At 37.8% G+C, this 144,179-nt stretch overlaps 1 protein-coding gene across 7 annotated transcripts; it reads right to left on the minus strand.

The window, feature by feature from the left end:
* Positions 1 to 37,664: 37,664 nt before the first annotated feature.
* Positions 37,665 to 115,369, minus strand: LOC124962011 (ankyrin repeat domain-containing protein 26-like). 7 transcript variants are annotated; one of them, XM_047521093.1, is made up of 13 exons: positions 115,198 to 115,369; positions 72,205 to 72,450; positions 65,016 to 65,130; positions 64,691 to 64,865; positions 62,866 to 62,972; positions 56,291 to 56,428; positions 54,164 to 54,225; positions 53,141 to 53,211; positions 47,296 to 47,574; positions 46,460 to 46,662; positions 44,956 to 45,081; positions 42,864 to 42,937; positions 37,665 to 37,863 (listed from the first exon to the last, which is right to left on the minus strand). In XM_047521093.1, the coding sequence occupies exons 4-12, from the start codon at positions 64,709 to 64,711 to the stop codon at positions 42,889 to 42,891; spliced, it is 1,056 nt and encodes a 351-aa protein (XP_047377049.1). In that variant the 5' UTR covers positions 64,712 to 64,865; positions 65,016 to 65,130; positions 72,205 to 72,450; positions 115,198 to 115,369; the 3' UTR covers positions 37,665 to 37,863; positions 42,864 to 42,888. The 7 variants fall into 7 exon arrangements, with proteins under 7 accessions (XP_047377049.1, XP_047377051.1, XP_047377048.1 ...); XM_047521095.1 differs by having other exon boundaries at positions 37,665 to 37,866; XM_047521092.1 differs by lacking the exon at positions 37,665 to 37,863 and adding an exon at positions 39,879 to 41,238.
* Positions 115,370 to 144,179: the final 28,810 nt, after the last annotated feature.

A 144,179-nucleotide genomic window follows, 5' to 3' on the forward strand; every position in this document is an offset into this window, starting at 1 on the left:
GCAGGCACCACAATGGGACCATCCTGGCCATCCCTTCAGCTATATTTGTCATTCCAAATCTTATTTTGTGTGTCTCCTGTATTCACTGCTTACACTAAGTCATAAGCACATTTAGATCAAAGGTAGCTGTGGTCTTTCCTCCACTCCTGTCTCGCCCTCTTCACCTCTTCCCAACCATATGTCAGAACTAAGAATCTAGTCAGAGGCCTTACTGACATCTAATAAGCATGAGCTAATGAATGAAAACACCCACGACCACCTGCTCCCCGGGTCTTAAGGGAAAAGATGGGCCTTGAGATGAATATGTGGTCATCCCCTTTCCATTCATTTCCCAAGCTTGTCCGTGGGTTGTGCTCTCTGCTCCATTGGGGTGACACAACATGACAGATGGTACTCTCATGGCCAAGGAGTTAGTTCTGCAACACAGTAAAGGCTTTATTTTTTTTCTATAAAACTTTTATAAATCACTCTTTTAAAATTTTGGATAGGAATATTGTGACACAAGAGAGATAGATGCTATTTTATACAAATAAACAATTGAAATTTATGGATGGCAAGAATACAGATTCATATATATCAGTGAATAATAAAAAATATTTCATGTGGAGACTCTTATGTGAATATGGGACATTAGCCAAAAGAAGATTTTGGCTTTCCTCAATATAAAGACTTTTATCTTTAAAACATATATAATAGCCAATAAATCAAAGGATTCAAAACTATGCATATCAAAATCACTTTAGCAGTTTTAAATTTAACAGCTAAAATAATCTAAGGAAGATAGTAAAAGGACTAAAACAGCATTTACAGACATTTCAAGAAGTAGGTAGGTTAAAAAAAGCTATTAAGACGTATAAAGAGGGCTGGGGAGATAGCTCAGTTCGTAGAGTGCTTGCCTTGCAAGCACAAGGCCCTGGGTTCAATCCCCAGCACCGCAAAAAAAAAAAAAAAAAAAAAAAAAAAAAGACATATAAAGAGATAACCAGGGAGAAATTCAGCATTAGGATGACATATAACATAGACTGGAAAGAAAATTAAGGGGCAGGTGTAGACAAGATCAAGAATGTGAAACTACCAACACTAGGAATGTGATGCCCATCATCAACATTCTAATCATGTGGAAATCTCATATTTCTGTGTAGCAGAGAAAGAATTATAAGCTTCTTACTTTTCTATTTTTTATTGCAAATTATGGAACATATTGATATATCAAATAAAGAACAAAAGATAATCTATGATTATCTATGGACCATAACTACACTTAGATCATAATAATGACCCTTTTTATTTAACATAGCATGAAGATCATTCCATAAAATTACAAATTCTTCTACAATAGTCAAAAGGCCAATAGTAAAATCAAAGATGCTTTCAAACTGAAATGAATCCTAGATCATTCAGTCTGACATTAGTAATAATGTTGTAATCATCTCTCTAGATGACTGTGAGACCTTTTTTTGACCACTTCATTGACTCAGATCAAAATCTCCAAACCATCATTATGCCAGGAAACCTTCCAGTTGTTGAAACTTTAATTATGAGAATTCCTTTCTTATCTTGAATTTCACCCACCTCCCTTTCTTCTTTCCAGAAGAACTCAAGGCTGGGAATACATTTCAAATTCTTCCTACTCTTTGGCACCATAACCATGACTAAATCAGATGATTTTCTCACACAAATCAACCTAATAGTATTTATCCTAGAGTCTCCGTGTGGTCATTCGAAGATTTAAACCTTGAAATATGTGACAATATTTGAATTATTTGACAATAGTGAGACATATTGATGACAACACATTTGGAGCATTAAATGAATGGTAAACATATCTTCTTTTCCACATGTAATATGAAAATCTTCACCCTGAGAACTTTCTCCAAGAAAAGCTGCCCAGTTCTCTCCAGGGTCTCTTATCAATTATAGTGTCTAGACTCCTCTCTTGTCAACTGTCCTGTATACTTGCCAACTTGTGAATGTCTTTTGTGAAATGTACCACATGGGAGCAAACCAGGAGATATTAATGTGGCTGAATGAATGGAAAATAAAATGGAATTGTTTTGCCATCAATTTGTATGGCAGTCCACTATTCTGCATTCAGAAATGCAAGAATTTTTCTTATTACTAATGTCTGTGTCATTTACAAAGAGCTTATGGAACTACCACATTTCAGAAATGTCTTCAAAAAACTCTTTAAAGTAGTAAATGATCAAAAGAATAAATATAGAAGAACATATACTGATGATTTATTTTCCCCTAACCACACCATTAATTGAATATAAGAAGTGTTCCTTAAATCATCCAGTTTTGCTCTTCATTAACTGGAGGAAAGAAAGCTTGAATTATTACCTAAAATAAAGTTTCAGGTTGATCTGTGACTTTGCTATTCATGATTTTATACTGTCTTTCCAATAATATGAAGAACTGTAATGAGCCCTAAAAATAACCAGCAGAAAAATATAATGTTATGCATCATTTTTTTTAACTAGTCACTGTGTTTTTTTTTTTTTCTAGAAAGGAAAATGTTATAAGGTAAATGTTTGTAATCTATCTGAAAACATCATGTTTAGTTCTGAAATAATGTGGAAAATGACTATCAGTTTAGAAGGATTCTTTCATAAATTGTTTTCTCTTTTGTGCAAAAGCAGGAATCAGAATCTGCTGGTTAACCCTTCATTTTCCTTTGATTTGAATGGTTTGTATGAATAGGTAATCTTGAAAATACAAGGAAGGCCACCATGCAATCCCCTGGTTTATTTGTTGTTACTTTCAGTGAGTCACTTTATTATTCTCATACTTTGTCTCTCTACCTATAATATCTGGAAAATCTTACCTGTGGATCTTTTCTCTCTAGGACTCTTCAACTGTTTAGAAAAAGTGCACTCTACACATTCAAAGATTTATAATGCTACTATTAATTTTAAAACTGCCTTCCTACAGAATGAACTGGCATTATTAAAGTAATAAGGATAAGTCAGTTGATGTTAGAGTATGGTTAGCAGGAACCAACAGCCAAATATGGTTTTGTTTGTATTTCTTTTGTGAATTTCAACTGATTTCAGGTTGTCCTCTCTGAAAATAAGACTGCATTTCAGAATTCCTGGAACATACCCAAGTAAGAAAAGAAAGCAGGTAATCTGGTGATAATAAATTTCAAAAACCAATTATTAGTTCCTGTGATTCTGTGAGAAAATATGGTATGAATTGTCTGGAACCAAACTATCAAATAAAAAGAAAAAAAGAATATAAAAGGAATAATGCTGGGAAAAAAATTAAAGTCAAAAATCAAAACAGCTCAGTGATTTTGGAAGCAATGTCTTCTTGTCAAGAATAACTGTCAATAAAATTTCCATAAGCACCAGTGAAATTGATTTTGGGGAAAAGGCTAAAGAAGGGTCTGTTTTCTAAAACAAGGTGAAACTTTATTTTATTTGGAATTTTCCCAGTCAACGATGTAAGATCTCTTTTTCTTGGGTCCTTTCCACACTGAGAGGCGAGAGGTTTATCACTAGTGACAAATATAGATGACAAATTTTCATCCAGGAGCCTCTATCAGCAGATTCTGGACGGTATTCTTTGGCTACTGAATCATAGCAAGAGTCTCAGACCTGAGATGAAGTGGAGCGAATCAAAAAATAGTAAGAGAAAATAAGCAGGCGTCACCATATTCTGGTATAATACACCAAACCACGGAACACAAGAATTGGTCTGGCGTCCTTGCTCCATGTTTTCTGGATGTTTAAGAATCTGATTGCATTAGAAACCTCTGCATTTCATAAACAAAATAAGGAAAATAATGACCAAAGCGCTATTTGGAACAGAAAACCAACTCAAGCAATGAATGTTTTGCACCCAATTCATTCAAGATTTCATTAAACTCTCACTTAGATTATTAAGCTCAGCTTGCTTTTAATTTCACTGACCTCAGTTATTCAAAGCAAAAGAATGGTGTGGGGAGAGGAGAGAGAGGGAGGGAGAATATGAATGTCGGCATGTCACACACAGGTTTTCTACATTCTTCACATTGCAGACCCGCCTACAAAAAGGAGGAAGAAGATCTAAAAGGAATGAGTGGTTTTTGCAGGTTCAGGGGATGGAGGATTTCTCTACATAAACAAGGAGGTTTGGATTGGAAGTCTGCTAAAAAAAAAAAAAATGTTAGAGCTGACTACAAGGTTGTAAATCCACAGACCGGAGGGAGGAAACGAGAAACACTGCAAGCGACTGAAGTGTGTGTGGCTGCAATGTTTGCCGGTTAGATGAGAAAAAAGCGCTGAGTGAAACAGAGAAGAGGGGTGGCTGGTGTGATTTGTTTGGTGTTCAGAGCCCATAGAAACCCCAGACTGTGCTAATATCCCCACGCAGCGCCAAGAGCAGCCAGAGCTCAGTCTCCGGGCTCGTCGCTTCTGCAGGCTCAGCAGTCGGGCAGCGCCAGGCTCCCGCTTTCCTGTCTCCGGGGCGCGCTTCGCTTATGGGCGTCTGCTGGAGCCCCACTGCGGTGGAGCTGAAAGCCGCAGCGGGAGACCAAACTTAGACCCTTCTGTGGACTGTGTAGCTCAAAGAAAGGAGAGGGAGAGAGAAGAGACCCGAGGAGAAGGCTGCCATCACGTCATTGCAGGTACGACGCTTGTCACGACTCAGCTACAGGCGGTTTCTGATTTCTACCTTTACAAGGCACTTGTCATAGATGGACCTTGTTCCGCGGCTGGTCAAGGTAGACAGCCCTGAGCCATTGTCTCTCCTGGTTCTCCCCAAATAATTAGAGTTGCCAGCGTGTGTGTTAGGGCATCATGGTTTATTCACCTATTGAATTATGCGTAGGTGTAAATCAAGGACCTTTAAACTTGGCTGGATCTCTTTCTTTTAACCATCAATACCTGCATGTTGCCACACAACCTACAAGAACCTCTTGGGGACCTCCATTACCGTGATGACCTATGGCAAGTCATACATCTAATTATCAGAAAGCAGTCTTTGAACATTCCCCTCCTAGTATCGGGGTAATATTCTCCCTGAAAGAACGGGAACCACAGTGGACTTGAGCACGACTTCGATTTTTAAAGCATATGGCCAAGGTGGACTAGGCTCATGAGTGAAATATCATTGTATCTTTATGCTACTATTGAAAGAGGACAAGAGAGAAGGAACATCCATAGGTTTACATGTGATGGCCAGTAATTCTTCCTGGGCACTGGTTTTAATTTTACTTTGTGAGTTTACAACACGTTTATATTCTGCACCCCCAGACAGGATGAGTTTCAGGCTCTCATACTTTACTATGTTAAAAAGTTACGAATTGAAGAACTAAGTAGTAAATATGATCCTTGAAAGGAAAGGTCAGTTTTTTGTTCGATCTTATTCAATCCCAAACTGGTAGGCTTCTGCCTGCTTCTTTCTTTCCTTTATTTTTGAGATACAAGTTTTGTAGAAATAAATACATAAATAAAAAAAATAATAATCTATTTTCCTGGAATTTCATCACATTTAAATCAAATTTTAAAGATGGTTATGCAACTTTTTCCCCCTGTTTATTACTTGTGATTAAGTTAACATTGCTTAATGAGTTCAGTCTTTCCCCAGAAAAGTCCGAGGGAACTAAAGACTCAATTAAAAGACAGGTCTTGCTCTGAGCAGTCCTCATGTACTGGTATTGAATTGCCCCGAATTCCTATAAAAAGTGCTTTTTCAGCAATGGAGACTATACACAGATTGGGATCCCAGTCAACAAGAGAATGTCACTGCAGCAGGTGTAGGAGCAATCAAATGTGTTATTGTACATCGAAATAGTACTCTTCTCAGTGAATTCTTAGTGGACAAGATCCACGCCATTCATTGATAATTCACAATCAACCCACCATCCAGTGGTACCCGATTTTCAGAGTGATTCTTATCCCAAGACTTGCCTGACAAAGATGATAAGGAAGTTATAAGAGGAGTATTTATTTTACATACAGAGAATTATGTTAACATGTTTTTTATCAGATGAATGTGTTCTTTCATCATTAAGGGAAATGCATGCTTCGCTATACCATGGAGCTTATTTTTACCCACTGACTGATGTGAATGATTTAGCACAGTGTTTTTTGACATCATGCTAAAGAATATATTTGGTCAGTTAATATTATATTTAAGAGAGAATATTTTAATTTTATAGGTGAATATTTTACTACTTTTAAGTCACAAAGGAAACTGATTGCAAAGCACTTACCTATTCAAATAAAAGCAATCAATTGACTCAACTAAATTCTGTCTGTAGTCACGAGTAGTCTTGTATTATTATGAGAATTTGTCAATCTTCTATAAATGTAATATCTGAAGTAAGTTTGAGCCCAATAATTCTCTCTTATCATCCAAACTCTAAAGCATTGTTGGGCATGTTAGTACTGACTGAGTGATTGTGAGGCCAAATATATTCACTTTGTATAAACACTTGATGACTTTTCAAAGATAAATACAAACAATGCTTTGATTACTCATCATTTCATGTTATCATTCTTCACTGAGAGAGGTAATCAAATGTCCATTCTCTATAAATTTTAGCATAGGCAGCCAGAGTTTTAGATACCCATAAGTTTGGTAAAGTTTAAACTAGGTACCTGCTTTAAATCTCTCTAAAGTAAAATATCTCTTCTTTAACCCTCTTCTAATGCAAAGAAATGAGTTAAGAGCCTGAGTCTGGGCCCTGAGTTCTTATGGATGTGGAGAAGATTGGCCTGATGGGTCAAGGACAAACACTGAGAGGCTACAGAAGCCTCATAGGCACAGGATGATTAGGCCGGCCACATTTATACTTCAGTGTTTGACAATAATTGTGCTGCGTTGCAAGTAAAACTTCATTATCAGGTTCTTTAAGTATTTAGGAGAACACTAATAAATTATTTCAGCAAGGGAAAATGTCCCCAGGATAGGGTTTAGGACAAATCCCACAAAGGGCTAACAAAAGACAAATTGTTTAGAAGGGAAAGAGGTGCCGTTGTAAATTAGACCTATGGTGTTATCTGCTGAAGTTTTTGTTTGTTTGTTTGTTTTGTTTTGTTTGATTAGCTGCTTCTCTTTGTATAAATAGTTCCTTTGTCTTTGTGAATTGGATATGTTGACCTCGTAATGTGTAGTTAAATTTGATCCTGTCAGACCAAAATAGTCCTCAGATGACTTATGTGAAAACTGACCCACACTTCAGCCTGTTTCCCATCACCACCACCTCTAGGAGGGAGGATGTCTTTGGCCATCACATCAACAGGATGCAGCCTCGGTAGAGCACCGATTTGTAGAGTGGGGTCCCAGAGGCATGTGAGAGCTAAAAGGATGGGAAATAAGAGGGTTGAAGCAATAAGAATAGGAAGTGAGATGATGTAATGATGGGCATCCTTAAATATAAACTTGGGAGCCAAGGAATAGTGAGTTTATTTTCTCAGATTAGCTTCAAGTGTAAACTATTGATGAGATGTCCTGAATATTTTAAACAAACTCTTCTGTGTTCACAGGTACATAACACCCAGGTGTGGGGCCATAATAAACACTTCTGATATGCAGTAACACTCCTGTATGTAAAGCCAGGAGGGGGCAGTATGCAAACTCTAAAAAAAGTAATGACTTCTCTGGTCCATGAGGGGATCTAGCCTCCAAATGACTTAAGTGCCTCCAACTTTATGTACCTTCCTTCCTTTGAAGAGCAGCCTATAGTCTTCATAAGGGATACACTATCCAGAAGGAGTTTTTAGTTTGCTTCCAGAATTGGTGCTGCCTGGCAAAATAAGGAAAACAAAAACCTATTCAACAGTGAACTCAATTTCCCTTTCTTTTAATTAGCTTCACTCTTCAATTATATGCAAGTGGTCAGTAGTGAGAGAAAGAAAAAAGAATACAGAAAAAAGGGAAAGGAAAGATCAAGGTTTCTTGAGTTGGTTCTCCATGGGAAATGTTTGTGCACTACTTTATCAATAGACCCAGCATTTATTTTAAACACATCTCAGAACTGCAGAGATGCATTTTGTATACTGGCAACCAAGGGTATCTTCAAAATCCTAGAAAATTAAATTTTGAAGGAGGGAGACTTCTCTTATGGTAAACAGAGTCTAAGATGTGCTAAAAAATAAAAATCATGTGTCCACTTATTAGAAGCTAAGAAATATTTAAACCTAGTTCATCCTAAATCTAATTCAACTAGAAGTTTTCAAAGTAGGGAGAACTATTTACTCCTAAAGCGGGCACCCCATGATGGGCAGTAATGGCTTCTGAAAGGTTCCTCATCATTTAGCTAAGTGGGAGATGTTAGCTTCAAGGGCACTCTCGAAGCAGTTGCTCTGCTATCTTTGGTTCAATACTGAATGTGAGGACCTCAGAAGAAAGCTCAGAGAGAGCTTTTGAAACCCTCCGAGAGGCCCAGAACAAAGCATTCTGGGGAAGAAAACTAGTATTCTGGAGAGGGGAGAAGGTGAAGCATTGGGTTGGGGATGGATGCACTGGAGAGAGGGAAGTCAGGATAGTTTTATGAAGAAAGAGTGATTCCAAGACTTATGGGTTGTGGATTCCAGAAGGCTTAGAGACCAAGAACTCAGCAGCTTGCATGCATGAATGCGGCCTTGAAAACTCTGATTTCTACTTTTCTCTGGTGCCACTTTACTCTGCTGGGTGATATGGTGCCCTTGAATTGAAGCAAAGGGTTTTTTCAAGGACAAAGTCAAGATTCCTTGGTGTCTGGGAGGAAAGGGAGGTCACTGTGTCTCTCCCATTTTCAACCAGATTAGCCTCCTCTGCATTCCCGTTCACTACCTGGAACTACACAGCACTCCTTCCTGGGAAAGCTTGGGTCAATGTGAGAGGTCCATCTAAGCTCCCCACACAACAAAATCCAATGTTGCAATAGCAGGTATTAGCAAGTAAGAGAGGGAGAAATATGTCCTAGAGCCTGAGGGTTATGAGGCCATTACAAGATTTATCATCCAAAGTCTAAGACCATAAATCTCTACTGCTGATTTTCACTTTTTATTCTAGCATTTTTCTACTCTTTTCAGATAGAGAAATTTGGGATCCTATCTCCTTTTTAAAAAAATTAGTTTCCAGTAAGGTAAAATCTTGCAGTTGAAAGGAAACTCTCTTGAAAGACATGTAACTGATTGAGAAGTAAAACAGGGCAAGTTAGATCATAGTATCGAGGCAGATGCAATGACCCTCATAAGAAGACACACTCAAGGGCATATTTTGCTAAGAAGTCATTTCAGAATTATGCATGAGAGGAAATTAGAAGCAAAGGACATAGATGGCTTGTGGAAAAGTTCTCTCGAAGGGGAGTTTTTGGGGACATGAAGCCAAGAACACAAATATTCTCAAACATGACTTTCATGGAATGGATTAGAAGCAGTTCCAAGCTAAAATTCTTCTCTCCTATAAGTTATTTAAACAGCAAGAGAAGGGAAGAAAGAACACACTGAGCATGGGAGCACTTGACTCACTCGTGTGAAATGCTAAGTTGACTTTGTCTAATACAAACCTTGTCTGCATTAAAATATTATTATACGTGGCTGTACAGCTGTGACTCCAAGGGCTGAGAGGAAGCTAATCTTATCATCCATGGAAAACAAACCACCTTTCTCTGCTTTCATGCAATTATAACATGAATGCTGGTTAATGCATTATATTTTCTAATTATAGTAGCAATGTTTTAGGAAAGTTGATAAATGTGTGACATCGTACTTACAGTTAATAAAAATCCAGGCACTCTATAATGAGCTTTCTCTACCAGCTGCCTTTGATAGAAATCTATATTTCATTAAAATCTCAAGTGATCTTTAATTTTCCCTTATTAATCATTTGAAAATGTCAGATTCACCTAACATTTGTGGAATGTGTAGTGTGTGCCAAATTATAGTAGATATATTTGTGTGTATGAACTAATTCATCCTCACTATAAACTTGCAAGTTTTTAGGAAAATTTCTTATAATCATAACATTGGTTATTGGATAGCTGAGAATATCATGCACAGTCATGCATTCCAAAGGTATCTATTGGGCTGGGGTTGTGACTCACTGGTACAGCACTTGCGTAGTGTATGTGAGGCACTGGACACCACATATAAATGAATTAATTAAATCTTAATTTGCCCATCAACAACTAGAAAAATAATATTTAAAAAGATATCTATTAAGCATCTTTGTATAATAATAATAATAATAAATGCAGTTATTACTAGCATAGACCTTTACTAAATGTTTACATACAATCTTGTATTTAATTCCTATATAAAACAGTTATTCACATATGCAAAAATAACAAACATCTTTCTATAGCAATAGCCCATTATAAAATGAATGAAATTGTATATATGGTTTCAATCCTGATTGATTGAACATTATTGATTGAGTTAGTGACTGATAGACTAAAAACACATGAAAAAATGTTCACCCTCAAACCTTCTACTTGGAAGCAAAACAGATCTGTGTTAGTCTTCATCCCTCTGATAAAGGCATGCTTGATGTCTGGGGCCATATCCCCTGCCCAAAGAGACCCCTTATTGTTCCTTATGAAAGATTTTGAGCAGTAAGGAAATGTGAAATATTCAAGACCTCAATACAACAAATGTTATGGAAAATACACTTAAAGCATCTCACATCTATGAAATCAGATAATATAAACTTTGGAGAAAGCAGACCAGAAACATTGTTTTGTTTCAGAGTCAAACAGCATTAAGAATTTTTTGACTTGGAAGAGAGTTAACTGGTTATTATGAAAAATTCTTAACCTAAGAAACTCAGGAGACTTGGGGTCATGTTCCCTTTTTCACAGCCTTCAGGAAAGCCTGCAACCTCTCCTGAGTTCACTCTTTACAAAGAGAATGTGGAAGCAGATCCTCCTGCTTCATTCCAGTGCTAAACATCAGTTTTGCTTTCTTCCTTCAATGTAAACAGTTGACTCAAGAATGACTATTAGCCAAACATTTTACAGGTGTCATCTGACCTTTACAAAAGTCCTAACTACTGTCATCATTATTATCCCCATTTTATGATGAGATGTTCTAAGACCTAGGGCTTTCAAAAAGTCACACAGCCAAGCAAGTTCAGGAACCAGATCTCAAAGTTACTTCCTCCACCTTCCCATAGTATGCTTCCCACAGTATGCTGGCCTTTATTTTTTTATTCATGAGTACTTATTGAGAACATGCTTTGTGCAAAGCACCATGCAAGGATACAGGGCATCATGCTGAAGAGGACAGGTAGAGACTTTGAAAGAGCTTAGAACCAGTGGGAAAAACCGAGAATTGTCTAATAATTATAATGGTATTTTATGGGTGCTATAATCCAGAATAACTCTTAAAATTTATTATTTTTGCCTTACTAACAAATCTGTTTGACAACGTAAGTCAATATAACACATTGTAATAGCTAAACTATTTTCTTTACATCATTTCAGGTATTTTTCCCCTCCAGTTTAATATGCTTTTAGTCTTCCTTGGGTAATTATTTTTGTAATCTTTATATCTTTCACTAAATTTTAAGCTCGCTTTTGAGGACAGAAGCGGTTTCTTGTTCATCTTTTTATTTCCTGGCACAGATAAAGTGCACAATGAACTTCATCTGATGGAAATCTACTGAGATCTAGCTATACCTCATTGAGAGCTAGGGTTGGAGACTGCTGCTTATCAGCCACAAGACAATTTTCAAACTATCTTTAAACACACACATCTATCAGACAAACTCAGTCATTCATCCTGGAATGTTTTTTCTTTTGGTCTTGTTTTACTTGTCTCTTTTGTACTGCATTTCCTTAGTGGTTTGAAATGATCATTTCGTTTCAAATGTCAAACTACCATTAAAAATCAATTAATTTCCTTTAGAAAAACTTACCACTTGGGTTTTAAAATATTAAATCAAATATATTTTACTTAGTTTTCCCCAAGTGAAAGAAAACTTTCCTAATATGTTGGAAGATTCCCAGGTATCCCTGAAAATTTATCCCTCATTCCCACGGGATGATGTGGACTGGCCATAGCAATCTGGGCACGCTAACCTTCTGGGATCATCACTTTGGTGAGCAAATTAATAAATTCCTACTCACAAATTATTGGAAATTCTGGAAAAATGTTATTTTGGGAGTTGAAAGAGTTAGGAGAAGCAAAAGAGACAGGTTTTTAATATCTCTCTAATCAGTGTTCTTTCCTTTGGTCTATGAGATTCAGGAAAATCTGTGATCTTGGACAGGAAAAAAATTGTGTCTTGGATTCTGCTAACCTGTAACTGATATGTTTCATTCCCTATAGGTATAAATGAAAAAAAACACAGTAGTTACTAGCAGAACCATAGTTTTATCACCAATAGAAACAAACCCTATTTTCATATCACTTTACAGTTGATACCAATGTCTCAAAATATCACATTTATCACTACTTCAAAATTATGGTAGTTACTGTAATACTTGCTTCTAGATCCTTTTAGTGCATTATTAAAAAACAATATAATTCTATATTATGCTTTGGGATGTGTGTTTTTGTGGGTGTGTGTGTGGGTGTGCATGCGTGTATGAATGTAAATCATTGCAGTATTGTATACTTTCTGAATTTAGAAACCTTATTTGAGGAGTCCTTAGGCTTCATTAGACCCAAAAGGGATTCATAGACAACAAAACATGAATTTGCCTTATTAGATGGCAACTTTTCCAACACCTGAAATTGCCCCAAATGCAGTGGGTCACCATGTGAATCAATAAAGTTTGTGCTGGAGTCTGGGATGAATAGGATGCAGTTGAAAGGAATCCTGCATGCCTTATGGAGTTTGGCCTTGTTGGTGCCTCCCAACCCTGAGGCTCTCTAGCTCAAGACAAAGAGAAGACATCTCTTTCCTCTGCTGGGATTTCCATTGTTTTAAGACAAATGACTTCTGTAAAGAGGACAGAGTTCCTGAGGATATAACTTATGCCATATATAAAATTTTAATGGTTGGTCTCAAACATTAAGAATTTCTTTTTTTTTTAAATATTTTTTTTATTGTAAACAAATGGGATACATGTTGTTTCTCTGTTTGTACATGGCGTAAAGGCATACCATTTGTGTAATCATAAATTTACATAGGGTAATGTTGTTTGATTCATTCTGCCATTTTTTCCCTTCCCCCCTACCCCTCCCACCCCTCTTTTCCCTCTATACAGTCCTTCCTTCCTCCATTCTTGCCCCCCTCCCTAACCCTAACTCTAACCCTAACACTAAACTCTCCCACCCCCCATTATGTCCACTTATTAGCAATATCATTCGTCCTTTGGTTTTTTGAGATTGGCTTATCTCACTTAGCATGATATTCTCCAATTTCATCCATTTGCCTGCAAATGCCATAATTTTATCATTCTTTATGGCTGAGTAATATTCCATTGTATATGTATATACCACAGTTTCTTTATCCATTCATCAATTGAAGGACATCTAGGTTGGTTCCACAATCTGGCTATTGTGAACTGAGCAGCTATGAACATTGATGTGGCTGTATCTCTGTAGTATGCTGATTTTAAGCCCTTTGGGTATAGGCCAAGGAGTGGGATAGCTGGGTCAAATGGTGGTTCCATTCCAAGTTTTCTAAGGAGTCTCCACACTGCTTTCCAGAGTGGCTGCACTAATTTGCAGCCCCACCAGCAATGTATGAGTGTACCTTTCTCCCCACATCCTCACCATCACCTGTTGTTGCTTGTATTCTTGATAATTGCCATTCTAATTGGGGTAAGATGGAATCTTAGGGTGGTTTTGATTTGCATTTCTCTTATTACTAGAGATGTTGAACATTTTTCCATGTGTTTGTTGATTGCTTGTAGATCTTCTTCTGTGAAGTGTCTATTCATTTCCTTAGCCCATTTGTCGATTGGATTATTTGCAGTCTTGGTGTAGAGTTTTTTGAGTTCTTTATAGATTCTGGAGATTAGTGCTCTATCTGAAGTATGATTGACAAAGATTTTCTCCCACTCTGTAGGCTCTTTCTTCGCATTGCTGATAGTTTCCTTTGCTGAGAGAAAGCTTTTTAGTTTGAATCTATCCCAGTTATTGATTCTTGTTTTTATTTCTTGTGCTATGGGAGTCCTGTTGAGGAACTCTGGTCCTAGACCGACATGTTGAAGCTCTGGACCTACTTTTTCTTCTATAAGATGCAAGGTCTCTGGTCTGATTTCAAGGTCCTTAATCCATTTTGAGTTTAGTTTTGTGCATGGTGAGAGATATGGGTTTAGTTTCATTCTGTTGCATATGGATTTCCAATTCTCCCAGAACCATTTGTTGAAGAGGCTATCTTTTCTCCATTGCATATTTTTGGCCCCTTTGTCTAGTATGAGAAAATTGTATTTATTTGCGTTTGTGTCCATGTCCTCTATTCTGTACCATTGATCCACCTTTCTATTTTGGTGCCAATACCATGCCGTTTTTGTTACTATTACTTTGTAGTAGAGTTGAAGATCTGGTATTGCGATACCCCCTGCTTCGGTCTTTCTGCCAAGGATTGCTTTAGCTATTCTGGGTTTTTTATTCTTCCAGATGAATTTCATAATTGCTTGCTCTATTTCTGCAAGGTACACCATTGGGATTTTAATTGGAATTGCACTGAATCTGTATAGCACTTTTGGTAGTATAGCCATTTTGACAATATTAATTCTTCCTATCCAAGAACATGGGAGATCTTTCCATCTTCTAAGGTTTTCTTTAATTTCTTTCCTTAGTGTTCTGTAGTTCTCATTGTAGAGGTCTTTCACCTCTTTTGTGAGATTGATTCCCAAGTATTTTATTTTTTTCGAGGCTATTGTGAATGGGGTAGTTTTCCTAATTTCTCTTTCTGAAGATTCATCACTTATGTATAAAAATGCATTAGATTTATGTGCATTGATCTTATATCCCGCTACTTTACTGAATTCACTTATGAGTTCTAAAAGTTTTCTGGTGGAATTTCCTGGTTCCTCTAAGTATATAATCATATCATCAGCGAACAGGGATAGTTTGAGTTCTTCTTTTCCTATTCGTATCCCTTTAATTTCTTTGGTCTGTCTAATTGCTCTGGCTAGAGTTTCAAGGATGATATTGTATAGAAGTGGTGAAAGAGGGCATCCCTGCCTTGTTCCAGTTTTTAGGGGAAATGCTTTCAGTTTTTCACCATTTAGAATGATATTAGCCATGGGCTTAGCATATATGGCCTTTACAATGTTAAGGAATGTTCCCACTATCCCTATTTTTTCCAGTGTTTTGAGCATGAAGGGGTGCTGTATTTTATCAAATGCTTTTTCTGCAACTATTGAAATAATCATGTGATTCTTGACTTTAAGTCTGTTGATATGGTGAATTACATTTATTGATTTCCTGATGTTGAACCAACCTTGCATCCCTGGGATGAAACCCACTTGATCATGGTGCACTATCTTTTTAATATGTTTTTGTATGCGATTTGCTAAAATTTTGTTGAGACTTTTTGCGTTGATGTTCATTAAGGGTATTGGTCTGAAATTTTCTTTCCTCGATGTGTCTCTGTCTGGTTTAGGTATCAGGGTAATATTGGCTTTATAGAACGAGTTTGGGAGGGTTCCCTCCTCTTCTATTTTATGGAATACTTTGAGAAGTATTGGAATGAGCTCTTCTTTAAAGGTTTTATAGAACTCGGCTGAGAACCCATCTGGTCCTGGACTTTTCTTTGTTGGTAGGCTTTTGATGACTTCTTCTATTTCATTACTTGAAATTGGTCTATTTAAATTGTGTATGTCCTCCTCGTTCAGTTTAAGCAATTCATATGTCTCTAGAAACCTGTTAATGTCTTCGAAATTTTCTATTTTGTTGGAGTATAGATTTTCAAAATAGTTTCTAATTATGTTTTGTATTTCAATCATGTCTGTTGTGATATTTCCTTGTTCATTCCGAATTTTAGTGATTTGGGTTTTCTCTCATCTTCTCTTTGTTAGTTTGGCTAAAGGTTTATCAATTTTGTTTATTTTTTCGAAGAACCAACTATTTATTTTGTCAATTTTTTGTATTGTTTCTTTTGTTTCAATTTCGTTGATTTCAGCTCTGAGTTTAACTCTTTCCTGTCTTCTACTACTTTTGGTGTTGGTCTGTTCTTCTTTTTCTAGGGCTTTGAGCTGTAGTGTTAGGTTGTTTATTTGTTGAATTTTACTTCTTTTATTAAATGCGCTCCATGAAATAAATTTTCCTCTAAGTACTGTTTTCATAGTGTCCCAGAGATTTTGATATGATGTTTCTTTGTTCTCATTTACCTCTAAGAATTTTTAAATTTCCTTCCTAATATCTTCTATTATCCATTCATCATATAACAGTATATTGTTCAATCTCCAGGTGTTGGAGTAGTTTCTGTTTTTTACTCTTTCATTTATTTCTAACTTCAATCCATTATGATCTGATAGAATACAAGGTAGTGTCTCTATCTTCTTGTATTTGCTAACATTAGCTTTGTGGCATAATATATAGTCTGTTTTAGAGAAGGATCCATGTGCTGCTGAGAAGAAAGTGTATTCACTCTTGGTTGGATGGTATATTCTATAGATATGATTTGTATCCCCAGTCATTTGGTTCATTTTTTAAATTTTATTTATTTATTTAATTTTTTTTGACACAGCTTGGTTCCTCCTTTATTTGACAGTTCCTTTAGGATAATTCCTCCCTTTGCTGATTTGCTTCTTTGTTTTTTATCTCTTCCTCATGGAATATTTTGCTGAGAATGTTCTGTAATGCTGGCTTTCTTTTTGTAAATTCTTTTAGCTTTTGTTTATCATGGAATGATTTTATTTCATCGTTAAATTTGAAGGTAAGTTTTGCTGGGTGTAAGATTCTTGGTTCGCATCCATTTTCTTTCAGAGCTTGAAAAATGTTGTCCCAGGCCCTTCTAGCTTTTAGGGGCTGGATTGAAAAATCTGCTGATATCCATATTGGTTTCCCCCTGAATGTGATTTGGTTCTTTTCTCTCACAGCCTTTAAAATTCTGTCTTTATTTTGTATGTTAGATATTTTCATTATAATGTGCCTTGTTGTGGGTCTGTTGTAATTTTGTGTATTTGGAGTCCCATAAGCCTCTTGAACTTGATTTTCCATTTCATTCTTCAGATTTGGGAAATTTTCTGATATTATTTCATTGAATAGATTGTTCATTCCTTTGGTTTGTTTCTCTAAGCCTTCCTCAATCCCAATAATTCTCAAATTTGACCTTTTCATGATATCCCATATTTCTTGGAGATTCTGTTCATGATTTCTTACCATCTTCTCTGTTTGTTCAACTTTGTTTTCAAGGTTAAATATTTTGTCTTCAATATCTGATGTTCTGTCTTCCAGGTGTTCTATCCTATTGGTTATGCTTTCTATGGAGTTCTTAATTTGGTTTATTGTTTCCTTCATTTCAAGGATTTCTGTTTGTTTTTTTTTCAATATCTCTAACTCTTTTTTGAAATGATCTTTTGCTTCCTGTATTTGCTCTGTTAACTGTCGACTGGTGCGATCATTCAATGCCTGCATTTGCTCTTTCATCTCATCGTTTGCTTCCCTGATCATTTTAATTATGTACACTCTGAACTCCCTTTCTGTCATTTCTTCTGCCATGCTGTCATTGGATTGTATTGATGTAACATCTAGATTTGTTTGGGGCATTTTCTTCCCTTGTTTTCTCATATTGTTCAGGAATCAGTGGATCATTAAGATATTACAGATTTCCTCTGTTGACTTATAATGTCCCTGAAGATTGCTAGTATATCCCCTCTTATCCTTCAGTAGCCTGACATCTTGGAGGAAGTTGATAATGCGGTGCTCCACAAGGAAGCTGCCTCTCTAGGGGTGGTGACCCTCAGGTGGGGTATATTCCCTGCTAGTGGGCAGAGGTGCCTCCACTTGTTGACCAATGGTCATCCAAAGGGGAACTAGGCTGCGGGCTGAGGCAAGGCCTGTTTGTTCCTGTGTCTCTGGTTTTACTGTCCTTGTGGGAAAACCTCACCCGGCAGGGAAGACTCACCCAGTGGGGAGGTCTCGCTGGTCAGTTCCCCTCCTAGAGGTTCCCCTCAATCTACAACTACTGCCTTGGCTGGGTTGCCTTCCTCTGCAATGTTCCTAGGAGCACGGACCTACCTCCTGGGCCTGGGAGCCTCACCCTTTGCAGACGAGTCTCCTTAGGCTGCCTCTCCTCAGAGAATCTGCCCGCAGTCCTGGAACCTTCGCTCCGCCCCTAAGCGTGTCTCTGTGTGGCTCTTCCACCAAGAAGCTGCCTAGGTCCTGGGACCCTGCTCTGCACCTAATCGCCTGCCTATGCGGACCCTCCTCTGAGCCACCACCTGAAGCCCCATAAAATAGCTCTGAGTCCCAGAGACCCACCACACACCTCTTCCTCTGGACAGCCGCCCGGTGTTCCGATGCAGTCACTAGGAGTCCAAGCAACTCACTTCGAATCTCCTCCTCCTGCCAACCGCTCATAGCCCTAGGCAGTCACTCCAAGTCCAAGTGACCCGCCCTGTTCCTCCTCCTCCTCGGGGTAGCCCCCCAGGTGTTCAGGAGCGGTCGCTCCGAGACCAAGCGACGCACCGTGCTTCTCCTCTGGGCAGGCCACTGGTGTTCAGGAGCAGTTGCTTTGAGTCCAAACAACTCACCACTTGCCTCCTCCTCTGAGCCGCCACCCAGAGCTCTGATGCAGTCACTCCTAGACCAAGCGACCCGCCACATTTCCTCCTCTTCCTCCCGGTAGCCCCCCGGTGTTCAGAAGCAGTCGCTCTGAGTCTAAACAGCTCGCCACGCAGCTCCTCTTCTGGCAACCGCCTGTAGCTCTGGTGTAGTCCCTCCGAGTCCAAGTGACCCGCCACGTACCTCCTCTTCCTCCGGGCAGCCCCCCTGTGTTCAGAAGTGGTCGCTCTAAGTCCAAACAGCTCGCCACACAGCTCCTCCTCAGGCAGCCGCCCAGAGCCCCAGTGGTTGCTCCAAGTCCAAGCGCTGTGCTGAACAACCACCTCTACGATATTCCCAGTTGTCCATGTTTACCGCTCCAGCGGGGGTAGGGGTGTCTCATTGGGCAACTCTACTTCACAAAGTTCCCTGCGTTCCGGGGCTACTGCCCCATCCGGGACGCCTCCCCAACAGGAGAGACTCACCCGGCAGCTTTGAGTTGGTCCCAAGTCTCTCACTATCTCCTCTTTTGAATCCTGCGTCCTGGAGCAACATGAAATGCAGCCACCCTCTAGTCCGCCATCTTGAAACCCCCCCAAGAATTTCTTATTGGATAATAGCATTGGGAGACTAGGCCACAGTTGTCAATGGGGTATCGACTGGTGCCCTGAAGAGCATGGGGTTCCATTCATGTCTCCATGCTGCGTTGGAATTCTCTTCTTTTCTCCCTCTTCTGTATTGCCAGGTCTTCAAGGGACTATTATACCTTCATCTTTTTGTCTCTGATATGTTATGTGATACCTGAATTATGATGTTTAATGTTTGCCAAATGAGTTAATGAAGAAAAATGTCCCTGCAGAGGTCACTGTTGTTAAAAAATCAATGACCACATGTACCAAAAAAAAAAAAAAAAAAAAAAGAGGAAGAAAAAAGAAAAATATGAGAAAGAATACTTCTGATTTTACTCAGTTTAAGTATCATCATGGGATGGGGTGAGGGAGAACATTAGCCCTATGTCTTCATGTTGAGTTCTGGACCACCAAGAACCCAAATAAAAACCTCAGAAAAGAATCATGTAAATGGAAAACAAACAACCTCTCCTGTTCAGCTCAATGGAAGCATTGACAGCAAATAGCTTTCAACATTTCTGGAGCCTTGGCAGCCTCTAAAGATTTATAGGGAGGTAAAGTGTTTTATTTGGGATTTAAGTTGAGGAGGAGTGAACTTCTTTTTATTAGCAGATGCTAAGGAGTTCTGGCAAGTATTTCCTTTATTCTCCTATGGTGATGGAACTTGTTTGGAAGGTATTGCTTATGCTAGGAGGGAGAGTGGAAGTGGGTTATGAAGAATTTACTGAGCACTTTCTGTGTACACCCCTGATCTTTTAACATGTAATATTTCATTAGGCTTTTATAATATTTTCTTGAAGTAAGTTCTGTTATCCGCATTTTACCAACAAAGAACTGAGGCTCACTGAGGTCCAATAAATTTTCCTAATGTCACACAACCATTAAGTGGCTAAGAAAGCATTTTGACTGAGGGTGTAAGAACTCCCAAACCACAAAACTCTGAAGGACTGCCTCTTCCCTTAAGAACTTTAGCTCTATCTCCTCATATTGACTTAGTTTTCATACTGGAACCAGGGAAATAAGTCTAGGTAGGCTTTATTAGTGTGTAGGAAAACACAAAGCCCGTGTACACTGCCAGTTTGGAGCACAAATTTTGAATTCTGATGAACTTGTTTCCAATACTATCATTATTATTAGCATTACTACTACTTAGTATCAGTAATCCTCATCTAAACCGCACAATGCTGTTTTATAATTAAATGAGACAATGCTTTTAGCTCAGCATAAAAATATACTTGTTCTTGTTCTTGTTATCGTTATTATTTTGCAGGCTTTTGATATTAGTGGATTGGGACTAAGCAGCAAAGTCTTCAGAATGAATCTCTGTGGAGGCTTGCTAAAAGAACAGTTCATTACTGTGAATAATTTGGAATTGAGACTTCAAATCCATTTTTGAGAACTGAGATAAATAAATTGTAGCATTTGGGTCTTAATTTTATCTTTGAGATGAAAAGAATGATTATTTGGAGGAAGAGCCAATCAAGTACTCTTCACAGAACCATTAATTCATTCCATAAATATTTATGGAGACAGACATAGAAATGACTTAGGAGATAAAAAGATACACTATGTTTTCAAGGAACTTTAAGTTCCCTGATGAGGCAAGACATGCATGTTAACAAGGAGACAAGGTAAAGACATGCACAAATAAAAAGCCCTGAATGTTTTGAGGACTGGAATGCTATTTCCAAGAAAGACTTCTTGAATGTTCCTGCAAGGCCTAGGCAAATTACAGTGTGGCACTTTCCATGATTTCCTTTTTTGCCTTCTTCACTCCATGACTCATTATGTGTTAGACATCTTCTAACTTCTAGAATTTTAGAACTTAGTCTCCTCATTTTACAGATATGAAAGTGACAGCACAAAAAATTAAGTGTTTTAAGACTGAAGATCAGTTTGTTATCAAGCTAGTATTAGAACCCAGGTTTCCTAATTCCCCTTCTGTCCCTTTTTCTACACACCATGCTTCCCTATATGCCCCAACCATTAGACTGAGCCTGAACCAACAGTACACAAAGGAAGTGTTGCAAGACAGATTTCACAGAAGTCCAAGGTGCAACCTACAGACTATGTGCCAAGTTGGGGGAGAAATCATTTTTCTTTGGGGGCAACAGAACAATTTCATAGGATTGCAGCAAAGTTTGCTGCTGCTGCTGTAGTTATTTAATTTGGATCAATTTCTAACTGCTCATTGCAATAACAAATCCACCCAGAGCTTGGACTTCCCAAGGCTGAGGTCAACTGCAATAGTACCAGTCATTTCTAGAAGCCCCACAATACCTTTGCTGGTGTGATGGGTAAAGTAGCCTTTGGCTCTTCTCCCAGGTTTCCAAGTACTGTGGTGCCTTTTGGTTTATCTATTTGGTCTTCCTCCTTTCTATTTGGATCAAGGGAGTTATGATGGATCATTTCTATAATACATGTGCTTAGTTTTTTCCCAACTCCCAAACTGACTTCTCTAGTCCACATGCCCCATTTGGACTGGTTTGGTTGATCATGCTTAGAATTCCTGTAACCAGCAAATGCAACCTTTGGACAGGATTCAACATGGAAATGTATCTGTGTCAGAATCTATCCAGAATCTTTACCTTCTGTTTGTCAGAGGAAAGTCACTCCCTGGAGGGAAACATCCTATGCCCTTAGGCCGTGCTGTTTTAGTGCTCCTTGGTCCCTCTAGCCCCCTTTTACTTCTAGAACCATACATGCACATACCAGACATTTACCTGGGACAGACGCTCCAATAAATTATAGATGAATCTTCAACTATTCTCTGTTGGATGAACAAGTAAATGACTGTAAATGGATGGATGGATGGGGCACATTAGTTCTCATCCATGGTGTCCCTAGAGGACTATGAGAGTCAGCAGACAGATGGGTAGATCTCAGTGAAGCAAGTATTATCCCTTGCAGAGTCAAGCAGGCATTTAACTCCAAAAGACAAAGCAGCAGGGAGCAGTGCATAGATCAAACAGTGTTTCCAAGGCAGAAAAGTCATACTCCATGACTACTTTATTTATGCTTGCTCTTCTACTCCAGTTGAGTTTACATGCCACTGACTTTGAGTGATTAGGCTGTGGAAGATAAAACAACCAACTCTCAATACTGAGTTCTTTTAAATCCAAATTTAGAGCAAAAATTCTGAACTCTATTCTTGGAGTTGATTGAGACAGCATTGCTGATGACTTATGTCTGAATAGGCACCATATGGATTTGTATAAAGGGAAGAAAATAATCCTTGGTTGTAAAAATATCTTTGGTCTTCATAAGTGTGATATGCACCCACATATTTCTGTCAGGTGGTTTTGTTATAAATGATTATTCTTGGACTAATAGAAAATTTTCCTTTTATAGTGATTGTACATTTTCACAGATTATCAGTGTAGCATGCAAAATCCCACCACTTCAGAATTTCAAAAGATCAAAGCAGAGAGGTCATTGGGGTCTTTACACTCACTACACACCAGAATAATACTTTGGCTACCAGAAGTCCCTTTCATGACAACAAGAAAGTGTACTTTCATTATTACCAAATTGCACTGTGAAAATTGATTCGCATTCCTAATTCTTGCATTAGATATTCCTGTTGTTTCTTGATGGCAGTTTAGTTCAGAGTGTCTCCATAACATAGAAACATTGGCCAATTGAGCCTTCAAGTTGTTTAGTCCAATGTTAACTACAGTGCTGTTGAACTGATTTTCTGCTTCAAATGCAGACAGTCAAAACTATCAAATAAACCCCAAACTATTTATTAGGGTGGCTTCTGAATATATAGAGTATGGTTCATGACACAGACTCAATAATCTCACTAAGGGAGGGAAAAGATTTCTTCCATCTGTGTAACCCCCTCAGGAGCTGGCACAGGATAATTGCCTAGAAAATATTTGGGGGATACATGAAAAGATGAAAAACAGAGAATATAGATTTAAAAGCAAAGATCTCTAATTATTCAAACATAATAAAGTCACAGATGATACATCACATTGCCCATTAACTCTGAATATGAGCCCTGTTTTGGCAGAGAAATGATTTGTGTACAACAAACATTTATTGAGTTTGTACAATGTGTCAGGCACTGGGAATATAGATAAGAGTAAGATGTAGCCACTGAATTTAGCAGCTCTCAGTCCACTAGAGAAACAAGTATGGAAACAAGTAAAGGCAGCATTCAACAACGAGGGTGACCTTTCAGCAAAATGAAGTGGGGAACAGGGTGGAAGTGGGACTCTGAATCCCAGTGTTAACTAGCTGAGATGACGAGGCCTGGTGTGCTCGTTCTCCACAGTTCACAGCCCTCATTTTCTCAGCAGCTTCATTTTTTGCTTGTTTGACAATAGAACAGTTCCACTGTGCAGTTCCCTCCAAGTTCCTGAAAATAAAAGTAAATGCATACAGTTGGTGGCAACTAAAATGTCCTGCTGGCTTGCCTGCCTGTAGTTCAGGAGTCACCTTTGGTCTCTGCACTCTGCAAGTTTTGGCTTCTGTGTTTTGCAGCACACCAGAGACAGTGGTCTCAATCCTGGCTTTACCCTAAAGGATCATAACCATGATTCTTAAAGAAAAACAATTCTTGGAACCCAAGCAAGTCACATTCAGGTGTACTTCTTTGGAAAAAATATAATCTAAGGAAGAGAATTCACCACAGTGAAATAGTGGTTGTCTTTGTTTCTGGTTTCCTAAAATTGGTGTTGCCCAAATTTTAAGTTCCCGAGAAGAGACGGTAAAGCAGGCTTGTAGTTTCCAGCTTTTATTTACTTGTGCACTGGCCAGAATGTAGGATAAAGAAATTGACTACTGAGAGGTCAGATCCATTTCTTTGTGCTATTTTTCTCTCCTCCACATATGCACAAAGAGATAACCAAATTGTTTGTTTTGCTATCAAAATGCAAGTTTGGGTACATGTACATGACTAGAGGCAACTAAATTGAAATCCTGTTTCATAACAGGGGCTTACCTGAATGTTTTAAGCTGTGCTCAGTAGCCTGAGATGGAATTAAAAATAGGCTCAGTCACCTTGTTATATTGGGCAGTTGCACACAGAGATGACCTTTGGTAAATAGCAATGGGAAAGGAGAAGATTAAGTAATGGCTTTGTATTTCTTTAACTTCTCCCTGGAAAAATAAAATAGATCTTTCAAACATTGGCTAAGTTTTCCCTGCATAACAAATATTATATGAAAGGATTGGTTGGATTTAAGAGTCTTCTTTTTATTTAAAAAGAAGATTCATTTCCCAAATGGATTCAGGAATGCCACTAATACAATTGCAAGAATGACAACAAAAATAAGGTCCACCATTCATTAAGCCCAGACAACAGTAGAATAATCTAATAATAACTGTTATCATAGTAGCCACAATTTATTTAGTGTTTATTATGCCAAGAACTGAGGTAAATCTTTTAAGTGTGTTTAAAACCTCAGCAGCAATCCTGTAAGCAAAGCATTATTATCCCTGTTCTTCAGAAGCCAGTGTGTCAACTTATTTCCCCCTGAGCAAAAGTTAGGCCCTTTGGCTGCCTCCACAGCTCTTATGTATAACCTTCATGCTACACTATCAACTGGGCACATTATTGGGTGTTTCTATAAAGTCTCATTTAATTCTGAACACAAGCCCATAAGAGTCAGGTATTACTGTCCCTTTCATACAAATGAAAGTCCAAAGCCACACTGCCAATAGTGAGGAGCCAGAATTCAGACCCAACCTGGCCTTACTCCAAAGCCCATACTTCCCACCCATTCAATAAGCTACTTCCACACAGTTCTAAGACATTGTACTCATTCCCAGATTGCCTTCCCAGGGGTTTTTCTGATGCTTGGAATTCCCTTAATAAAAAAAAACACCCTTATTCCATAATTTAGAATCTGATGTGAAAAGAAAAATATTACTAGTATATTTGAGAATTCATCCAAAGAGCCCTGGATTGCCACAGTCTGCACAGTCAGAAGAGGGCACAGGGGAAAATGGTACATGGAGAGGGGAGAAGCACAACCCCAAGAGAGTAGAGCAGAAGTTAAGGAAAGGAGCTGGGGCAAATGATGAGGAAAACATTGACTTCACCTTTGCTAAGGGCTAACTCAGCATATTTTAAACCATCATCTATTTATATACATATATACATATTGACATGTATATATAAGAACTTTGTTCAGAATATATGCATACATTTGTATGTATGTGTATAAATAGATATGATTTTATTATAAAATTCCCAGAAAATATTATTATGTTATGTGCAAAAGAGCACATACAAATTTTTTTTTTCAATTTGGATTTATTACTGAACTCTTGAATATTCTATCCATATAGGAGTATCTCAACACTCATTCTAAATGGCAGGAAGAGTTTCTCAGTTCAATTTCCCTATCATCCAAGACTCATATCCAATAACCGGTCCTACTCTATTTTTAGGAAAAGAAAGAAAAAAGAATGACCCAATTTTCATCCAAGATCATTCAGACTTTTAGAATAAACCCAAATTTATGAACTTCCTGCCCCAAAGTTCTTTCTACTACTTGATTCTGCCTGCTTACAGGGAATGCTATTGGTTAAGTTGAATGTAGTAGAAAATCGTGGCATAAAATTTACTTAATACAAATTAGAAAAAATATTCACATGAATTTTAGATGAGAAAAGAGTTTGGATGTTTCTTTTATAGACACATTAATTCATAATCAAAATCATCTTTATCAAAGAAAATCATAAAGTGTTGAAATACTATGTGATTGAAATTGGTGATACATAGATATTTAACCTTATAGATATTCCAATTCTTTTTTTTTTTTTTTTCTTTTTTTCTTTTTGGTGCTGGGGATTGAACCCTGGACCCTGTGCTTGTAAGGCAAGCACTTTACCAACTGAGCTATATCCCCAGCCCTGATATTCCAGTTGTTTAATGCACTGTTTCCTGCCTAAATCGGTCAACTTTTGTTCATTATACCCCATAGAGCATAGACCACTAAGTTCAGTACAGTGACTTCATATAAAAAGAGAACAAGGACTTTTTTTTCTTTTTACATTTTTTTTCTTTTTTCGATTTTTTATTGGTGCCTTACAGTTGTACATAATGATGGGATTTGTTGCATATTCATACATGCACACGATATAACAATATAATTTGGTCAATGTCACTTCCCAGCACTTCCCCCTTCCCTCCTCTCCTCCCACTCTCTGGTCCTTTTACTCTGCAAATCTTCCTTTGATTTTCATGAGACCCCCTTGCCCCACCTTTCTTTAAGGAATTTAAGATTATATCATATGCATATGATATTATGTGTAGCTACATATTAATTTAGTTAATATACTCATTCAGAAAACATTTGTGACATGACCTATAAATACCTGATGACTTAAATCATGTTCACCCAATATCATCATTTTGGGGAATGACTTTATGGAGGTCATGAACAGATGAAATTATGAAACAGAACTGTTCATATCGAATGGGACCTCTTCTCCAGAATGATACCTCAAGGACCCACTCTATAAAACATAAGTTTGATCAACACAGCATTGCTGTATGTGCAAAATAAATGTCTTGAATCTTGTATTGAAAGGAGTCGTGTTTATTCTTCGCCAGTTTTCCCTTACTTTCTGAAACTTGTTCACAAAATTCCCACATCCTAATTAATTTTAAAAAGACAATAGAGGGCAACCCCTGTCAGATCCCTGCTTGCCCTTAGAGAGTTCTATCTCTTTTCTTCTCTCTTAAATAAATCCCACTCCTTTCACTCTTGCCAAAAACAATAATAACAATAATAGCATGGACCTAACAACACCAAACTTTCTGGTAGAAGCATTTTGATGCCTATGAAAATCGACTAAGTGTCTCCGTTTGTACATGTGCCTTTTGAAGCAGCCAAAGAATACAAGAATTTCCAACTGAACTATAAGAACATGGGAGAATAAACATCTGTGTACTTGCTAGAAAACCAACAGGAAGCAAAAACATTCTAATATAGAATTTAAAAAGTTCCAATTGCATTTTTAGAAGCCTTGGTGATATATAATTGATAAACTCTGGTTAGTTAAAAAGTATGAATTTTAACATATGTGACCACAATTAAGACTGTGAATGTTGCCATCACCCCAGAAGTTTCCTTTTATCTTTCTCATCACCTCCCCCAACCCATTGCATTTTCTAGAATTTTGTACAAGTAGAATTATCCAGAATGTCTGATTTCTTTACTGAAGGTTATTATTTTGAGATTCATTTATGTTGTTGTGTATCTGTAATTTATTCCTTTTTTTCCCAATTAGTGTTCTATTTGTATGACTCTACTACAATTTTTTTCTCCATTTACCTTCTGATGGACGCCTGGATTGTTACACATAAAGTTCCTTCAAAACTTTGTGTACAAGTCTTGTTATGAGACTACTCTCTCTTATCTTGGTTAAAGCCTGAAAGTGGAGTGACTGGATCATATGATAGGTGGTTTAACTTTTTTAATTGCCCAAGTGTTTTTAAAAATGTTTGTACCATTTTACATTTGTAAAATATAAGTGAAAAAAATAAAGTACAACAAAAATCTATTACTGTCAAATATTGGCAAATTGAGGTGCTCTCGATTTTAGTGACTCATATTGCTAATTTGATGCTACTACCATTTCATAAGCGAATGACAATATGAGATCAGAATATATAGAGGAAATCTGTAACTCCTGAATAGAACTTTGTCTTGACCTTAAAAAAACAACAACAACAAAAAACCACTAAAAAGTATGAATGTGACAAAACATGCCATAAAGCTAATCTCCAAATCCCACAATTAGACAGGTATACAGAATAAAATATTAACAAGGTAAATACCAAGAAACATATAAGAGAATATCAGGGGCAGATTCGTGTTTGGTAGAGTCTAAAACTTATACAATTTGGGGGTCCTTTATGAGGTACAAAATCCAATACTATAAGTCTATAACTCTGACAAAAAAGAAGTCAACACAGTTTTCCTGATAGGCATTCTAAAGCTGGAAGGCTAACTCATCCATGAATGAGACTGACTGAACCACATACATACACTCTACCAAACCCAATCCAAGTGCACCTCCACTCAGGTCCCCTAGAGATGAAAAGTACAAAATGTGTCCATGGCCCCAGAGCTCTACCTGAAGCAAAGTAAAATGTGCAGTAGGGCAAATGAGAATGGAAAGATGTTAATTATTAATCAATTGCAATCAATACACCTCGCTTTTATAGGTATTAGAAAAACATGTGATCATGTCAATGTATTGCTAGGTTACTGTATTAGCCTTGAGGTTAAGCTTCACCAGCTTTAACCCTAATCCATCTCTGAGCAAAGAAAGGGAGGGAACGTGGTGGAAGTACAAGCGCCATTAAAATCTTCACATCTCCACATTTCTCCAAACAAGTAACTCTCAAAACCTCAACACTGGGTACTCATGGAGATCTTGCATTTAATATATCCCTAAATGCTGAAAATTTGATGTCTGACCTTAAGTTGTTTTAATCCAGGAATGTACAAGGGAAGGTTGGCTAAAGGAAGCAAATCAACCAGATATGGATAGGTGGGCTGAAAAAAATAATCAAGAAATTTGTTTCTGCTAAACACAGAGATTTGCTAAATGACCTAGGATCCCAGGTCTACCCGGGCATGCGAGCTTTATCCACTGTTGGTCAGTCATCAAGCACCTAAGCAGCTGCTATGGAGACCACCTAAGGTTCACATGGGTCCCCTCAACTAACATTCTGGGAAACTCAGAGAAAATGTAGCAACCCTATCCCACACTTCGGTTAATAGCTGGGCATAGAAACGTTTTTCCATCCTCAACTATTCTGTTCTTATCTGAATCGATTTGTTATGCCTTGATGTTAGAGAGTGTGTTCATACAATAATTTTTGCTAACTCACTTTATACCCTTTATATGCAGCAACAGACATAAGACAATCCACCCTGAATTTAGCCTGAGGAGTACTGTGTTCTCCACAAACACACAAAGCTTCATATTTTTAAGCACCCTGCAGTGTATGTGTAGAGAGACAGTAAATTAAAAAGAAATGTTTCTGTGCATGCAAACACATACACACTTAAATCCTAGAATTTCCCAAATGTCTGTAGAGTAAATCCTGAAAGGAAAGCCCTATGTCAGATATAAATAATTTCCTCTAGAGATATTGGAAATCCCAGAACATTACCCAGGATCCTGTCTCTTGGTGTCTTTCCCACAGAGAAATATTAAACTAATGGTGTGGATCACACCTACAGTGCAAGGGGAAACTGAACACCAGGCAGCCCCTGGAGGATCAGGTTTGGAGCTCTGACACCACCTGTTAGAGTAGGAATCCTAATCCCTGGGAGCACAAAATGATTGTATCCCAGAGGCAGGACTGCTTATAAAGTTTATGAGTGATCCTGACATTTTTTTAATTGCAGAAATTTTGAAATTTAGGCTGACAAGGTAAAAGGGCATCCAATGCCACGACAGTAGATTGAGTTGAGGTCAGAGAGTTACCAAAAGGAATAGAGCTTTGGGACCATCTGTTTATAGTTGTCATTGCTGGACATTTCCGAGTCAGCAACAAGGTGGTGATTGCATCACCTATCTTCCAAATAACCACAACAACCCAAAGACACACTTCATCCAGAGAATGTTTCATTTCTTTCCTTTGTGTAAAGAATCTTAGAACTACCAAGAAGCTTAGAATTGTATTTAATATTCATATAGTAGCTTATTACACATTTAATTATTCAATTTTTCATTAAGCAATTTATCTGACATCTTATTAAATCAAGAAGAAGCTTTGCAAAGTGGGGCAAGAAAGAAAGTAGCTCTGAGATTCAAAGCACAATAGCTCCCAGTGCAGAACTCACAACCCAGAGGCTCTGTGATTTTGGACAAGCTTTTTTATTCTTTCAAATTATCAGTTCCTTTTTCTTCAAATGGAGATACTAATATCTATGCTGGAGATTTGTTGGAAGGATTAAATGAGTGATATGGTCAACATGCCTGACAATTGATAAGTGTACAATAAATATTTGCATTTCAAGTTCTTATGGGAGGTTTGTTTTTCCTTAAGTGCAGGATTATTTTGTAGAACTAATGACAAAAATCTCAGTTTTCAGCAAGTGTCTCAAAGAATTCTTTCATAAAATCCTCTTTTCAGGGTATTAAAATGATTGATTCTGAGAAAATTTGATTTTATGTTATTAAAAAAGTTATGAAATGGGAAGTAGGTTTGTCTGTGGGACCAAAAGTTTTTCTTAACTGCAGGCTATTTACACCTTTCTCCTGGGTCTATTATGATGGGCAAATAAAAGATAATGAAAATCAGTTGGAAAATTGGAATGTGGCAAACTTCTCGTGGCTTTGCTTTTTTTGAAATTAACAGATATATACTTTCAAGTCTTCTAACTACTTTGTAAGTAATCATTCTTCCAGATAAGACTCCTTGTTTTCTGCATTCAACTAATCCACAAATTGATTGAAGGTGTATTGAAGACCAACACTGAGCCTCTTCCATATTAAACACTATAGAGTCTGCAAGGAAAATAAATGATGAGATTTTATTTTAATTACTGATTCACAAACTACACATAGAACTTGTTTCCTCTTTAGACTCATCATGGAAGAGATAATTTCTATACTCCAAAAGTTGAAAACTAGGGAGTATCATACATGAATCAATTATCACACAATTGATGATTATCTGCTTATAAAAAGTTAAGTTGTGTGACCTAAACTTTCCTAAAGAGTTGGCCAGAAATGTAATATATCACTAGGGAATCAGGTCACCAGGAGATAGATAGGTCATGAAAATGTTGGATTTTAATCGAATGTTATAGGCAGGTGAAAAATAGGCTAAGGAATAATGAAAAGATGCTACCTAGGGATGGGGATTGGATCAATAGCTATTTTAAAGGACCAGATGAATAATTTAGGAGGTGTGAGTAGAGATGTTGGTGCTAGCTAGGTGCCAGAGCATGAATGCAAGACTTAGCTTTATGTTATTTTATTCTGTGGGCCAATATGGTGCCAGTTGGGGCAGGTGGGGTTGGAGGAGGAAAATGAGTTTCAAGAGCAGTACACACAGTAGTACCTCATAGAAATTTTGATTCATTTTTCAAGAGTTCACCTCTGGCCTTGGCCTTATTAATTTACACACTACTTTCCCACATTAACTATTGCTTGACTTAGTTATCTTCCTCATTCAGTTTAGTTCAATTCATTATATTTCTTGACCACCTGTTGTGCACCAAACACAGACCTTAGAGAAACAAAGAGTAAGAATCAAGGAGCTTACAATTTAGCTCATAAGAAGTCTGGACACACATTCTGTTCATAATGATACTGAGATGTTTTTTGTGCCATTGACCGCGATGACACAAAAACAGTGGTGGGTCAAACTGCCAGCTCTGAGCACCCCTGGTAGTATAGTTATCCAACTGTGCTGGTTGTCATATTCTTTGCCAGGCTATCACAGGAAAAAGAAATCATCATTTTCACTTAAGAATGCTCTCTAGCGAGACATGGGGATGTATACCTACAGTCCCAGCTACTTGGGAGACTGAGGCAGGAGGATTGCTTGAACCCAGGAGTTTGAGACCAGTCTGGGAAACATAGCAAGACACATCAAGAGAAAGAAAGAGAATCTTTACATAGCAGTATAGCAGTAAACATTTTTAGTTTTATTAAACATTAACTCAAATATGTATCTCTTACTATTTACTGTGACTGACAAGCATGCATAAAGTACTCCTGCTGCACAAAGACTATTTTGAGATAAAAACACTTTTGCAACTAAACTGAGCACCATTGACCACCATATTTCATGGAACATTTTTTAATTAAAAGACTGGTTAGTCCAATGTGAGTATTTATTTAGGAGAAAATTTTCAAATTTTAATAAAATGAGCTTGTCATTTCAAGGAAAGCAACCAACAGTATTTGCAATAAGAATTCCAAATTTTCAAGAAAATGTTAGAATTTTGAAATTTTTTTTCAGCCACCACAAACTTGACAGCTTATCATTAAAGATAATGATATCTTTAATCTTCTGACGAGAATGATGGTGATATTAATGACTGATTTTTTGCATACTGTATAGTAAATATGTCAACATATTGAATATCTATCTGCACAATTCAATAAGACAATGGATGTTAGAGGTTATAAAATCAGACTTAAGTAAAAGAATCAATCAAAAAGCATTTTAGACCAATAGGTTTAATGAAACAGAGCTGAAGAAGTTCACTGATAGTTTTGAAGTTCCACATTTCTATACAAACTTAGCAAACCAGTTCATGTTAAGTTTTTGGGCACTACCAAAGAATATTGAGAGTAATTATCGACAAAGGCTAGATATCACACATTCAAGGATTTATCCCCACTAGGGGTTTGGGAAAACCAACAAGGAAGGTGTTCACCTGTGCACAATCCTCTCAATAAGGACAGCATGGATTAGGGTATATGCCTGATCATCCTTTTCTGTTGGGGCATTGATCTCTTCTCCCACCCAGAGAACAGCAGAAAAAATCAGTTGGCTGGCAGATGATCCTGCCTGGCTTGACCAATGGTCCCTCACAGGGGAAAAACTTCAAGTGGTTCACATACTAGTCCAAGAACAGTTTCAAGCTGGTCATATTGAATCTACTTTAAGTCTATGGAATAGTCCTGGTTTTGTGATTAAAAAATCTGGTAAATAGAGATTGTTACAAGATCTCTGAGAAATTCATCAGACCATGGAATTAATGGATGCATGACATCCTGGACTTCCTTTTCCTACAGTTATTCCTTTTGATTATTATTTAATCATAATGGACTTAAGGGACTGCTTTTCACTATACCTTTACATCCAGCTGATTGTAAGTGCTTTGCATTTAGTGTTCCAGTCATTAACTATAAAGAGTCAGTGAAGATACTGTTGGAAGGTTTTGCCACAGGCAATGGCTAATAGGACTAGCTTAGGTCAGACTTTGTAGATCAAGCCATTGCTCTGCTGCAAGAGCAAGATCCTGATGCGTATTTATTCATTACATGGATGACATAATTTTTGGCACATCCTAATTCAGATATGCTTTAAAATGTTTTGCATATTTGGAAACCTCTCTTACCACAGTGGGCTTGTGCATAGAACCTGAAAAAGTACAAAAGTTTTCTCCTTTTTGGTATTTAGGCAGCTTAATCGAAGGACACATGATTTGTCCACAGAACTTATAAATTGAACTGATGCTTTCCATACTCTCAATGATATTCAAAAGTTGCTGGGAGATATTAACTGGATGCAGCCTGGCCTACAAAATTGTCCTCTGCGGATTTTGGCCTTTTATTTGATATTTTGTGTGGAGATCCCTCCCTGGCCTTTCCTTGACAGCTCACGACAGAAGCAAGGGCTGCATTTGCAAAGGTCGAAACTGCTCTTAAGACTGCACAGCTTACTAGAATTAATTCACAGGAACCTGTACACGTGTTATTATTTCCTAATTCTCTTACCCCTAAAGGGGCTATATGGCTTCTTTAGGAGTTATTGAGTGCCTCAATCTTGCTCACTCTCCTCTAAAACCTTAACCCCATTTCATGATTTTGTCACTCAGTTTATTATTAAAGCAGAAATCGAGTCATGCAATTGGTGGAAGCTGAGCCTTCTTTTATTGTGGTAACTTTTCAGTTCAACAACAAAAGTGACTTTGGCAATCCTCACATGATTGTCAAGTAGTTTTAAAAAATTTTCGTGGCCAAGTAAAAAATCATTACCCTCATGATAAAGTTTTTCGGTTTGCAATTATAACCTCATTTATCTTCCCCAAAATTGCAGGCACTCAGCTGATAGGTAAGGCAGTCACAATACTTACTGATGGCTCCAGCTCATACTAAAGTGGGGCAGACTCCATATGCCTCTGCTCTCGTTGATACTTGACTACATTTTGCTAACAAGTCAGTTAATACCTACAGTGTTAGTGACTCTACAGTAGGAGTCACTATGCATATTGAATCAGCCACCATTGGATATAAGCAGTTAGAAGAGTTATTTCACTTATTCCATACTTTACAAAAAACAATTCAAATGAGTCAGCATCCTTGTTTTATTGGACACATCCACGTTCACTCCAAACTTCCAGACCCCTTAACCAAGGGTACTGCTATGGCTGATCATCTTGTTGCAGTTTGTCAGAAGTTGTCTCCTTATGACTGTTTTCAAACATTTCATACATTACACCATCAGAATGCTCCAGCTTATTCAAGGAATTTCATATCACCCAAGAACAAGCTCACCAAATTGTTCATCAATGTCCTCACTGTGTAATACACACTCCAGTTTTACCTACAGTGGTTAATCCCTGTGATTTGTGGCTTAATCAGTTGTGGCAGATGGATATAACTCACATCCCTGAATTTGGCAAAGAGGGTTATGTTATGTTAATATTGACACTTCTCATTTTATTTTTGCCACTGCTTGAAAAGGAGAAAATACTCATCGAGTCATTTCTCAGTGCTTAGCTGCTTTTGCAGTGCTGGACCACCCTGCTACAAATTAAAACCGATAATGGTCCAGCTACACTGATTCTTTTTAATGGTTTTGTGATCAGTATCATTTGATCACTGAAGACATTTCTTATAATCCTCAAGGTCAAGCCATTGTAGAATGAGCTCACTTGTTTCTTCAATTATAATTACAAAAACAAAAAGGGGGAAGTAGAAACCCACAAAGTCATTTGAATCATGCTCTTTTATTTAATATTTTTTATATTGTGATGCTGAAGGTTACACTGCTGCTGACTGACACGTCTTCTACTGTAGCAAACTGGTCAGGCCAATTCTGGTGGAGAGATTTATAAACAGGGCAATGGAATGGACCCATTACAGCAATAATGTGGGGTAGAGGCCATGCTTGAGTCCTTCCAGAAGGTGCACCACATCCTAGCTGGGTACCTGAGTGTGCTGTTCATCACCACCATGGAGGATCTGGAACCACAGTTCAAAAAACTGAAGGTTGAACGGAGGTGCTGATACTGATCTCTACTGGGAAGAAGCAGCTGAGAAAGAAGAGGAAGAATGCAGAGAAAATTCCACATCCCCAGAATGCCAAACTGCCAATGTGGGGACAACTGAAGAATCTGACACATCACACGGAGCAGATAATCAAATAGCAGGGAGGCACTAAGTCCCTAGCCACCACATTTGTGGCTATGACGGCTATTTTAAGCTGTCAGGTAGGATTCATGGGGAAACTTACTGGACTTATTTCCCAGATCCACATTTAGTATACCAGCTGTGTGGACTGGAGAATCCATTCCAGTATTTACTAATGATACTCAAATGATGGAAAGTTTTTCAGATAAAGCTATTATAACTTTTCATTCAACTGGATTTAATTATACATGATATAGGGAAATTTATCTATATGTTGGTACCCTATAAACAGGCTGGCTATTTAAGTGAACCCAGAGGAAGACATCATATGGGGGAGCGAGGGTAGTCAATTTCACTGGCCCCTGGGACTTAAAATGGTATGTCCAGTTACAAAAGTGGGACTCTCCAATGACAAAACCGTGTTTCCTATGGAGCATCCACCAATAGCTTATTGCCCTAGTCATACTACAGCAGAATTGAGCACATTCCCTAAGTGCAGGGAATGTGCTAATATTTTGTCCCTGTGACATAAAGTCCCTGGCAGTAGTGGATATATTTTGGATGTTCTCACAGAATTGATGAGACAACCATGTCAGGGATTTTTGACTCCTGGAGGATTTCTTAGTAATGTGCTGACTTTCAGTGGTGGTGGCATGCAAAAAGACCCATGGCATTTGATAGCTGCCTTAGATTTCAATAATTATACCAGCATCTCCCTGAATAACCTCCCTTTATTGCTTAGAAGCTGTAAAGTGGCTTCATGCTATAGCCTGCAAGCCTGTGTTCAATGTCCTTATAATTTCTGAAAACAGAAAAGTAAAAAGAACTGGAGAAAAATATCAAGCGACTTATCACGAACATCATCTAATTGCGTTACTTGGTGTAACAGAGAATAAGGAGTGCCTGTGTTACTTCAACACTCCTTTGTTTTAATCCCAGCTAACATTTCAGATTCCTAGTATTTTGATGCTGGAGTTCAAGTATGACATGCCCATCTAAATAATTTCCAGTGTGCTATTATTGATCATATTGTATTTGGAGTAGTCACTTTAATATCTGTTTCTGTCTCTACCATGACACTCTGATATCCTTAACCAAAAGCATTCAACAATGCTCATTTTTCTTAATAATTTAGCTCAAAATACTTCGAAAGCCTACAAAATCAGGAAAATGCTGATGCAAAGCTCGAGACTAAATTAAATGCTTTGTAAGCTACTGCCAAAAGTATAGTATATGAGCTTGCCACACTTAAATTTAGACAAAGGCTTCATTGTCCTGCTGGCTGTAAATGTGTCACAGCTGCAAATTACACTTCCCAATGGGATTGGGAAAAAGTTAAAAATCTTTTAATGGACATTGGTCAGAGAAATGATGACAGTCTAGATCTTATGGAGTTACATCATATCACCAGGATATTCAGGAAAGCAGGAATGATCGTGTGGATCCTGCATGGCTTGCTGAACAAATACTTAATGATTTAATGATTCTAATCCTGAAGATAAGTTAAAACATTCCATATGTCACTTTTTTGGCATCATGTGTTTACTACTAATTCTCTGTTATTATAACAGTAGGATGCTGTGTCTTCTGAGAAGAAATCTGAGAACATCAAATAACAGCACAGCACTTACACTGAAAACATTAAAAAAAGGGGGAGCTGTCAGGAGAGGTGATGCCTCACCCAGGAACATTCAGTGCTAAACTACTGTTTAAGATTGCCCCGTTGCTATGGTGGCACCGTGTTCAACAGGAAGCTATGGAGCTATCAAGTTCTTGATCTTGAAGTTGCCATACCAGCTTCCTCGGGTTAGAAAATTATGGGCACAAGCCAATAATAATGAAGTTGCCATACCAGCTTCCTCGGGTTAGAAAATTATGGGCACAAGCCAATAATAATAATAATAATAATAATAATGATAATGATAATAAAAATAATAATAATGCTCATACCAATGTCCTTCATTCTGTTTGAAGAATTTTCTCACAATATATACTTCAATGACATAACCTATATAATAAATGTACTGAGTTGGCTCATGGTCATTGCACTCCTCCAGACTGTAATATTTACTGGGTCCCATATTTTTTCCTTGTGTGTCTGTCTGTCTTTTCTAATCCCCCATCATCCCTCATTTGGTTTCATGAACTAACTGTCATGCAGACTGCGGCAATATAGTCTTCCACTGCTGCTCTACATTGTAAATTGTTTTGAAAGTGGATTTTTTTATAATTATTTTTTAATTTAGTTTTGTATGTGGTGCTGAGGATTGAGCACAGTGACTCATGCATGCAAGGCAAATGTTTCACCACCGAGCCACTCAGCTCATCTCAGCCCAACACTATAAATATTTTGAAAGCACTTTGATTTAGCTAAAGTTTGCTGGTACACAGGGTATTTTGATTTTTATTTTGGTAAACTGAATTTCAGAATACTTGCCCTTATCCTTAGGGTGCAACTTCATTTGTGGATTTAGCATGCCAGTTCCTGGATTCAATCCTCCATTTCCCAAAAAGAAGACAAAAACAATGGCCAACTTGCTTTTCAGGTCCTGTTACCAAAGGTCCTGCTAACAAAAACAAGAAGGCATTTGTGATTGCCTCTGGCACTTTTCTCCTTTCCCTTACTGAAAATTTTAGTCTGTATTTCATCAAGCACTTTGGGTTTGTGATATAAAGAGTCAGGTAGCTTGTGGCCATGGTGGCGCAGATCTATGATCCCAGACACCAGGATGCTGATGCAGGTGGTTGGCAAGTTCCAGGCCAGCCTGGGAAAATTACCAGGGCCCTGTCTCAAAAAGGGCTCGGATGTTCTGAAGTGGTAAAAGGCCCCATTGATCGGTCCTGAGAAAAAGCATCTAATATTAAAGAGAATCAACTGAGGACAGAAAAGAGAGTCCCTAATTAAGTAGATGGGAACCAAATTGTACATAAACAAATGCAAGTTTCCCAGAGACTTGTAAGTTTCCACAGTGAACAACATATATACATGGGTGTGCACTAATAGATATTGGTTTGAATCATGGAAATTATAGTCATGCACTTGTTGCATTATGGAAAATATTTTTTCAGACACTCTTCTACTATATATATAGAACATGACTTTGTAAATGAGGACATGGAGAGTGAGATGCTGCGTGTACTTCATTTTACTAGGTAGCATACTTTCAAGTATCAGTAAGTGCCCTATCAGGTGAATGATCAGTAGGTGGGAACCCAGTTTTTATTTGGCTCATCATCAAGATGAGCTACACACTAGCCCCTTCCAAGCTTTTATCTCCTAGGAATCAGGCTGAATTAAAGGCACTAAAGCCAAGTACCTTGGTGAGGACAGATCCATCCTGTGTGTGTACTTCGCTGGGCACAGACTGGAAGTTGTTTGCTTCTCCCACATAACCCCTGCCAGCATCTCAGGAGCCTTTCCTCTAGGTATAGGTCTGTTGCCTTTCTCCCGTCTCTGTTGTTCATGCCACTCTTGCCAGGAGTGTGGAAATGCTGATCCCTTTGACTAAATTACCCCCCTTAGAGCTTTCTGGATATTGTGAGCAATATCCAGATACCAGCTGGTGTATCTACTGGAGTTGAACCTACAAGACCTCCCCTGCCCAAAGCACAGGAACTGCATCCTCAGGACAGTGGAGGATCCCAAGGGCTCCTGGTCCTGTATCCACACAACAAAAATGTCCTCTTGGCAGAGGTCAGAGCCTCAGAGGCACCTTCCCTCCCCCCTCCCTAAATCCACCTCTGCAAGGCAATGACAAAGGTGAAAGAATAAGAATGAAAAACACGTATGTTTGAAAAAATGTAATATTATCATTAAAAATAATTTGCCCGTGTTTGCACACTCGATTTGTCACCATTCTGGCTCTGTGTCAGAGCTTCTGCTTCCCCATTCTTAGTACATTAATTCAACAAGCATGTGCGAAGGCAGTGTGACAGGTGCTGGAGTGACTACGTGGAGCTGATAGGGTCCACTGCTAAGAATCCATATTACAACAGAAGAAGTGTGCCACCAGCAAGTTTCACACAAAGTCATAGACAATATGGAAATATCTGAAAAGAACAGAAGTGGAACACTCAGATGAAACCTGGAAACCATTTTCCCATCAATATTGCAGCCTTTTTTGGTGGAGGTAATGTGTATGTGGATACCGCAAGCGTAAGGAGACAGTAGCCAGAAGAACAAAGAAGCACATGCAAACAGCCAGAGGCAAGGAAGAACTCTTAAGGAATTGTAAGTGGTGAAGGTGGAGAGAAGCCAGAGCAAGGGGCTGAGGAGGGTAAGTTGTAAGAGGAGAGGATGAATTAATTCCAAACAGGTAAAACCTTTTTTATTCTAGAAGTTATTTGGAGTATTCCTGATGATAAAAGGTAGTCTCATAGCATAGTAAATCACAATATGTTAAACTGACACAAGTCAGGAGACAACTGATGAAGTGCATTGGCTTGACTCTACTACAAAATGCAGGAGTGTGCATTTTGGTGCCACAAAACAGAATTGGAGGATACGTTTGTTTTCTAACACCATATGAAGGTGGACGACATACAGCAATAGCAGAAGAAATGAAAGCATGGAGCCATGTAAGAGAGCATAAATAAGGATGTTTATTTCACTAAGAATGTTTATATTGTCCTATTTCTCATTTGATGAAATAAGCAAAACATATTTAACAAAACTTATTTAACATAAAATATATTACCAAAAGAGGGACATTTGCTATTTATAGATCATTTCAGAAAATGATACATTAATACATTAATCTAAATTTGCTCCACTGTGTTTACGAACTACCTTGGTTTCAGTTCTCTGACTATACCTCACTGCAACACCTGTCACAGTGTAAGGAATAAAAATATTTGTAATGCTAAATTGAAAAGGGAGTTATAACTCTGGGAATATCATTTTAAAATGTGGCCTTAAAAAAAGAGTTTCAGAGCCTAGAACTAGTTATATGTAGGTAATAGAATAGACATGTAATATGGAAAGCTATGAAGATAACTTTGATTCAATGGACAATTCTAATTGATCTATTAAATGCTAACTATGAAATCTACACTGAGCTATACGCACTATTAAGAGAATAGAAAAGACACGTAATATGGAGAGCTACTAAGATAATTTTGATTGAATCGACAATTCTAATTGATCTATTAAGTGCTAACTATGAAATCTACACTGACCTATTCACACCCTCAAACCTGGAGTAAGCAGGGAGTGGGGACAAGCTAAGGGAGGGGCTGCTCTCCAAGGGACACCCAAGAGCCTATCTGAAGGTCCTGGGCACTGAAGGCTGTAGTTTTCTCCTGCTTGGTGGCAGTGTAGAGTGGTTGGTCGCACCAGGGCAATTTAAAAACATGAAAAGAGTATTTGAAAGTCCCTTTCATCCAATTTTTGCTATCCCATTGAATCAAACTATTTCTTTAACAGAAATTCAGAAGTTTTCTCTCTGGAATGGTTTAACACAGTTACTGGAACAGATTAGGCAGGAAAAATCGAGAGAAAATGTCTTGCAACATTCATCACTGTCCTATTCTGTTAGATAAAGATCTCACCAAAGCATGAGTAGTGAAAAACACACAAGCTTTAGGGACACTCAACGTTGTTAAAAGGAATGAACATATTTAGTGAAACTTTGAAAGCACTGTTCTATTTGTTTTTAATTTAGAAAGGTATCAAAGTCATAGTGCCTCTTTTTTCACATAAGCAAGCACATATATATGAGGTTTAACAGGAAATCATACAAGTAAAATTTGTATAAACACAAATCCATATTCAGCCATAACACAGGTAACAAAGTAAAAATGAAGAAAACTGGCCACTATATACAGTTGGACACTGCTGTGTCTTATACACTAGAAAGTCTTTTATAAAATAATCATCTTATATAATCAGAAGACCAATCTTCAATGTCATCCTGCAAGATGGGTTTCTTTACTATCTCCTAAAAGCAAAAACAAAAGGGCAATTAAATTGGTGCCACTGTGACAAGTTTTCAAATGTCCACTTTCATGAGCTGTTTCAAGTCATAACTTTATGCTTTTCTTCAAGTAATTAAGCATCCCATGAATATTTATCAGCAAAATGCAGCATGGATAATTGATAAACTCACCCTGGAGTTCCCTAATGATATTAAATTTATATATACTCAGAATAGAATTTGGGAACACAATATTCTCATTTGGAAAGGTTGATCTTACTAAGGCCTACTAGAAGCATCTTTAGAGTAAGCCAAATAAAATGCTACCACAAATGTCAATTTCCAATAGGTTCATTATATCACAAGAAAACAGACGGTTTTCTGCAAATGATCTTAAACTTATATCCCAGATTTACAAGTTCTTGTTTTGGTTCGTAGATTTCACTATTACCTATAAAAAGAAAAAAACAAGCATTAAATCTTAAAGAATCAACACTTAAAATGAGACTCCACAATTGAAATACAGCACCTAAACAAAACACCAAAATGATAAGGCTGTAAAAAAGCATTTTGTTCAGCATCTCTTTACATATGAGAGCCAAAGGAGAGAGATGATAGCTTGACAGGTCACAAAGCCAAATGGATCTAGACTCTGGCCTAGAGTTCCAGGGTGTCACTAATGTCATACTCAGTAAAGAAAAAGCATTTTTAGACATAGTTCTAAGATAATGCATATGTAAAAGTTTGTTTTGAGGGTCAAAATGTTCAGTCATGAGATATAAAAGGGTAACTCTCCAATGTAAGATGTTTTAATATTTTGAATACAATAAAGGAATACAAATAAATACCATAAACTCTAGTAGCAGCAATCATTTATTCCTTATTCATCAAGCACAGATACTTTAAGGTATCTGTTGAAGGATGAACCCCTACTGTTAAACCATACAAGCTTAAAATGAGAAAGCTGTCTTTTTAAACAACTTCTTTATTTATTCAAGGTAAGACTTAGTTTCCCAAAATGAATCCACAAAGGAATTATCCATGTGGTGAAATCAATGAGAGTAAAATTCAAAGCACAAAACAAATTTCTCTTTACCGTCTACCATACTGCTAGTCATGTGTTCAGATATACACAGACAAGGCCTTCATTTCAAGTATAATTAAATCCAGGCAGAAATGGTAGCAGAAAACTCATTTCCCTAGCCTCAAGCTTCCATGTAAGGACTTGGACTCTCCACCTTCTTCATGAGAGGAGAGATTCACCTAGTGGCTGGATGGATCACATTGAATGCCCTGGCTTGCCTCTCCATCTCTCTTTGAAAGATATATCTGCCTATGGTAATGTGTGGCTCTGCTCCCATGTCTGCAGGGAGCATCCTGTTTCTGGGACACCAGTCAAGTAGTGGTTTCTTCCACTGGAAACTGAATAAGTGTCCAATCTGAGATGGAGGATCTGGAAGCCCACTGTGGCTTCATGACTAAGCCTGTCTTCCTCTTAAGTATTAGGTTTGAGCAGTGCAGCTAGTAGGTTGGTCTCTATCCTTCTGCCTTTTGGCTTCTGATGTGGGGTGGGGGGAATAAAGTGTTCTTTCCTGCCTACCACACCACACCACAACCCAGCAAATGGATGGTTCATTGCAGAGACTTACGGAAAGGTTTTCTTCTTCCTTGACTTTATGATGTTTCTTCTTCAAAATACTGCTCACTTGAAAGAGAGGTAGAGCTGAAAGGGAGATGTTATAAACAGAAATATAGTGAAATGGACAAGAGTAAGACATAACAAATACAAATATGATCTCACTCACTTCAAGAGGGTACACTGAAAGTCCACTGGATCTTACTCTAAATGATGTGTTAGAAAAGCATTCCTTCAAAAAATTTAACTAATACATACACACGTTCCACACTTTGCATATATTTGGTAACTCTTCATGGTGTAAAGAAAACTTTGATATCATTCCTTCTTTTTCTGGAGCACTCAATTGTTATAAGGAAATAAATATACACTCACATATAATAAAATTAAAGAAGTTTGTCATGTGTGAATTTCAATGTTAAACTCCAAATGGCTTATGCATGAAAGAACTCTACACCAGTTAGTATATAATCATATATAATCATATAATCGTATATAATCATAAAATATACGTATTTTATCTCAAAGGCCCAAGGGACAGTTTGTGGAAAGCAAACCCAAAGAATGATGTCTATATTTAAACAACTTGTGAAAATACTAAATGAAAATGAAAAGAATTGGAGGAAGTTGAGAATTACCTCCAACTTCCAGAAGACAGAAAGAAGACAGAGCATTCAACTTGGAGAATAAGAAAGCTTTTCAGATCAATCTTTGATGTCTGAGTAGTAAGTGTTATGTTAGGATAATGTGGTAAGAACTACAATTCAGATAAGACAGGCACTGCCTTGGAGATGCAAACCAGTGTGTTCAGTTGAGGAGAAGTACCAATCAAAAGTCTGTTGTATACAATGTTTCATCATAAAAATTGTTAAAGTCTATGGCATCTGGCTTTGACTGTGTTGCACCTAATTTGTCACCTTTAGGGTAGAAAATAGAACCAAAAATGATATTTGAGAACAAGGGAAAAAATTACTGAAATGAAACACCAAAATTTATGTGAGTGTTTGTAATGCCATTCCAAAAATGACAACTATCAAATGTACTCGTGGGCCTGGGATGTGTCTCAGCACTTGAGAGCTTCACTACCCAGCTTGAGGACCTGTGCTCCCTCCGCAGCACAAAGAACATGAGTTAAACATTGACTTCATCTGTACTGCTTTTTTTTCTTCTAAACTGTTAGGCACAAAGCACTGGAACATAAAATTAGTTAAACCATCAAATATTACCTTTCATGAAATTGGAGTACTTTTTTAAAGATTTGAGTGATCAGAGTATGGTATGTATATTGGTGGCAGCTTGTGCGTACAACACCCCGGGTTCAGTTCTCAACTTTACATAACCATTTTCAAAACAGTATATTATCAGAAAACAATTCTATCTGCAATAAAATTATGAGTGATATATCCTTCCTGCTAATTTTTATTTTTACATATTATCATAAAAATCAATAAGGCACCAAGAGAGCTCTACAATACCTCCCCAACGATAAAACAGAGCATCCCAGAATTATTCAATAATGTACATCCTTATAGTACAAATGAACAAAACCTGTCTGTGGTAATCTAATAATACAAAAAAGTTGTTAAATGACGGGAGTAAATTTCATGTAATGCTAAGGGATGAAATAAATACTTCATGCTATGAACATGGAGAAAAACTGCATTAATAAACAGTGGGGTTGAAATCACAGACTAGAACCATAATCATTATACTCATTTTCCTTAACATTATAACAAAATGATTTTAAGACAGCACTTCATAATGGAAGTAGTCCAGAATGATTAACCTTGCAAAAAAAGGAGATGGTAAACAAATTCTCTACTCATAGTATTGGGAATATTGTACTTTCTGGAATCATGGCTAAAAATCTTTACAAGTCTCTTGTTTTGTAACATCTCACCCTAAAACCCACCCTTGTCAATCTTTTTATGCAGTATGTTGGCACATCTGACAAATTTCTCTGTTCTTTCTTCATTCTCATGGGTTATTGTAACCTTCACTTCATATGCACAAGTCAATGGAATGACTCTGTAATTTACCAAATGAAACAAAAAGAATTCTATCACAAACCTGAGACCTGAAGGAAAATAGAGAATGCAACTCACCTTGCAGCCACAGTTCTGCATGTTGTTATTTCAACACGGCTGGTGTGCAGTAGGATCATTGATGTTTCCTGAACATTACAACATCTTGCAAGCTCATTACTCACTTCCGCTAGCCTTTCCTTCGTCCTGCAAAGATTGGAAAACAAAATCATTAGTTTCTCATTTCCCCTAAATGAACTGCATTCTTCAGAAAGTGCCATGAGAGTAAATGGAGTTTTCCAATCAACAGTGTTTTAATCCTAAACGTGTCAGAGCAGACCTACCGTGTAAAGTTAATTTTAAGTTTCAAATTGCTCAAATGAGCTACATATATTCCTAGGGGGAAAAACTAATAGTTCACACTAACTCACAGCTCAAACAGAGGAGGAGGGAGAAATCGCTATCAATGAAGTGTGGTCAATAGGTGACACCTCTCCCTCCGGAACTTCTCCACTCCTAAGACCCTGCAAGATGCTGTTAGCAGTGCACTATTCAGAGCGTAACTGTGAGATGATGCAAACACCGATTCAGATGATTCTAATGACGTATTTTAATACTGTGTATATTAAAACACCATGATATACTGCCTAAATATATGCAAAAAAATACTCAAAAAGTGAAGGCAGTAATACTTGTATTTAGTGAAAACAGTTTATGCCTTTGAAGATGTACCCCTCAAAGACATTGTCAAACATATGCTCTCACAATCTGCAGAGTCCACACATTAGATGGAAGAAAACGAGCACTGGGTCCTCCAGAATAATTCAGAGTAGCAACCTCCAGGGGAGAACCAGATAACTCACTTGGTGATCAGAAGAACTCAATCAAGCAGCCTGCAAGATGGTTAGCTTACAACATCCTTAGCAAGGCACTGGAGGGGGGAACAACCCTTTGTCTTCCACTCAGACCCTTTCACTGGGCCAAGGAATTTGTTTCAACCACTTTGCAATTTATTCTATTCTTCATCACGTGTTAACCATTTCCTATATCACAAGTATGAGTTTATGTAGACCTGAAAAACTCGAAAGGACAGATGGTCTCCAGCGACCCTCTAGGGATAATACGAAAGATCTCGAACAAGGAAAATTCATTAACCAAGTACCAGAATGCCCCCAGAGGAGGATTACAGACAGCAACTCTTTGGGTTTCAGTTATAATCATTCTCATGTAGTTACTTACTCATAGATTTCTTGGACAGAATGCTATCAAGAGAATTTGTAACCATGTCACTCGTAAGATGTTAAACATGACATTAGATAAATACTTAAAGATTAAGTGATAATTTAAGCAATAAAACTACATTACTGAGAATGATGCAAATGACATAAACCCCAAATGGGGGGAGATATAGAAAGGGCCCTGCACTCCTATTCTAAAAGTAAGTTCATTTACCACCAATATGGTTCAAACTTAGTCTGCCGAGTTGCACGTTTTAATCATCTCATGACCGTGACTCATGAAATGTTATTCTTTACAGACAAATATATCAGCTTAATGTACTTCCTATGATACTAATTTCACTCACATGCTAAGTTCATCAGACAACGACATTCTCCTGTCCACTTCTTCTAAATAGAGCTGCTTACACTGTTCCAGCTCTATTTTATAAGCGTAAACTTGATTGTTCATGTCAAAAAGTTTGGCCTTCATGTCTTGGATGTTCAGCCTCATCTGACTCCTCATGGAAGCGTCATGATGTTCTCTTAATTGGTGTAAATAGATCTTTGCCTGAATCCATTTAAAAGGATATATTTTAGACATTAAGTATCACACAAAAATTTACTGTGCATTTTTTCTTTTGGCAGTGAATAAGAATTTTTTTAAATGTGAAAAAGATTATTTTTAAAAAAACTAAGCCATTTGTATCAACTGTATTAAATGTGCAAAATTAAATGATTTTAACCATTCTTCTAGTTACCTTTTAGTTGTTTCATTTATGTTATTATATTGTGTGGTGCTTGGCATCAAACACAGGCCCTTCCTTGCTCCTGATAGGCAACTAAGTACTCTATGTGAGGTACATCCTTAGCTGTGAATCACTTTGTAATCAGATGTCAGAGAATAATACGATTGGTTCAAAATTTTAACAATATAAGGTTGTCAGCAAATACCTATTCTACATCACTCTCCTTTCTTTTCCTTGTACTATTCTTACTTTATGCCACCAATGATTTTCTTGCATGAAAATCATTTTTATGAATGATGAGCTCTGCACTATTTCCAGGGAAAACCCACGGCCTCTTGTTCTCTAGACACCTTGAAAACAAATTTCTGTAAGGGAATAGAGGAACCACATACCACATAGACATCCAAGATACATGTTGCAGTGAATGAACTAAAGCATATCACAGAAAAATTCACCTGTAAAGACTGCACCGTTTCCTCCAATGTTTTCTCCCTCCCTGTCTTTTCACTTGTTGCTTCATACTGTCCTCTTGGATCAATTTCCACCGAATCATTCTCCCGAGATTGAAGGGTTACTATTTTTTCTTCTAATTCCTTCTTCTCCTCCTCCAGTTTTCCACACGTAATTTTTAATTCTTCCAGAGACAGAACCTCCTGCCTCAGGAATTGATTTTCCATATTTAGATATGCATGCTGTGAAGATGAATATTGCAGTTGTTCCTTAAGATCATCCAACTGCATAAATAAAATAATGTGTTAATGAACATAGTAGGCTGAGAACAGTCTCACAAAAATTGAATAACAAAGTTTGACTTGCACACAGTTGCAATGAAATACAATGTAATCTGGTCTCTGAAAATGTGTTCCAGTCAATCACTCTGAAAATCAGTGAAGTGAAAACCATACACAGGCACAGAAACCAGTTCCTAACATGCACCACTTTTTCACAACCCATCACAGCTGACCATGGACCTTTATTTTTCTAGGACTCGTTTTCATTTTTCTTCATCCAAACTGAATGTCACCTCTTAGTGGAAGACCTTTGCCTCTTAAGTCCATCTTCACTTCTCTTACTTTCTAAAGTCATTTTATGGACATCCCACTGACTTATTCAGACCTGCACCAATAAATGGTTCCCATGAGTTTGAACAGAACATCTTGGCTAATCAATTTTGTAAATATGGATTCAAACATCATAAGCCATATTCTGAGCTCAGGGAGACCTCCTGTAACATGTTCTAGGTGACAACCACGCTGATGGACCAGACCAGAGCAGCTTCAACAGACAGACGTGTGGATTTAGGAGACGATAGATGGTTCTGATCCCCAAAGCCAACTTGCACTCACACAGACGATTTCTAGAAGAGGAGACTGTGACTGACCTCACTCACCCATGCCTGAACAGCAGATTGTGAGGAAAATAATCACTGCTTTCAAAGAATGGATTTTCCAGTGGTTCATCATACAGCAATACTGTTAGTGGTTTTGTTAGAAATACTTATTTGCTGACATTCTATTAAAACATATACAACCATCTTTAGGATACCTTTGGACTAGAGTTAAGAGGAAGCCAAATAACTTTGATTAAATAAAATCAAAAGGGAGTCAGTGGAACTCTGAGAGGAATTTGGGAGGTTCTTAACTAGATTGACAGGAAGGGTTTCAAGGTCTGTGATCTAAATGATATTGTAATGTGGAGAAAAGGGGGCCCCTGCTATGGAGCAGCAGCAGTACCACTGGAGTAAGAGCAAAGGGGAAAAGAGACTATAAAATTTAAATAAACAAGCATTTATGGAATTCAAGGGCCTCTTTCCCATTGGCATCCACTCTACTTGTCAATTTGCCAAATATTGCTGAATAAAAGCATTCTAGGATAAGTTCAAATCCAGGAACTTCTTGGAACATGGTCTGCAGTTGAAGCTGACATTATGACTCTAAAACTCCTTGTTAAGCCTTCAGAAAAAATGAGGTGTTGCCTCAAATTCCCTTCAAGGTCTTAAGGGTATAAAAACTTTAAAAAAAAAAAAAACTTTTATAATAATTAGAAACTCACATTCATTTTACAAGTTAATGACTCACTCTTAACATTTCTATATATGCATATAAACTGTGCTAATCATAACCACCATCCCTTCTACTCTCTCTCTCTTCTGCTTCCCCTAGTCTCATCCCCATTGCATAATACTGCTTCTACTTTTAGGTCACCTTTCTATTTTCTATCACCTTTTAAACTCCCACAGATGAGGATGAACATTCAATCATTTCCTTCCTTTATTTTCCTATTTTTCTTAAAATAATCTTGAGTATAACCATAGGTTTAAAAATGACACAATTTCGGGCTGGGGATATAGCTCAGTTGGTAGAGTGCTTGCCTCATAAGTACAAGGCCCTGGGTTCAATCCTGAGTACTGGAAAAAAAAAAAAAAAAGACACAATGTCATCCATTTTTATGGCTGCATAATACTCCATGGGTGCATATGTTCCACTCATTCTTTTCCATTTGTTTTTTCACTGTCTCCTGGTCTCATTTCTTTACTTGGCTTATGTGAACAGTGGCACAACAGTGACGGTATTGCAGGGATCTCCTTTGTATGCAGAATTTCTTTCTTTCGGGTGTCCATTAGGAAGTGCTACAGCTGAATCAGAGTCATTCCCATTTTGATTTTTTCAGGAATCACCTATAATTTTGCACAGTGGTTATACCACTTGATATTTATACCAACAGTGTCCAAATTCCTTTGTCTCCAAATTTTTGGCTTTTTGAAAAAGGGTCGTTCTGACTGGGGTGAGAGGGAATCAACCTAATTTTGAGTGACATTTCCCTCAGGGTAAAGATACTGAACCTTCCTTCATGAATTTATTGTACATTTGTAATTCTTCTTGGGGGAAGTGTCTACTCAGATCATACTACCAGTTATTTTATTGATTACTTGTTCATTTGATTTAAGTTGTTTTCCATATTTCATATATTCTGGATAGTAATCATCAGGAGATGATTACCTGGCAAGTATTTTCTCCCACTCTGGGTCTTCTCTTCACTCTGTGACATCTAACACAGAGCTTTGTTGTGCAGAAGTTTTTAATTGATGTACTCCCACTTATAAACTCTTCCTGTTATTTCCTGAGCCATTGGAGTACCCTTCAAAAACTGTTGCAAAATTTCAAAGTCTTCAGTCTTCCTTTAATATCTCTGATGCCTTTTGAGTTTTTTCAAAGTGAGATAAAAGGATAATTGTCCCAGTTATCTAAATTTGCATGTCCAGATTTCCAAGCACTATTTGTTCACAAAGCTCTCTTTCAGCCAGCTAAAGTTTTCAGCACCTTTATTCCACATCTGTGTATGTAGGAGTCTTATTTCTGGCTCCATTCTTCTATTCCTCTGCCCAGTGTGATTCTTTTTAATGCCACATGCATTCTGGTTTTTAGCATATTTGTGTAATATAATGTGAAGTCAGTCAGGTGTTGTGATGCCTCTCTCATCTTAATTTTGTTCTAGATGGCTTGAACTCTTCAGGGTCCTTTGTGGTCCAAAGTTTTTTTGAGTATTGTTTTCTCCAGGTCAGGGGAACATAACATTGATGCTTTGTGGAGGATTGCATGGAATCTGTAATTGATTTTGACTTTGATACAACTGTCTCTTGTACATTGTCTGCCTCACAATTCATGCACATGGGAGTTCTGTCCAACTCAGTGTCTTATTTCTCTCCAGTGTTTTCCAATTTTCATCCTAGATACCTTTCACCTCCTAGTTAAGATTATTCCCTGCTAATTCATTTATTTCATTTTTTTTGTGATATTAATGTGAATGGGATGGTTTTCCATATTTGTTGCTGAGGGAGTTCACTATTGGTGTACAGGAAAGCTATTCACTGTGTATCCTGTTGTTTGTTGAATTTGTTTATTAATTCTGAATATTTTGGTGGGGTCTCTTTGGTTTTCCAAGTATGGAACAATTTAATCTGCAAGTCAGGCACTTGTGACTACTTCTTTCCCAACTGCATTACATTCCTTTCTCTATGCACTGGCTAAACTCTGGAGCCATAAATGGAATAGTAGTGTGCAGAGTGGACACCCCATTGTTTCTCATTGTAGAGGAAATACTCTCAATTTGTGCACCTTCAGTATCATGTTGGCTGTAAGTCTGTTGGGTGCAGCATTTATGATGTTGATGCTCATTCCTCTGTGCCTACTTTCTTCAAGGAATTCTTTCATGAAGCTCATGTGGATTCTTATCAGAGATTGCTTTTGTATCTACTGAGATAATCAAGTGACTCTTTTTGTGATTCTTTGTTCTTTATTACCTGTACTGATTTGCCTAGGTTGTTGCAAACAGAAAAATGCATGCACCAAAAATTCCTCCTACATGACATGTTTGGATTAAGGATACTTCTTTCCATGCACATGCACACTCAGGCATGTGCAAACACAAGTACACATCTGTACCACTTTAGAAAGCACTGCTATCAAGTTAAGGGAAAAGGAAAAATGAGAAGCAAAAAATTTATGATGAGAAGCATCACTGTTTATGAAACACTGGAAATACATTTTTTAGTTATCCAAGTCAAATATTTTTACTTGATTTTCTTTGGCTGATTCTGAGGGAGAGGGCAGCTTTGAATATTCATTACTCAAGTTAGTATGAAATCTTCCTTTTGTGTCTTCAAAGAGGAGAAAATTAGGGAACAAGTTTCAATCACTGCAGCCATGAAGCAGATAGTATCTTTGAAAGTAAATGAACTGAATGCACAATCTCATAGATCTTACTTTGAGCTCCTGTGAATGCACAAGTCTTCTCAAAGCTTTTCACAAAGTGACTATAGAGCACACCAAGTGTATTCTACACTTTGAAATTCAAATTAGTACTTTGATTTTATCATTCACAGGTGACCTGAACACTACCTGATTTTTAAGGGCTACACCCTGAAATATTTTTCTCTGTAAGTGATGACGTATTTACCTAATGAATACTATAAAATATACATCTGCATCTCTATGTGTGGAAGGAAAAAGAGGTGAATAGAGAGAACTCTGGTTTCTGAAAAGGTGGGATCTGTGCCAGGTGTAAGACCAGTCAGGGGATTAAGCAGAGGATTAAGCTGCCAGGTGGAAAGAGGATCTCACTGCAAATTCTAAGATGACATAACTTGATTTCCAAAGCTGACAATCCAGCCATCATTTTCCTCTTTTTGTTAGTCAAATCTACAGATGATTGTATGAATAATAAGGAGTTAAAAACTCATAACCCAGTAAGTAATGGCCATGTTTTGTTGGAAGTGGGTGCAAGAACAGCGATGCTGGAGGCAACCCGATACCTCAGGTTAAATTATGCTACAGAACTATCATTAAAAAACAACATTGTTTGACATCAAGACAGGAGACCAGTGGCACAGAAGAGAAGACAGAGAGAGGATACCACACAGGTATATTCATCTGACACTGAAAAAGGTGACAAAAATGTATCTTGATAAAAAGATATCCTCCTTAATAAATGGCACTGGGAAAACAATATCTGTAAGTAGGAGAATGAAACTAGAAACTACTAGGGCCACAGCTTTGCTTCTGATCCACTGCCTTGCATGCCATTCTGCTGCTTCACTATCAGACCTGCCCAACCCAGCACATAGCTGTGGTGCTGGCTGGCATGACATAGAACTAGGCCCTAATCTACCTGGCCAGGTTAACTGGGCCTCCAGGACATGGCCAGATACTTTGCCAAAGGCTGAATATTCTCTGATATATGGATGCTAAACCACAACAAAGAAGGGTAGGGAGGGGAAGAATAGAACTCCAGGAGACTACACAAAGGGTGACTAATCCTTTGTGTTAAAAGGGAAGAGTCGGGTGTTGCAAATAGAAAGGGCAGTAGAATGAATTGGACATGACTTTTCTTTGCCCATAAATGACAGCTAGTGTAACACCATATTACCTAAAAACCACAGGAATGGGATCCTAATCAAATATTCCATGCACAGATTATGAGATTACGAGAATATTTCCCACAACCTGAAACTCACATTCCCAGGGCCCTCTGCAGTTTGTAACTATGTTAGACAAATGGAAGTCCATCCAATATACAGAGGAATTAAGGCCTCCATTCCAAGGATGGACTTTGGCTACAAGTTATTGTAGATTTTAAGAATATTTTAACTTGACAACCAGCTAAAACAGTTTTAATATTAAATATCAAACTATGATCTTTTGATTCTAAAGGGCAAGGCTCAACAGTAATTTCCCTTGGCCTTATCTTCATTATGAAAACAAAGAAAACATGATTAAAACAGAACATTCATTGAAAATATACCTTTAGTTCGTTAACTTCACACACATCAAGTCTTGCCTGTTCTTCCTCTGATGTCTTTCCTGCAAGTACTTCTGTTGACAAATCCATAAACTTTTAGTTAAAAGAAGCAACTTAGAATACCTATAAACTGAGTCTTTATAAAACTATAAAAAGAGTTAAGACAAAGGTCTACTTTTATTTTCTCAAAGAATTTAACTTTAACCATCACCTAAATTTTTGATGCTTGAGATACACAAAGAAGTAATTGTAAAATTGTAAAAAGGCATCTACTGATGCTAAAGTCACTGTATATTTCAGCAAGACCTAGTTGCCATAACACCAGAAACAGCTAAAGTTGAATGCAAGAGGATAAGTATATGAGTTCCTAATTTAAACATCTTGAAAATACACTAAACAAAGTTTGATTCTATTCTGAAGAGAAGAGTCCATAAGATTTATAGAATACTTCGTCCTGTTGTGATGACACAAATCACTTGGCCTGTGGCATAGATAACGGTGTCATAGTATCTATTCAAAAATTTTAATATATATACTGTGAAAACTAAAAGGAACTTTTGATTTTCCATGGACTATAATTGGCTAAAATGAAACTAATGAGACAACACAACTCATAAAACTCTTTCTTACTGATCTGAAAACATACAGGATTTCAGGACTAGAATGAAAATTTGGATATTTACTATAGAAAATATGGTTTCATCTTACAAATTTAAACCTTATATTCTTAGGTCATACTGAATTAAAAACCATCCAAAAAACCACTGGTTATATTTACAATAGAATTCAATCTTTGATATTTTAGTTTGCTGTTTTGTGGTTTCAATATTGTACACTTCCATTTTTATCTAGGTCAGTAGAACCAAGAGTAATTTACAGGGCTAGGATTGTGGATCAGTGGCACAGTGCTTAACTAGCACACGTGAGGCACTGGGTTCACAATCCTCATCACCACACACACATACATACATACATACATACATACATACATAAAAGTTATTAAGAGTAATTCCTGAACAGTCTTACCTGGGTATTTATTTTGAAATATTTCACGTTGCTTTTCTTCATATGCAACAGCTATTTCTTTACTGATATGTGCAAAAAAGTAATAAATAAAATTACTATTTTAATACTGATCTGGAAAACATTTTGCATATATATCAAATGAATAAGACCAGATCACACAGTCAGATCTACTAACAGAACTTTATCACACACACTTCAAGTTTCCAAAATCAACAAATACTTTTTTAAGATAGTAATGAGAGGACAAAAAGGGAAAGTGAGGCAGACATAAATCAAAGACCTTATGGTTTGGCACATGATACTGGCACTTTCAATGAGGTCATGCTATCCATGACCTCCGGGCCAGAAAGTACCCTGAACTTAAAAGAAGTTCCAGCTTCTAAGCACCAGCCTATCGTTAAACAAGTCATTTCCCTAAGTTTTCCTTCAACAATATGGATTTTACTGCTTCATTTCACCAGGCTGGAGATTTAATAGGATGTTATAAAACCATGCTCAGAGAAAGAGGAAAGCAGAGTAGTAATTTGTTCCCTACTCTGAAGTATATAGGAATTGCAAACATGAATCAAGTTGTGTTTTCCCTCATGTTTCAATAATAAATACTCAGAAAAGACCAAGTCCAAACTTGGGTCATCAGTTATTCTTTGAATCTAGAATTTCAGAGAAGTCAGCTACGTAATGATTGGTAAATCAATTTATAAATGTATCATCCCATTAAACAATATAATTGTCACCTGTGATTGAGTCAATCAGTCATACCCAGGGCAGAAAAATAATAAATGTTCATACATGACTTGGACTATTTCTACTCCTTCCCTACCTATTCAAACTCTGAACCACGAGCTCCTTTGTTAGAATAATGCTTAATCTTCGCATTTACATCCAGTGACTTGGAACGCAAAACCGGGCTTTATGTGCAAGGGGTACTGAAACATGATGGAAGTTTAGCTCTCTTAAATTCAAGTTTTCTTCAATTTCATAAAATTGTGCTCCATGTCCTCATGAGGCTAATTTTAAAATATTTGAAAAAACTTGAGGGATATATACCATTGGGAGAGTTTCATTACTACAGGAAAATGATCACTTGAGGGACAATGGAATGATGGAACCCACCCCAGGGAAGGAAGATATTGCTCCTCCCATGACTAAAGAAAAAGTTCTCAACACATGCAAAGGCTCGCTGGGTGCAGATCTGGGGGCACAGAAGAAACACAGGGGTGATCACCTCCTGAAACATTAATGGAACCTATCTGAAGGTTTACAGTGATGACTCATAGCATAACTCAGCATCCAAGTCCCAAATAATTTGTCAGTTCCATGTAACTCTGACACTAAGTGGGAAAGGTCAGTTTCCTCACTGTATGTGGATGAAATAAGAGGTCCAGATGCCAATGCCTGTGATTCCACTTTCGGAATAGTGAGGAAGCATAAACAAACATGAATTCAAAAAGTGTCTAACTTTTAAGTCTACGCATGCATTACCATGAACAGTGAGGGGGTCTGGATCAGTTAGTGCAACCTGGCAGTAGAGGTTATTTTTTTACCTAAATGCAAGAGAAACTTTCAAGAGCATCATTTTAACAGTAGTATCAAAGGAGTGATAATGATGTCCTTTTCCTCTACCCTACTTGTGAAAGAGGGTTGTTTTCCTTGACTAAAGGACAGCCTTAGCTTCTTGAAAAAATTAGGGGGATATGGTTGAAGGTACCAGCTCTTAACAGGAAATGCACAAGATTTCTTATTAAATGTAACTAATTCAACATCAAAAGGTGACACTCTTGGAACCCCATGCAGGTTCTGGAAGATACTGGGATTCATAACGATAAGCTCTTCAAAGTCCGGAGGTAGGGCTTGGGTGTTCTACACAAAAGAAGAGAACCTGCGTAACATGTCTGAGTCCGTAGTGTCAAGCCCCAGCTCTTGGTTGGAACAAACTTCTGAAAGAAAACTACAACCTTTGCAACGCCTGACTTCTCTAACTTTGTTTAGTGATCTTGGTTTCATGGCTGCTTTGCCAAATTACCAGAACTACCAGAATTCAGCTGAAACCTCATGTAGAAGGTGCAATTCTTGTAATGACTTCAATCCTCCTTTCAATATTAAGCAGCATTTCATGTAAACACTTACAGGTTATCACTGCAATTGACTGCATAGGACAATGCGGTCCTACCAGAGCGATCTTTCAAACACACGTCAACTCCTTTTTGCAGAAGCAGCCTGACTGTTCCTTTGCTTTTGTGTCCTGCTGCGAGCATCAGTGATGTTCTAAAAGAGCTACTGGGACACTATAAGCCAATAGTGGAAAACTGCAATATCTCAGGGTCCCACTGACAACTGACCATTATGAGAAAACAAGGGAAGAAAATGTCCCAAACAAACCTAGATACTACATCAATAAAACCCAATGACAGCACAGCAGAAGAAATGTCAGAAAGGGAGTTCAGAATGTACGTAATTAAAACGATCAGGGAAGCTAATGAGGAGATGAAAGAGCAAATGCAGGCATTGAAGGAGGAGATGAAAGAGCAAATGCAGGCATTAAATGATCGCACCAATCAACAGTTAAAAGACCAAATACGGGAAGCAAGAGATCATTTCAATAAAGAGTTAGAGATACTGAAAAAAAACCAAACTGAAATCCTTGAAATGAAGGAAACAATAAACCAAGTTAAAAACTCCATAGAAAGCATAACCAATAGGATAGAACACCTGGAAGACAGAACCTCAGACATTGAAGACAAAATATTTAACCTTGAAAACAAAGTTGGACAAACAGAGAAGATGATAACAAATCATGAACAGAATCTCCAAGAACTATGGGATATCATGAAAAGGCCAAATTTGAGAATTATTGGGATTGAGGAAGGCTTAGAGAAACAAACCAAAGGAATGAACAATCTATTCAATGAAATAATAACAGAAAATTTCCCAAATCTGAAGAATGAAATGGAAAACCAAGTACAAGAGGCTTATAGAACTCCAAACATACAAAATTACAACAGACCCACACCAAGGCACATTATTATGAAAATACCTAACATACAAAATAAAGACAGAATTTTAAAGGCCGCGAGAGAAAAGAATCAAATTACATTCAGAGGGAAACCAATAAGAATATCAGCAGATTTTTCAATCCAGACCCTAAAAGCTAGAAGGGCCTGGAACAACATATACCAAGCCCTGAAAGAAAATGGATGCCAACCAAGAATCTTATACCCAGCAAAACTTACCTTCAAATTTGACGATGAAATAAGATCCTTCCATGATAAACAAAAGCTAAAGGAATTTACAAAAAGAAAGCCAGCATTACAGAACATTCTCAGCAAAATATTCCATGAGGAAGAGATGAAAAACAACGATGCAAATCAGCAACAGGAGGCGCTAGCCTAAAGGAATAGCCAAATAAAGGAGAAACCAAATCATGTCAAAAACAAATATGAGTCAATTGACTGGGAATACAAATCATATCACAATAATAACCCTGAATGTTAATGGCCTGAATTCATCAATCAAAAGACACAGACTGGCAGATTGGATTAAAAAGAAAAATCCAACAATATGCTGCCTGCAAGAGACTCATCTCATAGAAAGAGACACCCATAGACTAAAGGTGAAAGGATGGGGAAAAACATACCATGCACACGGACACAGCAAAAAAGCTGGAGTATCCAATCCTCATCTCAGATAATGTGGACTTCAAACCAAAACTAGTCAGAAGGGATAAAGAAGGACATTACATGCTGCTTAAGGGAAGCATAAATCAGCAAGACATAACAATCATAAATATCTATGCCCCGAACATTGGCTCATCCACGTACGTCAAACAAATCCTTCTCAATTCCAGAAATCAAATAGACCACAACACAATAATACTAGGCGATTTTAACACACCTCTCTCACCACTGGATAGATCGTCCAAACAAAAATTGAATAAAGAAACTATAGATCTCAACAACACAATCAGCAAATTAGACTAAACGGACATATATAGAATATACCATCCAACAAAGAATGAATACACTTTCTTCTCAGCAGCACATGGATCCTTCTCTAAAATAGACCATATTTTATGCCACAAAGCTACTGTTAGTAAATACAAGAAGATAGAGATACTACCTTGTACTCTATCAGATCATAATGGATTGAAATTAGAAATAAATGACAGAATAAAAAACAGAAACTTCTCCAATACCTGGAGACTAAATAATACACTATTATATGATGAATGGATAACAGAAGACATCAGGAGGGAAATAAAAAAATTCTTAGAAGTAAACGAGAACAAAGACACATCATATCAAAATCTCTGGGACACTATGAAAGCAGTACTTAGAGGAAGATTTATTTCATGGGGTGCATTCAAAAAAAGAAGTAGAAATCAACAAATAAACGACTTAACACTACAGCTCAAAGCACTAGAAAAAGAAGAGCAGACCAATACCAAAAGTAGTAGAAGACAGGAAATAGTTAAAATCAGAGCCGAAATCAACGAAATCGAAACAAAAGAAACAATCGGAAAAATTAATAAAATAAATAGTTGGTTCTTTGAAAAAATAAATAAAATTGATAAACCCTTAGCCACATTAACAAAGAGAAAGAGGGAGAAAACTCAAATTACTAAAATTCGGAATGAACAAGGAAACATCACAACAGTCACGAGTGAAATACAAAACATAATTAGAAGCTATTTCGAAAATCTATACTCCAACAAAACAGAAAACCTTGAAGACATCAACAAATTTCTAGAGGCATATGAACTACCTAAACTGAACAAGGAGGACATACACAACTTAAATAAACCAATTTCAAGCAATGAAATAGAAGAGGTCATCAAAAGCCTACCAACAAAGAAAAGTCCAGGACCAGATGGGTTCTCACCCGAGTTCTACAAAACCTTTAAAGAAGAGCTCATTCCAATACTCCTCAAACTATTCCATGAAATAGAAGAGGAGGGAACCCTACCAAACTCGTTCTATGAAGCCAATATCACCCTGATACCTAAACCAGACAGAGACACATCAAGGAAAGAAAACTTCAGACCAATATCCTTAATGAACATCGATGCAAAAATTCTCAACAAAATTTTAGCAAATCGCATACAAATATATATTAAAAAGATAGTGCACCACGATCAAGTGGGTTTTATCCCAGGGATGCAAGGTTGGTTCAACATTCGGAAATCAATAAATGTCATTCACTATATCAACAGACTTAAAGTTAAGAATCACATGATTATTTCAATAGATGCAGAAAAAGCATTTGATAAAATACAGCATCCCTTCATGCTCAAAACACTAGAAAAAATTGGGGTAGTGGGAACATTCCTAAACATTATAAAGGCCATCTACGCTAAGCCCATGGCTAATATCATTCTAAATGGTGAAAAACTGAAAGCGTTCCCCCTAAAAACTGGAACAAGGCAGGGATGCCCTCTTTCACCGCTTCTATTCAACATCGTCCTTGAGACTCTAGCCAGAGCAATCAGACAAACCAAAGAAATTAAAGGGATACGAATAGGAAAAGAAGAACTCAAACTATCCCTGTTCGCTGATGACATGATTATATATTTAGAGGAACCTGGAAATTCCACCAGAAAACTTTTAGAACTCATAAGTGAATTCAGTAAAGTAGCAGGTTACAAGATCAATGCTCATAAATCCAATGCATTTTTATACATAAGTGATGAATCTTCAGAAAGAGAAATTAGGAAAACTACCCCATTCACAATAGCATCGAAAAAAATAAAATACTTGGGAATCAATCTCACAAAAGAGGTGAAAGACCTCTACAATGAGAACTACAGAACACTAAAGAAAGAAATTACAGAAAACCTTAGAAGATGGAAAGATCTCCCATGTTCCTGGATAGGCAGAATTAATATCGTCAAAATGGCTATACTACCTAAAGTGCTATACAGATTCAATGCAATTCCAATTAAAATCCCAATGATGTACCTCGCAGAAATAGAGCAAGCAATTATGAAATTCATCTGGAAGAATAAAAAACCTAGAATAGCTAAAGCAATCCTCAGTAGCAAGAACGAAGCAGGGGGTATTGCAATACCAGACCTTCAACTCTACTACAAAGCAATAGTAACAAAAACGGCATGGTATTGGTACCAAAATAGACAGGTAGATCAATGGTACAGAATAGAGGACATGGACACAAACCCAAATAAATACAATTTTCTCATACTAGACAAAGGTTCCAACAATATGCAATGGAGAAAAGATAGCCTCTTCAACAAATGGTGCTGGGAAAACTGGAAAACTATATGCAATAGAATGAAACTAAACCCCTATCTCTCACCCTACACAAAACTCAACTCAAAATGGATCAAGGACCTCGGAATCAGACCAGAGACCCTGCATCTTATAGAAGAAAAAGTAGGTCCAAATCTTCAACTTGTTGGCTCAGGATCAGATTTCCTTAACAGGACTCCCATAGCACAAGAAATAAAAGCAAGAATCAACAACTGGGATAGATTCAAACTAAAAAGCTTTCTCTCAGCAAAGGAAACTATCAGAAATGTGAAGAGAGAGCCTACAGAGTGGGAGAATATCTTTGCCAACCATACCTCAGATAGAGCACTAATTTCCAGAATCTATAAAGAACTCAAAAAACTCTACACGAAGAATACAAATAATCCAATCAACAAATGGGCTAAGGAAATGAACAGACACTTCACAGAAGAAGATGTACAAGTAATCACCAGATATATGAAAAAATGTTCAACATCCCTAGTAATAAGGGAAATGCAAATCAAAACTACCCTAAGATTTCATCTCACCCCAATTAGAATGGCGATTATCAAGAATACAAGCAACAATAGGTGTTGGCGAGGATGTGGCGAAAAAGGAACACTCATACATTGCTGGTGGGGTTGCAAATTAGGGCAGCCACTCTGGAAAGCAGTGTGGAGATTCCTCAGAAAGCTTGGAATGGAAACACCATTTGACCCAGCTATCCCACTCCTTGGCCTATACCCAAAGGACTTAAAATCAGCATACTACAGAGATACAGCCACATCAATGTTCATTGCTGCTCAATTCACCATAGCCAGATTGTGGAACCAACCTAGATGCCCTTCAGTTGATGAATGGATAAAGAAACTGTGGCATATTTATACAATGGAATATTACTCCGCAATGAAGAATGATAAAATTATGGCATTTGTAGGCAAATGGTCGAAATTGGAGAATATCATGCTAAGTGAGATAAGCCAATCTCAAAAAACTAAAGGACGAATGATCTCGCTGATAAGCGGATGAGGACATATATAAAAGAGCAGAGAAAGAACGTCACCTCAGGAACCCTAATGAAGTTATTCCAACAGCTCACCTGATATATACTACCAGTTTCATATCTTGCCTGTCCCTGTAACATTAACCATTTGCACATGCAAACAGAAATAAACCTCTAGAGCGCTTCAGGGTTCATCTACGTACGAGAACTTCAGGGATAAAAGGAGGATACAGGAAGTGTCTTGACCCACTTGGGTCATACAGTGTAGAATTTACTAATTTAATGTCCTTTGGTGCACTATGCTGAAGTCATTTATTTGAAATAGGGATGAACTGAAGAGAATGAGTCTCTACTATTTGCCTAGAATACAGTCTTGTGCTGTAATTCATAAACAGCTGAAAATCTAAGAAATAAAACTGAAATTCAGGATTAAAATTGGAAGAGTAATGATAGTAGTAATACACTGACAATATGTTTATAAGAATAATGAGAGTATGCTTATTTTAAATATATTATTACAATATTCATGTGAAAATAGGCTTCAGAATGCTGGTCATAGGTATTTCATGTAATGATGATAAAATATTGTAGGCTACAAACAATGTGCTCATGTATAAAACTTACAACCACTTCATAGGGCTATATTATCCTCCTTTTCACAACAGGAAACATATTTGTTGAAAGGTAATATTACCAAGGTATTACAACTCTCATGTAAAAACTAACAAGTAAGTAAACCCAGTCTTGTATAAACTCAATAGTTGACTATAACTTTTCCCTTTGTCAAAAAAGTATGACTTTTCTTGAGGGAAGCGAAAGATTAACCAGTTTAGGCTGTTTTTCCTAAATAACACCATTCCAATTAAGAACAACATCAAAATTTGTTAAGACACACACACACACACACACAAAAAATAGGAACACCAGCAGATAATCACAATCAAATGTCCTATAAAGACACTCCAGTATCGATCTTTTTCATGGAAAGCAATTTAATTCAAACAGCATCCAGAAGACAAAATAATTTGGAACACTGCTTTAAACCTCAGAATGCTAAAGGCAAGTACAAAAGAAGCAGAGGTTTAAAAATCAGATGACAAGGATGGGAAATTCAATACTCAAATGCCAATGAAAAGGACCAATTTTCAAAGGTAATCAAAATACTATGAAATATCATTAACTAATTAGAAAAGCATATTTGCAACAAAATCTGATGATAAATAACAAAACATCACTCTTCACTGCAAAGGTAAAAGAATAATGTTGTGTGGTGTTGTTGTGTTTCCCACCCTTAATAATTGATGACTGATGGTTTATGCTGAAAGTGCTTACGATGTCCTAAACATTGTAAGATAATCGACTTCTTCCCATTAATGGAACATTTCTGATTCATGTATTTTTACCAGTTTACACCACATTAAGGTCAAAAGGAGCAGAAGAAAAGTAAAAGCCTGTACCTTCCCTGATGATCCGTCACAAGGATAATGGCTCCCATGTCCACTAGGAAATCTGCCATTTGCTGATTGTTTTCTTTCAGCACAAGTAATAGTGGAGTGAGGCTGTCCTATAAGAAAACAGGAACACTTCAGATTCACACAGGTGTATATTCTAACAACTGAACTGGAAATCGTATAAAGGACCATATGAAAATGAACTTATAATAAAGAGAGAAACACACAGTAGCTCTTCCTCCTTAGACCTGCACTTTGACAAGTGCTGCTCCTTCCCTTTGAGGTGGCCCTCCCCTGCCTACGGTGCCAAAAGGACATTCAGCCATCTACACAACTCACTGGAAACACTGAATGACTCCAGGAAACTTCCTTTTACCATGGTATTATGCACTAATAGGATCGCTCCACACCTGACCAAGACCTGTTTGAGGGCAGGGGCTCTATCTTTGACTTGGATAGAGAGGAACATAACATTTAGTAATAAAATGTTCAAGTATTTCTATTGAATGGAAGAGTTAGATGCTCATCTTCACAGCAGGGTTTCTCGTTCTATACTCTGAAGCATAGTGGGAATCACTAATACTTTAGGAATTAGAGTGTCAAGGAGCTCTAATTTCAGGGAGCTCTTAATTAAGTTTCATTTCAGTTATGTATAAGATAGGCATGTACAGAAAATACTCCATGATTTTCCCAGGCAGGGGAAAAGTGGGAGACCTGTCTAATAATAATGCCTAACTGTCATGCTATCAAAAATAAAAATGAAAATCTCTCCCCCTTCCCAGTAAGGCATTACAGACTTCATAGAAGGGCTTCAACTCTTCTACAGGTGGCTCCCTCTGCCAGAAATGGACACTTTGACAGTCAATCATCTACTCCTCCCTCTTCTGTAGCACCTCCTCGACCTCACATCTGACTCCTCCTAAAATGAATCCCTGTGCCTGTTTCCAAGTCTGAAAGTTTCATTCACAAACAGGAATTCGTATTTTCCACAAATGTGAAAAGACCCTGTTCATATGCAAATGGAAATGGTTTTCAAAAGTCAACCAGACCCTTTTTTCTCCTTTTCCCCAACTACATAACTTTCATATAGGTCTATTTATTCCTCATTTCTTTCACTTGCCTTTTTCCCTAATTGAGACTAAACACTGAGAGATAAGTCATGTTTATAGTGCTTGTCAACAGTAATGAAATTCTGTTTGCTTATCAAAGTCTTTCTTTGGTTTGCATTTTAAGATCAAGTCCAATTTCAGACTGGGCGCAGGGCTACACTCCTGAAGGACTAGCTGCTGAGTAGCTTTGGGCAGGAGAATAAAAACTGAAAACCTCTCTGGGCATTTTAGCAAGACTCTGCCTCAAATAAAACTAAGAGAGGACTGCTCTCCGGTGTGTACGATATGTCAAAATTCATTTCACTCTCATGTATCACTACAAAGAACAAATTTAAAAAGCAAATAAAAAAAAAGAATTAAAAACCATGAAAAAAAAGATGACTGGCCATGTGGGCAGTGGTAAAAGCACCCGTCTTCTATCCCCAGCACCACACACACACACACACACACACACACACACACACACAGTTGAAGCATATTTCCAAGGCACATTCTGCTCTCCTGCACTGTTTTATACTTATTGGAAAAAATTGGTTCATAAGGTTATTGCAAAAAATTACATCTAAAATTTCTCTTCTTTTAATAAGTATTTACTTTAACGTTAAAGGAAACTGTAACTTGCAGTAATTCTTTTAAAGGATAAATATTGAAATTGCCCATGTGTATCACTGTTAAAAGAAATGGATCTCAAATAATTGTAAATAAAGTTGATCTAAATATACCTTGTTTTTTGCTTCAATCATCGCCTTGTGCCTAAGCAGGTTTGCTGCTGTGCACGTGTTCTTACTATAGACAGCATAGTGCAGGGCAGTGTTGCCACCTGGCGTCCATCATATTTGGATCTGCACCAGACTGCAGCAAAATCATGGCACACTCCTCCGCCTGGAATTGTACAGCCTGTCAGGATTACACCAAGGAAAGGATCGTCAGTTCCAGGAATTCAAGTTTAACATGCCACAGGTTCACCAACTAATCACATTTGAGTGAAAAACAAAATGCACCTTCATTCTAGAATTCTATTCAAACCCATCTTCAGCTACTATCTACCTTAATGAGTGCTGTGCTCTTGTCATCGTCACAGATGTTGACATCAGAATTCATCTTTATTAGGAGTGTCACCACTTTGGGCTGGTCATAGACACAGGCATAATGCAGAGCAGTCCTATGAAAACGAAAGGACTTTTCAGGAAGATGTACACACTATCAGAAAATTAAAAATTAGTCATAAATTGGAAATTAAACTATGTTAAATGTCACACACTTCCTCCACTTCCCAAAAAGTATTCAATTATTTTCTGCAGAAACTATACTCTTTCTTAGGTTTTAGTACAGAAAATATCACCTATTGGAAGGACTGAGTGAAGTGCTGGGGCTATTGTGCTGAGGATACAATCCAGGACCTCACTCATGCTAAGCAGCATGGCACCCTTGAGGTACATACCCAGCTTAGTCTAATAGAAATAGAAGAACATGGCCTTCACTGTCGGTAGAACCTCACTTGGGGTCTTACTTTAAGTTATGTTACTGATTGGCTATTACCTAGCCTTTCTCTTTCTCTTTCCTCACCCAGCAACTGGGAATCAAGAGTAGTTACCTAATAGGATACCAAAGTGATGCATAGGAGAGAATTTAGGGCAATGATTTAGAAATTCCAGCAGAAATGACAGTTCAATACCTGCATCTATTGTGGTTATCATGCCGTCTCCTACTTTACAATGATAATGTCTCCATGAAGTAAAATAACACAAGTAGACCACTGTGCAGATAATTTGAATAAAGTATTGCAATCAGTACAAGAGGCTCTTCTTATATTTGAATATCATCACTGTTGGAATTTCACTGGGAATTCATGATATTCTACTGTTATATTTGGCAGCATTCATGAAACAGTCTTCATACTCAAAAGATCACCACAATCCATGGTGCCTTATGTTAGGTGAAATTGATACAAGAAAACCATTCATGAGACCTCCCTCATACGCTTGGCATTTGATTAAGTTTGGTAAAATCACAGTGTACAGAAAGGACTGAATAACAAGGACAAAATTAGAAATTTTCCTTTGAGTTTCAGGAAATGTTAAAGTGAATATAACTCGGGATTCAAATAAAAATGTGACTCATTTTATTTGATAGTTATTGAATATATGAAAACTTGATATGGCAAACTTTTAATGCCCGTCTTTAAGACTGTTATGTGTTAAAAAATGTGTCAGTTTTCTTTTACAATTAACTACGTTTAGAAATGCCTCCTTTGGAAAGGAGTGAAGAAACATTTCAAATGCAAATAAGTTATATCACTTCACTTTAGTATCTCACTTTGCTAGACTGGGCAGAGTGACATGATAGTTTTAATGATGGAAGGGTCCTGAGACACAGGACAATCTGTGTGCTGCGTAACACATGGTCAGGTTAGGTCTGCTGAATAAATCGATTGAAAGATATCAAACGGAACGCTTCCTCTTAGGATTGAGGTTTGGCTCCACATGTGAGTCTAGTAAAGCACTCCCTTGGGTTAATCCTCCCTTTTCCAAAAAGAAGAGGAAAAAAAGGATTTGGCTAATCAAAAGCATGGTGAGGCACTACCCCTTCCAAAAACTGCAGGACTCAGAGGTAGAGGAGGTTCAAAGGGCAGAAAAGTCAAATATCTTGGGGAGGGGAGATCCCCATTCTCTGTGTTCTCCCCCTCGGCACAGCCTGGAAGTTGCTCACCTGGCCCACAAGTTCCCCCGCCTGCTTCTCTGGCCCCCTGCCAGTGGATTCCAGCCCATTTGACCTACCGGTTCTTCTTATCCCTCTCATTGAATGATTCCACCGTCTCCACGACGGACCATTCGCTCCACTTTCGACACGTTACCGACAGTCACAGCCTTCAGGACACTATTTCCAGGGACATACCCCGAATGGTACCTCCTGGAGTGACCTCTGTGACACCATCGCCCAAAGACCAGGCACTCCACTGTAGTGCTGGGAGAGGAGCCCGAGGGTCCCTGCTCCTGAGTCTGCATGGGCCAGGGAGGGACTCAGAGGTGACACTGCCCTTCCTCCCGACTCAAGGAAAATCTCCCCTTCAATCTACAACACTTCCAACGGAGCCAGCCAAGCGAGTCTGCTCACAGAGCCCCAAAGGCGAAAGCTCCACAGTTCGCCAGCTGGCCACTAGGAAACAGTTGTTGCCTGGCGTCCTTCCAGATGCCAGATCGCGCCCCCTTACACCATTCTGATTGGCTGGGCTGTGGAGGGTTCCTCAGCGCGTGCATGTGCGAGGCCCTGGGCGGGGCCAACACCTGCCCAGTTTTCTTTCAAATGTCAAACTTCATTGGCAGTTGTCCTGAGTGTTCCAGACATTCTCAGGACAGGCTTGCACCTGGGGGAAAGCAGCCTTTGTGCCTGAGTGGGCTCCAAGTAGGGTGGAACTTCAGAATGCTCAAGGTCTCATCTCCAGTAACACTCCCCTGTCCAACTTCCTCTATGTACCTATCCCTAGCTTTGATCCTCTGCCACAAGCTGCAGGACCTCTGCCAGTCTACAGGGGAATTGAAGTGATGCAGTAAAACAAGGTTATTTTGTTGATTTCAGGGAAAAGTACAGTATACGTAAGTGAAAGCAGCACACTTTCTGGAAGAAATAAAATGTAAATGCACATGCCTCCTTCCACTTCCCCTTTGTCCAGACTTGCTTCCTTTAAAATTCCTCTATTAAGTCATAAAACAATTCACTATTTGGGCACATGGAGGAACATTTAAGAATGTTTGTTTCTACTTTTTAAACTGTTCTTTCAGTTGTCTCATCATTCCTACTTTTGTGGCTAGGATAAATGACATCTGAGTGAGCTGTCTCGTTACTTAGGCCTCAGCACTTTTCTGAACTCTCCTGCCCTGTTCCTCCAACTCCTGCTTCTGGTCTTTGTTCTTCCTCAAGCACCTGTGCTCCTTTGAACCCCACTTCCTCAGCACCTGGTCATCTGTGGAATTAACAGGAGCCTTAACGTGTCTACATCGCCAATTCTCCTACTCAGGTCCCATTAGTGAGCCCTGAGTCCTGGCTGATCCTTTGTGTCCTGGTGTTATTTCTGGTGGTCTGGAACTGTATCCGGACAGTTGGCATCCCAGCTGACATTCAACCTCTGTAATACTGAATCCTGAAGAGACTGAATCACTTATCCATAGGCATGCCATGATGAGGCACAAGTGCCCAGGCTCCATCCCCAACAGCCAGGAAGGGGGGCCCTGTACCTGGGAAAGCAACACTGGCCTTTTATTTTGATCATTAACGATACCCATGCTGTGCAGAGTGGAACATACTAGATGCATCAAAACACATCATGGGTATTCACGGATATTGGGTTTGAACTTTAGTCTTTTTATTTCTTCTAGTTTCATTTTTTTTCCTGGTACTGTATTTCACTACCCAGAGGGGGTGTGGGGCTTTAACCCTGAGTTGCGCCCCACCATAATTTGTGAGGCTGGCCTTGAACTTGTGATTCTCCCATCTCAGCCTCCAAGGCCACTGAGATTAGAGGCATACACCACCTTGCGTGGCAATAGTGCTTTAATCAAACAAATTTTAGCTCAAAATTTGAAGGAATATTGAAAATATTTCTCCTCCTACCATGTATACAACATAAGGATTTTTGTAAATGAGAACATGGAAAGTGAGATGCCATGTCTACTTAATCTTACTAGGTAAAAGCATTTAAGATAGTCAATAAACAGCTCTCTCAGGCAACTCAATAGTGGATAGAAACCCAATTTTTGTGTGGCTACTCATTAAATTGGGCTACAAATTAGCCCACTCCAAGATTTTCAGGTCTCAGGGGCTAAGGTGGTTCAAGGAGCACAAAAAGACAACTGTTTGGTTTGGGAAAGCTCCGCCCTTCTCCAGCCTCCTCCTGGGCACAGCTTGGAGGCTGCTCACTTCTCCCACAGGTGCTGCTGCCAGCTTCTCTGGTCCCCTGCCAGCAGGTTCCACCCAATTGACCTACCGGTTCTTCTCATCCCTCTCATTGATTCCACCGTCTCCACGATGGACCATTCGCTCCACTTTCGACACGTTACCGACAGTCACAGCCTTCAGGACACTATTTCCAGGGATATACCTCGACTGGTACCTCCTGGAGTGACCACTGTGACACTGTCGCCCCAAGCCCAGGCACTCCATCGTAGTGCCAGGAGAGGAGCCCGAGGGTCCCTGCTCCTGAGTCTGCACAGGCCAGGGAGGGACTCAGAGGTGACACTGCCCTTCCTCCCTACTCAAGGAAAATCTCCCCTTCAATCTACACTTCCAACCAAGCCAATCAATCGAGTCTGCTCACAGCGCCCCAAAGGCGAAAGCTCCACAGTTCGCCAGCTGACCACTAGGAAACAGTTGTTGCCAGGCGTCCTTCCAGACGCCAGAGCGCGCCCCCTTACGCCATTCTGATTGGCTGGGCTGTGGAGGGTTCCTCAGCGCGTGCATGTGCGAGGCCCTGGGCGGGGCCAACACCTGCCCAGTTTTCTTTTAAATGTCAAACTTCATTGGCAGTTGTCCTGAGTGTTCCAGACATTCTCAGGACAGGCTCGCGCCTCGGGGAAAGCAGGCTCTGTGCCTAGGTGGGCTCAACGTAGGGTGGAACTTCAGAATGCTTCAGAATGACACTCCCTTATCCAATCCAACTTCTTCTATATGCTCATTCCTTGCTTTATTCCTCTGCCACAAGCCACTGTGTCTTTCCCTGTTTCCACTGGAATTGAACTGAGGTAGCAATAGAAGGCTCTTTAGGTGAATTCAGAGGCACGTGCAAAATACCTGGTCTGGAGAGTGAACTCTGATGGGTAACCAGCAAATACCCTCGGAAGAAATCTACAGCATATATGCAAGCCTCCCACCTCTTTCCTGTGAACCAGACTCACCTTAATTTTACCTTTAATATAACACTATATATTGGAATTCTTTTCATTATTTGAGGACTAGAGCATCATTTCGGAACATTTCTGTGTTTACTTTTTAAACAAGTCACTGACTTGTCCCAAAATTCCTACAGTTATGGCTATGTTAAAATGACCCTGTAGCAGCTATCTGGATACCTGAGACTGAGCAAAAGTTTCTAAGGCCTCTTTCCCCATTCCTCTACCTCCTGCTCCAGGGCTTCCTGCTCTTCCTCAGCAGCTAGTTGTCTGGGACAGCAGTAGGATCCTCAACTTGGCCACATCTTCAACTCTCAGAACTCACTACTGGGACATATATCTTTGCCCATCCTTAAAGCCCTGGTGTTACTCCTGGTTGTCTGGGACTGTATCCAGGTTGTGAGCACCCAGATCCTGTTCAACCTCTCCAGTTCTGGAAGTAATGAGTCACTGTCCAAAAGAGACACATCTTGAGGTACAGCTGCCCAGGCTCCAGCCCCAGCAGGGTGGAAATGGAGCCCCTGGCCTGCGTAGGCAGCAGTGTCCCCTATCCTTGCCAAGTGAAGAATCAACTGGAAGATGAACATCTGCAGCTAAGTGGAAAAAGAGAAGCACCCTCAATTACCTTCAACAGGGGGAGTATGGACACTGCTATGGTACTTTGTAAATGTGTTGACTGAGTGGATGTATGTATGGGTGGGTGGGTAGATGAATGGGTATGTGGCTACCTGAATGGAGGAATGTTGGGTAGGCTATTTCTCTAACCCTATTTCCACTGATTCTGCTTTTTGGGAGATCATCCTCATCATTTACACTTTTACAATGATCTCAGCATAAATATTACTGTCAAAAATCTTTGTTCTCCTTCTTTAATTATTCTGTATATTGATATCAGAGTCTCTTCTAAAATTCATATTAAATCATGGCATCACCCCCTGTTCTTATCTTTTAAAAATCAGTTTATACCATTTTTTAAAAAAAGATAAAGTCCTTCATATGATATTCAAGATTCTTCACAAACTGGTCAGAACATACACCTCTACTCACCACTGTTTTCTCACATTAATTAGCTTTGCAATAGTGGACTATTTGCTATTTCCTGAGAAAGGTTTGCACCCCACACTTATGACCCTTAGATTTTTCTTTCCCTTTTGTGTCTAAGACATCCAAGCCACTGTTCTTTCCTCTGTGAAGCCTTCCCAGACCTTTTCAACAGAACTGATTATTGCCTCCTATGTTCTCCTGTTATGCCTGGCATATGTTAAAAAAAAAAAAACCAAAACAAAAACAACAACAACAACAAAAAATACCAAAAAACAAAACAATGAACAACCTGCACCTAAGATAATAATCTATTTCAATATAAAACAAGGGAACTGGGAAAAGGGTTCTCTAGGTTTGTATGTGTATCTATTAGAATGTGGTTTCTTGAGACCACAGGTCATACTTGACTCAATTACAATAGTGCATTATATATGGTAAGCACTCATTCATTGTCTCATACAACAGATTCTATTGAGTGCCAAATAGGAGCCAGACAGGGAACAAGATTATAACGTGTAGAAATGAATTAAAATCCTGGGTGGGTTTCTGTTCACACAGAGCCCTTTTGTCACTTCCAGAGCAGACAGTATCACGGCTCATGACAGTTCCATATAAAGCACCACCTGAATACTGCTGTTATTATTTAATATATGAACTCATTCTTATGCACATATACCACACTATAAATGAGTCCTCAGACTGATATGCAGGACAGATTTTTAGAACATTCTACCAAAACATGTAATACAATAAAACACAATCCTTGCTTTGTTCTTGCCAATTCCTAAACTATGGCTATTAATACTGAACCAAACTGCATTAGCAAAGTTAAAAAGTGAACTGCTTTAAACCATTTTTTAAAAGGTATTATCTAAAGGAAATGTGTTTATACCACCTTACAAATCCATCAACTTAACACATATTTACTGAATACCAATTCTAATGTGTTTCTCTTAAGAAAAAAAAATCACTTATTAATTAAGCATTGCTGATATGTTTAACTATAGATGATGAAGGTGGAATCTGGGAAAACACAGGTTTACCCCCACCCCCATAATGAATGGAAATGGCTCTTCTGGAGTACTGGCTAGGCAGAAGAGATGGCCAATATCTCATCAGAGAGGTGATTGCTCACCATGGACTCTTCTGGAAGGTCAGCCCCTCCCTTCCCCTGCAGATTCACTGTGGTACTGAGCCACTCCCCGAGAGACAGGCCTAATTCTGCAGGTGTCCATCATGGGGTAAAACCCACTCCAAGCTATTCAGACTAGAAGGTGCTACCATACCACCCCTTCCATTCTTCTACTCACCTTTGAAGAACTACTCATGAATTTGGAAGCAGAGGTGGCAAAGCAAAACCAACACCATGTTCTTGATCTGTGGCTTCTAGGTTGTTAGGTTGTAGCCATAGTCCACAAGCACGTGCATGTGCTCTCCTTGTTTGATTTCTTGGTTGTGTCATCCAGAAGGGTGCAGGGCACCAGGGAGGGTTGTCCTCTGTTCTTTACATCATGCATGGGAAAGAGGTGAGCAGTCATCACAGCAACACCACTGGTCTGTGGAACAAAGTGACTGGTGGACACATCAAAACCCAGTACACAAGGGTAAAAGCTGCCACTTCACACTCCCTTTGCCTTCCCAGGCTTCAGGAGGTACCAAGATGCCATCAAAACCAAGAGATCATAGCACAGGAATCAGAGCATCAATTTAAAACAGGCTGTCAGTGAGAAGCGGGAAATATGAGGACAGTCACCAAAGCCAGCTTTACTTGCCTCTAACCACCTGCCAGGCTATAAAACACTGGGCTAATTTAGAGGACATACAATTTCCTACCCTAGCTCACTGACAAGTCTCTGGAACAAGCAGAACCTACTTAGTACTGGTCATCCCTCGGTGATTTTGAGTCAGCAGAAAATACAAGGACACTTTCCCTTCTTCAGACAGAATCTGGCATGTTAAGGGCAGTGACTCCACAACCGTCCAGGAGCTTGGACAATATGCACTAGGTAGACTCTCTCCACCCAAACCAGATTATACCAAGGAAACTGAAATGACTACCAAACATACCACTGGCCTATCATGAAAGAGGATCTGGTGTGGAAATGCGGTTAGAATGTTACTGACAACGGATGCCTCATCTTGGGGAAGCAGAAAATTCCCTCCAGGGACAGACACAGATGCAGTCACCCCTCTAGGAGCTTAGACATTGCCCCTCAAGAAAGTACTTCTTTCCATTCACTGAGACTCTGTTGTGGTATTTGCTAAGTTTCCATATTTCAAGAAGCACAGTCAATTCCTAACTTGCCTTGGCATGAAGGGGAACTGGGAGGCTGTGGATGTCCCTACTCTTTCTCACCTACCACAAAGCTGTGGTGGCCAGGGGTGATCCTGGTGGACAGGAACTGGAACTGTACAATCTCCTTTCTTCCAGCAAGTTCATCTCTTCTCCAGCAAGGTCAACTGCAATAACTAATCTGGACTGGCTGAACACTACTCCCACCTGCAAACCATCTGGTGGCTCCTCAGGGCAGGGTCACTCTCAAATGATCCCAGAACCAACACACGGTATAAACAGAGGTTCTGCACTGCCAATGCAGCTGCCAGACACATTGCCCTGCCACCTCCCTTAATGAGTGCTGTGCTGTTGTCATCGTCACAGATGTTGAAATCATAATTCATCTTTATCAGGAGTGACCTCCCGGACCAGAAAGTACCAGCCAATTGTTTTTAAAGAAGTCATGCCCCTAAGTTTTCTTTTAACAATATGATGAATTTTACTGCTTCAGTTCACCAGGTTGGAGATTTAATGGGATGTTATAAAAACCATGCTCAAAGAAAGAGGAAAGCAATGAAGTACAACTTAAAGCACTTACCTTGCTGAGGTTTCAAACCTCATAATGTATAATGCTATTTTCGTTAACAGCTAAATACTAACTATGTGCTAGGCAGAGATGAAAATAGGACAGTCCCTTTCTTTAAGTAGCAATAGTCTAGTAAAGAAGGAAGAGACGAAATAAAAAATCATCACCACCGCTCCCCCACACACAAAAAATATACTGCAGTGGTGTGGCCCCGCAGAGAGAAGGGTGTACAGGATGCTCCAAAAGCACAACCAAAAGTAGCGCTGAACAGAAGTGAGACAGGGCACTCAAAGGTTCCACACAGAGGCTTCAGTGAATCTTTAAAGGAAAGTAGGAGTACGTCAAGGGAAATGATAAAGAGTGCCCCAAGCACACATTTACCTTCCTACACTGAGCTGATATAACACAAAGAAAAAAAAGTCTTTCAATGAGGAACCATAACTGTAACTAAGTAAATTCCACACTGTGATATCCATGAATATGTGTTCATGGTAAACACATGATTTTTCCTTACTGATTTTTTTCAGGTGTTTTCTAGTTACTCCAGAATTCTCAAGGCTGCTCAATTACCACAGGGTTTGAAACCTTACATATTCACAAGCTGAAACTTTTTTAGTCCTTACCTTTCAACTTCTTATTCTCGCCTTCTCCTTGAATTACCTTAACCAACAACCTAAACGACCCCTTTGCACCACTATAGATGTGTCACCATTTCTCTTCCTTCCCCTGACACAGATGATAATATAGCAGATCCCAAGTAGAAAAGCTGTGTGGCCTGACAAGTTATTTCTAGAAAGCCATATACAAACATACTCATGAAGTCACTTCTATGCTACCACCCCTCAATAACAGCTGCAAACTGACAACAGTGCAATCAGGGCATGCTATAAACATGAAAACCACTGGTAATTACAGTCTTTCTGTACCTACAGGATGTATAAGAGTTGACTAACACACAGCGTAAAGTCCTGGGAGTCACAGGAAGTATACCCCATAGGAATTTCACCATAGGTAAAACCTTGCCAAAAAGGAACAAATGAAGAATTTCCACTTCAAGATCAAGGCCACATCTTGACACTCTGATTTTCTGTTATGCCCTCACATGCTTCCTTTGTTCTACCCTCACTGCTCTGTCGCTTATTGCCAGAATACTTAGAGCACTGTACAAGTAAACCCCGGGTTTACTTGTCTGTTTTTCCCTCTAGAACTTGATTATCTTTAAGGCAGAAATGTTTGTCTTATTTATTCCTTCATCCTCACAGCCTGGTATCACACCTGCACAAATAAGCCCTTAATATGTTCTGGGGTGAAAACCACTTCATTATAACTAAAAAAGCTATCATGAATCAACACACTAAAATTAATTCCCTCCTCTGCTTTTTACAGTCTCCTTTGGAAATCTTAATTCCATTGCTTTAATAAGACCTAAATCTCTCCCTCAAATATCTCTCCTTGAGTCACAGACATGTATTTTGAAAGACCTACCAACACTGCTATTCCACATAAACCTCAACTCATTACATCCTCTGCTTCAACATACCACCCCATAATATTAACTTAGTCTAAATACTAGTGTCATAAACTACCTAATCAAAATCTAGAAGTCTCCCCCCGCCGGAGCGGTAAACACGGACAGCGAAGCGGAGCGAAAAATGGCGGATTGAAGTTTCCAGGACTGCGGGCAGCTTCTCTAACCTAAGGAGACTCGTCTGCGAAGGGTGAGGCTCCCAAGCCCAGGAGGGAGGTCCGGGCCCCTGGGAACGTTGCCTGCGAAGGCTGCCCTGCCCTGGCGGCAAGACACACCTCCCCCGATGGAGCAGTGAACTCAGAAAGCGGGGAACTTTGCAAAGGAGGTTGTGCGACACACTGCTTGGTTTTGAAGCGATCTGCCAGGGCTCCAGCAGCTGCCAGAGAAAGAGTGGCTGCCAGAGAAAGAGAACGTTGCCTGCGAAGGCTGCCCTGCCCAGGCGGCGAGTTGTTTGGATCCAGCAACCGCCTGAGCAACGGGGAGGGGACTGCCCAGAGGAGGTGGAGGTATGCAGTGAGTGGCTTGGTCTCCAAGCGCCCACACAGAGCACTGGGTGGCTGTCTGGGGGAAGAGACGAGCGACAGGTCACTGGGGCTTGGAACATATGTACGAGGCTCCAAGTGACTGGTCAGAGGGCGGGTCGCATAGCCAGGCGATTAGGTGCATAGCAAGGTCCGGTCCAGGGACCTAGGCACCTTTTCTTGAATGAACTACACAGAGACAAGCTGAGGGGCGAAGTGAAGGTTCCAGGACTTCGGGCAGCTTCTCTAAGAAGGGACAACCTAAGGAGACTCATCTACGAAGGGTGAGGCTCCCAGGCCCAGGAGAGCTACACAGAGACCAGCTGAGGGGTGGAGCGAAGGTTCCAGGACTTCGGGCAGCTTCTCTGAGGAGGGGCCACCTAAGGAGACTCGTCTGCAAAGGGCAGGGCTCCCAAGCCCAGGAGGTAGGTCCAGGCCCCTGGAAACGTTGCTTGGGAAGGCTGCCCTGCCCAGGCGGTAGTTGTGGACTGAGGGGAACCTCTAGGAGGGGAACGGACTAGCGAGACCTCCCCACCGGGTGGGTCTTCCCCGCCGAGTGAGGTTTTCCCACAAAGACGGTAAAACCAGAGACACAGGCCCAAACAGGCATTGCCTCAGCCCGCAGTCTAGTTCCCCTTTGGATGACCATTGGTCAACAATAGAGGCACCTCTGCCCTCCAGCAGGGACTATACCCCACCTGAAGACCACCACCCCTAGAGAGGCAGCTACCTAGGGGAACACCGAACTATCAACTTCCTCTAAGACTTCAGGCTACTGAAGGATAAGAGGGGATACACTAGCAATCTTCAGGGACATTATAAGTCAATAGAGGAAATCTGCAACATCTCTGCAGTCCACTGATACCTGAACAATATGAGAAAACAAGGGAAGAAATGCCTCAAACAAATCTGGATGTTATATCAATAAAATCCAATGACAGCATGGCAGAAGAAATGTCAGAAAGGGAGTTCAGAATGTACATAATCAACATGATAAGGGAAGCAAACGATGAAATGAAAGAGCAAATGCAGGCATTGAATGAACGCACCAATAGACAGTTAAAAGAGCAAATACAGGAAGCAAAAGACCATTTCAATAAAGAGTTAGAGATATTGAAAAAAAACCAAACAGAAATCCTTGAAATGAAGGAAACAATAAACCAAATTAAGAACTCCATAGAAAGCACAACCAATAGGATAGAACACCTGGAAGACAGAACCTCAGATATTGAAGACAAAATATTTAACCTCGAAAACAAAGTCGAACAAACAGAGAAGATGGTAAGAAATCATGAACAGAATCTCCAAGAACTATGGGATATCATGAAAAGGCCAAATTTGAGAATTATTGGGATTGAGGAAGGCTTAGAGAAACAAACCAAAGGAATGAACAACCTATTCAATGAGATAATTTCAGAAAATTTCCCAAATCTGAAGAACGAAATGGAAAATCAAGTTCAAGAGGCTTACAGGACTCCAAATACACAAAATTACAACAGACCCACACCAAGGCACATTATAATGAAAATACCTAACATACAAAATAAAGACAGAATCTTAAAGGCTGTGAGAGAAAAGAACCAAATTACATTCAGGGGGAAGCCAATACGGATATCAGCAGATTTTTCAATCCAGACCCTAAATGCTAGAAGGGCCTGGAATAACATTTTTCAAGCCCTAAAAGAAAATGGATGCCAACCAAGAATCTTATACCCAGCAAAACTTATCTTCAGATTTGACGACGAAATAAAATCCTTCCATGATAAACAAAAGCTAAAAGAATATACAAAAAGAAAGCCAGCATTACAGAACATTCTCAGCAAAATATTCCATGAAGAAGATATGAAAAACAAAGAAGCGAATCAGCAAAGGGAGGAGATATCCTAAAGGAACTCTCAAATAAAGAGGAACCAAGTTGTGTCAAAAATAAGCAAATAAATGAATAAAATAAGTCAAATGACCGGGAATACAAATCATATCTCAATAATAACCCTGAATATTAACGGCCTGAATTCATCAATCAAAAGACATAGACTGGCAGACTGGATAAAAAAGAAAGATCCAACAATATGTTGCCTGCAAGAGACTCATCTCTTAGAAAGAGATACCCATAGACTAAAGGTGAAAGGATGGGAAAAAACTTACCATGCACATGGACCCAGCAAAAAAGCTGGGGTATCCATCCTCATTTCAGATAAAGTGGACTTCAAGCCAAAGTTAATCAGAAGGGATAAAGAAGGACATTTCATAATGCTTAAGGGAACCATAAATCAGCAAGACATAACAATCATAAATATCTATGCCCCAAACAGTGGCTCACCCATGTATGTCAAACAAATCCTTCTCAATCTCAGAAACCAAATAGACCACAATACAATAATACTAGGTGATTTTAACACGCCTCTCTCACCACTGGACAGATCATCCAAACAAAATTGAACAAAGAAACCATAGATCTCAATAACACAATCAATAATTTAGACTTAACAGACATTTATAGAATATACCATCCAACAAAGAACGAATACACTTTCTTCTCAGCAGCACATGGATCCTTCTCTAAAATAGACCATATATTATGCCACAAAGCTAATGTTAGCAAATACAAGAAGATAGAGACACTTCCTTCTATTTTATTAGACCATAATGGATTGAAACTAGAAATAAATGAAAGAGCAAAACACAGAAATTACTCCAACACCTGGAGATTAAACAATATGCTATTATATGAGGAATGGATAACAGAAGATATTAGGAAGGAAATTAAAAAATTCTTAGAGGTAAACGAGAACAAAGAAACATCGTATCAAAATCTCTGGGACACTATGAAAGCGGTACTTAGAGGAAGATTTATTTCATGGAGCGCATTTAATAAAAGAAGTAAAACTCAAAAAATAAACAACCTAACACTACAGCTCAAAGCCCTAGAAAAAGAAGAACAGACCAACACCAAAAGTAGTAGAAGACAGGAAAGAGTTAAACTCAGAGCTGAAATCAACGAAATTGAAACAAAAGAAACAATACAAAAAATTGACAAAATAAATAGTTGGTTCTTCGAAAAAATAAACAAAATTGATAAACCTTTAGCCAAACTAACAAAGAGAAGACGAGAGAAAACCCAAATCACCAAAATTCGGAATGAACAAGGAAATATCAACAGACACGACTGAAATACAAAACATAATTAGAAGCTATTTTGAAAATCTATATTCCAACAAAATAGAAAATTTCGAAGATATCAACAAGTTTCTAGAGACCTATGAATTGCCTAAACTAAACGAGGAGGACATACACAATTTAAATAGACCAATTTCAAGTAATGAAATAGAAGTCATCAAAAGCCTACCAACAAAGAAAAGTCCAGGACCAGATGGGTTCTCAGCCGAGTTCTACAAAACCTTTAAAGAAGAGCTCATTCCAATACTTTTCAAAGTATTCCATGAAATAGAAGAGGAGGGAACCCTCCCAAACTCATTCTACGAAGCCAATATCACCCTGATACCTAAACCACACAGAGACACATCGAGGAAAGAAAATTTCAGACCAATATCCTTAATGAACATCGACGCAAAAGTTCTCAACAAAATTTTAGCAAATCGCATACAAAAACATATTAAAAAGATAGTGCACCATGATCAAGTGGGTTTCATCCCAGGGATGCAAGGTTGGTTCAACATCAGGAAATCAATAAATGTAATTCACCATATCAACAGACTTAAAGTCAAGAATCACATGATTATTTCAATAGATGCAGAAAAAGCATTTGATAAAATACAGCACCCCTTCATGCTCAAAACACTAGAAAAAATAGGGATAGTGGGAACGTTCCTTAACATTGTAAAGGCCATCTATGCTAAGCCCATGGCTAATATTATTCTTAATGGTGAAAAACTGAAAGCATTCCCCCTAAAATCTGGAACAAGGCAGGGATGCCCTCTCTCACCACTCCTATTCAATATCGTCCTTGAAACTCTAGCCAGAGCAATTAGACAGACCAAAGAAATTAAAGGGATACGAATTGGAAAAGAAGAACTCAAACTATCCCTATTTGCTGATGATATGATTATATACTTAGAGGAACCGGGAAATTCCACCAGAAAACTCTTAGAACTCATAAGTGAATTCAGTAAAGTAGCAGGATACAAGATCAATGCTCATAAATCCAATGCATTTTTATACATAAGTGATGAATCTCCAGAAAGAGAAGTTAGGAAAACTACTCCATTCACAATAGCCTCGAAAAAAATAAAATACTTGGGAATCAATCTCACAAAAGAGGTGAAAGACCTCTACAATGAGAACTACAGAACACTAAAGAAAGAAATTAAAGAACACCTTAGAAGATGGAAAGATCTCCCATGTTCCTGGATAGGCAGAATTAATATTGTCAAAATGGCCATACTACCAAAAGTGCTATACAGATTCAATACAATTCCAATTAAAATCCCAACGATGTACCTTACAGAAGTAGAACAAGCAATCATGAAATTCATCTGGAAGAATAACAAACCCAGAATTGCTAAAGAAATCCTTCGCAGGAAAAATGAAGCAGGGGGTATTGCAATACCAGATCTTCAACTGTACTACAAAGCAATAGTAACAAAAACGGCATGATATTGGTACCAAAATAGACAGGTAGATCAATGGTACAGAATAGAGGACACGGACACAAACCCAAACAAATATAATTTCCTCATACTAGACAAAGGGGCCAAAAATATGCAATGGAGAAAAGATAGCCTCTTCAATAAATGGTGCTGGGAAAATTGGAAATCCATATGCAACAAAATGAAAATAAACCCATATCTCTCACCGTGCACAAAACTAAACTCAAAATGGATTAAGGACCTCGGAATCAGACCAGAGACCGTGCATCTTATAGAAGAAAAAGTAGGTCCAGATCTTCAACATGTCGGCTTAGGACCAGACTTTCTCAACAGGACTCCCATAGCACAAGAAATAAAAGCAAGAATCAACAACTGGGATAGATTCAAACTAAAAAGCTTTCTCTCAGCAAAGGAAACTATCAGCAATGTGAAGAAAGAGCCTACAGAGTGGGAGAAAATCTTTGCCAATCATACTTCAGATAGAGCACTAATCTCCAGAATCTATAAAGAACTCAAAAAACTCAACACCAAGACTACAAATAATCCAATCGACAAATGGTCTAAGGAAATGAACAGACACTTCACAGAAGAAGACCTACAAACAATCAACAAACATATGGAAAAATGTTCAACATCTCTAGTAATTAAAGAAATGCAAATCTAAACCACCCTAAGATTCCATCTCACCCCAATCAGAATGGCGATTATCAAGAACACAAGCAACAACAGGTGTTGGCGAGGATGTGGGGAAAAAGGTACACTCATACATTGCTGGTGGGGTTGCAAATTAGTGCAACCACTCTGGAAGGCAGTATGGAGATTCCTTAAAAAACTTGGAATGGAACTACCATTTGACCCAGCTATCCCACTCCTTGGCCTATACCCAAAGGACTTAAAATCAGCATACTACAGAGATACAGCCACATCAATGTTCATTGCTGCTCAATTCACCATAGCCAGATTGTGGAACCAACCTAGATGCCCTTCAGTTGATGAATGGATAAAGAAAGTGTGGCATATATATACAATGGAATATTACTCAGCCATAAAGAATGATAAAATTATGGCATTTGCAAGCAAATGGACGAAATTGGAGAATATCATGCTAAGTGAGATAAGCCAATCTCAAAAAACCAAAGGAAGAATGATCTCGCTGATAAGTGGATGATGATACATAATGGGGCGTGGGAGGGGTTAGTTTTAGGGTTAGAGTGAGGGTTAGGGAGGGGGGCAAGAATGGGGGAAGGAAGGACTGTATAGAGGGAAAAGAGGGATGGGAGGGGTGGGGGGAAGGGGAAAAAATAACAGAATGAATCAACCAACATCACCCTATGTAAACGTATGATTACACAAATGGTATGCCTTTACTCTATGTACAAACAGAGAAAGAACATGTATCCCATTTGTTCACAATAAAAAAAAAAAAATCTAGAAGTCATTTTGGGTCTCTTTTCTTTATCCAATAAAGTTGTGCTCATTCTCTACTACAATGTATCTTGAATTCCTTCTTCTATCCCAAGATACCTACCTAGTCTGTACTTTTCTTTCACCAAGTGACTCCAATCACCTATGGGGTTCTACAGTCCCCACTACTTTGCCTTGTTGAATCGACCTTCTTGGTACTACTATTTTCTAAAAACACAAGTCTGACCTTATTACTCACCTGCTTAGAAAACACCAATGAACATTTCACTAACTACAGAATCAGTACAAATACCACAGAGAATCTGAGGCTCTTAAACACTCCAGTCCAAAAACAATTTTTTCTACCTCACTTATGACCAATCTCTTAACATTCTTCGCTCCCAAACCCTAGGTTGTTCACAATTCTTTCATTCACATCATATTATTTTTCTTCCATACCTTGAAATTTTTACCTCTATATGAGATGTCCCATCCCCAGCTGCAAACCAAGCAAACCACACACATTTTGAAATCGACAAGATGACTGGGGTTGTAGAGCAAGTGCTTAGCACACTTGAGGCCATCGATTCCATCCCCAGCACCACTAAACAAACAAAATGAACAGAAACAAAACAAAACAACCACCCAAGAACCAGAAATGAAACAAAAAACATAAAGAGCTGTCTTCCACTCTTAGAGATGTTTCCCATCTCCAAAAGCAGAATTTGTATATTTCCTGTGCACACAGAACAGCACTAATGAAAATACAATTGGGCCAAATAATTTAAATTTTCAAATAGCTACATTAAAGTGGTAAAAAGAGGTTAAATGAATTCTAATAATAAATTTATTTAACACAATATATCTAAAAAATCGTATTACCATATAATCAAGATTAAAAAGTTTTTTAATAACCAAATCTTCAAACTCCACTATGCAGTGTGTAATACATCTCAATTCAGATACTAAATTTTTATCATAAATAATTTAGTTAGATTTCATAAAATTTATAGTGTAGTTGGATGACTTGGCAGTTGGCACACATCTATAATGCCAGCTATATGGAGGCCGAAGCAGGAGGATCACAAGTTCAAGGCCATTAAACAAGACCCTATCTCAAAATAAAAAACAAGAAGAGCTGGGGAAGTAGTGCAGTAATAGAGTGCCCCTGGGTTTAATCCCCAGTACCTAAAGAAATAAATACATAAATATAAAATATAGATTCACATATTCAACATTCATTAAAGTTTTCCAAGAAATGAACAAAGTATCAGTTAAATTTTCAACTAACATTAAATAAAATTTAAAATTCAGTTCTTCAGTCCCACTAGACATTCAGATGCTTAGCTACTGTACTGAACATCGCCAGTCTAAATAAAGCATTTTGTATGCACATATACAAATGTCCCCATAGCACTATATAATTATTTTCCTCTCTTCTACTAAATTGAAAACACCTCAAGAGTTAAGAACAAGACTGTCTTAATCGCTGTGTATTCTCAAAGTCTAGAAACAGAAAATAAACTGACAACCCTCCTCCTAAGTCCTGATTCAATTTCTAATGGATTTTATTTTCTCAGTAACTGCCTTCTCAGTACACAGAATAGTTCAAGAAATGGAAAAGCAACACACATAACTGCTAAAAACAAATGTTTACTGATGAAATCTTGTTATTACGGTGTTAAAAGTATTCATTCAGATATGTTTGTCCTTCGTCAGTAAAGCTAACAAAATTCTTCAATGCGACTTTATGCTGAGAGAGCAAGACTGTTACTAGTTGATGCTAAAGAAGCAACGTACAATGACCTAGGACACTGTCATTCATTATTACAAATCTCCCTTCCTGGGGACTTCAATGGTAACTCTATCAGCATTAAGAGAATGACTAAAGAATACTCTATGGCTGAAATAGAGATTAAAAAGTTAATAGAATTAAAATGAAAAAAATGTACCTGTGATTACTTGTTGAAAGCATGTAGTATACACATAAGTCTAAGTTTAGAAATTGAGATTTCTGGCAGCAACAGAAAAATTTGTGGCCAAGCACAGTGGTGAATGCCTGTTATCCCAGTGATAATAATAATAATCCCAGTGATGAGGCAGGAGGATCTCAATTTTTAGGCCAGCCTCAGCAATTGGTAAAAAATTAATTAATTAATTAATTAATTCCTAAAAGATACAAAATGAGTCCATAGTTTTATGATACACATTTAAATGGCTGATAAGCCACCCTCCCTCCCTCCTTCATTTTCTGATGACTGTAATTTTTTTCAGAAGATTCTGAAATAAAAATTGTTCATAAATACTAAGAATATACCAACTGTCACTTTAAACAAACTCAACTAAATAAATGGTTTCTAATGTATTACACATACCAATTTGCTAACTAGTTTATATGAGAACATTATAACACAGCTGCTTAGATAATCTATTACTGTAACAATTCTAAACTAAGTTTGGAGTTACAAGTTTAAGTATTTTCTTAGCTATCTTGAAAACACTATGCCTATCATAAAGAAAACAGAAGATTTTTCAAACATTTTAATGTCATTTTACATAAAAGCAGGACATACTAAAGCCCTGAATTACTTTGAAGATATTCAAAATAGGTATTAGACAATATAGTATGAATATATAAATTAATATGTTCATATAGATATTCCCATGCACACATATGTAAAAGAACAGAAGACCATATAGCTTATTTCTGAGAATTACTGCTGGGGTTTTTGTTTATATGTACTTTTCAAAATTTATTCTCAAGCAACATATTTGTTATAAAATGAGATTTCAAAAAAAAAAAAAAGGAAAGCATTATGGAAGATCACAAGCCATACTTTTAAATCCATGTAACAATTCTGAAGTATATTTAGAAAGTTCTACGGCTACGTTAAAAGGCACAGAATATTTGAGATAGAAACCACAGAGGTCAATAGTCAAAACTTCCAAGCTTATCCAGATTACACACAGTACACAGCAGCAAGGGGCTGCTTCAGATCACAGATTCTTTTAGCTTCATTTTAACTCAGAAATATATTCAGAGTTAAGATTTATAATCTTCATAATAAGCCAACTGAGAATTCAGTTCCCATTAATAAACTCTCCAAATTACTAACGAGTAAGACTGGCTCAAAGTAAAACATTACTAGCACCTCTACTACTAAAACTCTAGCACCTCTCTGACAAGGCAGATCATTCTGGAGTTCTAAAATCTGAGGCCTCTTCAGACACTAATCATTTCCAGCCCAGCCCTTGAGTGCTAGTGGTTGTTTTTGTTTTTGTTTTTCTTTTTAGCTCTGATAAAATGTATATAACATAAAATTTACCATTTAAGCACTTTTAAATATACAGATCAGTTAAGTGACAATATGTACATTCACTGTTGCACCACATTTACCACCTTCCATACCTAGCACTTTTTTCGTCTTGTAAAACTGAAATAACATACCAACTAAACACAACAGCTACTGCTCTTTTTCCCCAGGCCCTGGAAACCACCATTTCACTTTCTGTCTCTATGAATTCGACTGCTCCTGGTGCCTTATACACAAGGAATCATAATATTTCTCCTTCTGCAACTGGCTTATTTCACTGAAACATCCTCGAGACTCATCCACGTGGTAGCATGTAGGATAATATTTCATTGTATGTGCAGAATACTTTTTTGTTTATCTATTCGTGTATCAATGGACACTTGGTTTGCTTCTACCTTTTGGCTATTGTGAATGATGCCACCACGAACAGCAATGTACAAATACCTGTTCCAGTCTCTACTTTTAATTCTTTTGGGAATATATCTAGAGTACTTCTCTTAAGAAAATCTTACCTTATGCTGCAAGGCAAGGCAGTGCACACCTGTAATCCCAGCAAGTTGGGAGGCTGAGACAGAGGATTCCAAGTCCAAAGACAGTCTTATCAACTTAAAAGCCCATAAACAACTTAGCAAGACCCTGCCTCAAAAAGAAAAAATAAAAAGGCTGGGGTGCAGCTAGGTGGTTAAGCACTCCTGGGTTCAATTCCTGGTACCCCCAAAAAATAAAAATAAAAAATAAGGCTTATCTTTAACTAAAGGTCATATTTTTAAATTACACTAATAGTTTACATGTTTTTCATTTCCCAACATCTTATACATGCACCTTAAACCAAAGATGGGGGCAGGCAGCAACTCAATTTAAAAGCAATTTAATTTAGTTCATCTTTACCTCTTTTCCTATCTCCATTCCCAGTGAGAAAAATACAAATCATTCTACTTGTTTCAAAGTGCAGGAAGTAATATTTAAGAAATGTACTCCAGTACTAGTCAAACTTCAGTTTGAGCCAGGCATCGTGGCACATGTCTGTAACCTCAGTTATTCAGGAGGCTGAGGCATAAAGATCAAAAGTTTAAGGCCACCCTGGAAGAGTTAGCAAGACCGTGGTATCTCAAAATTAATTTTTTTTTTTAAATCATTGGAGGTGTAACTCAGTGGTAGAGCCCCACAGGTTCAATTCCCAGAACTGTTTTAAAAAAAAGAAAGAAAAGAAAACTAGTTCATTTTCCAAGATCTTTAGTCTCTTTTAAGGGTTGTTCCAACCTCTCTTCCTCACCAAAGCAAGCTCTCAGTTCAGAATTTTCAGGAAAGATTCTAAAATACCTAAAGCAGGCTCTCCATAAGTAAAACTAACTCCTGATCTTTATCTAAAAACTCAGTATCCTCTTTACAAGTTCACTTAAGATATGTGTCAACCCTCTGAGGTTCCAAATCAGTTATTTATATGCTTGTTCCTTTGCATCAGGTATCTGAACACTCTCCAGAAAAATCAGAGAGGCAAATGAGAAAATCCGTGGCAGAGATCTAAATTAGGTGGTACTCCTTGCCCACCATTTCCTTATGGGATACGGTTGTTCTTTAGAATGAAACATACTGAAAGTAGCATAAAGATACATGGTTCCTTTTAATAGAAGAAAAGTGCTGTCCAGAGAAAGGAACAAGTCTGGCTATCAGAGTTTTGGGTCTACATATTCTATTTTAAGGAATACACTGACATAAAAACTAGACATACAACATAATAATATATCAGAGGAAGTAACTATTATCATTGCTACAGGAAAAATGATTAACATTTATCAATTTCCATTTTAAAACTTTAAACTTGCAACAAGTTTTAACTACTAAGTATATGTTATATTTCTTGAGTGTTTAGCAATACCATCCACATGATATGGGAGCCTGACAGTGCTTGTCAAAGTCAGCATTCAAAAATAAATTAAGGAAAATCTTATACTTAAGGAAGATATAGATAATAAAAGTTTTAAATGACACATTTCCTACCTAGAAAAAAGGAGGCATCAAAGCTGCATAAAATGTTACATATACTCTTTTTTAAATTATGAAATGGAGACACAAAAGAGAGAAGTAATCATTTTCTTTAAAAAAAAGGTGAAAGAAAAAAATCAAAATTAAAAAAATTCAAAAATCTTTCACTCAAGTGTAACTCATATTGATGTTTTAAATGAAATGATAATCACAGCAGATACACGCTGCTCATTTACACAGAATTTTCAGCTTTCAAACATTTTGTACTTCCATAATTTCATATTAAAACTTCTGTAATAGATAAACTCTGAACTGTCCCCATCAGCCGATCAACTTCTGAATAACATAATGACAGCATTTCTATTTTAGAAGCTTTGGGTATTATCTGGAAGGCAGTGCTTCTGCAACTTTGCGTTTAAATTATTTTACTATACACCTATTAAAGTAAGCAAAGTGTGAAAACTGGGAGGAGGGGACAGAACAGTTATTTCCTTCTATAGTATTCCCTTACATTACAGGAATAACCTACTGTCTGTCTTGGTAAAGTTTTATTCAAATGTAGCCATGTCTGTCTTGGTAAAGTTTTATTCAAATGTAGCCATGTTCCTTTGTTCATAAATTGATATAAATGTTATGTTACTAGGGCAGAGCTGAATACTTTAATGTAAGTCTCAACATTAACATTTTCCTTTTACTTTTATTTTTTGGTTCTTGGGATTGAACCCACAGGTGCTTTACCACTGAGCTACAGCCCAAGCCCTTCTTATTTTGAGACCAGGTCTTGCTAAGGTCTACTTAGGTCCTCACTAAGTTGCTGAGGCTGGCCTTGAACTTGTGATACTCTTCCCTCACCTCCCAAGTCCCTAGGACTACAGGTATGCGCCACCACACTTGGCTAACATTCTCCTTCCATAATCACTAACCTCAAAAAAGATGAACAGAAATTTTCAATTGTACAGAAGCAGAAATTGGTCAAAGTGTCATTTTTACATTCTCACTGTTTCAAATAATTTTTAAAAATCTACATGTAAGTTTTAATACTTATTTAAAGGACAAAACTATTCTTTTAACTATGGAAAAATTATCACAAAGAATCTGGGTGGTTTTCTTTAAAAATGGAAAATTTCACTTTAGAAACATAACTTTATGTTTATTCCTGGCCCAAGACGGAGACACAAAAACTGAGTACAGAATTCTAACTTCAATCTGCATCCCCAAAATTGCCTAATATGCTCACACTCGGCTCAAGGTATATTATATTCTAAAAAGGCCAATGTAGATTAATAGGTATTATGCAATCACTTTTTCTGGCATATTATAGTTGTACATAATGATGGGATTTATTGTTACCTATCTGTAATGCACACAATATAACAGTATAATTTGACATCACTCTCCAGCACTTCCCCCTCCATTCCTTCCTCCCATCCTTTGGTCCCTGTCCTCTACTGATCCCCCTTTGATTTCAAATAAGTTCATACCACAGCTTTCTTTGTCTTTTTCCTCTCTAGCTTCTGCACAGGAGAGAAAACATGTTCCTTGACCATCTAAGTTTGGCTTATTTAGCGTAACACAATGGTCACTAGTTCCATTCATTTTCCTGCAAATGGCATAATAATAAATGCTGGAGAGAATGTGGAGAAAAATGAATATTTTACACGATTGGTGGGATTGTAAAATTAATAACCACTTTGGAAATCATTATGGAGGTTCCTCAAAAAGTCTAGGAATTTTTGTTTAGGATTGAGTAAGACTCCATTGTGTATATATACCACATTTCTTTATCCATTTATCTGTTATAAGACACCTAGGTTGGTTCTACAGTTTGGCTTTAATTCTTTAGGATAAATAACAAGGACCAGAATAGCTGGGTCTTTATGATGGTTCCATGCCTAGTCCTTTGAGGAACCTCCATACTGATTTCCATAGTGGTCATGCTAATTTACAGATCCTAATTTACACTGTAAAAGTGTTCCTTTTTCTTATTAATCTTGTCGACTGCCATTCTGATTTGTGAGATGAAATCTCAGTGTAGTTTTGATTTGCATTTCCCTAATCGCTAATAAAGGTGAATATTTTTTCAAACACTTTTTGGCATTTGTACTTCCTCTTTTGAGAAGCATCTGTTTAATTCATTTGCCCACTTATTTGATTTTTTGATGCAAACTTTTGAGTTCTTTATATATTCCAGATATTAATTCTTGATCAGAAAAATAGCTAGCAAAATTTTTCTCCCATATTGTAGGTTATCTCTTCATAATCCCAATTATTTAAGTAGCCAGTTTTTAAATCAAATTAAGTCCCTAAGTAAAACTTGTCACTGCCTGCATTACCTAAATCCTATTGGAACATACTACATAGTTCCACGATGCCTCCTACATGCTTCCACAAGGTGGGCCATTCTCTGCTGGTATCTTAGTAACCCAGAAGTCAAAAATGTCTATTTAAATAAAAACTTTCTTACAGCAAGTAAGGGAAAGCAATGAAAATAATACACTCTTCTCTTTAGATATCTAATATTGATTCCTAACTATGCTTCTGTCAAAAGATATGCTCCTTGCTCACCACACACATACAAGCTTGCACAATACATGGGACTTAGCTAATGCACAATAAGTACATGAATTAAATACATGAATTAAATAAATCTGAAATTATGGTTTTTGCATTATTTTCTTCTTTTCCTTCAGTGTTTCCTCTTCTGTTCCAAATAAAAAATGATTAAAATATTTAATCAATATGTGTAAATAAAAAAATGTTCATGTTGGGTATTCTTTCATTTGATGGGTGTAAACTTTTCTAAAACACAGGGAAGATACTGCAGCTTCTATTTGCAAACATCCTGCCTTGTTATGGCCTCAGAAAAAATGCTTACATAGACAACGTACCCTCACATCATTTCATGCAATTAAATTTCATCTTTACTACTTCAGACACATAATTCTATAACTTTTACATTTCTACACTGAAATGCTAAGTAAATTATACTTCCTAAATAAATACTAATACAGGTTTTAACCAATTTTCTTCTTTTGTAATGAAAATATCAAAAATTAAACAGCTCTATATATGATTGAGAACAAAGTAACAAGAGAACATGTATATGTAGCAATAGAAAGCATTTATATAGTACATTTTATGAACTGGGCACTGTTTTAAGGAATTATGTTAATTAATTTAATCATCATTAAAACTGTATGAAATAGGTACTACTATTCAATAATAGGTACCTACTATGAAATAGGTACTAAAATAGTTTCAGAAAAGTTCAGTTATTTGACCACGATCAGACAATAGAAAGTTATCAATCTGGACTTTGAACCCAGGCAACCTGGCTCTAGCATCTGTGCTTTCGGCCTTTCTTATACTATTCCACCTCTATGCTCTACTAAGATGTTAAAAAAATATATCAAAACTCTATACCATAAAGTTTAATATTTAATGTTTAGAAATAGTTAGCAGTTGTAAGCTATAAAAGCAAACCATACCAAATTTCAAACCTTTCAGACTAGACTAGAAAAACAAGAAGAGAACTTGAGTTAGTGAATAAATTATTCCCATTTGAGCACATATATAACAATTAGGAAGGAGTACTAAGAAGTCATACTCTCTAATACCCAGACAGAATAAAGTAACAGAAGGTGTGGTGTGGTGGCACATGCCCATAGTCCCAGTTACATGGGAGACTGAAACAAGAAGATCACAAGTTTAAGACCAGACTTAGCAACCTCGTGGGAACCTGTGCTATGGTTTGGATGTGAGGTATTCCTGAATAGCTCATGTATGAGACAATGAAAGATATTTGGAGGTGAATGCTGGGATTGTGAGAGCCTTAACCCAATTGGTGAATTAATCCCCCATGGGATTAACTGAGTGGTAACTGAAGGTAGGTAGGTGAGGCTGGAGGAGGTGGCTCTGAGGTGGGAGACATAACTTGAGATCCTCCTGCCTCAGCCTCCTAAGCAGCTGGAATTACAGGTGTGTGCCTCCACACCAGGCTGATTTTAAGACTTTTTCCTTACTTCCGTAGAATTTTTATAGGTTCTGAAAGACAGATCTCAAATAGAAATCCACCAAGTTTTTCTTGCAATGAGATTTCCTTTAGCAATAACAAAAACAACAAAAATAACAATATTTATTAAACATTTTCCAAAGCACTTGACTTATTAATCTTGTTAACTCTCTCAAAGCTCTAGAATTTAATAATGCCTTTTCATGAGGAAGTTGCTAAACCAAGATTGAAGCCAGGTTTATTTGATTCCAAAGTCCAGTCTATTACTACCTATAATGTTCCATCAAGATCAAAAGTATGAGTAATCATTTCTTAGAGTTGTTTAAAAACTGCTTTTGACCTGGATGTGGTGGCACACACCTGTAATCCTAGCAACTCAGGAGGCTGAGGCAGGAATTTCACAAATCAAAGGCCAGCCTCAGCAACTAAGACTCTGTCTCAAAATAAAAAGGGTGTGTGTGGGGTTGATCCCCAGCATTGTAATAACAAGAACAACAACAGCTCTTGTTACCATAGGGTAAAATATTTTCATAACTAAGAACTGGCACATACTCTCTCCCTATAGCTGCAAAACAGAAAAATGCTATCAAGAAACACTAATTACTGGGTTAGGGATATAATTCAGTGGTAAAGTGCTTGCCTAACAGATATCAGGCCTCTGGTTCAATCCCCAGTACCACAAAATTTAATTAATTAAAAATAAACACTGGGGCTGGGATTATAGCTCAGTGATAGAGAGCTTGCCTACCACGTGTGAGGCACTGGGTTCAATCCTCCGCACTTAAAAAATAAATAAATAATAAATAAAATCAAGTTATTCTGTCCATCTACAACAAAAAAAAGAAAAAATAAAAAACCACTAAGTGCTACATCATTTCACTTAATTTTAGTTTGCTTACCTTTTGGTAAAAGACCTGAGAAGACTTTTAATTTTTCTTTATAAAACATGTCTGGCAGGGTGTAAGGAATCAATAAATATTTCAAATAAATAATGCTCTCCTCCCTGAGCATGGCAATCATACAGCCAGTTCAAATTTCAAATATTCTCTCCTACTGACCCCAGAAATACATTCTCACTTCTCCTACCCAGAATTAATATTCTTTCTTTTGATTTTGGAAAACATGGTTGCCACATCCACAGCACTACCAAAAATCCAAGCTCAAAATGTGTCTATCTTTCCAACCAATAGTACTATGCAAATTAAAAGCAAAACGATTAGCTTGCAAAACTGAAAACTACCAGTAAAAAGATAACTCTATACATGGAGTCATCCAACTTATTACCAGTATGAGGCAATAGGTAGCTCTCGGCAAAATGCAGCAATAATTCTGCCTATTACTTTTCATGGTTGTTCAGTATTTCTGTAATGTACAAAGTTGCTCTCCCCGCTCTTTACACTGCAGCCATTTCCCCGCCTCCCAACTACTGTCAGTTTGTGAACATCCTAGCTAGTTACTAGTTCATCAGTCAGCTTGCAAGCATCTTCTCCTTTATTGGTCCCCCGTTAGCCCAGTGGAATTCAACTGCTTCACGGTAGCTACCCTGCCATCTTTTCTCTTGCTTTTCTTTCCTACACACTTGCTTACTTTCTCCTCCTTTTCATAATCTTTCTTGCACCCACCCTTTCTCTTTCCCTTTCTTTTCCTCTCATTTTGTCTCTTACCCTGCAGGGAGACACTCTGTTTGCTTAATAAACTCCCTTATGTGATTCCCCGTGTCCGACGTGGTTTCCATGGGATGCCTTACAATTTCAAAGCATAAAAAGCATCACTGGGAAATTATAAAATTAGCTACCAAGACACGCACACCCCCACCACCAATTTCTTCTTAAAACTGAATTTCAAACACATTTGTCACTTCTCTCTGCTCCCAAGGTGAGGGGCAGGATGCTTTCCCATCAATAGTGGTTCAATTACAATTCCTCAAAACAAGGGGGAAGGCAGAATGAATTGTCCACTAAGCACCCTTCAGCTAGACTTCATGCTTAGGTGTTTAGGAGATTTTAAGTAGTTACTACTTACATAAGAAAAGGCTACTACATAAAAAGATAAAGACCAGATGGAAGTTCTCAGTTCTAATGGATAGGCAAAAAAAAAAAAAAAAAAAAAAAAAACCAGTAAAATTCAGGAGGTAGAATACCAAAAAATATGATTGAGTTTGCAATTATGGGATTTTAAATAAACATTCTTAATTAAGAGTTCACAGAATAAGAGAAACAAGCAAAGGAAAACAAGATTTTTGTTCAGATGGATTTTTATCAGATGAAAAGAAAGGTAAACATCTATATTCAAAATATTTAGTAATCAGAATCTATGTAACCAAAACTGCTACTTAGACTTTTTCAACATTTGTTTTCATTTTAGGGAAACTGGAGAAAATGATACCTCTTAGTATAATTTTTTTTCCTCCAAAGTAACATTAATATTTCTTGGAAGACACTACAAATAACAACACTTTTATACAAAGAGAACTAATGGTAAAAATAATGAACACTACAAAACCCTGATTTCTCAAACTGACTCAATAATCTTACTTTTGCTAATAACAGAGAGCAGACTAAAATACATGAAACTATAAGCTCTTTGGGGGCAGAAATTAGGCAAGGCTTTGGAACTTATCAGGCACAGTATCAAAAATACCAGTTCAAAATATTTCTAACTCTCCAACTAAGTTTGCTGTACAAAATAAATGCAGGATGAATAACACTGCAAAGGTGTGCTCTACTAGGAATAAACTAATAAACCCTTAAGAAATAGTGAAAAAAAAATAGATCTTGGATATATCTTATTAAGAGAAATTCAAATAGGCAAAAAATTCTGTCCCCTAGGAAAACTGCTTGAGGAAGTTCCACTGCACTAAGAAATATTTACTCCCTTCTACAATGAAAACTATATAATACTGATGCAAGAAATTTAATAGGACACTCACACACACAAAATGGAGAGACCTCCCATGATAACGAATTGAAAAAAATCTACATTGTTAAAATATCTGTACTACCCAAAGTGATCCACAGACCTGATGTAATACCTATAAAAATACCAGACATTCTACATAGAACTGGAGAGAAATCTTAAAATTCATAAGGGACCACAAAAAACACAAGAATAAAGCAGGAGTTTTACACTGATTTCAAAAGATACAATAAAGTTGTAGTAATCAAAACAGTGTGGTATTGCTATTAAAACAGACACAAAGTCCAAAGGAACAAAACAGAGCCCAGAAATAATCTTAAAAGAATCTTGAATCTTAAAAGAAATGATCTCATATAAGTTGAGAGTAGACATCTGGGTGCAGTAGTAGGGAATCTGAGGAGGAAGGACACTGCTAGTCCCAGAATTCCAGACCAGACTGGGCAACAAAGCAAGACAATGAGAGGGAGGAAGGAAGATTAAAAGAACAACAACAAAAAAGGAATGGAGAGTAGAACAGTGGTTACCAGAGGCTGGGATGAGTATGGGTTGAGAAGCATGAGTAAAGGTTAAACAAGGGGCATTAAGCTATAGTTAAGAGAAAATAAGTTTTGGTGTTCTATTAAATAGTAGTATGGAGATTACAGATAACAATGTACTGCACTTCAAAAAAGCAAGAAGAAAGGATTTTTTGAATGTTTTCACCACAAAGAAATGATGAATGTTTAAGTAGATATGTTTAACCTGATGTGAATATTATACTATACACAAACACCACAGTAATCCACAAATATGTACAATTTTATGTGCCAATTAGACAAAAATAATCAAAAGAACATTTATTCACCTAAGACTTACAAGAATTATACCCTTGCCCCAACTTGCTTCACATTTTAGTTCAACAGGCTACACAAATGGGGCGAAATGGGGCCAATTCATCTCATGTCAAGAAGGCTAAAAAAGTTCTAATTAAGGTCTCTCACAGTGTCCATTATGCTGGAGAAAGAACCAACACAGTAGGCCGTTTTCAAACTTTTCATTTTCCAGCATCAGCACACACACACACACACACACACACACAAACGTTTAAAACAGTCTGCCCCAAACTACAGGAAATCTTTTCTTCCTCTTACCATCCCTACTGGAGACAAGGTCTTTCACTTCTTGTCATTCTATTTTTGCATGTTCAGGGTTTTTCTTTCTTTTTTTTTTTTTTTTTTTTTTGGTACCAGGCATTGAACTCGACCCAAAGGCACTTAACCACTAAGCCACACCCCCAGCCCCATTTGTATTTTATTAGAGGCAGGGTCTTGCTGAGTTGAGTTGCTGAGGCTGGCTTTGAACTCAAGATCCTCCTACCTCAGCCTCCCAAGTCTCTGAGATTACAGGCCTGTGCCACCATTCCCAGCTGGTTTTCACATCTTGATTGTGGGAATGTGCCTTTATGTATAATAACTTTTGATATAACAAGCTATTGCTAAGTCACAAAATCTATAGGACTTGGATATTACCATAGTTCATAATATTACTATGTTTACAACCAAAAAATTTAGATTCTGTCTGGTTAAAAGACCACTTACTATATTAACTGACAAATTTTTTTAAAAACATTCACCTGCCTCTGTAATTGTAAAGAGTCATTCTGTTAAATATCTAAGTATTTCACCAGACTTTAAAATATTCTATTTAAATTTAAAATTTAATTTATGTATTAACATATGTACATATACATATTTATATACTGGGGAGGATTTGACCCAGGGGTACACTACCACTGAACTACATCCTCAGTCCTCTTCCTCCTCTTCTCTTTTCTTTTTTTTTCTGAGACAGGATCTTGCTAAGTAGCTCAGGCTAGCCTCAAATTTATGATCCTCCTGCCTCAGCCTCCCAAGTCACTGAGAATATGGGCATGAACCACCACAACAAAAAATTTTATTATTATCAAGTAAGTCACTGTTTTTTTTTTTTGGGGGGGGAGCATTTTTATGTTTATACTTTATTCTGGAGAGAAGGTCCATAGCTTCAATCACATTCTCTAAAGTCACATATCCACAAATGTATCAAACTATTAACTTGGTATTTTCATATTATTTTAAAGAAAACAACAGTTTCCTATATGAAACTGAAAACTCACTGTGCCACTCCACAAATGAAACTTCTCACATCAATTAAGTACAAGAAATGAAGTAGGCAAAAAGATTTCTCACAAAGGGAAATAAAGCCAAACGGTTAAGTGGAAAAAAGTAGTGACTTGGTTTATTTAAGAACTAGTGAAGCTGTGAGTAGACAGGCTTGATGCAGGAGCTCAAGCCCACAAGCAGGCAACATACACTTGAAATTTATCGTTTGTCCTGAATCACTCTAACTGTACTCTCGTAGAGGAAATACTATAGCACAAACCATTACTTTGATATGTAAGTTTCAATATGAGAGAGACAGTTTTCCAGTTATTTTCCCATGTCACCTTTCCTAGACCCGGGTACGTGCTCCTACTTGTAAAGGAAAGCACTAGTGAACTCAATGGGGCAAAGACAGACAAACCTTATTTCAGCACAACAGACATACTTCTGAGTCACTGATATTTTACTCCAAACATACTACATGAAGGGATTAGATTCTAAGGAGAACCATTATGCAAGGCCCCAATAAAATGCCACTTTATCTCATCAAATGCATAACCCTTTCACCAGTATAGCAATTCTTTTTGGTCCCAGAGGTGCTCCCTGACCCCTGACTTTTAGGGAGAGGTGCTTGGGGACCTTGCACATGCCAGGCACTCATTTTACCACTGAGCTACACCCCCAGCCCCACCTTTGACTCTTAAAAATTACTCAGAACCCTGATGAGCTTTTGTCCATGTAGGTTAGATCTACTGTGCCTTAGATTAGAAATTAAGAAATCATAAAATTAATTTATAAACCCATTACATTTAACACATTTAGAAAAATGATAATTCTCCCCCAAATATTACTGACATAAATGGCATTACTTATATTTTACAGATCTCTTTATTGCCTGGATTCTCTTCATCTACATTCAGTCTCTTGCAATATACTGTTTGAGTTGAAGTACATAAAGAAACAATAGCCTTATGATGATATGTACATAGGGGAAAGGTATTCTAATTGCCTTTTCATATAATTACATTTGTCTTCTCTGAAATGCCATCATACTTGGCAGAAACTACGAAAATTGGTAGTTTCTTAAAGATTAGTTGCAATGTGGAATCTAAAATCACATTTACTTTGGCAGATTAAAATCCATGCACTGGTCATTTAAGAAATATTCATTCACTGAATTATGCTTATCTTCCAAATGCTGAAACATTTTATTACACAATATGCCATATCAAAAACAAAACTGAAACAAAACAACCCTTAATATCACCACTGCTGTCATCAGGAAAATTGCAAGCTCACAGTAGCAAATTTTATTATTTGTAACAAAAGCTGATTGTTTTCTTTAAAGTGATGGACTTAATTTTGATCTTTCTTGAGAAAATGTTAAATGTTCTCATATGAATAACCAGTTTGTTGTGCTTTCAAGAAAAATTGGTGTTCTGTGTAAAAAGTGACTGGTCCAACTGAAGAATCAAACAAGAATGTCAAAATTATAATTGTTTTTAAGTACACTTAAAAAGGTATAAGCACTTCCCCTCTTAAACTAGGAATGTGAAACAGTTTTCTTCAATCACAAAAAAAAATTATCCCTCCGTAACTCAAAAAGCAGTTATGAAGCAATCACATGTAAACACCCATTCTGGCTCTTTTGGGGGAGGGGCGTGGGAGTGGGGGTGGTCACTGGTGATTGAACCCAGGGGCACTTTAGCACTGCACTACATCCCCAGCTTTTTTGTAGAAAGGTCTGTGACATCAATTTCTCTGATTTAGAAGCCTATTCTTGTAACTTGTTTAATGTACATAAAGTTACATTATTTTCAAAAAATCAGATCTTATGTGTCATATACAACAGGCTTCAAAATAATTGTGATAAAATAATTTGTGTAGTCATTCTGAGTTTAAACCATCTGTATGGCATTTACTGAAGCAATTGGTAAAGATATTCTATGCATACAGATGAGATTTTTCTCAACAAAAATGTTTCCACATCTGTTGTTTTTGTTGGTATGACACCTAGATTAGCAAACTCTTCCCTATGAAGAAAACAGGATGAAAACACAGAACTTTTTCTTTTTTTTTTTTTTCGGTACGAGGGATCAAACTCAGGGCCTTACCAGCTGAGCTATATCCCCAGCCCACACAGAACAGTTTTGATGTACACATATTTAATGACTCTACTGAAGATTACAACATCTTTTCAACCATATTTTCTATTGCTAGTCTATACTTATATATGCATGTTTGTATATAAACATATATGTACATATATGTATACATTCAAGTATACACATAGATACAGTGAGAAATTTCTCATACTCTGAGTCAACTGACACTGTGACTTTAGTCTTTAAATGATATCTTGGGTATTTTTTTAGATCATAGGTTTTAGTGCATGAGTATTCCAGTCTATCAGAATGTGAATGAAATTTATATGCAATTAGCTTTATATACTACAAAGATTCCTGAGATATAAACAGTATATTCAGTCCATACTCTACAAGATAAATATATCCCAATAATAATTGCACTATATGAACACATAGTGTTTTTTCTTTTCTTTTTTTCTTTTTTTGGTGGGGTGGTGGGTACCAGAGATTGAACCCAAGTTTATTTAACCACTGAGTCACATTCCCTTTTCATTTTTTTATTTTGAGACAAGGTCTCAATAAGTTGCTCAGGGTCTCACTAAATTTGCTGAGGCTGGCCTTGAACTTTGCAATCCCCTCCTGCCTCAAGCTCCCAAGTTGTTGGGTTTACAGGCATGTGCCACAACACCCAGCAAACATGGACTGTTTTTGCCTGCCTAGTATTCCCCTTTTTCAGGTACAAGCACCACCACCATTTCGTCCTCCTATGCCCTGCATAATGCTATTTCAGTCAAAAACATTGATATATACAATTGATACATACATTGATATATACATTGATATATACAATGACGATCCCATAAATTTATTCTGGTGAGCTGCGGTTGGTGGCACACGCCTGAAATCCCAGTGACTCAGGAGGCTGAGACACAAGAATCCCAAGTTTGAGGTTAGCTTCAGTAAATCCACAGTAAGATCCTGTCTCAAAATAAAAAATAAAAAAGGCTAGGGATTCAGTTCAGTTAAAGTGCCCCTGGGTTCAAAGACCAATTCAAAAAAAGATCATACTGGTGGTATAATTCCGTGGTAGAGTGCTTGCCTAGTATGTGAAAGGCCCTGGGTTTGATACCCAGCACCAAAAATAAAATAAAAGATTATAATGAAGCTGAGAAATTTCTATCATAGCATCCAAACATCATAGCACAAGGCATGTTTGGTAATGCCAGTATACACAAACTAACCTCGCTGCCAAGAGTATAAGAAATATAGCACATTTAACTATGTACATTGCCTAATGCTTGGTGAGAACAATGACTATGCTACTTGCCTATGTTTAATATGCTGTACTTTTATTGTAGAGTGTACACCTTTTATTTTTTAAAAAGCCTACTGTAAAGTCTAGCTATCGTATCTCTGGGTTGCATGAAGAAGTTGCATGAACTGACTGACCAGTTAGGTTTGTGTAAGTACAATATGTGATGGTCCAAACAATGAGGAATCATCCAGTGAAGAATCTCTTACAAGGTATCCTGCTGTTAAGCAACACATAACTGTACTTATCTTTGGATACTTGTGTTTTTTCTTTTCCATTTTTCAGGAAAGCAATAAAATAACATGAAATATCTGAAGATACAGAGATGAGAAAGGGAATATGAAGGTAATAAAGGTTACTGTAGTTTAGACATATCAACTGGACGATTATCCATAAGATTGAAGAAAAGGAAAGTACACAAAGAAGAATGTAAGCTATATGATTTCATGCTGGTGTGAGAGGGACTATGGGCTGGTAAACAACAACAGGTTAAAGGCCAATCTATGTTTAAGCTTTTTCACTGTCAGGCTTTATAGCTTTCATAATGAATACAAAGGGAAGTATAAAGGAGGAGTTAGGGAGAGCAATGAAAAAGTCAGTTCCACTATGTTCAACATGAGACATTGAATCCCAGTGTTAGTTAAAGCAAAGATAAGTGGAAGGGTAAGGGAGACATCTATAGATGTTAAAAGACATCTATAGCCAGGCCTGGTGGCTCACACTTGTAATCCCATGGGCTTGGGAGGCTGAGGCAGGAGGATCACAAGTTCAAAGTCAGCCTCAGCAAGTTAGCAAGGCCCTAAGCAACTTAGTGAGACCCTGTTTCAAAATAAAAAGAGCTGGGAGTGTAGCTCACTGGTTAAATACCCTTGGGTTCTTCAATTCCCAGAACCAAAAACAATTAAAAAAAAAGATACCTGTATAGAAAGGTAGTTAGATACCAAGGCAGATCAAATGAGCCGGACTAGACACAGTGGGATAGAAAAACAAGGAGTGGGTATTGAAGCTGAAAACCCATAAAGGAAACCACTAAAATTATTAACGTCTAAGCCTAGGGAGGTAGCTCAGAGGCAGAGTGGCTGACTAGCAGGCAAGTACGAGACTCCAGGTTCAATCCCCAGTGGGAAAAGAGGGGAAAAAAAAAAAAAATTATAAATGTCTAGAAAGCCACATACCAGGAATTAGGTATTACAATCTTAAGTCTAGAAAACGTTGGATAAAATGAAAAGTCTTATTATAAATAATGGATTTAAAGAAAAATCACTATGGGATAGCTCTATAAAAATGGATCTAAGTGAAAATCATCTGCAAATGTGTGAATATCCTATTTTTATTTTTAAAAAGAAGCTCTATTAAAACAAGGCTTATACTGAGTTGATTATTTCTTCATCTATTTCTGCAACATGTGAATTCTCCTTTTTAAATGAAGTGGAAGATTGTTTATCCTAGTATCTTACTCTCAAGTATTTTGGTAGGATCTTGCTTATTCGACTGTAAGACTCTTTGTTCAGGACACTCCTCTAATTGAAATCTATACTGTAATTATCACCATATTCCCTCAACCGTATTCATCCCACACACTTTCAACTACCAAGCAGCAATCACCAGTATACATAAAGTTTTTGCATATCTATAGCACAGTACACCCCACTGCTTTTCTTAGAGGTTTCAAAAATACCCACACAGGTTTATCATGCCTCTTTGAAGTCCTCTTCCTCCCTTATTTCAACCATTTATTCCCTGTGTTTCAACAAGAACAGAAAGAGACACACATATATCTTCTTTCATCTTTTACTTCTCTGGACCCAAGTCAGACTCACAACTTTCTGTCATGCTATTTCACAAAGTAATAGCCTTTTCTTTCCATCTGCCCATTTTTTAAATCACCCTTCCCATGTAAACTCCTAAGGAAGCTGCCATAAATTATACAGCTCAGAAAATGCTATCTTTCTCCCCCAGGACATCTGTTCTAGACAAGTACTCCAAGTATTTCCAGTAAAAAAGCAAACGAGTAAACAAAATCTTGACATACAGACAAGTATCCATAATTAACAAATTTATCATTTAAGAGCAATACAGATATCTACAACCTATTCAACAATTTTAATACTGTGAACAATAAAATATTAGAATACCTCAAATATGTAGATAGTAAACTTAAAAATACCAGAGCTAGTCGGGCAAGATGGTGCGCGTGTGTAATCCCAGTGGCTTGGGAGGCTGAGGAAGGAGATTTCACAGGTTCAAAGGTACCTCAGCAACTTATTGAGGCCCTAAGCAACATAGTGAGACACTGTCAAAATAAAAAGGAACCGGGATGTGGCTCAGTGGTTAAGTGCCCCTAGTACCAAAAAAAAAAAAATCTTCAGCACCGATTATTAAGTCCTCAAAAATTAAAGTTCTTATTCAAAATTGATAATTCGGTACTGGGGATGTAGCTCAATAGCAGAGTGCTTGCCTAGCATACACAGGATCCTGGGTTCAATCCCCAGCACTCCAAAAACAAACAAATAAGTGAAATTCATTAATCCCTGAACAGGCACCTTCTAAAGAAATTAATTAACCAGGTAAGATGGCAAATGCCTATAATCACAGCAATTCAGGAGGGTAAGGCAGGAGGATTGCAAATTCCAGGCCATCCTGGGCAATTTACTGAGAATCTGTCTCAAAATACAATTGAAAAATGACTGAGGATGTAGGTCAGAGACTAGCAGGTGAGAGGAGTAGGGTTCCATCTCCAGTACCAAATAAATAAATAAATACATATATAAATAAAAAAGAAAAAGAAAAAACTCAAATTTAACAAGTATAACAAAAAAGTAACAATTCTAGTATAAATTCCAGAAGAAGAAATTATTTCACCCCATAATTTTCTCTTCTCTTGTTTTTTTTCTAAGAGTGAAATGAGATTTATTCAAGTATGAAGAATTGGAACAGAACTCTCACAAGGGCAAGAGGGGACCCTGACAGAATTTGCCCACCACCAAATAATTTTCTAAGTTGCACACTTAAAAGGAAATCAAGTACTGAAGCTGAGCACACTGGCACATGCCTATAATCCCAGCAATTTGGGAGTTCAAGACCAGCCTCAGCAATGTAGTCAGACCCTAAGCAACTTAATGATACCCTTCTCAAAATAAAAATGTAGTGGCTGGGCACTGTGGCACACACCTGTAATCCCAGCAGCTGGAGAGTCTGAGACAGGAAGATCACAAGTTCAAAGCCAGGCTCAGTAACTTACTGAGACCCTAAACTCACTGAGACCTTGTCTCTAAATAAAATACAAAAGAAGGACTGGGGATGTGACTCAGTGGTAAAGCACCCCCATGGGGTTCAATCCCCAGTACCAAAACAAGAAAGAAGTCAAGGTACTTGGCAATAAAACTGACCAAAGAACATTATATGCATGTATGGGTATGCTACAATAAATCCCACTATAGTGTAATTGTATATACAGATTTTTAAAATAAGGAAGTCATAGGCCACTACTTAATACTTAAAAAAATTTTTTCTTAATACATAATAACTGCTAAGAATAAAGATACGCAAATTTAAAAAAAATTCTCAACTAATTTAAATGAGCTATCTAAAGAAGAAAAACAGAAAAATGAAAATATTATAATCCAGTCTGAACATAAAGAAACAGCAAAAATAGAATATAGAAAAATCTGGATAGCCAGAAGGCAGTAAAGAATGCAATCAAATGGAAATCGGTGAAGGAAATTTAAAGCCAAGATTTAAGTCTAAAACTAAAATGAGGAAACAGTAAAGGAAGCATTTAGAGCAGGCTTTAATAAAAATGAAATTTGCATACAGTATTTTAGAAAAAATTATGTCATTAAGCATTAAAAACAGGGTGGTCTCAATGATTTCTTCGACTGTTTTAAGAACAAGGACAATATTTCAATTCAAAATGAAAAGAAATAGGACCTGGGGTTTCACAAAGAGTTTTTACAAATACCAAGTTCACAATCCATAAAAGCAAAATTAAGATGAAATTTATTAAAAACTTCTTAAAATTACTATGTCAAAGAAATAGTTGCAATCCCTTGTTTCTTGCAGCACTATTTACAATACAGCTGTGAAATGCAATCAACCAACGAGTTCATCCACTGATGAGTGAATAGAAGAAAATGTGGTCATGTGCACACTGGAAGACTATTCAACCATAAACAAGGATGCAATCCTGTTACTGGTGACAGCATGGAGGACATTATTTTATGTGAAAGAGGTCAAGCAGAGAAAAACAAATACCCCACAACCTCAATCATGTGAAATCTAAAAATGCTGATCTTGTAGAAGTTGAGAGTAGAAGACAGCTTACTAGATACTGGGTAGGATACAGGATAGGACGAGATGGGGAAAGACTGATCAATGGATATTCAATTACAGTTAGATGGGAGAAGTGAGTTCTGGTCTTCTCTTGCACAACAGGGCGACTACAGGAAATAGTAATGTGTATATTTCAAAAAAAGCCCCAAGAAAGGATTTCAAATATTTTCACCCCAAAGAAATGATAGACATTTGAGTAGATAAATATGCTTACCCTGATTTGAACATTAGACAATATATACATGTATCAAAACCAAATGGTAACCCCATAACTATGTGTGATTGTTATATGCCAATACAAAAATAATAATACTTAAATAATTAGATAAATAAGCTGTCATGGGAGTTATAAGAAAATGGTGTTTTGAGCCAGGCACTGTGGCACACACTGCAATCTCAAAGACTCAGGAAGCTGGAGCAGGACAATGTCAAGATCGAAGACCTCTCAGCAATTTAGCAAGACACTGATCTCAAAATAAAAAGGGCTGGGGATGTAGCTCAGTAGGAGAATGGATCTGGGTTCAATTCCCAGTTGGGCAAGGTGAGCTTTAAAATTCTGAAAGGAAATGTCACCAAATGAAATAAGCAGATGGCAACTAAGCATATGAAAACATGTTTGATATCATTATGAAACTGCAAACTAAAGCAATGAGGTATCAGTATACACCTGTTACAATGGCTAAAACCCAACAAACTGACAATACCAAACACTGGCAAGAATGTAGAAAACCAAGAACTCTCATTCACTTATGGAAGGAATGCAGAATGATGCAAACACTACTTTGGGAGACAGTTTAGCAATTTCTTGAAACCTACATGTGGCACTACTATATTATCTAGCAATCATGCTCCTAGATATTTACCCAAATGAGTTAAACATTTATGTCCACAAAAAAACCCTGCAGGTCAATAGCAGCTCAATTCATAATCACCAAAAACGGAAAGCAACCAAGAAATCCTTCAACAGGATCAAGAGTAAACTGTGAGATTCATACAATGAGATATTATTCAGTTACAAAAGGAAATGAGCTAACAAACCACCAAAAAACACAAACAGAGCCAGGTGTGGTGGCTCCCAGCAGCTCAGGAGGCTAAGGCAGAAGAGCTCATCAAGTTCAAAGCCAGCCTCAGCAATTTAGTGAAGACCCAAGCAACTTGGTGACATCCTGTCTCAAACTTTGAAATGGCAGTGGAGATGTGGCAGAGTGGTTAAGTGCCCCTGGGTTCAATCCCCAGTACCAAAAAAAAAAAAAAAGAAAAAAAAAAACACAAACAAAAAACCCCACACAAATGGATCCACTCTCCCACTCTCTCTACATATATGTGTGTGTGTGTGTGTGTGTGTATGTATATATATATATATATATATATATATATATATATATATATATGAGCATGCAAGAGAACTAGTAAAAGCAAGTCAGTCTGAAAATGTCACACACTAAGTGATTTCAATTTATGGCATTCCAGAGACAGTGACTGCAAGGAGTGAGAAGAGAGAATGATGGATTGCATTGGTGAAAATATTTCAGATCAATAAACCTATTTTGTATTAGCTGTTTTGACTGATTCATAACATTATGTCCTTTCAAAATCACTGCTCTTTACAACACAAAGTATGAACTTTATCCAAATATTAAATCATTGTGGGAGGGAGGAGCACAGAATGGAAGACAGATGTTACAAGAATTTAACTGAGTTACAAAAACAAGAAATAACCTCACTCAATGGAGTGGCCTAGAATAGTGACCAAGGTCTTCCTTGCAAATTAGTAGAGTCTATAAGTAAAGAGACAAAGGAACTGCATAAAAGTTATGCTTCTTTCCCTGAGGGTACAAGTTAAAAATGCTGAACCTGGGGCTGGGGATGTGACTCAGTGGTAGAGTGCTTGCCTAGCATGCATGAGGCCCTGAATTCAATCCCCAGCACTCCACAACCCCTCCCCCCACAAAACATGCTGAACCTGGGCACCACTGCACATGCCTATAAGTGAGTCAAGAAGTTGAGGCAAGAGGATCACAACTCTGAAGTCAGACTCAGCAAGTGAAGGAGCTCCCGTCTCAAACAAGTTTAAAAAGGACTGGGACCTAACTCAGTGGTACAGCTATTGTACATGTATAGTTCTGTACTGTTATATATGAATTAAACAATCCAAAGGACCATGGCAAGAACTAGGTTTCTCAATTAATGGGAATTTACAAATCAATAAGGGGAGGAGGCTAGAAAAATTCATGTGATAATTCAGAACTGGCACAGAAACTGAAATTTAAAAATATCAAACACAACACCAGCATGGAATAGAAGGATAAAGATGCTCAAGAACTACACAGTAAACCCTGTTAAACAGTGACATTTTAAAGACCTGTAAGAGAAAAGACTTATTATGATCATGGATCAAAAGACCCAATGGTGCTGTCAATTCTCTCACAATTCATTCATAAATTCACTGCAATTCAATTCAACATCCCAGAGATATTTTTTAATTCACAAAGTGATCTAAAAATTTACAAAGAAAAGCAAAGAACCTAGGAAAACCAAAACAACTTTTAAAAACAGTAACCAAGTTAGAAAGCTACCTGATACCAAGAATTATTATAAGGCTACAGTAATCAAGATACTGTGAAATTGGCATAAAAACATGCACACGAATAAAACAGAATAGAGAATCCAGAAATAGGCCAGTGCATGCGTTCAATTAATCTTCAACAAAGGGAAAAAGTCATTCAACTGGGCAAGGTCACCTTTTCAACAAACCACAATTAGATAAGTGAAAAGTCGTATTTGGGAAAAACAGAAAAACTCATTAGTTTATATTATATATGAATTATATTATTCATTTTTTTTTAAACTGGGGCTTAAGCACGGGGGGGGGGGGGGGTTATCACTGAGCTTCATTCCCAACCCTTTATTTATTTTGAGACAGGGTCTTACTAAATTGCTTAGAGACTCGCTCAGTTGCTGAGGCTGACCTTGAACTTGTGATCCTCCAGCTTCAACCTCCTTAGTCCCTCGTATTACACACAGGCACCACATCTGGCTAAAATTGTGTGACTTTTACAAGCAAACACAGACAAAATATTAGCAACTATGGGAAAACATTTACTTAAAAGAATTCAAAAAGCATGAAAATATAAACTACGATTTCATCAAAATGAAAAACTTTTGCTCTTGAAAAGTTACCACTAAGCCAGGGATTGTGACACACACATCTGTAATCACAGCAAATAGGAAGGCTGGAGCAAAGAGGACCATAAATGGGTAACTCAGCAAAACTCTGTCTCAAAATAAAGTTAAAAGGGCTGAAGATGTAAGTCAGAGGCTGGGCACTATGTAGCACATGGAGGACCTGGGTTCAATCCCCAGTATCATCACCAGAAAAGAAAAGAAAAGCATTCAGGGAAATTGCTGGGGCTGGACAATAGATTCATTTTGGTGTTAATGGTGATGGTAATGGTTTCTGTACTAGCCAGTTTTCCATTACTATAACAAAATAACTTTTCTACAAAGTAGCTCATTTAACTCACAGTTCTGAAGGTTCAAGGTCATGGTGTCAGCATGGCTAGGCTTTGATGAGAACCTCAGAGCAGATGGCAGCACAACTATAGGAGCAGGTGTGAGAGGGAAAGAGCTCACACAATACAGGAAGCCAAAGAAGCACCCAGGAAGGGCCAGGCTTTCTTTTTTCTATAATACACCTCTCTCAAGAACCAGGTTCCATAAGAATTACATCAATTTCTTCTGAAGGCGTCACCCTCGATATCCTAATGACTTCCCTCTAGCATCTATTTCTTAAACATTCCATGTCACATTTCAAGCTCCCAACACATTAACTCTTGAAGAACACTCTCAAATCGTATAAAAAGCATAGAAGTTTCACAAGTATATAAATGGCCAAATTCATCAAATTGTACACTTAACAATGTTCTGTTTATTATACAGCAATTAAACCTCTACAGAACTGTTCAACAAAACTCTAATAAAGGTGACACATGCCTGTAATTCCTGAGACTCAGGAAACTGTGTCAAGAGGATCACAAGTTCAAGGCCAGACTGGGGAACTTAAAGAGATCCTGTCTCAATGGTAGCCCCTGGGTTCAATCCCCAGTACTGCTGCGTGGGTGTGTGGGTGTGTGTTTGGTGTGGGGTAATGCAAATTAAAACAAGAAAATATCAACACTCACTTACTGAAATGGCTTTTAAAAATACTAGATAGAAAAATCTATAAGAATAACAGCAAATGGAAGACATTGACAAATTTCTAGAGACATATGCTCCTCCCAAACTGAACCAGGAGGATATACACAATTTAAACAGATCAATATCAAGCAATGAAATAGAAGAAGCCATTAAAAACCTACCATCCAAGAAAAGCCCAGGACCAGACAGATTCTCAGCCAAGTTCTACAACACCTTCAGAGAAGAACCCATTCCAATACTTCTCAAAGTATTCCAGGAAATAGAAAAGGAGGGTATCCTACCGAACTCATTCTACGAAGCTAATATCACCCTCATACCCAAACCAGGAAAAGACACATCAAGGAAAGAAAATTTTAGACCAATATCCTTGATGAATACAGATGCAAAGATCCTTAACAAAATATTGGCAAACTGTATCCAAAAACATATTAAGAAAATTGTGCACCACAATCAAGTGGGGTTCATCCCTGGGATGCAAGGATGGTTTAACATCCGTAAATTAATAAACATAATCCATCATGTCAATAGACTTCAGGATAAGAATCATATGGTTATTTCAATTGATGCAGAAAAAGCATTCGACAAAATACAACACCCCTTCAAGCTCTAAACACTAGAAAAAATAGGGATATTAAGAACATAGCTACTACATTGTAAAGGCTATTTATGCTAAGTCCATGGCCAACATCATTCTTAATGGACAAAAACTGAAACCATTCCCTTTAAAAACGGGAACAAGACAGGGATGTCCTCTTTCACCACTTCTATTCAACACTGTCCTGCAAACAATTAGAAACACTAAGGAAATTAAAGGGATATGAATAGGAAAAGAGGAACTTAAGCTGTCACTATTTGCTGCTGACATGATTCTATATTTAGAGGATCCAAAAAACTCCTCCAGAAAATTTCTAGACCTCATCAATGAATTCAGCAAAATAGCAGGTTATAAAATCAACACACATAAATCTAAAGCATTTTTATACACAAGCGATGAAACATCTGAAAGGGAAATGAGGAAAACAACTCCATTTGCAATAGCCTCAAAAAAAAAAAAAATTAAATATTTTGGAATCAATCTAACCAAAGAGGTAAAAGATCTCTACAATGAAAACTACAAAACATTGAAGAAAGAAATTGAGGAAGACCTCAGAAGATGGAAAGATTTCCCATGTTCTTGGATAGGCAGAATTAATATTGTCAAAATGGCCATATTACCCAAAGTGCTATACAGATTCAATGCAATTCGAATCAAAATCCCAATGATGTACCATACAGAAATAGAGCAAGCAATTATGAAATTCATCTGGAAGAATAAGAAACCCAGAATAGCTAAAGCAATCCTTAGCAGAAAAAGCGAAGCAGGGGGTATCGCAATACCAGAACTTCAACTATACTACAAAGCAATAGTAACAAAAAATGGCATGGTATTGGCACCAAATTAGACAGGTAGATCAATGGTACAGAATAGAGGACACGGACACAAACCCAAATAAATACAATTTTCTCATACTAGACAAAGGGGCCAAAAATATGCAATGGAGAAAAGATAGCCTCTTCAACAAATGGTACTGGGAAAACTGGAAATCCATATGCAACACAATGAAACTAAACCCCTATCTCTCACCCTGCACAAAAATCAACTCACAATGGATCAAGGACCTTCAAATCAGACCAGAGATCCTGCATCTTATAGAAGAGAAAGTAGGTCCAAATCTTCAACTTGTTGGCTTAGGATCAGACTTCTTTAACAGTACTCCCACAGCACAAGAAATAAAAGCAAGAAAAAATAACTGGGACAGATTCAAACTAAATAGCTTTCTCTCAGCAAAGGAAACTATCAGCAATGTGAAGAGAGAGCCTACAGAGTGGAAGAAAATCTTTGCCACTCATACTTCAGATAGAGCACTAATTTCCAGAATATATAAAGAACTCAAAAAACTCCACACCAAGAATACAAATAACCCAATCAAAAAATGGGCTAAGGATATGAACAGACACTTCACAGAAGATCTATAAGCAATCAACAAACATGAAAAAATGTTCACCATCTTTAGTAATAAGAGAAATGCAAATCAAAACTACACTAAGATTCCATCTCACCCCAATTAGAATGGTGATTATCAAGGATACAAGCAACAAATGGTGTTGGAGAGGATGTGAGGAAAAAGGTACATTCATACATTGCTGTTGGGGCTGCAAATTAGTGCAGACACTCTGGAAAGCAGTGTGGACATTCCTTAGAAAACATGGAATGGACCCACCATTTGACCCAGCTATTCCACTCCTCAGCCTATACCCAAAGGACTTAAAATCAGCATACTACAGAGATACAGGCCACATCAATGTTCACAGCTGCTCAATTCACAATAGCCAGATTGTGGAACCAACCTAGATGTCCTTCAATTGATAAATGGATAAAGCAACTGTGGTATATATATACAATGGAATATTACTCAGCTATAAAGAATAATAAAATCATGGCACTTGCAGGCAAATGGATGAAATTGGAGAATATCATGCTAAGTGAGATAAGCCAATCTCACAAAACCAAAGGACGAATAATCTCACCGATAAGTAGATGATGACACATAATGGGGGTGTGAGGGGGGCAAGAATGGAGGAAAAAGGGACTGCATAGAGGGAAAAGGGGTGGGGGGGAAGAAAAAAATAACAGAATGAATCAAACTTCATTACCATATGTAAATGTATGATTACACAAATGGTATGCTGTTACTCCATGTACAAACAGAAACAACATGTATCCCATTTGTTTACAATAAAAATAAATAAAAAAAAGAATAACAGCAAATGGAATTCACATTCATTGCTGTTAGAAATTCAAAATGGTACATTCATTCTGGAAAATAATTTGGCACTTTCTAATAAAGTTAAACATACTTACTGTATGATCCAGCACACCTTTTCAAGGTATTTACCCAAAAGATAGAAATTTAAGTCCACACAAAGATCTTACATGAATACTCATAATAGCCACAAAATGAAAACAACTCAAAGGCCTATCAACCAGTGAATGCCTAAATAAATGGGTATATCCCTTCATAAAAATAGCAACAATATAAACCTAAAATGATTCTCCTGAGGATATGGAGAAAATGTGAAAAGAGTGCACCATAAGATATAAAGCATGATACAGAGTATCACTTTAATCACTGCTTATTAAATGAAGCAAAACTTGTACTAGTAAAAAACAAATCATATAGTATGTAGCCTTCTGTGTCAGGTCTGTTTCATTTGGAAAAATGCTTTAGAGATCTACCTATCTTGTCATTTGTATGGGTTCGTTCCCTCTTTTTGTTTGGTGTTAGTATATTTAAGGGTATGAAAATTATACCTCAAAACTAGAATTTTTTAATTTAATAATATATAGCAAAATACACATAATTTTCAAACACCTTCCACATACAGCAATTAATCTCATATTCTAAACTGTGTGGGACAAGAAAAAGAACACAGAACTCAGGTTCAGAGGTATGAAATTTCAATCTATCCTTTGCCATTTATCAGTTCTCAGACCCTGAACACTTTATTAGTAAAACAAAGGAAACAATATAAACCTCACAAGATCCTTCTGAGAATGAAAAGAACTCTGTAAACTATGAAGCACAACCATGTATTCATATTAATGACGACACACTCAAGGAAACAAAAGTTATGAGAGTTCAAAATATTCACAAATAATGCTGACCACTTATTATGAACATCCCCTCTCCTACCTTGTTAGCTGCGTGACCTAACACAAGTCATTTAACTTCTCCAAATCTGTTTTTTTAACTGCAAAAATGGAGCTTATTAGTAGCACATGCCACATATACGGAGAATTAAAATAGTAAATATGTGTAAAACACTTGATATAGTACTTTGTAACTTTTCAGTATTAGTGTGATACATTGGTCACATTTAATGACCTGATACTAATATGTAATGATATTCACAGTTTATTTAGACATCCTTAGTTTTCCCTTTCTGTCCTTTTACTTTTCTAATATCTCATCCAGGATACATTTTGTAGTCATTTCCTGGAGAAATTTTATTAAATTTGAGAGTATTAGGTCCCAGCCTTAGATATTCTAAAGACAGTAGGTATGAGGTGAGGCCCTGAAATTTAAGTATCTAACAAGTTCCCAAGGGTTGCTAATGGGGCCAATCTGAAAATACACCTAGAATAGCACTGGTCTAGATTTTACACTCCAAAACTGTTACTCAGTACAGCTGCTACTAGCCAAAGTGGCCACTGAACACTTGAAATCGGACTAGTGTAAATTAAGTTGTGCTATAAGTGTAAAATACAATTCATCCAAAAAACATGCAATTTCCATACTAGTTACATGTTAAAATATTTTGGATATATTAATTAAGTTAAATAAACTTATTAATTGATTTTACTTGGGTTTTCCCCCCTACTGGTTTAGTTTTCATAATATGAGTATTAGAAATGTTAAAATTACATGGTGGCTGGCATTATGTTTCTATGGGACACAGTGTATGTGTGGTCTGGGCAGAAGAACAACATCCATATGACTTCCAGATTTATTAGAAGTTAAGGAGATTCCCATGTAAATTAAAGCTTCAGAAAACCTATTATCAACAGGGGATAAAGGTTTCAAGACGCCAGCATTTGGCAGTTCTGTTCAAATATAAATTAAATCAACTACCAAATGAAACTTTGGCATATTAAGTCGAAGTCATATGAAAATGACTGAATCACAGTGAAGCCATCCCTGAATGAGGCTCTGGCATAATTACATCACTTAACTAAAAAAAAGACACAGAATGATGGCTGGGTGAGCCTGTAATCCCAGCAGCTCAGGAGGCTGAAATGGGAGGATCACAAGTTCAAAGTCAGCCTCAGAAACTTAGCAAGACCCTGTCTCAAAAATAAAAAGGACTGGGAATGTGGCTCAGTGGTTAAGACCCCCTTGATTCAACCTCCAGTACCAAAAAAAAAAGACAAGACACAGGATGGTGGGTGGCCCAATGGGTCCTCAAGGATGATAGGAAGGTTGATACCTTTTCACAGCTGATTCATTCCACAGAACAGTGAATGTTCACAATTATAACTAAAATTATTAGAATATATAAAAAAACTTTAATTTTGTCTTAAACTATTATAAAATGGTAATGCCATTTTATCAGATAGGGTGCTATTATTTAAGGACTACGGATCACCACTATTCCCTTTCAGTCAACTTGTAATCATGAAACTTATTATTCTCGGAAATGTCACTTGCATGACTTAAAGTACTTAAATCTACAAAGCTCACTTCAAAAAGAAAAAAAAAAAAAAAACCGAGCAGACACTTTCAAATTAATGAAAGAGAAGAAAAATGATTAACAACAAATGCTATTTTTCTACAGCACATACATTTACATATGTCCATTTTTTTCCTCACAACTACTGGTACAGCAAAGTAAAAAACTAAAAATACATACAGTATTGATTACATAAGCACAGCTAAACTACACAGGTGGCATTACATTAAGAATCAATGAGCACTCTCCAGCTTCTATTGATAGAACAAGAGTCTATCAACAGATGCTGGGGCATATACATACAAACATACACATATAATCTGTTTTATTACACTTTATTTGCTTGTTTTTACCCAATAGAGAAATTCCTCCAGAGCAATGGAACATAGAGCTGGCTTGGGTAGCTCTTCAGGTGGCATGGATCAGGGTTGTGTCTTCACTGCCTACTCTTAGGCACTACTTTGGGCTCCCAAATCCTTGCTCCAAAACGTTTCCAAGGGAATTTTAAAACAAAGAAAAATATAGCACCAGGAGCCAGACTGTGTGCTCAGACAAGAGGAGGCACAGGGATTACGATCTCTGTAATACACCCTCATAGGGAAGGGGAAAGGGAAAGTGGATATGGACAGATAATACACCTCTAGGTCACCATTTCTCCACTTTCTAAGTAGGAAAGAGGCAGTGCTAGGGACTAGACACTTTAAAACAATTTTTATTGCAGCATTCTGAATCTTCTAAGGTCTCACCTCTACAATTTAGATGGCAAATTTAAACCAGAACCTGAGTAACTCTTAGTTCAATGTTCCTTTCCTCTACATTACCTGCCTTTGAAGAATGTGTGCCTAGTCAGTAAATCTACTTCCGCGTGTCATCATGAACCATAAAGAAACACACAAGCAATCGTTTATCCGTGTTAAAAGCCTTTTACCCATAATAAACCTCACTTGAAATGACATTACAGCTTTCGATAAAGGTGTACTTTAAACACTATGCCTTCACCTTTGCAAACGCATTTTAAACTGCAGCTGCAAGCAAAGGGAAAACATTACACGCTTCTAAAACCGAAGGCTGTGCCTTTTTCTCTAATGACGACCCTGTGGCCATTTCTTGTCACAGGGGTCTGCAGTAATTAACACAATACGTAAAGACAGCCATTCTAGGAAGACCAGCAACTACCCTGGGATGGGAAGAGGGCAGCAGCCTGTTGTTTTTGTTTTAATTCAGGGACTTTGAGGAGATTGCTCCTAACAGAGCTGGAGGGTAGCAAATGCCTATCCATTAGGGGCGGGGCACCTCTTAAGACCACAGAGAAGAAAGTGCCCAATTTAAGGTCAAAGCTCCTCCGGGAGGTCCCAGGTGGTCTCCCCAGGTGGACAGAGAATTGCCCACCCTACAGCATTAGGAAGTGGGTAAACAGCGGTGGGAGGCCCTCGAAGGAAGGCAGCTCCAGACTGGCCATTTACACACACACACACACACACACACACACACACGGAGACACCCTCCCCGTCGGGGGCGGGGCGGCGGGCGCTGCCCGCACACAGTAGTCAGAAAACCTAGGGAGCAAAGGAGCCTCAACTTAGGGCCACTGAAACCCTCCCGACTCCGTCGGCCAATGGGCGGGCAACCGCCTCCCCTCCCCGGGCGCCCAAACTCTTCCCCGACCACTCTCGCCGCACCCGGCCTCACCTCGCGCCTTCCGCGCCGCCGCGCCTCCTGCACACGCCTCCCCCAGTCCCTGCCGCCCGCCGCGGGCACTAACCGAGCCCAGGAGCGCCTTCGTGCAGCGCCTCACCGACCTGCCGTCCGTCCTTGGCATCCGCACCCGGCTTCCTTACCGAGGGTCCGGCGGCCTAGCGGCGTGAGGCCCCCTCCTCAGTCAGCAGGGTGGGCGCGGAACACCTAGGCGAGCCTGGAGAGCGTTCCCATCGCCCCCTCGGCCGGCGCTTCCCTGCATCCAGGTCGCTCACAGAGGGTAACTTCCGGGGCACGTCGAACCGCGCCAGCACGGGGGCGGGGCGGGCTCATGTGACGGCCCGCGCAGTCAGGCGCGAGCCTCAGTACCTACCCCGGCGGGCTTGGGGTGGCGACTGCGGGGGATCCAGGGGAGGAGAGGCTGAGTGGCGGGAGGCTGGCTGAGTGGCGGGAAGGCTGCGGGCGGGCGAGGGACTGGAGCGCGGGAGAAAGCCAGGACCAAGTGGGCATAAGCACTTTGTAAACATGAAGAGGGAAGTTTTGAGAAAACGCTCCCGGGGGAAAGGCTGGAAGGGCGACGGGAAGTAGTAGGGTGGCAAGAATGGAGCCCAGGGAAAGAGCGGGGCCTGGGCCCTGCCCACTCCCTTCATGGGCCCCTGGTACCTACTGCCAGGCTTAGATCAGTCGTTCAAGGGCCAGGAAATCCCACTGGGTGATTCAAAAAATGGCTACATGCTGCCTTAGGGGGACGAAATGGAACGCTGGGGAATTAGAGTCCACTACGAGGTCTGTGCGGAGCTATCTTTGGTCTAGACCACCCGAGCACAGTGCTGGAACAGCTGTGTTCACTCAGAGCTGAGGAGACCCCTGGGGACCCAAGGACCGCCTCTCCAAGCTCAGCTCCAGAGCAGTATGACTGCTCATTAAGCGGTCCGTGGCCCCAGCTATGTGCAGTCCCTTTGGCGTCCAGTGCCATTGTCCAAAGTCATTCCAATTTGCAACATGTGCATCAAGGCGGCATAGAACCCGACATCATCCACATTGAAGGTTTTTGACGATGAACCTGTTGTAGAAAGAGCTCTGCTGGAATGGGAATCAGAAGAGCGAGCTGACAGCTTCCATTAATTGCTGCTTCATGCTGTGGACCCCAGTTATCAAATGAGAATATTGACTTAAAGTCTCCTTCGTCTGGCTGTGGAATTTAATAACTGGGAAGAATAATTGAGAATTATTAGGGCTTCAGAAACAGTTCATTCTTTATTCTCTTGTTTATTGTGGCACCAGGATGAAATTTTTAACAACACAGACCAAAAAGAAAAAAAATAAAAACCAGATACTGTTCAAGAGCCACTCACTGGAGTTACCTTTTTGCTGCTGCTTCATTTTATACCTGAAAAGACTACAATGTGTGACTTCCTTATCACAAGTTGAACTCCCCATTGTTTGGTTGTTATTTTGCCCTGTCCCCTGCTCCAGTACTGGGGATTGAAGCCAGGGTGACTGTATCACAGAGCTACATCCTCAACCCTCTTGTTTTGCTAAATTGCCCAGGCTGGCCTCAAACTTTTGTTCCTCCTGCTTCAGCCTCTGGAATAGCTGGGATGATAGGCATATGCCTTTGCACCAGGCCCAAATTGTCCTTCAAAGAATGCAAAAAATCCACAGATGAGACTGGGGATGTACCTCGGTGGTAGAGTGCTTGCCTAGCTCATGCCAGACCCTGGGTTCAATCCCTAATATTTCAGGTGGAATAAACCCCACTGGAATATTGACAAGAGTTTGACAGCTATAGCCAACAGCCTTCTAAATTAAATCTAGTGGATGCTAACTTTTCAAGATATTCTCCTCTTAGATGCTTAAATTGAGAATTGTTTAAAATAACCCTGAGACTAGACTATAGTATAGTAAGTGCACTTTATTTCCTTGGACTCACCATCTCTTCTTAGTTTCTAACATGTTCCCTTTTCCATGCCCTTAATAGAGGATTGCTGCATAATAGCGGATTGCTGCTGTCTGTTTCTGAACTATTTTCCATGGAATCTTCTTGTGATCTCTTTCTATAACCTAAACAAGGACAGACTGCAAAAAGGAAACTGTGCCCTGATAGGAATGTGCTGATAACCTTGTCTTGACTACTCCCCAAACCTGAATTGGGTGCCCTTAGTTTCAGCAAGAGATAGTACCAAACAGTCTGCATACACTTGCAAATCTGCTTGTAACTCCATTTCCTATTTCACAACCTAATCTCAGAGGATACCAAAATGCCCACAGTATGCTGATCACTACCAACAGCAGATGGAGTCAGATAAAAAGAGCTCTCTCACCAGTGTGTTGTTTAAAAGGACCTGATGGAGACTTATGAAATCATATGCAACAGTGCTTCTAGTTTTTCAATAACACTTGTAGCATATATCTGGCACCAGTGCTCAGGATCTCAATGGATCATTTTCAGGATTTTTACATTTAACTGGATTCTCAGGAAGAGCAGAAAGTTCCAAAATGTAGAACTGAAATGTAAGTTCCACACACAGGTAGGAATGTGAGTCTGATTTGTTTGTGAGTATATCCCAAATGCCTAAAAGCTTTTGGCAGAGGGTAGATCCACAAGAAATTTTGTTGAATGTATGTTTGAGTGAAAATGAACTTCATAGGTTGTTGAATAAATGTGTCAAACATTCTACCCAATTCTTTAATAGGTCACCTACTTTCTATTGTGTTTTTCTAAATGGAAAAGCATTAATTGATATCTGGCATCACTACTTTGGCTAGGCTTTAGGGAAACATGAATTTGGCAGTATCTATCAAAATTATAAATGCATATATACTCAGTCTCCAATTTCACTTCTAGAGATTATCCCAAAGAGACATTTCCACACACAAGAAATGATAAGGTAGTTCTTACAGTGCTATGGTTTGAATAAGTAATCCCCAAATATCCTTGTAAAAGATTTGGTACCCAGGAGGTGGCAAGAACCTTTGAGAGGTGAGGGCTAGTGTGAGACCTTTAGGTCATCAGGGGGAGGAGGGATCACTGAAGGAGATTATTCCCTTTATCTTTCTCTTATATGCTTCCTGGCCATGAGTTGAGCACTTTTGTTTTGCCACGTATTCCCACCATGACATGCTGCTGCCTCACCACAGCTCAAAGCTATAGGACCAACCAATCATGAACTAGAACCTCCAAAACTGTGAGACAGGAATACACTTGGGGCACTGAGCTACATTCCCATTTCTTTCTATTTTTTATTTTATGGCAGGGTATCATAAGTTGCTGAGGCTGGCCTGAGGCTGGCCTTAAACTTGAGATCTTCCTGACTCAGCCTCTCAAGTGGTTGGGATTACATGTGTGCATCACTACACCCACTCTGGCTAGGACTTGTAGTACTGAGTTGAATAAAAGTGACAAGGGTAGTCAGCTTTCTGTCACTGTGACAAAATATCTCAGCTAAACAATGTATAAGGAGGAAAGTTTTCTTTTGGCTCTTGGTTTCTTAGGTTTCAATTTGTGCTCAGTTTTCTCCTTCACTTTTGTGCGTGGGACAAGGCAGTAGTGAATCAGAGTGGGAAGGCATGGCTGAGAAAATGGCCCACATCATGACAGCTGGGAGGAAAACCTCCTTCTATTAGACCTCACCTCCTCCCTACAGCACCACAGGCTGGGACGAGGTTTTGTCACATGGGCCTTCAGCGACACTTACCCAACCATATACACTTGGAGTCCCTGATCCTCTACATAATCACCAGTATTTGGTGGTGTCAACATTTTGGATTTTCACAATTCAAAGGTATGCTGTGAGATTTCATTGTTGTATATGCAATTCCTTAATGACGTATGATATTCAACATCTTGTCATAGGCTACTTTCTATCTGTATAACTCTTTTGGTGAGATGTTTGCTTTTACTCCACTTTTTAATCAGGTTGTTCCCTCCCTCCCTTCCTTTCCTTCTTTCTGTACCAGGGATGAAATCCAGGGACCCTTAATCACTGAACCACATCCCCAGCAATTTTTTATTTTTTATTTTGAGGCAGGGTCTTGCTAAGTTGCTTAGAGCCTCCTTAAGTTGCTGAGGCTGCCTTAAGCTGCTGAACTTGCAATCCTCCTGTCTCAGCCTCCTGAGTCACTGCAATTACAGGCTGGTGCCACCATGCCTGGTTTCATTTCCTCATTGTTAAGTTTTCACTGTTTTTGTATATTTTCTATAGTAATTCTTCATCATATGTATATTTTGCAAATATTCTTTCTCAACTGAAAACTATTTCTCTATATATTGTCTTTTGGATATTGACTTTTTTTAATGAAGCCTAATTTATTAATTACTAATTTCAGAGATTCCTTTGGTATTGTATCTAAAAACTCACTGTCATACCCAAGATCATCTGTTTTTTCCTCATGTTATCCTCTATGAGTTCTCCATCCACTATGGTGAGACAGGATGATTAGAGTTGGATATTTCTTTTATAAACCATGGAAGGTTAGAGCTGCCTGGAATTATGTATTTCCCTTTCCCAGGTTAATTAGGACCTGATAAAACCCCAGAAACTAAAATAGTTTCTCCTGAGGACAGGTTTGTAAAGAATAGAATGCTCTGATGTATTCTAAATGGTTACCTTCTCCCTCTCCTTGCAAGAAGGAAAACATTTTTGTTGTTAGCATTTTTGTCATTTATTTAGTCTTATATTCACTGTGAAAACCTGGTAGAGCTCCTGAAGATAGAACTCACAAAAACCTGAGACCCCTCTATGGTTTGATCACTGTGGGGTTTATAACTCTCAGACTAGTCAACATTGCACCTCTTGACCTCAACTGATCAATTATAATTATACTTTTGGTTTCTTACCCCAGCATTGGTTCCTGCTAATGTTTCTGCTTGCAAGTTTGTATGATTTTGTTCTATTAAGTTGTGAGCCTCTGTATGTGCTTGTCGCTTCAGTTTTGGAGACACCATTTTGCTTTACATCCTCATTTCTCTGACAGATCTAAAACCCGCTGATTTAGTTTTCTCAGGCTGGCACAGTGGCACATGCCTGAAACACCAGCTACCTGAGAGGCTGAGGCATGAGGAGCATAAGGTTGAGGCCAACCAGGGCAACTTAGTGAAACTCTATACCAAAATAAAAAAAATTAAAAGGGTAGGCCACATAGCTCAGTGGTAGTGTTTCTCTGAGTTCAGCCCCAGTACCTGAGGGGGGAAAACAAGTTTTTGCAGCTTTTTTATTCATTTTTAGGCTAGAGGGACTTTTAAGGTTCTTAAATCTTTCATTAGAAATTGAAAGACCTTCATTTCCTTTTCTGCCTATAAATATTTTCTGGGGTTACCATTGGGATTATGTGTTGGTCAACTTTTTCATCACTGTGACCAAGACATCCAACAAGAACAACTTAGAGGAGAAAAAGTTTATTTTGGCTCATAGTTTCGGATATTAAGTTCATCATTACTGATCCATTACTCTAGGTCTGAGGTGAGGTAGAAAATCATGGTGGAAGGGTGCAGAAAGGAAAACTCTCAGCTTATGGCACCTGGGAAGCAGAAACAAAGAGCAAAAGGAGATACGAACAAAATATATAATGCCCTAGGCACACCTCGCCTGCCTACAGTTACCACCCAGTAATCCATTCAGATTACTAACACATCAAATGGATTCAGTGATTAGGTCACACCTTTCATAATCTAAACATGTCATCTGCTTTTAGGGACACTTCATATCCAAACATAAACAAATTACATAAATCATTTTAATGTCACAAGGCCAATTTTATTTTCTTTTTGTAACCCCATACACTATAAACACCAATTTAAACAGTTAGCAATTTTACTTCAGTCACATACAAAAACTTTATTCCTTTACATCTCTACCCCATTCACTTTCTGTAGTTGTGACAAGTTCATGTCTTTATGTTATATATATATCCATTAACAGATTTATAGTTATTTTATAGGCTTTTGTCCTATAAACTCTACATGAGAATTAAAAGTGATTTATATACACGTTGTGTACAATATTACAATATTATAGAATTCTATATGTTACCAGGAAGCTTTATATTTTTGTTTGGTTTCATGTTATTGTATAGTCCTTTATTTCAGTTTGAAGGACTCTAAACATTTGTTACAAGGCAACTCTAATGGTAATGAGTTCCCTCAGATTTTTATCTGGAAAAGCTAATTTCTTCTTCATTTTCATAATAATTTTGCTATATATAGTATTCTTATTTTTTTTTTCCTTTCTGCCCTTTGGATATATCATCTCACTTCCTTCCAGTCTACAGTGTTTCTTCAGAGAATTCTGATAATCTGATAGACACTCTGTTGCATGAACAAATCATTTTCTTTTGCTGCTTTTTATCTTCTTCTATGACATTTTATAATTCAATTATAATGTATCTAAGTGTGACACTTCATGGGTTTATTCTTGGAATTTAATGAGCCTATTGAATTTATATGGTCCTTTTCTTATATTTGGGAATAGGTTGGATGTTATTTCTTTATATAAGTTCTCTGCCCCTTTGTCTTTCCTTCTACTTTTTTGATTCCAATAATGCATATATTGGTCTGCCTAATTATGTTCTGTAAGTAGCTTAGGGTCCACTCACTTTCGTTTATTAAATTTTTCCTTTTTGCTCTTCCAATTTGATAATTTAAAATAACCCGTCTTCAACTTTGCTGATTTTTCTGCTTGATAAGTTTGCTCTTGAGCCCTTATAGTGAATTTTTCAATTCAGTTATTATATTCTTCATTTCCAGAATTTCTGCTTGGTTCTTTGTTTTTTCTCTGTTGATTTTGTAATCTTTTAATAATTTTAATAATAATAATTTTCATTATTTTCCAGACTTTGTTTAATTTTCTATGTTATCCTTTAAGTCATGGATATCTTTTTTTATGGACACGGGTAGGGTGGAGTTCAGGGAGCCATTCTCTTAGGGGAACTAGACAGGGAAGCATCTGATTCTGCTAGATAAGGATGGCTTCCCACATCTTCACCTTTCTAAAATGTTTTAAAATGCAAATAATGGGCAGTTATTTTGAGATTCTGGATCTTGGTTCTGAGAGCTGCTTTGAGGTCCCGGTTCTTGGTTCTGAGGGTATGGCAATCTGACAGCTCAATAGGGCTAACATAGCCACAATCATCGTGATTAGGTATTTAACTTCTCCTTGTTGTTCAATCATCCTTTCAGTCTGTTGAATCAAATTCCTCATTTGTCCCCATGATGGCAGGTGGACTGTTTGGTTCACTTGGTTCTTCCTCTTTCATCTCCTTGTTGACTTCCTGTTCTTCCTGGAGGTCAGGGTTGATCTCTCTGGTTTGATCTTCAACAGTTTAAACCTTGACTCCAGATCCTTCACATTTGATGGCATGTTCAGGTATCCAAATAGGGCAGAATGCTCCTTCTGTAAAGATACCCCCACTATTACTGGATCTGGTCCTTTCCATTGTCCTGTTTGTAAATCTTTCAACCAAACTAGAACCAATGGACCTGTCATGGCAGAAGACGTAGTTCTCTCAACTGCCATGTGACCTTTGGAATCACAATTTAAAATGTTTAAAACAAATAAAGCATGATTAATGTTATTTTGCAGTCTTATCTCCCCCTTTTTGTTTTTCTAATTGTAACTTATTAGATGAATGAGCTCGTTCTAAAATGCCTTGACCTTGAGGATTATAATGAAAATGAAATTTTGGCAAAACTGTTGAAAAGAAGAACTAGTATAAGATGGAGCATTTTCTGTTTGATCTGTAATGGACAGCTTAATATTGTCTAGCAAAAGCTGCTAGACAATGAGAAATAACACGTTGGATATTCTTTCTTTTGTAGCCTCCAGTCTTTTCTTCTTCTAAGGGCTAACACAAGTCTACATCTTAAGTTATATTTAACTATTATTTCTTTTTTAAATGCCTGAGAATGGCTGTGTTTTGGTTTTAACTGTTTTGCTAGGTGTTCAAGACCAAGTGGGTTGAATTGACCTGTTCCTGTCTTTTTCGAGTCAGCTGAGTTCCCATAGGGGTCACTTGTGGGGAACTTCAGAGCAGCTTCTTAGCTCCTTTAGTGCCATTTGCTAGGTAGAGTCTCCTTGATAAGGTGGCTTCCCTTAGAAGCATCAGGAATGGCTCCCTTATCTAATGAACCTTCTATGCAGCAGGTGTACTGATTGGCTTCTCATCCTCTAGTGGTCTCATCGCTATCCCTGATTGGGAGGTTGTGTGGCCCACGGTTGCAAAGCTCCTTAGAGAAGTTCTCTTGTTCACTGGATTCAGGCTGACTCTTAAGGCAAGAGCCAAATACTGGTTTTCTTGGTCCCTTTATTTTAGTCTCCATCTCTAAGTTTGACCTTACACATCCAGCAAGCCATTCTCACCAGTCATAAAGTAAGAATACTGAGCTTTAACTTCAATGTCTATGACTTTACAGTTATTTGCCCCCTTTTAATTGGGGTCTATATTATCTGTCCTATAGGTGATGCCTTATTATCTCAAATTAATTTAAGTTGTTTGTTCTTGAAGCAGTACTTCTGCAAAACATTAATCAGGCAACAGTTATAGTGGTTACAAGGAAAATACAAAATGCAATTAACAACAGTAAAAACATATTTATTTTGTGTAATAGCTTTCTTGAATTTTGGCTGAGCTATAGCTTATATCCCCTGTATATGAACACAGTAATTTTACAAAAATAATCTTTTGATTATAACTTTAAATAAACTGAAGTCTGGCTTATTTTGGAGCCATTCTAACATGCAGTAAGATGAGAGGCAGAGCCTTATTTCAGGTAAGGTGGGGCTCTTCACAAATCCTAATTGTTCTAGTTCTGAAGCTGATCCCTTCTTCCTCTTTAAACATCATTTTACAAAGTTTACATACATTGTTTCCTGAGTCTACATGAGCATCAGTCAACACAATATGACATTATATCTGAAATATGAATCAAGGACAGGCTGAGAGCATTTAACTTTCCTTTTGTGTAGCAAATTGGCAAAATGTTTCATGTTTCACAATATTAACCTTTAAGCAAAAGAGGCTCTAAATTTTAGAAATACATTTGCATTTTTATCCCAGTGTTGAAGGTAACACAAAATTTTACATATATCCTATTGATAACAGGTTCTATTAGAGAACATTAAATGATATAAATAAATCCCCAATAAAATTCACTATTCTTATAAGTTTAAAGTTAGCATTACAGACAAGTTTAGTATGGAGAACAGCAACTTGATAAATTTTCTGCTTTGAAGACTTGTAAACCTGGAATATATGAACATATTAAATATTAACCAGGTTAACTTGTAAAGAAAAATTTATACTTCAAAACATAATACTCTAACAGTTGTTATTTAACCATTATTGTACAAACTCTAATTTTTAAGATTAATTGTTCTAAAGAATAAAACTTAACAGACACAATGTTAAGAGTAAAGATTAAATTAGTGTTCTAAAGATATCCTTGTCATTTTAACATATGGATTAAATTTTGGTTTATATCAGTAGATTAGTATTTGACCTTAGGAGAAACCATAAATAACTTTAACTGATTGTCTCACATATATGTAACCAACTTAGTTACACACAAACTTGTTGAAATTTGCCCTTTGTTTATACACAGACTTTCTCTGCACTTACTTACTTTCTGTATTTTATCACACAAAGACTTCCCTACCCAGAAATATTTTTTCCATCTACTAAATATATTTCCATACCTAGAACATTTTATTTTTCTCTTTCCTATCTGTTGACCCTTTCTTGTTCACATGCTGAAACAACTCTTATAAAATTTTTGATTTGAGATAAATTACTCTATTTTGATGAGATGAAATAGTTTATGTTATTTATAGTACTCTAACTGAAGCACAGTTGAAACTTTTGGATCCCTTTGTATATAGAATTGTACCTGTTAGGACTTAACACTTTGTAACATTGTTTTTACTGATGACACAAAGCAAATTCAAACCCTTTTTATTTACTGATCTATGAAAACGCCAATAATATTTAAGTATGTTACCCCATGGAATTTAAGGAGTTCAGAGTACTCAATGTTATTTAACAGTTAGCAGTTTAACCTTTGTAAATTAATCAAATGTCTCTAAAACGTTTGAGTAATCCCATACATGTCAAATCTAATTTACTTATTTACTATAAAAACCAAGATGTATTTGAACAGTATTTGACTTAAAATCAGCATGTTACAGAGATACAGCCACATCAATGTTCATAGCTGCTTAGTTCACAATAGCCAGATTGTGGAACCAACCTAGATGTCCTTCAATTGATGAATGGATAAAGAAAATGTGGTATATATATACAATGGAATATTACTCAGCCATAAAGAATGATAAAATTATGGCATTTGCAGGCAAATGGATGAAATTGGAGAATATCATGCTAAGTGAGATAAGCCAATCACAAAAAAACCAAAGGACGAATGGTATCGCTGATAAGTGGGTGATGACACGTAATGGCGGGTGGGAGGGGTTAGTGTTAGGGTTAGAATTAGGGGTAGGGAGAGGGCAAGAATGGAGGAAGGAAGGACTGTATAGAGGGAAAAGAGGGGTGGGAGGGGGGGGGGGGGAAGGGAAAAAATAAGAGAATGAATCAAACAACATTACCCTATGTAAATTTATGATTACACAAATGGTATGCCTTTACGCCATGTACAGAGAAACAACATGTATCCCATTTGTTTACAATAAAAAAACAAAAGTTCTTGAAAAAAATTGATATTAGCCATTTTATAGAGAGCAATATTGTATTAGTTTGACTATCTAGAGACTTCTGTGTTAAGTAATTTTAAAGACATTTTACATTTGTTTATTTACCCAATTTAAATTGAACTTTAAAATCATGTGAATTAAAGGTATCTGGATCCATTTTTAAATTTGAAATCATGAACCCTCATTTTATGTCAATTTTGATATGTACATGATATTCGACACACATATACAGACTGACAACATGATATCAGACAACATGATATACACATAACACAAAAGCAAAGGCCTTGTGGCTTTTTATAGGTGAATCTCCATTGCAGTGTAACAGTTGTTCAAAAACTCTAGGTGAATAAAAAATAGAACTGATTAAAAAAAAAGTTATGAGCTCAAAAAATATAGAATTCAAGGGAAAAAAGAAGTCCTGGAAAAATGATATGGTCATTAATTATTTTAGTAAATCATCATACAGTTTACTTTTTAGTTTAGATTACTTGGAGTTCCCTTTTTTATTGGGTTTGACACTAGTCTCCTCCTTAGCCTGCAGTCTTCTTCCATTCACATATCAATGTAAGTCTTCATTGAGATCTGCAAGGTGCTAAGAGAGAGTTTACTGGTCCCAACAAAAACTTGATGCTGAGGGCTTTTTAACCATTTCTGATATTCAGGACAGCTTTGGATGTCAAAGAATATTATGAGACCTTATTTTCCACTACTTTTGAGAATGAAGCTACTATGCTAAGCTCCTTACTGAGATATGCCATTGGCTATTGACCTGGTTCATCCATAGCTGTCTATCCAGTAGTTTTGGGTAAAAATTTTTAGGGTTATTTTCCTCTCAGTGACAAACAGGTTAAATCTTGTTCCATAGGTAAGCTGAAAACAGGGGCTTGAAGTAACAGGGGCTTTTTTGATATTTTAAAAACCTTTAGTATGTTTTCGTTCTCACATCAGGGTAGTTGTTCCATGGTTTGGATTTTTTTCAGGAGACTGTAAAGAGGTTTAGCTAATTCCCCATACCCAGGAATCCAAATCCTGCAGTATCCAGTTTTCTCTAGGAAGTCTCTGAATTGCCTTATGGTCTGGGGCAGAGGATATTGTCCTATGGTGGTTATTTTTCCTGTCCTATCTTGTGGATTCCTTGAGACAGTTGCGATCCTAAGTACTGAACCTGTTGATGGCATAATTAAGCTTTTTTAAGTATTATAATCCCTATCAGCTAAGAAGTTTAGGAGCTCTGTAATGGCCTTGATATTTCTCCTATGTGGTAGCACATAAAGGATATCATCTACATATTTGAGAACAATTACAGATGTTTTATCTCTGAATTATCTTATGTACTTAGCTCGGGCTTGTCTTAACAGGTAGGGCTATCTCCATATCATTCAGTCAACACTGTCCAGGTTAGTTGAGATCCACTATCTGGTTCCTCAAAGGCAAACAGATATTGCAATTAAGAGTCTAGGGTACATAGAAAAAGGCATCTTTTTAATCTAGTGTAGTAAACCAAGCAGCAGCTGGAATTTCAGATAACAGAGTACCTGGATTAAGAACTACAGTGTGGAGGGTAATTACTACTTCATTAATTATTCTAAGGTTTTGGACTAGGCAGTTGACTTTTGAACTCCTAAAATGGGTGAATTGCATGGTCTGTTTCAAGGCATTAACAGTTTCTGTCACTTGAAGTTTTGAATGACCTTTAATAAGCCCTTTTTCTTGTCTTTATGTTCCCTTTCTTTCTTTTCCTCTTGATCTCTATTATAAAAAAAAAAAATAGGAAGATGCCAACTGGAGGAGATCATCTTAAGGATTGATCAGGGTCATATGCCAATTTTGTAATTTCCTCTAAATGTCTGGGGCTGACTGAATGATGTAGAATACCAAGAAGTGAGCACACCCATAGTTTAGGGTCTCCTTTGTTCTGTTCTCTCCCCCTTTATCTCTCTCCTTCCTGCCTCCATGACTAGTCCCAGGAGATGCCAGTGACATGGCCAAAAGGTGAGAAGTTGATGGCAGGGGGAAAAGGGGAAAATGGAGAATCAGGTAGGGGCCCAGGAGAGATTCCTTAGCAATTCCCTGCCTGCAACATTTTGGGAGGGCTAGTTAGGCAGGTAACTTCGTTGGTCAAAAGGGTTCTGGAAACACTGACATTCCAATCTCCCAGGGGCATTCTCCAACTTCCCAGATTCTGATGGCCTCGATTCCTTGATTTGACCAGATTCTCTATCCTACACTAACTGCCTGTCCTCAATTCTGGCTTTAACTAGAGCAGAACAGTTCAAATGCAAATTACAGAGGTCTTGTGCTAACTCATCTTCCTTTGACTTTGTTCTTCAGTCTTCTGAATAGAGATTTTGCCCCCAGCCTTCAGTATCTCTTTGTCCATGGGGTACTGCTTAACTACTAGTAAATGTTCTGGGAAGGTTTTAAATATGTTCCCAGAAGAGAAAGAGGACCTCGAGAATGAATATTTCTGACTCTTAAATTTAAAATTCTTAATAGCATTTCTAAGCCCTGTGATTAAACCACCCAAACTGTATAAATCAACATCGTGGTTCAAATAAAAGCAAGTTTCTATTACACTCCAAACTCTCTACATTTTCAATTGTGCTCCTAGGCATTTTTTTTTTTTTTTTTTTTTTGCTATACCCTTTGCTATTGTGCTTCTAATTCCCTGCTATTTTTCCTTTCATCTTGGTGGCCTGGCCATGAGGGACTCTGCCTGAGCAGTCATGTTTTTTAATAGGCTCTCCCATCCTCCCCACCCAGGAGCAGAATCCATACAGTTTCTGGAGGACTGGAAGCTATGGAGGGAACACACATATTTAAACTAGGAAACTTGACAAGTAATTTCCCCTTATTAAGTTAGAGATTTTCTCTTAATTCCTGATTAGGATCTTTTCTCCCAGGATTCTAAACTTTTGAACCTATCTCAGCCAAGTCACTTCTCAGTTTCATACAGGCCACACAGAGGCAGTCAGACCTGCCTGATGGAGTCTGGAGTATTTAAAGTGATCAGATCTCCATTTACATTTCAAGGACTGTAGGAGTTGTGTTCTTCCTATTGAATTTTCACTCTAAGTATTGAATAGAGCTGAATTTATTTTTATTTCTCTCTCTGTAGAGAGCGAATTCCTCAGGCTTAACATCACACAATTAAATTCCCTTTCCTTTTTTACTACTAAATTTATTCACATGTACATGCTTCCCATGGGAAAGGGGCCAACACCTTACCTTTTTTTTTTCTTCTAAAATCCTCTCAAATAGTCACTGTTCAGGTGCCAAATGTGGGGGTCTCTCAGCCATGTCCCATGTACTTGAGAAAATGGTTGTGATGGGCTGACAGATCTGGCTTCATGAGAATGTTTAGGCCAAACTATAAGGACAATGACTAAACAGACTCCACTTTGCTCTGACACTCCATGTTATGTAGGAAATAAGCCTCTCCCATGGTAGCGCCCTGCCTCTGTGCCTATCATCAGTTACTTAACATGACATGTTTAGCAATACAAAATGGCAATTCTTTTTTTTTTTTTTAGGGGGGGTGCTGGGGATCGAACCTAGGGCCTTGTGCTTACAAAGCAAGCACTCTACCGACTGAGCTATCTCCCCAACCCCAGCAATTCTTATGTAATGAAAAATTGCTCTCTTCTGATTCCAATTGCTCCTAAGCAATGCACCATGTGAACGGTGATTGTGTGGATGTTGGTAACCATTCTTTAGTTTGTACCTAGGTGAGGGTCGTTTTGACCCACTTCCCCTCTGTTGATGATCTCATGATGTTAGTTTGTAATTTTGAATCATAGCAACAGACGCTTAGGATTGATGTGATTTTCGGTATAAAAACCCCTACAAACCTATGGTCAGGGCTGTTCCCCCAATAACCATTTTTGGAGCATTGTGTGAGACAGTCAGCCGGAGAGGTTAATAGACTCTCAAATTCGAACTTCTCAGTGGTGATTGGTCTGTTCTTAAGTTGCACCGCATAACAAGGGTTAACTGCCAGAGGATGATATTGGCTCTTGATCAATCAATTATCCATAAACTTATCAACTTAATAAACACACAAGAGCTAATATTCCTTTTAAATGACAGGGGGCATGACTGGTCTGGCCATACCAGCTCTGGCCTCTTACAAATGGCGTTTATTAGAGGCCAGAGCTTTTATTTATAGACTCACAGGTAAAGGGGGCCAAGACAAGGAGGAGCTTCTTCTGTGATGGACAGGATAGGGTGGAGATAGGGGAGCCATTCTCTTAGGGGAACTAGCAGGGAACTGTCTGATTCTGCTAGATAAGGATGGCTTCCCATATCTCAGGCAAACTATTCTGCTGCAACTCAGGGTTTTGAGTCAAGAAAAGATAGACACCATTCCCTTGGGAAGGCCCATAATATTAGATGTATATTTGACTTTTTTATTTTCCTCTGAGGAAATAGCCAGGAGTTGGAAATTTTCTTCCAATCATATTACATTGCATTGAAAAGTTAAAGCTGCCAAACTGCAACACATTTTCCTGGAGCTCTTTTTTGGGTTGGCACTTGATTCTGTGCTGCAAACTCTTGATTGATTTGTGGAATTTTCACAGAGGCATTTTGAACTGTTTTGTTGTTGTGAAGTCAGAGTCTCCATGCAAGAACAGGAGCTAGGACTTCCTATTCCATTATCTTGCTAATATCCCACCCTCTTAAAATTTATTTTGGTACTGGAAATTGAACTCAGGACCAGTAACCACTTATCCACACCCCCACCCCATTTATTTTTTATTTTGAGAGGGGGTCTCACTGAGTTGTTTGGGATCTCCCTAAATTTCTGAGGCTGGCTTTGAACTCAACATCTTCCTGCCTCAGCCTCCTGAGCCACTGGGATTAAAGGTATGTACCACCATGCCCAGCAAACCTTTATTTTTAAATAGAATGCAACACACTCTTCTAGATTGAGTATATTTTGGTAACTTTGCTGCAACTCAAAACCCACTTAACTATTTCAATTGCCAGAGAGTAATTAAATTGAGATGTTATTATTCAACTTTATGGTGATAATGGGAAATCCTGATTTTAATACCCAAAAGACATTAAGAAAATTCAGGCCAGGTGTAGTGGCACATGCCTGTAATCCCAGCAGCTGGGGAGGCTGAGGCAGAAGATCATGAGTTCAATGCCAGCCTAAACAATTTAGCAAGGTCCTAAGAAACCTATTGAGACCCTGTCTCTACATAAAATGTAAGAAAAGGCTGGGGATGTGGCTCAGTGTTTAAGCCCCCTGAGTTAAATCCCTGGTACCAAAAAATAGAGAAAGAAAATTCAAGGGAAACCGGGTGCAGTAGTACATACCTGTAATCCCAGCTGCTTTGGAACCTGAGGTCAGGTGGATCACAAGTTTGAAACACACAACCCTGTCAGAAAATATAATATAGAAAGGACTGGGGATGTAGCTTAGAGGTAAAGTACTCCTGAGTTCAGTTCACCCCCAACACCCCGCATAAAAGGAAGAAAGAAAGAAAAATCCAAGGGGACAGAGCTCTTAGTCCTCTGTTTGCTTTTGTTGCTGTTGCTGCTTTACACTCAGTCTTCTAAGAACAACCCTAGTTCCAGACTATCTTGCTCTTATTCAAGCTCTATTGCTTATTAGCTGAATGTAGTCTGACCTTTAATATAGAGATAAAAAATTACCAACATTTAAGTTTGAGGATTAAGTGATTTCCTTAAAATAGTGCCTGCCAGAGATAAATATTGTGTAAGTACTTGTTATTGTTGTTGATGTGATTCATACAGAAAAAAAAAATCTTGAACCAAAACATGAATCAAAAATAGATTTTTAGGGTATTTTTATCTGCTTCAACTGATAAAGAAACTGAAGCAAAGGCAGGATAACTAATTTGTTAAGGATACCAGACCTAGAGTATGTGGGAGCTCAGAGTTTATTAAAAGCAGATAAAGAATCTGTATTATTTCTAATCAGGGAAAATATTTTTTAAATTAGAAGATGCTATTTAGTTTTTTTTCCATGCATAAAAAAAGTGCACAAGAACTGCTTTATTTCCACATTCCTTAAGGCAACTTTTAAGATATTTCATAGTATATTTGCAATTCATACTCCAAAAATCTTTAAAAACTGAGCAATTAAACAGAGGTGTTTTAAGTTGTAAATGACATTATGAATTCCTATTACACAAACTTTCACCCAGTCTAGGGTTTCCTTCTATGACCTTCCTGATATTATCTACCATCTACCTTCTACTCTAAAGGAGTTTCAGTGCCAAGAACTACACCAGACCCCTGTCCCCATGTTCAGTGCCATCTTTCTATTGCAATAATTTCTGGATATTAATAAATGTTTGTTTTTTAAGTTTACAGAAAAAAGATAAGCTTTAAAAATGTTTATGATGAGGATTTTAACCTATTTGTCCTAGTTCTAAATATGCTTTTGTGCTATGTGTGCCTTTTAATGTGATGCCCTGCACCTTCCTGGCAGGCTCTGCCTGGCACCTGCACAGTGCCTAGGATTTTTCAGAGGGCAGCACAGTGGTCTGAGCTATTGGTCCTGAATAGAGATGTATTTATTTATTTATTTATTGTGTGGTGTTGGTGGTTGAGGGCCTTGTGGTTGCGAGGCAAGCACTCTACCAACTGAACTATCTCCCAAGCTCAAAAGAGTTGTTTTTTTTTTTTTTTTCTCCCTGAGGTACAGGGGATCAAGGTATTATTAAAAATGTTTGATCCAACTGTGGTGGTTCATGCCTGTAAACCCAGTTGCTCAGGAGGCTGAGGCAGGAGGATTGAAATTTTGAGACCAGCCTCAACAACATAGTAAGAACCTGTCTAAAAATAAAAAATATAAAGTATTGAGAATGTAATTTCAGTGGTAAAGCAACCATGAGTTCCATTTCAGTAAAAGGAAAAATCAAAAGTTTGAATCCAGCTGGGTTTATAGCTTCCAGGAAGAATGTTTGCCTATAGGTGTTAGACCCTGGGTTTTATCTCCAGTGCCACTAAAAAATAAATAAGTTTGGAACCCCATGATGTCATGCTGTATTCCAATTTACCAGGAAATGTGCAGTAATTTGGCTAATGAGTTTATTCATCTGTAATATCAGGAGTACTGAGAGAAGAATTAAAGTTTTGAAATGTTTGAGTATTGCACCTGCTTTACTTGGAGTGCATATGAAATAAGATGTCACTGTACCTATCAATTTAAGCAAGCTGTCAGTTGGGAAGCTTCGCTAGACTGGAATGTTGCTGTCCATTTGCATGACATCTGTTTGCTTCATGGTATGAATAAATATATCTGTGAGATGCACCCAAAAAATAGATTGTTTCATCAAGGCACGTATCACAACTTGGTTAATAATAAAAGTTCATGCTGGCTAAACAAAAAAAAAAAAAAAAAATAGATTGTTAATGTGGGGAAAAAATTAAGAATTTATTAAAATCAGCCAGGTGTAGTGGCACACTCCTGTAATCCTAGCAGATTAAGAGGCTAAGGTAGGAGGATCACAAGTTCAAAGCCAGTCTCAGCAAATGCAATTTCCTAAGCAATTCAGTGAAACACTGTCTCTAAATAAAATATAAAATAGGCCTGGGGATGTGACTCAGTGGTTGAGTGCTGTTGAGCTCAATCCTGAGTACCAAAAAATAAAATAAAAAATAAATTTATTAGAATCATTCTCTTCTCAAGAATCCTTGATTTTTCACTTATATTAACAGATATGAATAGCATACAGGTCAAATTTCACTTATACTAACAAGAAGAATTTATAAATGGAAAAGTCAGACAGCTGTGTGTGCCCTATTATATTTTATGTAAATTAGTTCTCAAATTATCTTACTTTGCTTACTATAATGTGGTGGAATAGAGTCACCAAAATGATGTGTGAAAATGAAATAAAAGAATGGACCATTTGGTGTTAAAACACATCTAAAGTAGTTTCATATTCATCTTCATTTGGCAGATGAAGAAATTGAAACCCAGGTATTGTAGATTCAGGATCCATGTGTGACTCCTTAAGCATGCACACTTCACGGTTAAGAAAACAAGACTGTCATTATCAAGGAATATTAATTTTGTTTCATACCAGGGATTGACCTGAGAGTATCATGCATGCTAGGCAAGTGCTCTATGACTGGGATACTGCCCCAGCCTTTTCAATTTTTGTTTTGTGACAGAGTATTGCTCAATTGCTGAGGCTGGTCACCAATTTGCAATTTTTTTCCTTAGCCTCCCAAATCACTGGGATTACAGGTGTGAATTAACTTGCCTGTCTGTTTATCTCAGGTATTTCTTGTCACAGCAATGGAAAAGCTGACTAACATATAGCCTAAATCAGACTACTTCAGAATGTGATTGTTTTCAATAAAAATGGGGAAAGAAATTGGCTTAACTCAAGATACAAATACAAAATGAAATGAAGTAAAGGCAGGCACAGTGGCACATGCCTAATACAGCTACTCAGTAGACTCAGGCAGGAAGATCCCACGTTTAAGGCTGACCTTGGCAACTTAACACAACCCTGTGTCAAAATATAAAATAGGCTGGGGATATAGCTCAGTGGTAGAAGACCACTGAAACATCACATTTGGAATCTTTTTAATGATCTCTTTCAGTCCTCTTCTTCCTATGTTGTGACATTATCAATGTTGTTTCCTAATATGACAGGGCTAACCTTATGCATGAGTGAAACAGTGTGTGGCAACTTAGAAACACTCAAAATGTTTATCTCCATTATAACTGAAATCCTAGCAATTGATGACAATAATTTGTATGGGTTAGGCATTATGTCTTCAAAAATTCTTTATTAAAAGGTAGATAGAACAGAGAGACAGGGAACATGACAAAAAGTAATGTTTGTGAAAGATTATATTTTACATTTTAAGACTTTCTTTGGGGAATTGGAAAAGACATTAATTGACTTGGAAAGACATGGGGTGGACCAGATTCCACTTTAAAGAATAGGAGGTATAGTCTCGAAAAGACATACATCAAAAGGCTGTAATCACTCTCTGAGTGGTGTGATTGCGGATGCTATAAATACATTCATTTGCTTATGCAAACACAAAGACACGACACATGCACCCCTGTGTTTGGGAATTTTTCTGCTGTTAATGTGTCCTGTTTGCCTATTTATATCAGTGTGTGTGTGTGTGTGTGTGTGTGTGTCTACTAGGGTTTAAACCCAGAGCTGGCTAAACATGTACTCTACCACTGATCTGCACCCAAACTCTCCCCTCTTTTTTTTTTTTTTTTTTTTTTTGAAATTGTATCTTGATATGTTACCCTAGCTGAGTTCAAATTCCTGGGCTCAAGTGAACCTCCTGCCTCAACCTCTCAAGTAGCTGAGAATACAGGCACCTGTCACTGTGCCCAGCTTCAATTCTTACATAAGTCAAAAAAAGAAAGCATTGAGTTTTCAAGTAGGTTGTAGCACAAGCTGCATAAACAAAGTGTTCCAGAGATGATTTGTGGGGAGACATTTTACCATAAGAGAATATATGCAGTCCACAGAGGATGCATAGTGCAACCTCAGAGATCTAACTCCTGGCAAATTTAAAGTAAAATTTTGACATTAGTTTCCCCTGAGCAGGTTATTGATCTTACACATGATATAATGCACTGCTAGACATTGTGCTGTGACTTTGTTTTGAGTGAGGGAAGCGTTTCACTACATGAAAATCAAATGATAAGGATGTTTGGCAGCTTATAGTTCAATTCTGCTCAGCATGACTATAAGTACATAAGCCATTTTTCAAAATCTGTGACACACTGAAAAGGTTTGAAAAGATTTCATCCTCAGCACAAGTAACCAAAGCAAACTGTACAAACATATGCCCAAACAATCTGGAACTCTCCTAAAAGAAAGGCCACCCACATAAGTACTTTGTTCAAGATCACCACAGTCTCATGCCTAATGATTTGCTAATAACATACTTGTTTCAAAGAAATAGAATATCAGAAGGTGCAATACACAATGATAGGCAAGTTCTTAAGATAACCACTTATGAGATACTCTTAAATAGTAAAGATTATCCTCCATTTTAATGTTATTATATACAATATTTCACCTTACAAATTTTCTTTCTTTCATTTTTTTTTATACCAGAGGATTGAACCCAGGAGCACTAAACCACTGACCCACATTCTCAGCCCTTTAATTTTTTATTTTGAGAGACCCTTAGCAACAGATTAGACATAGCAGAAGAAACCAATAGGAAAGTTGAACACATAGCAATGAAAATAATCCAAAATGAACAGAGATAAAATCTTGAAAATAAAACAAAGAGAGTATTAGTGAGTTATGGGACAACTTCAAGTCACATTGTGCTTTTGTCAGCTTTGTATCATTACAATGAAATACATGAGACAGGATACTCATAACCAAAACATTTATAGTTTACAATTTTGGAGGGTCAAGTCCAAGATTGGGAAGCCAAGCCTTTAACACATATGGACCTTTGAGAGTCACTCATCAGAACCATAACACATTGGTCTATGGGTAGACAATCTGACCATAGATGGGTCAGTGAATTTTTTCCTTGGGATTGTGAATTTAGAACCCAGAGATAATCAACTAGCTTTGCTGTGGGAGCCTGAATCAGGAACATGAAAATCTTTGTTTTCCCACCATAAAGACTGAGAAGTAGAAGTCTATAACAGGGGGAAATAGATCAGACAAACAGAGGAAAGTAGACATGTAGTCTGGAAAGATAAATCATTGAATTTTCTAGGTCTTAGTTCCAGCTTTTACAGAACCCAGTGCTGTTAAGCTGCTCCTCAAACTCCATGAGATAAATTTTTTGTTTTATGGGGTTTTTTGCTTTTTGTTTTTTGTTTTTTGTTTTCCCCATAAGATAAAAATGCTTTAACTTATATACAGAAATGCATTTAGTTTGGAACACTGTTATACATTGGGGATGTCTCTGGCCTATTGATGAAGAAATGTTCACTAGGCATCTGAAGTTCATATGGAACATACATTTACCCCAAATGTACATTTGTTCTCTCAATCTCTAGGTACCACCTAGGGAGTATGTAAAATTGACAGTGAGGGCATATGACAATGGAGACAAAAATAAAGTCAAGGATGGTGCCTGGACAAAAGCCACATTAGAGAGACAAAAGTAAGAGGATCCAGGGAAAGAATCCAGGAAGGAATGTCTTCATAGACGGGATGAGAGAACATAATGTTTATTAAATCAAAGGATGGGAGAATTTAAAGAAAAAGAAAATTCATAACAGTATCAAACTCCTAAAGAACTAAAAACATTCCAGAAGCTTGATTAGCAACCACCAACTTTATATACTTCTAACCTTGCTTTCTTTTTTCTGTCCTTATTTACCACATCTGAGTCTGTATTTCTCTGTTTCTGACTTCAGAATGCTGACTTAACTATAGTTATTAGTCTTTTTCAGGATTGGTTTTGGTAATCATGATCTTACATTATTCTACTGATTCTATACATTATTCTCCTGATTAAAGACCCAGTCAAAGCAGATCAGCCTGGAAGGGCTGAACCATTTTCCCCCAAAAGATAAATTTTGTGCCAATACTACAGGTGAATCAAGGAAGGAACTAGAAGAGAATGTATGGTCTTAGAAGAGGAAATTGGGCCTCATCCATCTTTTAAAGACCTTTTAGAAGGCTCATGTGCATAAAAGGCTTATGAATGGTGTCTATTTAGAGTTTCAGAAAGCCTTTTACAAATTTCCACACAAAAGGCTGTTTTCAAAATTGAATCATCTGTGGTAGGATGGGGACTGGTGTCATGCCTGGGGAAGTTGCTCAGAGACAAGAAACAATGGCTCAGGATGAAAGGGCTTCTTGGAGGGAGGCATGTCAACTCTGACCTTCCCTGTGACTATTGTTGTTTAGGATTTTTATGAATTATTTAGAAAAGGGAAGGCATAATGCTACCAAGTTCTTCCAGTTATGAAAAAGCCCAGTATATGGGAATAACCCAGAGTTAGTATGATGCTATGTGAAGAGGCAGAAAAAATTAAATTGGTGTTTATGAAGGCAAAATAAGGTACTGAGCTTAGAGAAAAGTAATCTAAAATATATTTAGAATATCCATTTCCTCATTCATTTGTCAGGTAGTCATTGAGGCTCTACCATGTAATTCCATAGTGTGTTTCATTTGGATAGTACTTAATTAAGACAACATTTCTCCCTGCTTTTGGGTAACTTAAATGGAACAAAAAAATTATTATGAATCATGAGAAAAGTAAATTTAAGGAGGTTATTTACACAGTAGGAAATCTATCCAGTTTAGTTTTTTAAGTGTTAAACTGATAAAACTGAAAAAAATGTAAATATATTCAACATATTTAGATAATTTCATAAAAGGCCTTGTTCTGATGGTTTTATTAACTAGAATATTTGAGGATATATTCCTAATATCTGGATATATTAGTATTATATTTCCAACACCTGGATATATTAAAATGATCACTTTTGTTTTAAGTGATAAAAATCAAAACTAATTTAAGGATTAAAAAAAAGGTAAGACTAGCTTCAGGTACAACTGGGCACAGGTAGGCAGAAGATATTATAAGAAATTGGTGTAGTTCACTCACTGTCCATCTTTCAGATTTTTATTTCATGTTGATTTCATTCTAAGACTTTTTTTTTCATACCGAGCAAAGATTGCCTATGTGCCAAGTGTAGAAAATGGAAGAAATTCCAGTTTTCTATGTTCATTAGCAGCTGTGATCTTGGGAGATCCTCCCTACCCCATATTAATTCCTGACAAAAAGAGTCTGAATCCCTTACTTACTTTGGCCAATGTTTTAGTCAGCTTTTCTACTGCTGTGACAAAAAAATCCAGCCAGAACAATTATAGAGGAGGATAAGTTTATTGAGGTCTCACAGTTTCAGAGGTTCTACTCCATAGAAGGTCGGCTCCATCCCTCAGGGCTCTAGGTGAGTCTGAACACTGAACATCATGGGAGAAGAGTGTAACAGAGGGAAGCAGCTCAGTGTAACATCATTAGGAAGCAGAAAGGGAGACTCCACTCCCCAGATACAAATATATATACCCCAAAGCCATGCCCCAATTCCTGCCTCTTCCAGCCACACCCTACTTGCCTCCAGTTACCATTCAGTTAATCCCATCAGGGATTAATTCACTGATTAGGTTAATACTCTCAAAACTCAATCATTTCTCCTCTGAACCTTCTTACATTGTCTCATATGTGAGCTTTTGGGGACATCTCACATCTAACCCATAACAGCCAGAAAATTGAAGTATTATTACAGGGATACCACAGTTGCTTGTTCCAGGAACCAGGATTGGATGTTTGTTGGTGGGGAGTGAGCCTCCCAGGACTACATAAGCCCAGAATAAAGGAGTTATTTCCCCAAATAAATGGTGCTTCAAAGGGGGATTAAAAAAAAAAAAGATAAAGTGAGAAAGAAGGAAAGAAAGAAACTAGCTTCTTTCTCTATGTAAAGCTGTCTCAGGCTGACTTCCAGTTGTGGTAGACAGTTTCTAAAATGACTCCTTATGGTGCCTGTCCTCTGGTGTTCATGCCTTTGTATACTTCCCTCCTTTTCAATATGAGTTGGACTGACTTCTAAAGAGAAGAATGTGGCAAAAACAATAGTATAACACTTCTGATATTGGGTCATAGAGACTGGGTTGTGTCTTGGATGCTTTTAACTTTTCTGGGTTTTTTTATAATGTTCACAGTTTTGTGGGGTGAGGTATTAGGTATTAAATCCAAGGGTGCTTTGCCACTGAGCTATATCCCCAGCCCTTTTTAGTTTTTTTATTTTGAGACAGGGTGTCACTGAGTTGCTTAGGGCCTTGCTAAATTGCTGAGACTGTCCTCAAACTTTCAATATTCCTACCTCAGCCTCCAGAATTGCTGGGATTATAAGCATGCACCACCATGCCCAGCAAATATTCACCATCAAATGTTTGCTCCTGGGAAAGTCAGCTATCATATTGCTAATCCTCTGGAAATAACCATGTACAATATTTATGGTTTTTAAAATTCAAACCTAATATATTTTTAACTGATACATAAAATCATACTTATATATGAGGTATGATGTGATGTTTCAATACATATATACAACGTTGTAATATTTAAATCAGGTTAAACCTATTTCCTCAAACTTTCCTGATTTCTTTTTGATAAATTTTTATGTAGAAATGGTCCAAAACAGATAAATCCATACAAGACCAGACAAATCTGTTAAAATGTCAGAAATCACTTGCATCAAAGGTTGAATATTTTCTCTTTTGACTGTGATAAAATATAAGTTTTCCTCCCTGGATGAAATTATTGGGTGTTATTTTAATCCCTGAGTAAAGTCATTACCAACTAGCTACATCACATCTTACTAAATATAATTTTTAAATAAAGATAGAGCAATTATGGCAGTTTGTAGTGAGATAAATATATCCCACATGTTGGCTGTGTTTAGAATTGTTTCTCTATTTTTTAGTGATTCAAATGATGTTTTTCAAGTGTAATTTGAAATTAAGATTGTCACCAAGTTTACTTTGACTAATTCTTTGAAGATCTGAAACATATCGCCGGGAAGTAAAGGTCCATTTAAGGAAAATGTGATTTTGTCTTTGCAATCTGTTTATGTCTCCATGGTTGTGGGTTGCATGACTACAGCTCCCTAATGAAAAGTTTAAAAACACCTCCAAGGGAAAAAGAAAGAGGACTGCATCCCGCATAAGAAAAACCTGCATTAAAAGCAATTTCTTCTAAAATCTCTCTTTTTTGACATCAGCTTGACAATAAAATGAAGTATTTTTATATTTATAAATAATAGCACCTGAGTATAAATATCACAATGATGCAGTTTCATAAAAAACTCAAGTTGTAACTTCTGAAAACTGAGTGGGTATTAGAAATGCTGGTTAACCTCAACCAAAGTACTCATACCTGGCTGCTATTTTCAGAAATTAATAGATACCCTGGAGCATTTTTAACTTACATGTAATGTGAGTGGAATTTTTCTGTGATAACTGTCCTCATATTTCAGAAAAGTTTAATTAGGAACTAATTACTCTTCCACCTCATCATCATACACCCCCCACACTGCTGCTGTCACTTTATATCTTCTGATATGACAGTGGAGCCTTCAACAAGACCTGACGGTGCTTTTGATAAGTATACAGTACAGGAAGCAATATTACTTTTGCTACCACTTCTCTAGGACATAACTGTGTCCAGACAGGTTTGTGGGCTCAATGAAGAACCCAAGAAAGGCCTTCAAATATTCCTCCAAACTTCTTATAGGCTCCAGTTTTCTTGCAAGGGACTGGAAGCAGAGATTTTTTTCTTTTACTTTGAATTCATTGGAATTCAGTAAATACTCATTGCCAGTTAATTCACTTGTACATTAAGATTCCTTCATCTTAACCAATTCTGCCTTCTGTACATAGAGAATTCCAACTGTAGCATATATTGCATTTGGTTGAATCTTTAATTTAGTTTTCCTTCTTGATATGTTTTCTACCACTGTATAGAACTCTTTCTTTTTATATTTATTTATTTATTTTGGCCAAGGATTGAGCCCAAGTCTACTATCATTATCACTGAGCTACATCCACAGTCCCTTTTCAGATGTTATTTTGGTTGAGAATTTCATGCAGTTGTCCAGGCTGGCCTCAAACTTGTAATCCTCCTACCTCAGCCTCCTGAGTAACTGGGTTTACAGATGTGTACTACCTTGCCATACTGGAGGACTCTTTTGAAGCTATTTAATTTTCATTGTTAGTTCTTTGAAGTCATAAGCAAAAAGCTGCATGAAGATGCATATAAATATGTCCTTATTACCTGTAGTGCTAGGTAAAACCCAGAGTTCTTGGCTGCAAGGGACTAAGGTAGTATCTGTGATAGGAGATGCTCTGTAGAGAACATCAGAGCAGCCTACAGGAGCCAAGTTTGATGTCCCTGGCCTGAGTGGTTTCCATCACTCTGCAGCAAAGCTTATCTGGTGAAGGGTGGAAATGGATTGCTTTCGTATGCCACGTCAGTTTCACATTGGAAAGTCAAGGTTTGTATTCTTTTTTTCACATTTTTATTGGTACATTATAGTTGTGTATATTGATGGGATTTGTTGTTGCATCTTCACATATGCTCACAATAAAGGTGTGTATTCTAGATCCAGGTGATTCCCCAAACAAATGTTTACTTTGTGTACTTGTTACCAAAAGCTCAGTCCTTGTCCCTGATGCCAATTCATGACAATTTAATAATGAAGACATGGTTTTGAGAAAAAGGAAAAAGAAGGTTTATTACTTTGCTAGCAAATGAGAAGCACGGGGGATTCCAGTCCCAGAAGATGTGGTTCTCCCCATCAGAGAAAACAGAGGGCTTTTAAAGAAGCTTGTCAAAGGCTACATTCCAGGTGTGCGCCCTGCCAGAGGGTCCCAGGTGTACCCTGATGTTGTGCTGAAATTCACTTGTTAATTTGGGAGCTGCTCCCTTCCTAGATCTTCCAGTGACTTCTCCTTCCTGTGGTAGGTATGTGCTCAAGGACAGATAACTTGTCTAGGATGGGAAAAGGTAATCTTGTTTCCCACTCCCAGGGTAGGGAATGGGAGAGGAAGAAGAGGAAAAGAAAAACATGTCTCTTTTAAAATAAGCCTGAAGAGTGAAGGTTACATTCAAAATGGAGCACAGTTACATGTTTATTAGCCCACTTGAAGTAGGAAAGAAAATATCAAAGAATGAAACCATCCAGGGCAAGACTAATAGATTTTGCTACCAAAACAGATAAAACATCTACAAGTTTAAAAGTGCCATAAGTAAAAGTAAATAAAAATAATGGAAGATATTTGTGAAATATATAACAAAAGACCAAAGCCAGTGTTGATGTATAGAGTTCCTTCCAACTTTATAAATAATATTGGTTTGTTTTTTTTTTCCCCTCTTCTGAGGATGATCTGTAGAGGTATTCAAAATAATCCAGGGTTTGACATACCATCATGGCTATCTTACTATATGTAAGGAATCCGATGAAAACCACGCCGGACATGGGAAATCACATAAGGGAGTTTATTAAGCAAACAGAGTGTCTTCCTGCAGGGTAAGAGAGAAAATAAGAGGAAAAAAGAAAGGAAAGAGAAAGGGCATGTGCTAGAGAGAGGGGAAAGTGAGGAGGAGAAAGAAAGCAAGTTAGGGGGAGAGAAAAGCAAGAGAAAAGATGGTGGGAAAGCTACCATGAAGCAGTTGAATTCCACCAGGCTAACAGGGGACCAATAACGGAGAAGGATACTTGCAACTTGACTGAGGAACCAATAGCTATCTAGGATGTTCACAGACTGACAGTAGTTGGGAGGTGGGTAATGCCTGTAACGGAAAGGGTGGGGAAAGCAGCTTTGTACATTACATTCCTCTGTTTCTGTTTTTTTTTTTTTTTTGTGTGTGGTACTGGGGATCAAACTCAGGGCCTTGTGCTTGCAAGACAAGCACTCTACCAGCTGAGCTATCTCCCCAGCCCATCCATTGCTGTTTTATAAGAAAATCTTTTGTTCTCCAGTTCTTTCTGAATGCGTTCTCTCTCCTTCCTGCCTAAGTGACTGGGACTGGTTTTGCCGGTGAGATGTAAAAAGTCCATTCTTCCAGGGGCAGTCTTCAACTTCCTGACTTCCAAAGGCAGATAGTTTTCATGAACTTTATTTCCTCGATTTGGCCAATCCCCTGTTTCTACACTAACTGCCTGTCCCCAATTCTGGCTTCATTCACCCCTCTAATTTTAGGAACTCCTTTATTGCTGTAGGGAAACGGGGTTGATGACCACTCTGGTTTCTTTGAGCTGGAAGGGGGCAGCATAGGGCAAGCAGTTTGGAGTTCTGTTTTTAGAAATTGTGTCAATCAAGGTCCATGGTAGAAGTTCCGTTGGGGAAGAGCAGGTTGTAAAGACATCTGGGGATGGGTGCTTCTATGAGAGAAAAACAAAAAGACATGAGTACTGAAATGAGATTGATACAATATAAATGTTGCAGAATCTCGAACATGCCAATGAATATCATAAAGATGACGGAAGTTAGTAATTCCTCACCAGGGGATGGAAGAACTGAGTGATTCCCATAACAAGGCCTAGCAAAAACTGGTTGTAGGCCTTAAACTGACTAGAGGACAAGGCCTTTATTTGGGAATTTTAACATTGTCCAGGTTATCAGGAATGTAAACAACATTTAGTAGAGATAGTAGCAAACATAGATTAAGATTATCTGTGTCTGTAGGCCTTAAACTGACTAAAAACTTCTGACTCTGGCAGTTTCTCTTGATAGTTATCAGGCACATTTGCCTAAGAATCTCTCTCTTGTAGCTTTTAGTCTTTATTCTAGTGGGCTAACACAAGTGTACATCTTCAGTTACATTTAACTATTATTTCTTTGAAATGCCCAAGAATGGCTATATTTTGGTTTTAACTGTTTTGCTAGGTGTTTAAGATCAA

Source organism: Sciurus carolinensis, chromosome 12 (genome assembly GCF_902686445.1).
Source record: "Sciurus carolinensis chromosome 12, mSciCar1.2, whole genome shotgun sequence".
NCBI classification, from domain to species: Eukaryota; Metazoa; Chordata; class Mammalia; order Rodentia; family Sciuridae; genus Sciurus; species Sciurus carolinensis.

Bases quoted from the DNA above. Each gene is read 5' to 3' on its own strand.
- LOC124962011 (XM_047521093.1), bottom strand. From the start codon at position 64,711: ATGATTGAAGCAAAAAACAAG. The intron at 54,226-56,290 runs GTAAGTGTTTAC...TGCACATATCAG, and splicing joins GTCAATTGCAGTGATAACCT to TAAAGAAATAGCTGTTGCAT. The intron at 46,663-47,295 runs GTGAATTTTTCT...AAATGGATTCAG, and splicing joins AAACGGTGCAGTCTTTACAG to GCAAAGATCTATTTACACCA.